Source organism: Caretta caretta, chromosome 3 (genome assembly GCF_965140235.1).
Source record: "Caretta caretta isolate rCarCar2 chromosome 3, rCarCar1.hap1, whole genome shotgun sequence".
NCBI classification, from domain to species: domain Eukaryota; kingdom Metazoa; phylum Chordata; order Testudines; family Cheloniidae; genus Caretta; species Caretta caretta.
This window is the reverse complement of record NC_134208.1, coordinates 24,384,736-24,506,631: the sequence shown is the minus strand read 5'-3', so window position 1 is coordinate 24,506,631 and position 121,896 is coordinate 24,384,736. Positions and strand designations below refer to the sequence as shown.

At 43.5% G+C, this 121,896-nt stretch overlaps 1 protein-coding gene across 1 annotated transcript; it reads left to right on the top strand.

Annotated features, from left to right (window-relative positions):
- Positions 1 to 359: 359 nt before the first annotated feature.
- KCNS3 (potassium voltage-gated channel modifier subfamily S member 3) lies at positions 360 to 78,531 on the top strand. The gene is made up of 5 exons (XM_048845569.2): positions 360 to 503; positions 1,212 to 1,360; positions 29,403 to 29,585; positions 30,294 to 31,822; positions 77,167 to 78,531. Exons 4-5 carry the CDS (start codon positions 30,355 to 30,357, stop codon positions 77,202 to 77,204), a joined length of 1,506 nt encoding a protein of 501 aa, XP_048701526.2. The 5' UTR covers positions 360 to 503; positions 1,212 to 1,360; positions 29,403 to 29,585; positions 30,294 to 30,354; the 3' UTR covers positions 77,205 to 78,531.
- The last annotated feature ends 43,365 nt before the right edge of the window (positions 78,532 to 121,896 follow it).

The following is a 121,896-nucleotide window of genomic DNA, read 5'->3' as shown; positions in this document are numbered from 1 at the left end:
AATAATACACACACACCGGTGGGAGAGGTAACAGAGCAAACACTCCGCCCCAACTCTGCTCTGATGCCGGGGCTGGCTGGGGTTCCAGCGCCCAGGATCGCTCATGTTCCCGGTCCCATCCCAGCCGCGGCTTCACTTGCTGGCACTTGAGGTCTCTGGCAGCCTCCTGTCTCGCACCGCGCCCAGGAGCTCGCCCTTGGTGTCCCCGGACGGCCGGGGCGGGGGGGCAGGCTGAGTCTGGGGGGGAGGGGGGGGCGCTGTGTCCGCAGTGGGGGTGCGCACAGCCCAGCCGGAGCTGGGACTCGGCGGCCAAGGGGCTGGGGAAATCCAATGGGGAAGGCGCCTCTGCGTGGCTAACCCCGCCCACCTCTCCCTGCGCATCTTCCCCAGCGCCGCGCCGTGCCTTGGCGAGCCGGGTCGGGCCGCGGGGCTCGCTGCGGGAGCTGGAGAGACGTGTGGATGGGCAGCTCCGCGCCGGAACCAGCCGCGGCCCCCGCGCCCAGGTATGTCTGTCAGTCAAGCCGGCGGCTTTGCCTTTCCAGCCGGGCCGCCCCTCCCCACTCACACCGCCCGCCCCTTACGGCGGCAAGCCCAGCAGGGAGCCCAAAACTTCCAGCGGCTGCCCCCGACCCTGAACCCCGGCCAGCGCCGTGGAGCAAGAAGTCAACTTCGGTCGTGCCTCTCGGCCACCCCCCTTCCCAGCCCGGCGCTGCTCCTCGCTCCAGTCCCCTGGCGGAGTTGGGGCGCCAAGTTTCCGTGTAGTTTGAGGGGCTGCTTCGGCTGTCGTCTGCTGCTGGGTGCCTGGGGACGATTCGTCCCGGGGAAGGCTCTTCTGCCTTTCGTGTGCAGCGTGTGGGGAGACTGCCTGCCCTGCGTGCGGGGAACACCGCTGGCTCTGCCCTGGGGCCAGCGCTGATCGGTTAATTCGAATCAAGTCCCTTTGGACGCGAGAAAGTCGCTCGTTTATATTTGGGGTCCGTAGCGCCCTGGGCTGGGGCTGAGGACTCGGGGCTCTCTTTGGCCCCTGGAAGAAGAAGCGTCTGCAATTATGGTGATTACTCCCGTCTGATCTTGGACGAGAGGCTGGGGTTTAGCTAGTTAGTTGCGCTGCTGCTGGGAAGGGTCACTTTCGTTCGTAGCTTCTCCAGGGCAGATCAATAGGTGCATAGCTGAGTCCCTTTCGCATTGCGGAGCTCACTCTTTCCTTTCAGAACATAGTGAGACAAAAAGGAAAGTAGCTTTAAAACAGCCTTCAATCCTAACAAGAGACTGGCCAAGAGGATCTGAAACAGCTCCCATGGATGGCAGGCTCAAATCGGACTTGCTAAGCTGGAGGTAGACTCCCTGCTTGTGGATCAAGGTAGGGTTTTTTGTTGTTGTTGTTGTTTTTTAAAGTGCCTCCCTCTTATAATGAAGAATTTTAATCTGTGTTTCAATGAGACAATGAAAATCCTCATGGCTCACTTTCAGAACTCTTTTCCAGGGATCACAGTCTGACACAGCCCCATTCCAACAGTTTATTCTTACCTAATGCAAAGTACAACTGCTGATTGGTCTTTGTGAGCTATAGTCTTAAACAGAGTACCAGTGATGTATCTAGAGGGAGGGTGTACCTGAAGACTTGAACAGCAGGAGTATATTGATTCCATTACAGAATTTACAGATCTACCAACAAATCCTTTTAGCACAATTTCTTTCCCAGAATTAAAGTTATCTAAGCTTCTATCACTAAAAGAGGTGGAAAGATGGAATGAGTTAGTTAGAGTAACTTCTAAATAAGTAAAAAGAAAAGGAGTGCGGATGAAGTGAGCTGTAGCTCACGAAAGCTTATGCTCAAATAAATTGGTTAGTCTCTAGGGTGCCACAAGTACTCCTTTTCTTTTTGCGAATACAGACTAACACGGCTGTTACTCTGAAACCTGTTCTAAATAAGTGCAATAAAAAGAATGTATCTATAGGTAAGCAACAATTCACTATGTATAGCCATGAGCCAATTCTTTTTTTTTAAAGTGACTAGTGATTCTGGGTGCTTCAGTTTTTGCGTGTCCAACATGAGATGCATTAAAGGAGACTGATTTTTCAGAGGGTGGGCATTCTGGGCAATGGTTTCTTATTTTAGCCATTTTTCTTGATCGTGAGCACAGTATTCTAAGAAAATGTATCATTGTTATAATCAACTGGAATTGAATAATTTGTTTTAGCAATAATTGGCCAGGTTTCCTGAAAGTTTGGCAAGAAACAACTGGCTTTACAACTTTGCTTAGTATGTGAAAGAATCAGTTAGGGGTGTTGCCAGTTTGTCACCAAGCAATTATTTGTGACAAGAGCAGAGAGATCTAGGGAATTGTGTCTGCCAAAGCCCATGCTTGAACTGAATTGTATGTGGGGGAATATTGGCTAATGGTGGAAAATCTGAATTTTGAATATTTTCAAGATTCTGAATTTAAACTACTAGTAAAAACAGGATGTTATGTCCTGATAATACTTCTTTAAAATATGGTGTTAAATTAAATTTTTCATAGCTGAACAAACATAAAGGAGAGCAACACCACTTGACTTAATTGAAAGTGAAGAACAATTTAAGAAAACTTATTTAATTAAGTAAAATCTACTAAGTATATTGGTAATTTAGGATGTAAAGCAACTTTCTAAGAGGAGCCAGTGAGTGCATCCTTCCTCTGTTCTTTCTGCCAGAGAAAGTAAGTGTGCGCGCGCGCGTATGTGTATATAATTCATAGCACTAAGCCAAGAACAAAAATATCAGCAGTCCTTCAACAAGATGTCCTTAAATACAAGCAGAAGAAGGGGAATGAGAAGGGATCAGATTCTGATTTCAGTTACGCTGATGTAAATCCAGAGTCACTCCATTGAAGTCAATATTCTAGATTTGTGAGATCAGAATTTGTCCTAAAATGTCCTTTGCACCAAAAAAAGGTAATAATTTTATTAAGATAATGTTGAAATAAAAAGAAAAGTACAGAGTTTAGGCATAGAAGTTTCTGGTTATCTGGGAATAAGGTACAGATTATCAAGGGGTGCGAAATTCGATTTAGGAGCTGGTGGAGTAAGGATTACATAATCTGCAGTCTCCCCGATTGGGGGTGAAAGTTTAACGGGTCAAAGTACAGACCTTGAGCTATGGGTAAGTTATCCATATAATGGGTATGTTCAGGTGTGGAGTATAATGAGCGGATACGATGATGGGGATGGATCTACCCTACCAAGAAAAAAGAAAAGGAGTACTTGTAGCACCTTAGAGACTAACCAATTTATTTGAGCATGAGCTTTCGTGAGCTACAGCTCACTTCATCAGATGTATACCGTGGAAACTGCAGCAGACTTTATATACACACAGAGATCATGACACAATACCTCCTCCCACCCCACTGTCCTGCTGGTAATAGCTTATCTAAAGTGATCATCAGGTGGGCCATTTCCAGCACAAATCCAGGTTTTCTCACCCTCCACCCCCCCACACAAATTCACTCTCCTGCTGGTGCTAGCCCATCCAAAGTGACAACTCTTTACATAATCAAGTCGGGCTATTTCCTGCATAAATCCAGGTTTTCTCACATCCCCCCCACCCCCATACACACACAAACTCACTCTCCTGCTGGTAATAGCTCATCTAAACTGACCACTCTCCAAGTTTAAATCCAAGTTAAACCAGAACATCTGGGGGGGGGTAGGAAAAAACAAGAGGAAACAGGCTACCTTGCATAATGACTTAGCCACTCCCAGTCTCTATTTAAGCCTAAATTAATAGTATCCAATTTGCAAATGAATTCCAATTCAGCAGTTTCTCGCTGGAGTCTGGATTTGAAGTTTTTTTGTTTTAAGATAGCGACCTTCATGTCTGTGATTGCGTGACCAGAGAGATTGAAGTGTTCTCCGACTGGTTTATGAATGTTATAATTCTTGACATCTGATTTGTGTCCATTTATTCTTTTACGTAGAGACTGTCCAGTTTGACCAATGTACATGGCAGAGGGGCATTGCTGGTATACATCTGATGAAGTGAGCTGTAGCTCACGAAAGAAACATTCCCTCTGTGACCACTCCAGGCACATCAAAATTTCCCAAGGGAAGAATAAAACAATCAAAAGCCAGAGTGAATAATAAATCAGGCAGTCAAGATTACCCTAAGAATTTAATTACAGTTTCCAAAGAATAATAGTAACAATCAAGTCAGCAAGTTAACATCAACACTGGTGGCTTGATTCAGCCCGGACAGAATGAATGTCACAGGGGCCCAAATCCTCAAGGGTATGTAGACTCTTAACTTCCACTGGTTTCCTAAATACATTTGAGGATCTGGGCCATTGTTCCTGGGTGCAAAAAGTCTGCCTGGAGTTGAGATGCAGCTGCACAAGACATCTCAAACTCCTGTTCCACCAGGGAACTTGCAAGTGGTTGGGGAGGTGGCATTGCCAGGCTTACGGATAGACTGATTCAGCATATTCCCTTGATAGCCTCTGCCACTGATGCTCCCTATGTATGGGAATGTTCTGGCAGAGCCCTTGGGTCAAATCAATGTTGGAAACACAACCTGTCCTGTCTCCTGGAATGAGTGTTGCCCCCTAACCTGTAGCTGCCTGCACTCCATTCCGGTTTTATTTATACTCCTCAGTGCCAACAGAAGTGAATCAAGCTCTACATACCCAGCCATTCTAATGTAAATTAAATACCAGTTAGCAAGGAGATAAGAGCATTTGTGTATTTTTGTTTGTTTTTGCCCTTAAGAATCTGGATGCTGTGTTGGGGCTCTGACTGCTCTAGCTTTAGCGGAGGAACAGCCGGTCTCCATCCATCCTGACTATATATAAACAGGCCACTCCTCCTGTTTACCTTCCTCCTTTGAATCCCTCTCAGATTCTTTTCAGTTGTTTTGCAACATCCCCCTCTCTGTCAAGCCTTGCCATTTGAAGAATGCAATTACCTGCCACTGGGGCATTTACATTTCAAAAGACCTACCCAACTGTAATAAGAAAAGGAGTACTAGTGGCACCTTAGAGACTAACCAATTTATTTGAGCATGAGCTTTCGTGAGCTACAGCTCACTTCATCGGATGCATTCAGTGGAAAATACAGTGAGGAGATTTATATACACACAGAACATGAAACAATGGGTGTTATCATACACACTGTAAGGAGAGTGATCACTTAAGATGAGCTATTACCAGCTGGGGTGGGGGGACCTTTTGTAGTGATAATCAAGGTGGGCCATTTCCAACTGTAAAAGTATTAAATGCAAGACTCAAATCCCCAAAGCAACATTATTCCCTTGCTTTCAAACTTCAGAGTTGTGGCACGTCTGCCAGGGGAAATACAATAAAATAAAATGGAGGCTCATGAATAAATAAGTTATTCCACTAGCCTACTGTTCGTGGGTATTTTCTAGCTTATTTTTCTCTTTTTTGCTGCTTTTTCTTTCTCTCCTCCCATCTTCCATTTTCATGAACTTCTAATTCTGCTCAAAAAGAAACGGAGTACTTGTGGCATCTTAGAGACGAACACATTTATTTGAGCATAAGCATGCATCCAGTGGAGTGAGCTGTAGCTCGCTTCAGCTTATGCTCAAATAAATGTTTGTCTCTAAGGTGCCACTAGTACTCCGTTTCTTTTTGCAGATACAGACTAACACGGCTGCTACTCTGAAACCTGTCATTCTGTTCAGTTGCTTCTCCTTTTTTTTTTACCCACTTTTTTTCCCTGTTTTCTTCAAAAACAAAACAAAACCATGCTTCTCTCACTTCCTATTTATAAAATATGTATATCCCCTAGTCTGGTTCTTCTTAAACAACCAAATCCTCAGCTGGTAAAAATGGTCTTAAGGTATATCTACACTACAGCTGCTAGAGCTGTACCGCTGTAGTGTAGACACTTCCTATTTCAACAGAAGGGATTTTCCTGTTTTCTCTGGGAGACTATAGCTATGTTGATGGAATAATTCTTTCGTTGACCTACCTGCACTAAGGGTTAGATTGACCTAATTACATCGTACAGGGTGCAAAACTTTTCACAGCCCTGAGTGATGTAGCTAGACTGATCAAATTTTTAAGTGTAGGCTAGAACCATGGATCTGTTCACTTCAGTGGAGCTTCACCAATTCATGCTAGTTGAGCATCTATTCCCATAGTTTATTTTCCTTTTCTCTCCTCCTGGCTTCTGTGTCCTCTTCCATTATTCTTTGCCATATTCATCATTCTCTCTGCTTTTATCTTTCTGCCCCCTTTGATTTTTTCCTTGTTTCTCCCCCCCGCCTTTAATTTATTCTGTTCTACTTTATTCTATGTAAGTTCTTATACTACCCTAGTCAATGTTATATCTGAGCACTTTCAGAAGTTCACATGACTAATATCTGTCACCTGTGGTTCACTTTCTCTCTCAACCTCTCCCAACCAAGGAAATTCTGTGTGTAGTATAGTGTTTTGGCAGGGATTTTTTTTAAAAATAGATTTGTACACACTGATCTGCGTTTATGTTAGAGAAGGCAGGTCAAGAAATTGTGGAAGGCCAGTCAAGGAAGTGTGCCTTGCACTCAGAGCTGATGGTGGTGAAGTTTGTGATAGTCCTTGGTTCCTGGGGAGTTTCTTCCAGTCTAGACTGCCCCCCAAGAAAGCTCTGTCTCCCACACAGACAAGCTTTAACCTTATGGTAAAGACTTCCATTGTGCCTCAGGCGTGGAGCTATTGACTGTGGTTCTCATTCTGGGGCCTTAGGAGATCTTTTAGATATCTTGGGCTCAGGCCATTGAGTGCCTTGAAGTTAAGGACCAAGACCTTGAACTGGTCTCTATTCTCTGGGAGGCCAGGGTAGAGAGTCAAGGACCAGTTCAACGCTCTTGTGGTAGCCTGTGTTGCTCAGGAGATGTGCTGCAGCATTTAGTAGTAGCTCCTTTTTCCTAAGGGCTGATGGCTTCAGCCCATTTGGTTCTCCCTGTTCAGCCCTTCTCTCTGGCTACCCCATGTTATGCTGTCTGCTCCGCCACTGAGCCCTCCTGCCTCTCCCTTACTCCAGTAAGGTGGTGTAGGTTCCGTTTGGCTTTCTCCCATGTTGTCTCTATCCCATTCACCCACATGTATTCTCTTCGGGCCTCCCAGTGTTCCATGGCCTTGCTATGACCTCCCGTTCTCCGTCTTCTTGCCCCCACCATTTATTTCTCCTTCTTCCTATTCTCTGAAGTGTTAATGTGAAAGGAGGTGTGGCTCCTGCTGACTTCTGTTCTATCTGCCTTACCCTCTGCCTCGTGGGGGAGGAGCTGGGAGACAGCCTGCAGAAGAATGCCCTTCAGGGACCGAAAATCCAGTATGGTTGGCCTCTTAGGACCACATGCAGTGGCACATCTGACTCCCCCACTGTAATAGTGGATAACAGGACTTTGCTAATGTGGGAGTGAGAGTACGCCCACCATGTGCAATCACACATCCCAGCTATGGAAGTAAGAGTGGTTTTGATTGCAATTGGCATGGAGCAAAACAGCTCCTGGAAGATTTGCATCTGAAAGTGAGAACTCAGGCAACGAGAGCTGCTTGACCTCTGGATCTGGCAGCTTCAATATAAATTGCCATGGAACAGTTGGACAACGTTCCTCTCCGGCATCAGTAACAAGAATTGTTGTTTTTCTCCTGCATCCCATACATATTAATTCCTCTAGAGGAAAACAATCCTTTCCAATCTGCAGGACGGATCTCTAAGCTGCAGGGTGGATTTCTCTTGCATAATTTGTTACCCCACTGGCTCTCATCCCCTTTCCCCTCGCTGATGGGTTGGGAAAGTGGCAGCCCATTGCAATGTCACCTTTGTATTTCAGTCCCCCCAAGCTGTGGTTAAAGTAGATTGAAGCAGGAAGGGGTGCTCTCGCTACACCAGCCATTAGGCAGGAGCATCATGGGAGCACTGCTTATCTTAGCCAGGGCTGGAGGGCAGCTCCCTTCTGATTTTTACCAGAGGAGGTACTGTAAGCTTTGACTTTAGCACTTGTGTAACAGGGAAGGGGGACACTGAGGCACTATTATGTGTAGCTCTTGTAAACTCCCCTTCTCCCTGTAACTCAGTGCAACTCTTTGCTAAAACACAGGCCAGAGTCCTGTCTTTACAGGACTTTTCAGAACGCGCTACACAGAGTTAAACGTCGGGACTGTTGTATATAAAATCCTGAAAAGTGGGCGTTGGTAGTTCCCAGTCAGGTTCAAAGAGGGTTCCGTACAGTTTCTTAGGCCGTTTCTGTACAGTATGGCGCTGCAGCGGCGCAGCGGTATTGATGCAGGACCTGTGGTAAAGCTGCTCTGTGCTCATTGTAGAGAGCTCTCCCATTCGTATAATAAAACCACCTCCGTGAGTGGCAAAAGCTATGTCGGTGGGAGAGGCTTTCTTGCAGACATAGTGCTGTGCGCACAGGCCCTTATGTTGGTGTAACTTACATCGCTCAGGGGTGTGAATATTCCACCCTCATGAGCAACGTAAGTTTTGCTGACATAAATGACAGGGTAGACATAGCCTTAGGGACGGTCTACACTTAAAACGCTGCTGTAATGCTGCTGCAGTGCTTCAGTGAAGACTATGCTGAGGGGAGAGCTTCTCCCGTCAGCGTGGTTAATCCATCTCCATGAGCGGCGGGAATGCTGTCTACACTGGAGGGTGCGCTGATATAAGTACGTCATTCAGGGGGTTTGAAAAATCCCACCCCTGTGCGATGTAGTTATCCTGACGTAAGTTTATAGTGTAGACCTGGCCTTAGTAAACACATTTAATGCACACAGCAAACATAAATAGTAGAAAATATATTCTAAATAGTATTTGGAATACTATGAATAACTTTTCAATGTAGGCTGTTAAGCAATACATCTACTGGTATCCCTTATATAGATTTACATGTATTCAAATGTACGGTTCCAACATAACATGCTATACTTCAGCACGCACAGCTAAACACACTCCCTCTGATCTCCCCTCAGAGCTGATTTCTTACTCTTTATGGTGTGGTGATATGCAGTGTGTGCCACCGAGACTCTTCAGAGCTTGAGAAGAATTGCAGCAACTGAGTCCCTTCAAACGCTGCTGCAGAACAAGCTGTCGGCAAATACACAGTCTGGGGATCTTTACAGTTAGCACCATTCCAGCTCTTGGGTTAATAGCTTAATGGTCCACAGTTGCTGGTGAAGCAGAAGTCTACAGCCTGTATCCAAAGTGGTTCAGGTATTGGGATCAGCATATAAAATATTAATTCTCTGCTTCATGCTTCTATACTATCCTCTCTCCTCCCAGTGATGAGAGCTGGTGCTACCATTCAGATTTCAGTGCAGAAATCTAATGATGTCTGAGGAGAGCATGTTGCATAAAGCAATGGGACATTTGTCATTGGGAGCAGGATTGGGCCCATAATTTGTCATGTGCTTTGGGATGAAATGCATTCTATTAATGTACTATATGCTTACTACCAACGAGAACACAGGTATTTAAAAAAGAAAACATGGGTACTGTCCTCAACAGTATTTTCCTTTTAATATGGGGATTTTATTGTATCTTTAAAAAAACATAATTGTTTTTCAGTTGTTAAAATAACTATAAACTACCAAATTGGCTAATTATTCTGAAGCTGCTCTTTAATTTGGTTAAATGTTCTTTATTACAACTTTAAAGAAAATCAGATTAGGGTTTGACTTTGAAAAGGGCAAATCTAATTATTGCAACATCTCTTTCAGTAAGGTTTCAGTAGCTTAGTTCTAACAGAGTGGCATGTATTGAATAAGGGTTTCAGCATTGTATTGTAGCAGCAAGATTGTTTTTTGTGTGTGGATAGCCTACTCATAACGAAGCTGCTTTATAGAATCCTCTCAAGCTAAAATGCTCTGTACTTCACATATTAATACATGATAAAGCTCACCTAGTATTTGCAATGGAAAACATGGTGTTTACCCTGATGGGTTATGCAAAGATGGGCACTCGCCCATTCAAGTCAGTGAGAGTTGAGGATGCACAAAGAATGTATGGTTGGGTCCCATATGATATTTTACTACAGCCCCATTTGCAAGGCATAATTAAAGGCATGTCAATATTTCCATTATAAGCCGTTATTTTCAGGGGGTTGTAACTTGCTCTTAATGTCTGCAGGGCAGGCCAGGAGCAAATATTTTTTCCTACAGATTAATAAAAATGTTGTTTGATACAGAGGTGCCAAACCAAGAAGTGATTAACTCTTTCAGATACTTGGGGTATTCAATAGCTCAAAGCAGAAACGCTGCAGCTCTGACTTTTGTTCTTGAAGTTAACAAATACATCTAAAGTGCCCAAACCTGCAAACACTTAGTACTAGGCAGAGTGCTCACCTGTCATTTCATTGAGCCAACCTCCTCTAAGGGCTGTTGTTAAGTAGTTGAGGTTAGAATGAAGGTCCTGCCTCCTTACTGTCCCTCTCACCATGGGGGGTGGGCTGTTCAAAGGCCAAGATCCTACATGACACTAAGGCACGTATTTAACTTTAAGCATGGAGTGCTTCCATTGACTGTAAAGGGACTGCATATGAGCTTAGAATTAAGCATGTGCTTAAGAGCCTCATCCAGTTCCTATTAAAGTCAATGGACAGACATCAAGGACCTGTTCTAAGTCCCAGTGAAGTCATTGGGGTCTCTTCCATTGATTTCAGTAGAAGTTGGATTGAACACTTGTTGACTTCTTCAATAGGAGCTGAATCTAGTCTAGTGGTTCTCAAACAGCGTGTTGTGACCATCAGCAAACGGGGATGCGGCAATCCCTAGTGTGTTGAAGATGCTATTTTGCTCTGCACAGCGAGACCTTGCGTGTACAGTGTGTGCAAGGTCATGATGCATGGGGGACACCATTTTGTAGAGCAAAATGGCATCCTCTGTGGGACATGACCTTCCATTTAATGTGCGTATGAGGTGGTCACATTGTGCAAAGGATGACATTTTGCTCTTCAAAATGGCGTACTTCACGCTGTCTGGTGTCCTTGGAGGAAATAATTCATTAAAATGGGGTCATGCCAGCAAAAAGTTTTGAGAACTGCTGATCTTTTCCTAAGAGCTTTACAGAATCAGAGCCCAAGGGATCAGTTACTGGCTCCCACAAGCGCAAGGACTGCAATTGTGGCAGGCTCTCATACAGTTTATGCAAGCCAGCTCTCTGTATCCTGCCCCCCGCGTATGGATTAAGGACAATCTAGCCCTTAGCGTGGTGAATATTGTAATGAACCATTAGATCTTGGATGTTTTAATTCACTCCACATTGAAAGTTGGCAGAGTGCTCTAAGCCTGTCAGCATTTTCTCCTCCCAAGGTTTTATTTAAATATATTTGGCCATGTTCTCATTTGAATGTAGCAAAAACAAACAAAAACCAACCAGAGAACTACTTTCAGTTGGTTTCATCCTCTCCCCCTTCCCTCCCCACCCAACGTGTCTTAGTGGGAAAAAGAAAAATACACTTTAATTTTTGCAGCTAAATAGTAATTTGTTGAACTGGGATTTATTGGTATGTTTTGTTTTAAACAGCTGTTTATAAATGGAAACCATCTAGGTAGAAAACAAATAAACAAAAAACCCGAAACAAATTCGTCTTAAAATTTTCTGTACAATTGTAGAGGGTATGCTTAATTAAAAGCTTATTCTGGTTCTAGAGTGTTCCCAATTTTGAAGTATAGGGAATCTCTCTAAAGTCAAACTGAACTGATTAAGGCCCTGACCCTGCACACTCATGCATGTTTAACTTTACACATTGGGGATGGTCCATTTTAGTTGGGACCAAAGTGTGCTCACTGTATTCCACAAAATTGCAATAACTGGAAGAATTTAGAGAAGATTTTTCTCCATTTTCTTGTTCTGTTTGTTCCATTCTGCATTTGACAGCACTGTCTCTCCTTTATAGTCAGGGTCTCTCATCTTGCATCAGAATCTGCTAGCATGGACACCTCTCACTTGTGAAGCCCCCTTGAAGCCAGTGGGGTCCATGTGCAAGGCTATATGGACTAGACTGAAGGATTGTGGCAAAACCTAATGCATGTGCTTAGCTTTAAGCACATGGTAGTCTTAATGATGTCAGACTATTCATGTTTCAAGTTAGGCACAGACATAGGTGGAAATCCTGGCCCTACTGAAGTCAATGACAAAACTCCCACTGGCTTCAGTGGGACCAGGTTTTCACACTAAGGTTATGTCTACATTGGTCTGCAGTTTGGACTATGGGGGTGTGAATAGCAGTGCACACCAAAGTGCTCTGCTGTAACTCTTCCCCCTCTCTTCCTCCCCCAGCTGCATTGTCTCCCTGCCCCCCCTTCCCCCCCCCCGGTGTGGATGTTGTGGGCGCAAATTAAAAGTTCCTACTTCACATTAATTGGACCTGTTTGAAGAAAACATGATAATGGCAGCTGGGAACCTAACTTCCCCCTAAGCCACGCAGCTGTCAAGCAGTCTATCAAGTGCCATGCACTTCAGGTGGCCCTCCTCCCACTGCCATGCTGCTTCTGCCCTCTGCCTTGGAGCCCCTGGCCAGCTGCTCCTGGGAGCCTCCTGCTTGCTGTGTGTGTGGGGGGGTGGGGTTATGCATCTTTAGGAAAATGTGGTTGTAAAACCAAAAAAAAAAAAAAAAAAGAGAGAGACTCTGGTTGTAGTACCAGCTCCTCTGAACTCATTTTTGAATCTGTATAAGTTTCACTCTGTGTCCCCTTTTAGGCCCCAGTCTTTCTCCCATTAAAGTCAAAGGCAAACTTCACATTGACTTCAAAGAGAGCAGTGTTGAGCCCCAAATTTTTAGTTTGGTATTTCTGTACATGTATATTTTATACCTATCGACATGACCAGAATACTACCTGTTTGTATATAACCTTTCCCTAGAATAGATAGAAAAGCACCATTACAATGTGTTGTGCCAATGTGCAGCATTTTCCTGCATATTAAAATGCATTAATAGCTACTTAATTCTACACGCAAAGATGATACATGATGATGCTAACGGAGCTGGTGAGATGTATTGCATCAATGTTCAGTAGTAGTATTTAATAAACTACTTATTTTCAGGCAATTCCTTCTCTTCATTAGTTCTGATTAGAGCTGGGATAATGCCTCAAAAATGTCTGTGAATATTCACCCAAATAGAACATTTGGTTGCTGTGTCTGTGTTCAGGTCCTTTCTGTGTTTGCAATCCACAGATATTCTTGCAAATGCTTTTTCTGACTGAATGATTGTGGAAACAGTGAAGTTTAAATGAACAGCAGGAATATTCAAGGAAACCCATTTCTGCTTAGTGGAGTGACCAGACAGCTAATGCCTTCCTGAAAAGCTGGGGTGGATGTTGGAGGACGGTGGCCTCACAAATAGTAATGGTGAATTGGTGCTCCACAAAGCTCTCAGATCCAAAAAGACTGAGGGTTCTAAGTAGAGGTGGAGATGGGTTTCACTTCACTTCTGAACCTTGGAAGTGAAACATGGATTTTTATGGATCTAAACAGACTTGAAAATTTTTGTTTTTCAGGTGAAAACAAAAGTGTGGTTCAGGCCTGTCCCACTTTAGTTAGTCAAAAACTCCTTAAAGCAGAGTGTTTTACATTTTTACCAGGGCCCTGTCTACTCTGGCAAGTTTGTGCACAGTAAAGCTTTGAGCACTGTAACTCCTGAGGTGCACACACTGCCAAGCCACTTAGTGTGCAGAAACTGCACAGATGCAGCGCTCTGAAAAAAAACACCCCCATGAGAGGCGTACAGTTTCCTGTGCCGGGGCTACAGCGCTGCGGTCCAGTGTAGACACCGTGGTGATTACAGCGCGGCGATTGGCCTCCGGGAGGTGTTCCACAATACCTGTTCTCGCCTCTCTGGCCATCAGTTTGAACTCTACTGCCCTGCCCTCAGGTGACCAACTGTCAGCCCCACCCCGTACAGTCCTTTTGCAAATTTGAAAGTCCCCTTTCTGTTTGCTCGGTGACGCATGCAGTGGTCTCAGTGCATCTGTCCAGGTGGCCGTGCTTGCTCCATGCACCAGGCGATCCCCCGCTTGGAGCAGTGCCGAGCTGCTGGACCTCCTCAGCATTTGGGGAGAGGAGGCAGTGGAGTCACCGCTGCGCTCCAGCCATCGGAATTATGATACCTGCGGACAGATTTCTAGATGCATGATAGAAAGGGGCCATGACCGGGACACATTGCAGTGCAGGGTCAAAGTGAAGGAGCTGCAAAACGCCTACCACTCCAGTGCTACGCCCACAAGCTGCTGGCTCTACAAAGAGCTGGATGCGATACTCTGGCGATCCCACCTCCACTGTGAAGGACTTTGTGGATACTTTGTTGGCTTGCATGCCAGTCGAGAGTGGACTGAGCCAGGAGGAGGCAATCATGGACGAAGAGGGGTAGGGGGACCCAGAGGCAGAGGATGACTTGGAGGCCAGAGATACATGCAGTCAGGAGCTCTTTTCTATCCCGGAGGAGCCTAGCCAGTCACAGCAGTCAGATCTTGGCGAACCGCAAACAGGAGAGGAGGCCCCTGGTGAGTGGATCTGATTTTGGGAATTGTTGAAGCGAGTTGTTGGGGGCTGGAGGGTTGCAGAAAGCAGGCTTGTCTCCCACCTCATACCTAGCCTGAGCGGCCGAACAGGCTGTTGATCCACTTCCTCATTTCACAGGAATCTTCCCTCAGTGATCTCCAGGAAACTGTCATGGAGATACTGGGCAATCTGCTGCCGCAGGTTCCTCGGCAGAGCTGCTTTGTTTCTTGCCCCATTAACGGTAACTTTCCTGCGCCACTTTGCCCTGACGAGTGAGGGGACCATTGCTGCACACAGGCTAGCCACATAGGTGCTAGGGCAGAAGCCGCAGGCTTGGAGAAGACCCTTCCTTGATTCCCTGCTCACCCTCAGCAGTGAGATTTCTTCCATAGTGATCACCTCCTGTGGAAGGTATGGGGACAGGAATGATTATCAGGCCCACCCTACAGGGCTGGCTCTCCCCAAGAGCCACGTGCCCAGTGTACAGCAGGGTCTGGGAACAGTGATTTACCCTAGCCCTATGGCTACTCACTATTTTGGGGGTCTTGTGGCTCATGTGTGCTTGCCTGGGGTCAGCCAGTTAGTGACAGGTGTGTGAGTACTGGCTGTGTTTTAAAGCACTGAATCAGAGTTGTGTGTGTTGCAAAGAATACTGCTTCTGTAAAATGTTGCATTTAAACTTCACAGAGATGACCTTGGGAGCACAGCCTCCCTCTTTATCAGCGGCAGAATTAGAAAGCGTCCAAGAAGAACTAAGGAGGACTTTCTGCGTGAGGTTATGATGCACTCTGCCACCGAGAAAAAAGAATAGCGAGACAGGACAGCAAGAAGAGGGACCGAAAGGAGAACGTGGCACACCAGAAAGAAGCCACAGAGTGGCTCTTAACAGTTATGGAGCGTCAAGTGGACATGCTCCCGGGGATACTAGTTGTTCGAACCGAGCAGCCCCGCACCTACCCTCTCCTACAGCCACTGTCACAAAACTCTTCCCCATGTGCTCCCCCTACGCCGCCAATACCCTCTTATCAACCTCCTGGCTCCACCCTCTACCTGCAGCATTCAACTCCTCCCTCCTCACAGTCCAGCAGTGTTGTCTCCCACCACCCTCTGCACTCAACCCCATCCCTCTGCGGTTTGGCCCTGCTGAAGTACAGCACCCACTGTATTGTACTCCAAAGGAGAAGGTTGGGTATGATCCCTGGACATACACAAATCTGTAGCCGTCACGGGACCCCACCTCCTCTTAAGACCTTCTCTTCCCCCATCCCGCTCCCGGCTGATGATTTTTTTTCATTTGACTTTCTCCTCTGGTGGTTGCCTTTCAATAAAAGATTTGTTTGTTTGAAAGCAGTCTTTATTCTATTAAGTGAAAGCAAAAAGAGCACTGAAAAGCAACATACAGTTATGTCAAGGTCCCTTCTTGCATCATGTGCACCTAGCATTACAAGCTCTGCAAGCCTGAGCATAGCAACAAATATTAGTGGCTTTCAGCTTCAAATTGCTGCCTCATGGCCCTCTAATAGCCCTGGTCTCTAACTGTTCAAACTCAGTCTCCAGGCACTGAGCCTCTAGTCCAGCCCTCAGTGAAGCTTTCACCCTTCCCTTCACAAATATTATGACGCGTACTGCACGCGGCTATAAGCATAGGAATATTGTCATCGGCCATGTCCAGCTTCCCATACAGGCATTGCCAGCGGGCTTTTAAACGGCCAAATGCATGCTCCACAGTCATTCTGCACTTGCTTAGCCTGTTGTTGAACTGCTCCTTGCTTTCAAGTTGCCCCATGTCTGGCTTCATGAGCCATGGCATTAAGGGGTAGGCGGTCTCCCAGGATCACACTGGGCATTTCAGCTTCCCCTATGGTGATCTTCTGGTCAGGGAAGAAAGTCCCTGCCTGCAGCTTCTTGAACAGGCCAGTGTTCCGAAAGATGCGTGTGTCATGCACCTTTCCGGACCAGCCTGCATTAATGTCTGTGAAACACCCACAGGGATCCACAAGTGCCTAGAGAATCATTGAGAAATACCCAGTGTGATTGATGCACTCTGTGGCTAGGTGGTCTGGTGCCAGAATTGGAATATGTGTGCCATCTATTGCCCCTCCACAGTTAGGGAAGCCCATTTGTGCAAAACCATCCGCAGTGTCACGCACATTGCCCAGATTCCATCAACACGACTCCAGTGGTCGACTTTCCCACTCCGCACCGGTTAGCGACTGATCGGTAGCAATATGGAGTAGCCAGCTTCCACAGTGCAATCACCATGCGCCTGTCCAGCGACACAGTAGCTCTCATTCTCGTGTCCTTGCGCTGCAGGGCTGGGGCGAGCTCATCACACAGTCCCATGAATGTGGCTTTCCTCATGCGAAAGTTCTGCAGCTACTGCTCGTCATCCCAGACATGCATCACCATGTGATCCCACCACTCAGTGCTTGTTTCCCGAGCCCCAAAGTGGTGTTCCACTGTGGCCAGCACCTCCATGAATGCCACAAGCAATCTTGTGTCGTAACTAGTATGTGTGGCGAGATCAGTGTTTTACTTCTCTTGCCTTTGTAGTTTAAGGAATAACTCCACTGCCACTCGTGACATGTTGGTCAGTGCGAGCAGCATATTGGTCAACAGCTCGGGATCCATTCCTGCAGCCAGAAAGAGGGAGGACAGGGTGTGCAATACACAAACCGTTGAAAGATGGCACCAAATGTGGACAGAAGCACAGGGATTGCTGGGATGCGAAACAATGCATCACGGGACATTGGGATAGGACCCAGGGTGCCCTGCGACCCCTTCCACCTTCCCACAAGTCTTAGCGGCAAAAAAAAAGAAAGAGGTGCTCTGTGGGATAGCTGCCCAGAGTGCACCGCTCTGAATAGCGCCACAAATGTGAACATGCTATTGCTCAGGCAGCTGTCAGTATGAACATGCAACAGCGATTTTCCTTCGGCGCTCCCTGAGCGGCGCTCTAACTGACGGCACTGTAACTTTGCAAGTGCAGACGTGTCCTAGGTTTCACAGAAACAATTTACAGTAACAACTGTAAACTGTAGTATTTTTGCTGTTCAAGAGAGTCTGTAAACATCTTGGAGATTTAGGACTTGGCTAAGAAACCAAAACCACACTATTACTTTCAGCAGTAAACATCTTTCAAAACATCAAAAAATCCCATATAACTTCAGGTGCTCAATCTGCAAAGTGCAATTAGATATATAGCAAAGGAAGTGAGTTGTTAAGCAGAATTTGAAGAAGTCTGATTTCTGCCATACATCCTCAGTGATTCCATCCCATTTTCACGGTGCTCTTTAAATATGTTCTCTTTCTACACGTGTGCGCATGCACACGCATGCATGAGTCTGAGGGATTTTCATGAATGAAGCACAAACAGTCGGGGCAATATGGCATGGCAAGAAAAGTAATCTCTCAAACAATCAGGTCCCAAACCATCTCAGGCATTTCAGGCTGAAAACAACCAATCCTTTGAACTCCACCTGTAAACTTACAGGCAGCCAGTTCAGATTCCAGAACACTGTTTAATCATGTGCTTTCTGTGGCTGCATCTGTGCTTGGAATGTGGTACCCGCTTTCCAGTGTTAGCAACAGTGTAAGTGCTAGTGTAGACAGGGTTTAGCCATCTTCAGCGTGTCAGAACAGGTTTCTAACCTGTCAGAGCTAGTTTTCGTGACGTGGTGTTGCTGAAAACACAAGTTTGGGGGTTGTATGTTCGGAGGCTTCACTTCACAGAACAGGAAAAGTCCCTCCCTATGAGGTACCTAGATGACTTTTTAATTCTAGTCGTGTTTTCACAAGGAAGGTATTGTGGAACTGATGAAATTTAGAGAAGAAGAAAAGAAATGGTTAGAGGGCGGGGAGAAATTTAGGATTTAAAATGAGAAATCAGTTATGTGTAACTTGTAGTTAGTTGCCTCAGAGGGTGGGTGGGGGAACAGTTTACAGCCGCGAAAGATGTACATTTCAAGGAGAGAAAGGAACAATTAGCAGGATTAGAGTTATAACTAGGAGTAATGGGATGAAAATACAAAAGGGAAAATTTTGCACTGAATATCAGGAAAATCTTCCTGGTATGATATGAATTTATTCTCCACCTTCTCTTGGACCAAATGCAAGATTTCTGTGGGTGTGGGGTGTGTGTGTGGTTTTTTTTTTTTAATTATTAATTAGAGATCATAGACTCTAAGGATGGAAAAGATTTAACAGCTCATCTGCTGTGCAATTCATTATGTGCAGAGGATAGAAGTAGGCCTATGCACCATTTAAATCCTTTTTTGAGAGTTCAAGTAGGTCTTAAATAAGGTTGCCAGGTGTCCAGTTTTCGACTGGAACGCCTGGATGAAAAGGGATCCTGGTGGCTCCACTCAGCACTGCTGACCTGGCTGTTAAAAGTCCGGGTTGGTGGTGCAGCTCCCTAAGGCAGGCTCCCTGGCTCCACGCTGCTTCCGGAAGTGGCCGGCATGTCCGTGCGGCCCCTAGGCGGAGGGGCGATCAGGTAAGCTCCATTTGATGCCCCTGGGAACCATGGCCAAGGAGAGCTGTGGGGGTGACGCTTGCGGGCATGGGCTTTGGGAGCCTGCCCTGAGCCTTGCTGCACTGCTGACTGGGAGCTGTCTGAGGTAAGCGCTGTCCGGCTGGAGCCCACATCCTGATCCCCCTCCTGCACCCCTGCCTCAGGTTGGAACCCCCTCTCACACCCTAACTCCCTCCCATAATCCTCACCGTAACTCCTCCCAGAGCCCACACCCCTACCCCAGCCCTGCACCCCCCCCATACCCTAACTCCCTCCCAGAGCCTGCACCCCCTCCTGTACCCCAACACTGCTCCAGCTCTGAGCCTGCTCCCACACTCCAAACCCCTCAGCCCCAGCCCGGAGCCCTCTCCTGTCCCCCAAACTCCTTAGCCCCACCCAGGGGGCCTGCACCCCAACTTCTTGCCTCAGCCTGGAACCTCCTTCTGTATTCTGAACCCCTCATTTCTGGCCCCAACCCTGAGCCTGCACCCCCAGCCAGAGTCCTCACCCTCTCCCGCATCCAACCCCCTGCCCCAGCCCAGTGAAAGTGAGTGAGTGGTGGGTGGGGCCTCTGGGAAGGGGCGTGGCAGGGGCAAGGCCTCCGAGAAGGGGCGTGGCAAAGGTGTTTGGTTTTGTGCGATGAGAAAGTTGGCAACCCTAGTGTTAAATGTTACATAGGCCAATGCATAAGGGTAAATTTCACCCTTTAGATCGTATCCCTTTCCTTTACATTAGGCCTGGGTGCTGGTAAGGGGCAGAGTAATTTGTGGAGTCTCACCTTATTAGAAAATTCTGCCATCTGTCACTCCAAATACTAATGTCTAAAAATCCATTGCACTCTGGAGTGTGTGAATAATATTCAAAGCTTGCACTGTTGCTAAATACTTGGCTTTGTTTAGGATGAGACATCAAAAAACGTTATATAAACCTTCATAGGATTGATCACAACACAGTTTGTCAGTTTTGGGGGTGTAAAAGCAGTGTTGTTTATAATAAGACCCTGGATCTATGTGGGTGGAACCCTCTGCTTGTGTGGGGGATTCATTTACGTCATTGTTTTGACCAGTTGATTTATCTGGGCTCCTTGCAGGTTCAGGGGTCCATCTGCATGGATTCAATTGCAGGGTGGGCTGAAAGGCCCAGTCCTGAAACCCCTTGCACTAGTATTCCATTCACTTTATGTCCAGTTTCTTTGTGGAAATAGTGTGGACAGAGCACTGGATTTAGAGTCAGGAGACTTGAGTTCCATTTCCCACATCTACAACTGACCTGCCGTGTGACCTTGGACAAGTCACTTAACCTCTCTGTGCCTTTGGTCTGTTTGTCTCATTTATTTAAATGATTAACTCTTCGTGGCTTACTTGCCCCTGACTGTGTGAATGTACACTGCCTCGCACAATGGGGCCCGCCTCTCATTTGAGGCCTCTAGACCAGGGGTTCTCAACTTTTTTTTTCTGAGCCCTTCCCCCCCAACATACAATAAAAACTCCAAAGCCCAGCTGTGCCACAACTGTTTTTCTGCATTTAAAAGCCAGGGCTGGCATTAGGGGGTAGCAAGCAGGGCAATTACTCAGAGCCCTACACCAGAGGGGGCACCCTAAAACTAAATTGCTCAGGCTTTGCCTTCAGCCCTGTGTAGTGGGGTTCAGGGCCCCGGGCTGCAGTCCCTTGCAGGGGGGTTTTGATTTTCTGCCCTGGGCCTCAGAGAGTCTAATGCTGGCCGTGCTTCACGACCCCCCTGAAACTTCCTAGCAGCCCCCCAGGTCCCTGGTTGAGACCCATGGCTCTAGATATTACTATAATATAAATATTGATAATAATATTGGATGTTAATTGGACTGCTCATGTGAATAAGAATTTCCTGAACAGATGCTGCAGGACTGAGCCCAATATGAAATTCAGCACATCTCAAAAAAGATATACTGGCATTAGAAAAAGTTCAGAAAAGGACAACTAAAATGATTAGGGGTTTGGAACGGGTCCCATATGAGGAGAGATTAAAGAGTCTAGGACTTTTCAGCTTGGAAAAGAGGAGACTAAGGGGGGATATGATAGAGGTATATAAAATCATGAGTGGTGTGGAGAAAGTGAATAAGGAAAAGTTATTTGCTTGTTCCCATAATATAAGAACTAGGGGCCACCAAATGACATTAATGGGCAGCAGGTTTAAAACAAATAAAAGGAAGTTCTTTTTCACACAGTGCACAGTCGACGTGTGGAACTCCTTGCCTGAGGAGGTTGTGAAGGCTAGGACTATAACAGGGTTTAAAAGAGAACTGGATAAATTCATGGAGCTAAAGTCCCTTAATGGCTGTTAGCCAGGATGAGTAAGGAATGGTGTCCCTAGCCTCTGTTTATCAGAGGGTGGAGATGGATGGCAGGAGAGAGATCACTAGATCATTACCTGTTAGGTTCACTCCCTCTGGGGCACCTGACATTGGCCACTGTGGGTAGACAGGATCCTGGGCTGGATGGACCTTTGGTCTGACCCAGTATAGCCATTTTTATGTTACATCCATCTCATTCCAACGTACTGTGGAAATTTTCCTCCTTACAGAGTTCTTTCAGCTAAAATGTACAATATTCACATCAAATAGCATATCTTGTTTTTAAATTGTGCTCTTGATAGTAGCTGAGCATCATTAAAACTACCCGACAAATAAGATTATTGTCTCTCTGCAGAGAGACATTTTTTCTTTATCATTGAACTGTGCTGATGTTGACCTGGACATAACAATGCACTCGGGTTCTCCTCATCTTCCTAAATCGCTCCGTGAAGTTCAGTAATTGGGGCAAAGTAGCTCAAGGAAACTCTTGATATGATCCACTGCCTCAGGCAACTGAAAGGTGTCATCCTTGCAGCACTGTAATTGTTGTTAAATTGGCAAGGATCACGGATGGGCTTTGAAGCAAACATTATTTTAACCTGTCTATTCCACTTAGTACAGGTTGATAGTGATCTATCTGAACACTGAACCTTTGAGTCACTGTATGTATTCTGAACAAAATACAAATGATGAAGCCATCAGAAATTGCGTCAGGTGTGTGTCTCGTTAATTAGCATACTGCATGTTATCTCCAGGGTGTCTCGTCGTGTTAGGAAGACTGTTAACGGTACTTTTTTTTCTTTCTTTTTTTTTTTTTTTTGATCCTTACGTAAATGACATTCAGATAACTAGGTAGTATTGTATCACACTCCTGGGTGTTTAAAGTTCATGAGAAAGCAATTAAAATAATGGACTACAATCACAATGTACCCCCTATAATACTGCCTCTAGAGCTGATAGCATTCTGGAAAGTCAGCATGCCCTTCACCCACATCTAGCCACATACCCTGTAACTGCCAACCAACTCAAAACAAAAACTAGTAGATAGATGCAAATATGCAATCTGCATGAGTAGATACTTATTTAAATAATTTGCATAAATTCTGCAGTCCTTATATGTGTAAAACCTCCCGCTGACTTCAGTATGTGTTTTGCCTGAATAAGGAACACAGAATATAATTAAAAATGAAATACAGAGATTTGATCCCAAAGTTTATTTACTAAAAGGTCTCCTTGGAGGTTGGATTTAATCCATTTCAGGAGAAATGTAGTGGAGTAGTTTTGTTTGCTCATCACAGCAATGCAATGTACTGGATAAAGAATACAATTGCCAATGGAATGCATAAAATATTTTTATGGCTGAGCAGATCATTTAGTTGATGGATTGACCTTCTTTTTCTGCTTACAAGATGTCCATAAACAAAGAGCAATTTCTTCACATGTTCTTACGACTCACATTTGACTTTTTTTAAAACAAATTGCCCCCTATCCATTTCTTGTGGACATTTTATTATGAATAATCAATATTTGATATACAAAAACTGAGCTATGTTGGTAATTGTGATTGGTCACATCAGTTACATGTATTATTTTTGTTCCCTGATAGGATGAACATACGAGGATTTAAGTGAGATGTAATTGATGCATTGGCCTTCTGCTAGCCTGAAGCATAAGGGGAAATTTCACCTTCGTCATATTTGTCTTACAGTATGTCTACGCTGCAATCTGAGGTGTGATTTCAGCTCAGGTAGACATACCTTTGCTAGCATGGCTAAAGCCAGGTCTATGCTACAAAGTTAGGTCAACGTAAGTTGCCTTGTGTCAACCTACCTGTGCATGTGTCCGCACTCAACTTTGTCTCCGGCCGATGTAAGCGCACAGTTACAGCGACACGGTAAAACCACCTTGCCAAATGGCGTGGAGCTTTGTGTGACCTGTGTTGACCCCAACAGACCACCAGCAGCTGTTCTACAATGCCCTATGACAGTGACCACTCTGCTTACAGTTGTAAACTCCACTGCCCAGAGGTCACAGAGACCATAAGTCTCCTTTCAAGAAGACGCATTTCAGAAACACCTGGGAAGTTTTAATGGGGATGGGGGAGCAAACCTAGTAGCTCTCGCTTGTGTGTGCTACCCAAACGACCATGCCAGCTCCAGTCACTAGACACAATGTTTTCTGGAGTTGAGAGGAGGTAAGACTAGAAATGTAGATGCAGCACTGTGGGCTTCAGCAACATGAGGTGGTATCTAGAGCCCCAGGCATACCTGTAAAGCCTGTGCTGAGGCCTGCACTGCCATATCTATGCTGCTATTTTTAGCTATGCTTCGGGTTTCCAGGTATCCGGTTTTTAACTGGAACGCCCAGTCCAAAAGGGACCCTGGCGGCTCTAGTCAGCACCGCCCACTGGGCTGTTAAAAGTCTGGTTGGTGCAGCAGGGTCCTGGGGCTAAGGCAGGCTCCCTGCCTAACCTAGCTCCATGTGGCTCCCAGAAGCAGCCGCCAGGTCCTTGCGGCCCCTAGGCACATGGGCAGCCAGGGAGGCTCCACGTGCTGCCCCCGTCCCGAGTGGCAGCTCGGCAGCTCCCATTGGCCGGAAACCGCGACCAATGGGACTGCAAGGGTGGCGCCTGCGGGCGTGAGGGCAGTGCGTGGAGCCTCCCTGGATGCCCATGCGCCTAGGGGCTGCATGGACCCAGTGACCGCTTCCTGGGAGCTGCAGTAAGCACCACCGGGACCCTGCACATCAACCCCCTGCCCCAGCCCAGAGTCCCCTCCCGCACCCAAACTCCCTCCCGGAACTCTTGCCCCACACCCCCCAATACCCCAACCCCCTGCCCCAACTCTGGGCCCCCTCCTGAACCTCAAGCTCCTCCTCCCTGGCCCCACCCCAGAATCTGGGGTGGGCAGACTCCGGCCCAGGGAGCCAAATCCGGCCCTTCAGACATTTTAATCCAGCCCTAGAGCTCCCGCCGGGGAGCAGGCTTGGGAGGTTGCCCCAGTCTGTGCATGCCAAGGCTCCTTGTGGCTCCCGGAAACAGCGACATGTCCCCCTCTGGCTTCTACATGTAGGGGCAGCCAGGAGGTTCCACACACTGTCCCCACCCTGAGTGCCACCTCTGCAGCTCCCGTAGGCTGGGAACCGCAGCCAATGGGAGCTGCAGGGGTGGTGCCTGTGGACAGGGCAGCACGCAGAATTGCTTGGCCGTGCTTCCGCATAGGAGCTGGATGAGGGACATGCCGCTGCTTCCGGGAGCTGTTTGTGGTAAGCGCTGCCTGGAGCTTGCACCCCCGACCCCCTCCCATGCCCCAACCCTCTTCCCCAGCCCTGATCCTGCTCCTGCCCTCTAAACCTCTTGATCCCAGTCCTGAGTACCCTCCTGCACCCCAACCCCTCATCCCCAGCTGGAGCCCTCACCCACTCCCGCACCCCACCCCCCAATTTTTTGAGCATTCATGGTCCGTCATACAATTTCCATACCCAGATGTGGCCCTTGGGCCAAAATGTTTGCCCACCTGTGCATTAGAAAGTTGGCAACCTTAGCCATGCTAGTGCAGTTAAAGCTAGCGCAGGTATATCTACCCATGCTGCAATTACACTTCAGATTGTATTATAACCATATCCTTGGTAAAACAGTCAAACATTGCTTATTCTCTTTTATTTCCCCAGATCCAAACACCCCCAAATATGGGGGAAGTTTTAATCATGCTGTGAACTTTGTGGTGAAGGTCAAGTTTTTAAAAGTAATCTAGGTGTCTAAAGGTGCAGATAGGTGCCTTACGGTAATCTTACCAGGTGCCTACCTTCATTTTTAGGTGCCTAATATCTTTAGAAATCTGGCCCATTTAAGTGCTTTTGGGTGTCAAGCTTGAGACACTGTGTAGGGTGGGTGTTCACCATATTTTGAAAATCAGGACCCTTTAAGACTTTTCATACTGGAAACCCAAAAACTGCAACTCTCCTAATCACTTTTGAAAATCTTGTCCTTGGGCTTATTTATACATATTTTAGTTAACTTACAAGGTTAGGATCCGATCCTGCTACCATTGAAGTCGGAGGGATATTGCTCTTGACTTCCATGGTAGCAGGATTTGTCCCTTTGTTAGTTGTTCTTGTTCAATTCAGTAGAAAAGTCCTTGAAATTTGAAGATCTCTTCTCAACTCTGGAGAGATGTCTGAGGAGCCTACACATATGCACAAGGATGTATATAGCTGCAGACTAATTGGCCACAAGATAAAATACTAAAAATCAATAGGAGCTTGCTGTGTTTAAAAAATGCAGTAATAAAACAGTGACATCAATCCAACCATGAATCAATTTAATCTTTAGCATGGTAGTGCTTCCTTTTCTTTACCTGTGATTGACAGATCAATTAATGCTTTGGAAAAAAACCCCTCCCACCATAGTAGTTTTGTCAAACACAAATATGCCATTAAAATAGCATGACACCCATTAAGCTCTAGATTGTATCTGTAAGGCATATCCTTACCTTGAATGTGTTGCAGATCTGCATTATCCTAGTGGGAGCACCAGAGGCATTCCTTTTAAGTCATAGGGTCTACTCCCATAAGTGGACATGGTGAAGCCACCTATATTCCCACTCTTTGGGCTTGTCTACACTTACCGGATCAACGAGCGGTGATCAATGCATTGGTAATCAATGCATTCTAGTGAAGACCCGCTAAATCGACTGCAGATTGCTCTCCCATTGACTCCTGTACTCTACAGGATCGAGAAGAGTAGGAGGAGTCGACAGGAGGGCGTCTCCCGTTGAAATCACATAGTGTGGACCCCGCGGTAAGTAGAGCTAAGCTACATCGATTTGAGTTACACTATTCACGTAACTCAAATTGCGTACCTTATATCGAATTTCCCCTGTAGTGTAGACAAGGCCTTCTTTGCTCCCCTTTGGACATAGAGGATCTCATGGGAAGCACCTCTGAACAGTTATGAGGTCCCCAGACTGCAAAAGCTGTAACACTGGCCTTAACCAGGCCATGCAGTGGGTAGGGAGAGGATCCTGTACTCTTCCCCACCCCCCCGATCCTGGCTAGCACTTATGCAGCCATGCAATCACTAAACTGGAAATAATTAGGTTCCAGTATTTTCTCCTGATGTTTACAGCAGCACCCCATATTATTCCTTTCTTGTTCACACAATGAATGGGGTTCCTCGGTGCTATGATAATACAAATAATAAATAGCAATAATTTAATACATGCTATGAAAGAATTCTGACCAAGCCTCTTGAAATGTCCTCCTGCAATCTGGGCCTGATTCAAAGTCCACTGTTGTCTAAGGAAGAACTTCAGTGGGCTCTGAATCAGGGCCTTTATAAGCAGGAGTCAGTTGCCCTGTATACTGTGCGTTAATGTTGATTATTATCCTCTTAAAACAAAGTGGCGGATGCTTGCTTACTGGAATTATTCAAATGAGTAATCAAATGGAGGCACCATTATAAATATGCATAATGATCTGCATAATCAATAAGGAGTTATATACTGCAAGTTCAACAATGGTGCAGTGTTTTAAAGAATTGTTGAGCACTAAAATCTTCCATTAGTTACAATGACTTCAATAAGTCAGCAGTGGGCAAAATTTTTGTCTTATTTCTTTAGTATACTTAGTTATCCCAAATTTAATTAAATTTTTCTCTTGATTTGATCAGCATAAAAATAAATGGATTTGACAAGGCATTAAGGCATATTCGGGCCCACTGAAGTCAATGGCAAAACTCTTGTTGATGTCCATACAGCTAAAATTTGGCTCACTATTTCTGTGGCATTGGTGTTGAAGCTGAAATGTTAAGCTCAGGGCACTAAAGTATCACTTGAACAAAGATAAAGATTTCCCACTGGAAATTAATAAACAAAGCCTATTTGAATTGACATCGATGTAAATCCAGAGTCACTTCGTGACTTCAGATAAGGTATTCTGGGTGTGAAACCAGAATTTGCGTCAGGACCATGAATGAAGTGGAAAACCATGTAAGGATTGAATTCTGACACTCTTATTCCAGGAGTTGGGCAAGGTGCTTCTCAATGTACATGTAATGCCGACAGACCCCAGTTGTCAGCGGGCAGGATCGAACCTGGGACCTCTGGAGCTTAGTGCATGAGCTAAAAGCCAACTGGCTGTTAGCTAAAGCTGTAGAGCAAACTCATTAATCTCTCTCTTCAAGTGGTCTCCGTGCCACTAGATGGGACAGAACACCACACCCAGGAGGTGTGTGGGTTACATACACATCACAGAATTAGGCCTAAGAGGCCGCAAAGGGATGTGACTTTGGAAAATACTCAGAGTGAGCGTAACTCCTGTTATCAATTTATTATCTTGAAAGCTCCTATTTGCAGATGCATACAAGATTGTAGTTTATGCTATAAATGGAATGGATAAATCATGTAATCTCTCTTCACCATGGTTTCTCATATATAAAATGGAGATAATAATACTTCCTTTTTGGTCTTATCTAATTAGCCTTTGGCTTGAACAGTTTACAATCTGTCTCTTACTATGCCCAATGCTTTAGCACAATGGGTCCCTGATCTTGGCTGCACAGTAATTAATCCAGTTGCTAAAAATAAACATATCAATTTAATTTTGAAAGAAGTCATTTAAAGGGCTTTACAATATTATCATAAATGAAGAGCTATTTTCCCACTGAAGAATGTCAGTTTCCACAGTTCTAATACAAGAACGGATTGAGGTGTCTGCTGTACAAAATGAGTTTAAAAAAAACCCCTTTCTGGCTACACATCTGCTTTTGTAGAATTGAAACTACTTGTTCTGGTAAATAACTTCTGGGCCTGATCCCACAACTCCTATAGATGTGAGAAGTCTTGCTGGCCTCCCTTTGGGTCTGATCCCACCAGTCAGATGAATTAGGGCTAGTTAGGCTACATCTGCGCTGCAGTGCTTGTGATGGAGATACTCCAAGCCGACGGAAGAGAGCTCTCCCATTGGCTTAACTCCTGCCTCCGCGAGAGGCGGTAGCTATATCGGTGGGAGAAGCTCTCCTGCCAATACAGCGCTGTCTACACCAGCGTTTAGGTCGGTATAATTTACGTCACTGAGGGGGTGTGGATTATTCACACCCCTGAGTGACATAAGTTATACCGAGTAACCTGTCATGTAGGGAAGGATTTATATGCACACAAGGGTTTTAGCTTCTGATCCTCGGTCCCCTCTGTTCCCTGACTGCCCCTGGATTCCCTGCCCCTAACTGCCCCCCCCCCCGCTGCCCCATCCAACCCCTCCTCTCCTTCCTGACTGCTCCCCTGGGACCCCTTCCCCATCCAACCACCCCTTCTCCCTGACCACCCCTGGACCCCCCACCCCTAACTGCCCCCTGCCACCCCATCCAACCCCTCTCCTTCCTGACTGCCCCCCCACCCAGGACCCCTGTTCCATGCAACCACCCCTTCTCCCTGTCCCCTGACTGCCCCCTGCCACTCCATCCAACCCCTCCTCTCATTCCTGACTGCCCTGGGACCCCTGCCCCTTACTGCCTCCCGCCTCCCCATCCAACCCCTCCTCTCATTCCTGATGGCCTGCCTGGACCCCTGCCTCCATTCAACCCCCTTGTTCCCCGCCCTCTGACCGCCCTGGCCCCTGACCACCCCCTGAATTTCCCTGCTCTCTATCCAATCCCCCCTGCTCCCTGCCCCCTTACCGTGCTGCCTGACGCTCCAGTGGCTGGCGGCGTGGCTGCACCACGACAGGCAGCCGCACCGTGCAGCACAGAGCATCAGGTCAGGCCGGGCTCTGCAGCTACGTGGCCCCAGGAGCTCACAGCCCCGTTGCTCAGAGCATTGTGCCGGCGGTGCAGTGAGCTGAGGCTGCGGGGGAGAGGCCGGGGGCTAGCCTCCCGGGCCAGGCAGGAGGGTCCCGCGGGCCACATTTGCTCTAAAGCAAAGGTTTATAACTAAGGAAAGGAAAGCCCAGGGTAAGGTCTCCTAAAAATGTTAACAGACATTTTCTATGGTATAATCTGCCTTTTTTATCCAATTTAGCCTGAATAATATATTTATGGTGAAGGTGTGTAGATATTAAAATGCCCTTTACTTGTCTACCTACAGGTACTCCTTACTTGCTGAGACAAAATATTTCTGGAAGTGCCATCTCTGGAAGCTGCTCTTTCCGAAATGACATTTCAATGTGAGTTTATCAGCATAACCATAATCTATAGGCATGCTGTTGCAGAGAAGGAAGTACTTCTGGAACTGATACAGGTCTTAAGGAGGAACTTTGCATCACTACAGGTGAGTAGCAAGGCAGGTAACAAAATACCTATGGTGGAATCTTCATGAATGCAGATATCCAAATGTGGGTGAGAGATGTCTGGAAAGTCAGGAAAGGAAAATGAAGAAAAGCTGTTTAAAACAGACTCTTGAAATGTTTTCAACCAAAGAGTGACAGGAATATAGAATGCCCTTTAAGGGAAGGGTGTAGATTAAGATGTGTTGGCATCATGTAAGAAATAATAGCATGCCCCCTGAGTGAAAATTATATAATAAAGAATGGGATACTACGGGCCAAATTTTCAGCTGGTTTAAATTGATGTAGCTCCCTTGATTTCAAAACTGATTAACTCGTCCTCAGGATCTGGCCCTAGATGCTTAATAGTCTGAGTACATTTTCCTTTTAGTCCCAAAATTTGTAATTTCATTTACTTTTCAATATGAATATTAATTTAATTTTGATAGTACTAGAGGAAAGGAGTAGTAATAAATTAAGGGGGAAAAAAAGAATAAAATAGTTTCTGGTTCAGCATTCATCTTTAAGTTTGCTAACTGATTTAATCACCCAGACTAATTTAAGTCTACTTTAGTGGAACTGTTAACAATGTATTTGTCATTTCATTTCTTGTTTTTCAGTGTAGCATTTCCACAGTAAATGGAGATTGGAAAATAGTTGTAGCAAGAGCAAAACTGAATTAAATTTTCTAATAATATCTTATGTTCTTTTAGGTGCAATGTAATCTTACGGGTTAGTGCCTCGGAAGCCAGCAACAGAACTACTGTGTTCAAAATGGTTTATGGTGAATTTTTCCATAGACCTGGGAAAGATGAGGAACTTATCCACTTGAATGTGGGTGGCTTTAAGCAATCAGTTGATCAAAGTACTTTGCTCCGATTTCCCCAGACCAGACTTGGAAAACTGCTCAAATGCCATTCTGAAGAGGCTATCCTGGAACTGTGTGATGATTACAGTGTTGCAGACAAGGAATATTACTTTGATAGGAACCCTTCTTTCTTTAGATATGTTTTGAATTTTTACTATACAGGTAAACTGCATGTCATGGAGGAACTTTGTGTCTTCTCCTTCTGCCAGGAAATAGAGTACTGGGGGATCAACGAGCTGTTCATTGATTCTTGCTGTAGCAATAGGTATCAAGAAAGAAAAGAAGAAGGTCAAGATAAGGACTGGGATCAGAAAAGCAATGACAGAAGTATAGACTCTTCCAGTGAAGAATCATCCATATTTGAAAAAGAGCTGGAGAAATTTGATAAACTGTGGCTTGGTGAAATACGAAAGAAAGTATGGATCAGAATGGAAAACCCTGGGTACTGCTTATCAGCCAAGTTAATTGCAATTTCCTCCCTGAGCGTAGTGCTAGCATCTATTGTAGCCATGTGCATCCACAGCATGCCAGAGTTCCAAAGGTGGGATGACAATGACAGAGAGATTGAAGACCCTGTTTTGGAAGCCGTGGAGATAGCGTGCATCGTCTGGTTCACCGTCGAGTTAGTGATAAGGCTCGCCGCAGCTCCAAGTCTAAAGAAGTTCTGGAAAAACCCTCTCAACATCATAGATTTTGTCTCTATTATTCCATTTTATGCTACCTTGGCTGTGGACACAAAGGACGAAGAAAGCGAAGACATTGAGAATATGGGGAAAGTGGTTCAGATCCTACGGCTAATGAGGATATTTCGCATCCTGAAACTGGCAAGGCACTCTGTAGGACTGCGGTCTTTAGGTGCCACTTTGAGACATAGTTACCAGGAAGTTGGACTTTTGCTTTTGTTTCTGTCTGTCGGGATTTCTATATTCTCAGTTTTGGTCTATTCAGTAGAAAAAGATGATGATGAGTCAGAACTGCACAGCATCCCGGTCTGCTGGTGGTGGGCAACTATCAGCATGACCACTGTCGGCTATGGAGACACTTTCCCGGTCACCCTACTGGGAAAGTTCATTGGTAGCATTTGTATTCTCTGTGGAATATTAGTGGTGGCCCTTCCAATCACTATAATTTTCAACAAGTTTTCTAAATACTATCAAAAGCAAAAGGATATTGATGTAGACCAGTCCAACAGTGATCACAAAGAGAAATGTAATGAGCTACCTTATTTTAACATTAGGGATATTTATGCAAAAAGGATGAACTCCTTCATTTCTAGCCTTTCTTCAGTAGGGATTATAGCCAGCGATCAAGATTCAACAGACGCCTCCAGCATCCAAGATATTGAGGACGTTTATAACACATCTGTAGAGAATGGTACTGGAAAATGAGTTAAATCATTTTCTCTTTCCTTTATTTCTGTTTTCAGATATTTGGTTAATGCAGATTTATAAACTCCAGTGAATTTAAGAGCACTTAATTCTCAGGGTACTTAACTGTCAGCCATATTTGGACATTCTTTGCTCTCATGTTGTCACACAAGCTTTATTGTTTAGATGAGGCTTAAAAATATACCTCATATGGCAATTTAGTTTTCATATGACTAGTTCTATGCATTTTGGGAGTGTGGGGTGGAAAAAGCTGAAAAATGGTATAAATTAAATGCAAGTCTAATGTTTGTTCCTGCAGCAGTCTGATTTATACAGAATGTGTTTTTGTAATATATTGCTATTTAGGTAACTGCAGATTGCTAATATGTGGGAAATACAGCACAATTAAGTGAAGTTTCTACATGCAAGTATACTTGCAAAAAAAAAAGCCATTAAAATATATGTAAAACTACATTCACTAAGATGACATGGAGATTAGGAACCTAATATGCTTCCCGAGTCAGGATGGGAAATTCATTGGGGGGAGGGATAGCTCAGTGGTTTGAGCATTGGCCTGCTAAACCCAGGGTTGTGAGTTCAGTCCTTAAGGGGGCCATTTGGGATCTGGGGCAAAAATTGGGGATTGGTCCTGCTTTGAGCAGGGGGTTGGACTAGATGACCTCCTGAGGTCCCTTCCAACCCTAGTATTCTATGATTATGTTGTTACTCTATGAAAGCATAATATTTATGAATTTTTCCTTCCAAAGTCGGAACACTTTTTTTAGATTTAAAAAGAAATTGTACACACGGAGCGTGTTTCTCTATATGGTTTTGTTCCTTGTGTAGTCAATTACACCTGTATAAAGTGAGTGGAAAAAGGGGTTAAAACACTGTGGTTGAGATCCTGTGCGCACCTCTGAAAGGCCCAGCACAGAATTTATAGCCCGGGGTGGAGGGCTAGGGGGCCTGTGATGGGGTCTTCAGACCCCACATTAAGGCTGAGACAGCACAAAGGCTGAAGCAGTACTGGGCCTGGAATGGCTCCTTAGCCATTGTTGAGCATGGTCGTTTCCCCCAGGAGCAGCATAAAGGAAGCTCCAGCAGCTCCAGGCAAGAGTGTGAGAGGAGAAAAGAGAAGTATTTTGTAGAGGAGCACTGCTCTGCAGCAGCAGGAGTAGAAACTGCTACTGAGGGTGTCTGGCTGTGATTTCCCTCTGTCCTGATACCATCCAAAAGGCTGGTGGAACCAGGGGCAAGGGCACCAGAGGGTTACAGGCATTGGCCCTAGACTGCGGGTTTGAGGCAAGGACTTTAATGCAATTGTAGTCACATCCCAAACTGAGACATAGGGTGCACTGGGAAGTGGCCTAGGGGATTGTGAGCAGTGGGTGGGCTGAACCCAGGACATCCCACACCACTACAATTTCAGGACCCTGGGCAGGGACCCCTGACTCCCATCCCCAAGCCAGTCCAGCAAGGCCTCAGGCAGAGTGCCAGGGACACACTGAACTGAAAAAGAGACTGAGGTGTCAGTCCCTGCTACAGTGTCTTTAAGCCACCTTTGTGCTGTTCTGGTCCTGGGCTGCTCTGGGGGCAGGTGAGGCCCTTGGCATAACTTTGGGTATATCTATACTGCAATCACAGGGTGTGACTGGCTTTTGGTTAGATGTACCTGAGCTAACTATCTTGGGTCTCAGAGCAATGAAGCTGAGACACCATGGGTGGTACAAACCTGCCTGGAGCACTGGTAGTCGGGCAGCTAGCCTGTGCTGAAGCATACGCGACTGCGGCTTTATTGCTTCGACACATGAGCTGGCTAGATTAAAGCTAGCTCAGGTATGCCTGCTTGAGTTGCAGTCACATGTAATGACTGCAGTGTAGCTGTACCCTTAGGTGGCTCTGGTGGTCTGAGTTATGGCAGCTTCCCTGAACTGGCCTACGGTCTACAGCATGGACCAGAATCTCTGCCACACTGCATGCTGCAGCCACCAACATGCCCCTGGCATGTCCCTAACACCAGGATTTGTGAGGGGGGTTCTCGAAAGTCAGCCTTAAGGCAGTCTTCCATGGTGATGGCACTGGGATAATCCTTCTCCAGCCAAATACAGGATGTTTAGGGCTACTATATACCACGTCAGACCGTTAGCCTCTGAGTGAAATTCTGGCCCTGTTGAATCCACTGGAAGTTTTGCAGTTGGCTTCAGTGGAGCCAGGATTTCACCGTATGATTATGATTTGGGGGTATTATACACCCATTTTATACTCCTTTTGTCCTTAAATGACTCTGCAAGGAGCAGGCCCATGGAGAATCAGACCCCTTGGCTTTTTCTGTTTTTTTTTTTCCCCCTCCCCCTTACAGGCATATTTTGTTTATTATTAATTGTGGACCAAATCCTGAAGCCTTTAGTCTATACTCAGCCAGAATGCTTATCAATAGGAGTTTTGCCAATGAAAAACAAAGGCTAGATCTTATTCAGCACCTGCAGAGTGCCCTAGAATGCTGTGTAACTGGTGGTGTTCATACATGCGTCAGGATTTCTGGAGCTGCATAGCTGGGCAAGGCAAGCCAGCAGAGGAGCAGAGATGGGCTGATAGATTTGATGACACACAGATCCACTGACTGTGCTTCCACCCCACATCATAGGCTGCAAGACAGCAGAGTGGATCATCTGCCACACTCTGTGTGGAGAGGACGATTCCTTCTTAGGTCCTTCAGAGCCCCCTCACGCTAAACCTAAACTAGCTGTGCAGGATTTGTGGAGAATATTTTAAGCTGTGTAGGGACTTCAGAATTTGGCCCATTCTTTATATAGTACCATAAATGTGCATGATGCTTCACTTACAATTAAGGCAAGAAGACCAGTTCTTCTCTCGGTTATACCATCAAGAGCAGAATTTAGCCTTAAATATGCCTCATTCTTGCTCGACAATTAGTGTTACAAAAATGCCATGACTGTTTTCATCGGCAGGGATATTTAACACAAACCACACAGGAAAAAACCCAACAGCAAAGAAATTACTGAGTGCCCGAAGAAGCCCTCTCTGTAGCCTTCACATATAAGTAGGTTTCAGAGTAGCAGCCGTGTTAGTCTGTATTCGCAAAAAGAAAAGGAGTACTTGTGGCACCTTAGAGACTAACCAATTTATTTGAGCATAAGCTTTCGTGGGCTACAGCTCACTTCATTGGATGCATAAAAGTGGAAAATGCAGTGAGGATGTTTTTATATATACAAAAAGAAAAGGAGTACTTGTAGCACCTTAGAGACTAACCAATTTATTTGAGCATGAGCTTTCGTGAGCTACAGCTCACTTCATCAGATGTATACCGTGGAAACTGCAGCAGACTTTATATACACACAGAGATCATGAAACAATACCTCCTCCCACCCCACTGTCCTGCTGGTAATAGCTTATCTAAAGTGATCATCAGGTGGGCCATTTCCAGCACAAATCCAGGTTTTCTCACCCTCCACCCCCCCCCACAAATTCACTCTCCTGCTGGTGCTAGCCCATCCAAAGTGACAACTCTTTACATAATCAAGTCGGGCTATTTCCTGCATAAATCCAGGTTTTCTCACATCCCCCCCACCCCCATACACACACAAACTCACTCTCCTGCTGGTAATAGCTCATCTAAACTGACCACTCTCCAAGTTTAAATCCAAGTTAAACCAGAACATCTGGGGGGGGGGGGGGAAGGAAAAAACAAGAGGAAACAGGCTACCTTGCATAATGACTTAGCCAGGTAGCCTGTTTCCTCTTGTTTTTTCCTACCCCCCCCCCCCCCCCCAGATGTTCTGGTTTAACTTGGATTTAAACTTGGAGAGTGGTGATGAGCTATTACCAGCAGGAGCTATTAGATGAGCTATTACCAGCAGGAGAGTGAGTTTGTGTGTGTATGGGGGTGGGGGGGATGTGAGAAAACCTGGATTTATGCAGGAAATAGCCCGACTTGATTATGTAAAGAGTTGTCACTTTGGATGGGCTAGCACCAGCAGGAGAGTGAATTTGTGGGGGGGGGTGGAGGGTGAGAAAACCTGGATTTGTGCTGGAAATGGCCCACCTGATGATCACTTTAGATAAGCTATTACCAGCAGGACAGTGGGGTGGGAGGAGGTATTGTTTCATGATCTCTGTGTGTATATAAAGTCTGCTGCAGTTTCCACGGTATACATCTGATGAAGTGAGCTGTAGCTCACGAAAGCTCATGCTCAAATAAATTGGTTAGTCTCTAAGGTGCTACAAGTACTCCTTTTCTTTTTGCGAATACAGACTAACACGGCTGTTACTCTGAAACCTGTCTTTATATATACAGACCATGAAAAAATGGGTGTTTATCACTACAAAAGGTTTTCTCCCCCCACCCCACTCTCCTGCTGGTAATAGCTTATCTAAAGTGATCACTCTCCTTACAATGTGTGTGATAATCAAGGTGGGCCATTTTCAGCACAAATCCAGGGTTTAACAAGAACGTCTGAGGAACAGGGGGGAGGGAGGGGGGAGGAAAAAACAAGGGGAAATGGGTTACCTTGCATGATGACTTAGCCACTCCCAATCTCTATTCAAGCCTAAGTTAATTGTATCCAATTTGCAAATGAATTCCAATTCAGCAGTCTCTCGCTGGACTCTGGTTTTGAAGTTTTTCTGTTGTAATATCGCAACTTTCATGTCTGTAATCGCGTGACCAGAGAGATTGAAGTGTTCTCCGACTATATCATTCATAGCAATGTGATATATGCCATTATGTGCAAGCAGTGCCCTTCTGCCATGTACATTGGTCAAACTGGACAGTCTCTACGTAAAAGAATAAATGGACACAAATCAGATGTCAAGAATTATAACATTCATAAACCAGTCGGAGAACACTTCAATCTCTCTGGTCACGTGATTACAGACATGAAAGTTGCGATATTACAACAGAAAAACTTCTAATCCAGAGTCCAGCGAGAGACTGCTGAATTGGAATTCATTTGCAAATTGGATACAATTAACTTAGGCTTGAATGGAGACTGGGAGTGGCTAAGTCATCATGAAAGGTAACCTATTTCCCCTTGTTTTTTCCCCCCCTCCTTCCTCAGACGTTCTTGTTAAACCCTGGATTTGTGCTGTAAATGTCCCACCTTGATTATCATATACATTGTAAGGAGAGTGATCACTTTAGATAAGCTATTACCAGCAGGAGAGTGGGGTGTGGGGAGAAAACCTTTTGAAGTGATAAACATCCATTTTTTCATGGTCTGTGTGTAAAAAAAAAAAATAATAATCCTCACTGCATTTTCCACTTTTATGCATCCAATGAAGTGAGCTGTAGCTCACGAAAGCTCATGCTCAAATAAATTGGTTAGTCTCTAAGGTGCCACAAGTACTCCTTTTCTTTTCACATATAAGTAGATTGCATTTCAGCAGACGGAACTAGATCTAAAGCAATGCAAAATGCCATACTGCTCACTAAAGTGCTATTACAACCTTTCCTCAGTGAACTCTTTAAAAAAAACAAAACAAAAACCTCAGATAGTTGGAAAGAAATAGGAAAACATTATTCTATGCTCTACATATAAAGCATTATCCAAGTAACACTGCTTATGTAGCTTTTCCATGCTAAACCTCAGCTTCGAGTGATGCCGTGTAATTTTGCAGTAAAAGACATTTTAGCGAAAGTTCTTGGTCTGTCCCATGAAACCTCCTTAAGGCTGTCACAGCGCACTTTAGTTAACTGTTTAACTTCCTTTGAACTGTTTTTTTTAAACACATGGATGGATTTTACACCCAGAAGCTCATTTCCATAGCTAAGCTCCAGAAAACAGAAATACGTATTCATTCACATTCCATCTACTTTGCATCATTTAGACACCTGGGGTGAAATTCTGGCTCCACTGAAGTCAAAAGTCCCATTGACTTAAATGGAGCCAGGATTTCACCCTTGGTGTTTTCTAAAGGAAATATGTCTGATTTTTATCTGGATTTTGTATTCTGTGTCAAGGAGAGAGAATCAGCAAGGCTCCTACTTGAACTACTCCCTGCCTGCTGCCCTGATTCATTATTCATGAGCAGGGAGGGTGGGTAGATTGCCAGTTGTAGCTACAGTTTCACCTCTCCCCATTCCAAAGAGGTGGGGATTTGGTGATGCTCTTGTACTGGATTCTGCTTGTGCTTCTTTCATCTTTCTCTTGTCACAGTGGTACCTCGCTGACAGGCTTCAGTAAACTACAAGGTGCCAAATTCTGTCCCAAGGTACTGCGTGTTGGTGTAAGTCCAGAGCAATTCCACTAGAGTCTGTGGAGATACTCTGGATTACTCAGGTGTAACTGAGAGCAGAATTTAGCCCTAAATCCATACAGAAAACAGCTTTCGAGGTTCCCTGGTGTCCTATAAGGCAGAGCAGTGAGACTAGCCTTATTACCTGCACTGGTGCCCTGAAACCATGCCTGGAATTCACTGAGTCCCAGAGCAGGACCAGGTGGTGTGTGATTCTCCCACTGTTACTGAATCTGATGCTCACTTGTGGACCCCTCCCTCTAATCAGCATTCCTTCTATTAGTGGTGTTTACTGTACTAAGGGTGTTGTGTTGTATTGTCTTCCTCGCACTTGGTCTTGACTTAGACATACATTATCACTAATAGAAAGTACATCATGTTTACTCCTTGTTTGCTTTTCTATTTCCCGGCTTCACACATTTTTCCCTTTGAAGATGTTGCTTAAGGTATATTCATCCAACTGTTATCTACTGTGGTATCTGAAATATAAGAGAGCTTTGTTAGGATGTGCATTCCAGCTTAGGTTGTCTTCCATTATACAAAACAGTTTCTCAGCATGTTGTTAGTTTCTGTGTCTTGCTTGCAGGAGCTTTTTCTTTTGATACTCGGTATTGAACATTGTTGCGCAATAACATGCAGCTTTGTGGAATTATGCCCGAGTGTAATAGACAGATACACCAATGCAGTGTTCTGTGCTTCCCAGTTTGAATGACTACCAGTGGGAGATCTGCATCAGAAGTTCCTCCCCTAGCCAAATACCTGTGGTGTTTTGTCTCATGCCATGCTGCTGTATTGTTGCTGCCATTTTTTATGTTGGGAGAAAGGGGAGGCAAAGAAGAAAGTGGGAGCCATCAAGAGAAGGGTGAGGAAAGCAGAAAAAGATGGGAAACTTAGGGAAAAAAAATAGAAAAGGAAGATGGGGAACGGGGCAATGGAATGAGAAGAAAGCAAAAGAGGAAACGTGATGGGGAGGGAGTTTTCTCTTTCCTCTCTCTTGCTTTCTCCCTCACTGCTTTTCTTTTATTACCTCCTCTCACCACCCTTAATATCTATATTTTTGTTTCTTTTGACAGTCACAAAATAAGTAGTGTAGTCCCTATCACAGAAAGAGCTTCTGCCTGAAACTGGAGTTGCTGCTAACTAGTTGACTGAAAGGTGCACGTATGACTTAATGGAGATGCTATCAATGTGTAATCTTGCCATAGCATTGAGCTGCATTTAAAGCTTTTAAAGTAATATCCCTATTTGCTTATTGTAAGAAAGGCCAAAATGCAGCACTAAGCAAGAGAGACAGTCTGAAAGTAAACATTCTGGGCTTAATAAATGGCACATCCAAGTCCTCTTAAACTTGTAAATACAGTACTACTCACTGGTTAGCTGGAAATTAGAAGCATAAATTATATCTTCTCAGAAAGCAAGCTCTACATTGATTTCCATATTAACTGACTCCTGTGTGGGAATGCAAAAAGTATTAGAGAGATTTGTCTGGTAAGAGCAGTTAAGCTGCCTGCACCGTTCTTGGAATGCTTGACATGATGCTGTTCACTAATGCATATATTCAGCCCCTAACAGCTTGAGCAAGTGACAGAAAACTGTTAAGAGCTGGAGAGATTCTCCAATGTCCTTGATTAACTGACAGCATTTTTGAGCCCATTAGTGTCTCTTCACACAAAAAGCAGATGTCTTGAAAACAAAACCAAAATAACCACATCTTGGATATGCAATTGGTATGTGATTCCAATAACTGTATCCCATGAATATAGTTATCTAGCATTTTAGCTTTGGCCATGGCTGCTAATGCATACATTTCCTAAATGTTTAGACTCAGTTAATCAATCTACAGCAGGTGTCGTTAAAAATCAACATTTTTTTGCTCCACAATAATTGTAGAGCTGTAGAGTAGCAGCCGTGTTAGTCTGTATTCGCAAAAAGAAAAGGAGTACTTGTGGCACCTTAGAGACTAACCAATTTATTTGAGCATAAGCTTTCGTGAGCTACAGCTCACTTCATCGGATGCATACTGCATCCGATGAAGTGAGCTGTAGCTCACGAAAGCTTATGCTCAAATAAATTGGTTAGTCTCTAAGGTGCCACAAGTACTCCTTTTCTTTTTGTAGAGCTGTAGCGTATCTTCTAAGTACAGAAAGATGTCCTGGCTAGCAGCGGTACGTAGGACAGTGAATGTTGAGTTTTTAATTTTCATTTAGTTAGGGCTATGGTGTGATTTGAACTACAGGCCCACTTGAGGCCAAGAGGGAGTAAGATTTGACCCATATGCCTCTAAATGGGCTACTGGGACTTGGGTACGTGCCTGCTTACTGCCTCCTTGGGGCACCATCCTCCCACTTGCTATCTAGCACAACTGAGCCAGTACAGAATGTGGTAGTAATTTACTCTGATAAAGGCTAATAGTAAATCATTACTGAGCTGGAGCAAGGGTAGAGCAGAGAGGGATGCTCCTGGATTGGTGTGACTAACACCACCCATGCATTACTATGGCCTGTGTCCTTGAGATACCATCTAGTCATTATTGATTACATTTTATAAAAATCTCAGTTGGGGCTATCCAGTGGTCTGGGCATAAATTCAGATACACACTATGAAAGGACTTTCCATACATACATGAATTTCTACCAAACCCATCAGCCCTCTTGCTCCCCAGAACTCCAGGGGAAAAAAGGCTTTGCAGCCTATATAGAAGGTTAACAAACCTGGATGTTGATGGTCCAAGAGGAGAGTGCACTCCAAAGTAAAGGAACCTTCATGGAGAAAACCTTGTCTATACTAAAGGGGATACTGTTGATCTCAACTGCTGCAGCATGGTACAGGGAGGGAGGTGATCTTTCAGATAACCAAAGCCCTACCTATTTACTGGTTTAGGGATTAAAACCACACCTTGAGTTCCACCTGGTAGCCTATTGGAACCATTCCACTCTGACTCCTTCCCCCAGGTGATTTCATGGTTTAGTCCCATGCCATGTAGAGTGCATCATTATAGTCTAATCTTTAACGGCATCCACTTTAATATCTAGGAACACTGGCCTTTTATTGGGGTTGTAAATTAACGCATGGTCTCTGCATTAGAAGTGTGGTGTAGTACCTGAAGAAAGCAGGCTGTATAAGGGATAACTGTATGGCTGGGGAAGAATTGCTTTTGTTAGTCCAGTGTGCTATAACTATCAGTAGTTATGCAAAGCAAAATTTAGGCTGAATACCACAAAAAACCCATTCTAACAGTGACACTCATTGGAGTTTGGAATAACCTCTCAACGAAAGTCCAGTCTCCTGAAGCATTTAAACCTACACACTGTAAGGCCTGGTCTACACTGCGGGGTTGGGAATCAACCTAAGTTACACAACTTCAGCTATGTGAATAATGTAGCTGAAGTCGACGTACTTAGATCTACTCACTGCGGTGTCTCCACTGCGGTGAGTCGACAGCTGACGCTCCCCCGTCGACTTCTGTACTCCAGGGCGAGAGGAGTAGGCGGAGTCGACGGGAGAGTGCTCGGTGGTCGATTTATCACGTCTAGACTAGACACGATAAATCAACCCCCGCTGGATCGATCGCTGCCCATTGATCCAGCGGGTAATGTAGACAATTACTGGAGGGAACAATCCTGTACTGGCAAGGAGTTAGACAAGGTACCCCGAAAGTTATTTTCCATCTTAAATTTTTATGATTTCTTGGCTTCATTATAGCCCATGTGAAGTATTCATAGTGTGTGGTGTGTGCTGCATGATTAATGCAGGAATAATATGGGGCCAGATCCTGGCATGAGTTCACAGCCTGTGGGCCTGGATTTCCCTGAGGGCAGGGTAGGAAGGTTCATCCTCCACAGCAGTGCAACCACTTTTTTGGCTGCTACTGTAGCCTAAAGGCCACAGAAGCGATCAACTCCAGTAGGGATGAGTGATGAGCGGCTCCGCATGGTTGCAACTCCATGGGCCAACCCTCCCCTCTCTCTTGCATTCTACAGCACAGTGAACCACGGTAGAACTATTCTCAGTGGTGCATAGGGGACAAAAATACTGAACCTTGTGTGAGGACCACAAATCCTGCCCTTGGGAAGTAGAGCTGCACCAGTTCTGTTGTGGCCAGGCCTTTCCACCGTCCGGGCAGGATGGGGATGACATTAGACAAAAGCCTTTTTGAGCTAGAATTGGCATCAAGAAATACTACAAGAACAAGCAAAACCGAGGAAGTTGTTCATATTTCAGATGCATAAGTGCAGCCTGTTGCAACATGTAATTGTGTGTCTGAATCAAAATGCTTTCACTGAACCACAGTTAGTGATTAGTAAATAATGTTAGCCCAAACCCATTCACTAGTATAAAGTATTTTCCTCTCCCCTCCCTCCTGACACTAGGTCTTGCTTTCTAAGTGAGCCTGTCAGAAAGTAGTGATGATGTATTCTTGTTTCATATCGTCTGAAGTTTTCCGGTCCCTAGAACACTAAAAGCCAGGTGTAGGTGGCTTTCCTATCTTTGTTTAGGAATAAACAAAACCAAACAATACATGATCTTTCTAGTTGCCTATCCCAGTTTCTAGGAGCATAGGAACTGCCCCTGTGAAACAGCTCAATGGTCCAACTAGTGCAATATCATGTTTCTGACCGTGTCTAATGCCCATTTGTTCCAGAGGATGGTGGCCCTCCTGTACTATAGGGAAAATTTCTTCATAACATCTTTTGACAATGAGCTAGTGCGCTGAAGCATGGAAACACTTACTTTTAGGCTTTTATCCCAGCTAGTGCAACTACAGGAGCTCTGTTTCCTCAGATAAGTATCTGCCTTTTTTGTTTTGTTTTGGTATTTTTGTTTTCCAGAAGATGAGGTGCTAATTCTGCAGGTCTGGACTATAGAACTTCAGCAAAACCAGGTAGTAGGTAGGTAGGTCACACCTTTCAAAGCCAATGATAAACCTTAAATAATTATTAACAAAAATACTGGAGCTCAGTATAAAAGAGAGGAAGCTGTTGGCAGCACGTTTTCCATGAAGGTCCTCAGCTTTGGAATTTGCTCCTCTCCTTGGCCCACCATACTCTTGATTTGTTAACCTTCTAGAAGAATGGCACCTCATCCTTCCCCTCCCCCAGCTCCTTCACAGGGACTGGAGAAGGAGGTGGGGTGATGGTCTTGTTTGGGAACTGGGACTGAGGGTAAATAAGGATAAGGGGTCTGATATGCGCAGGGTATGCTGAAGGTAAGGCTGATATAAATAAATAGGATGACATTACAAAGAAAAATTAAAAACCAACATTTTTCATTTTGTTAAAATTGTTCATTAATTTTGTCAATTTTTAGTTAAAAAAAATAATACCTGAACGACTGAAGCTTTTTTTTTTTAAACAGTTTCCCCACCTCCGCATTTTCAATTTTTTTCATGCTGGAAAAGGTTGATTTGGTCAACAAAACATTTTTTGTTAACGCACTTTTTCTTTTTGCCCAGCTCTAGTTAAGATTGGTGAAATATTAATGGCATGTGGTAGGATTTTATTACAATGAAGTTTGTAATATTGCATATTTCATTTGCCATTAGGGAACCCATAGCATTTGCCTGGGTGATTTTTATATGTTGGTTTACAAATAAAAATATAAAAACATTATTTCACAGGAAAAGGTCCTTGGACAATTGAATCAGAAAGAAAAACAGGAACATAAAAAGTGTGGAGTGGTGTCATATATGGAGTGTCCTCACTTTAATAGTTTCACAGTCCTGTGGGATATTTTGCAGAATTCTCCAGGAGCTGTGAAATTCAGGCTGCTATCCCAGGGAATCTTTTCAAACGTTAGCAGCTTCATTGTCAGTTGAAACAGAATCATTTGAACCCAGGCTTCTATTGCAGACAACTCTCTAATATGTTTGGGGTTTTTTTCAGTTTAATACAAATGTAAAACTGGAGAGACTACGTGATCCTTGGGGAGCATTTTTCTGTTAATCTGTCTGTTAGTTTGTTTGCCACGTGCTTGCTTGTCTGAATATTATTTTGTGGTCTGGTGTGGGGGTTGTGTGCTGAGCCTAGCAGCCTGCTAGCCAACTGGCCTTACTAACGAGCTCTAGCCTGCTCCCTTCAATCATTAATCCCTTTAGGATCCCTTGACAATGGGTCGGGGCTAGCTCCTGGAGAATGGAGGTTTAAAAAGCCAGCCCATAGGTGTTCTGTGAAGCTAGCAAATGGGAGTTTTGTGATGGAGTTTAGCGAGGGAGCATGAGAGCCAGATATGCTTAACAAACATATTCTAAACTTAGGCTTATAATCGTCTCCAAAAAACAAGCAAGCAAGCAAGCAAGCAAACACCCCTTCACCCAAGAGTAAAAATAATGCACCCAGAAGTACAGCAGAGTCGGGGGGGGGGGGGGGGGCTATTAAGTTTATTGCACTGAATGCAGCATGTATGATTACCTGCCTCGTGGGCAGGTGCCATATAAGTGCATTCAGTATAAGCAACTCGTGGCCTTCAGAGACCCAGTCCAGGCCCTTGAGACCACAGTGGTTGAACTGGAGGACCTAAGGGAGACAGGTACATAGACAAGACTTTCTGGAACACACTAGAGTGATCCTTCCCCCAGCCTGACAGCCTGTGTGCTGTTAAGGAGGATGAAAGTCTCAGGGAAGGAGAACATTAAGTTGGAGCAGAGGCAAACTATCCCATAGTTGGGACCCTCTTTCCAGATGATGTCATGATATCCTATGACACTGAGAATACCCCGGCAGGGGAAGGGTCCCCAGTTATCAGGAAGAGACAGCTAACAGTAATGGGGGATTCAATTATTAGAAATATAGATAGTTGAGTTTCTGATGACCAGGAGAACCACATGGTGAATTGCCTTCTGACTGACTTTTGAGACAGATAGGTAGATATATATGCAGTCTGGGGAGGAGCCGGTGGTCATGGTGCATGTAGGTAACAGTGACATAGGGAAAGGTAGGAATGACCTCCTGGAGGCCAATTTTATACTGCTAGGTAAGATATTAAAGTCCAGGACCTCCATGGTTGCATTATCTCAAATGCTTTCAGTTCCACATGCAGGGCCAGTTTGACAGACAGACCTTCAGGGTTTCAATGCATGGATGAGACAACTGTGTTGGGAGGAGGGATTTAGGTTTATTAGGAAATGGGGAACCTTTTGGGAAAGGAGGAGGCTATACGGGATTGGTCCTGCTTCAAGCAGGGGGTTGGACTAGATGACCTCCTGAGGTCCCTTCCAACCCTGACCTTCTATGATTCTATGATGGGTTCCATCAAAATCAAAATGGAACTAGATTGCTGGCATATAAATTTTAAAAAGTCATAGAAGAATTTTTAAACTAAAGGAGGGGGAAAGCTGACCGGTGTGCAGGAGCACATGGTTCAGACAGAGGCATCCCTTAGTGGAGGATTTATTAAAGGGAATACTCTATATCCTAGTAAAGAGGAGAGGATAGAAATTGGTAAAGTACAGACAGGAACTGAAGAGAAACAGTCAAATGAAAAAGAGTTTCATTCAATTATATCACATGAAGGCAGGCCACTAATATTAACAAATTTTAGAAGTGCTTCTGTACACATCCTAGAAGTCTAAATACTATGATGAGTGAACTTGAGTGCCTGGTATTAAATGAGGATATTGATATAATAGGCAGCACAGAAGCTTGGTGGAATGATGATAGTCAATAGGATATGGTAATACCAGAGTACAAAATATACAGGAATGACAGAGTAGGTCATGCTGTCGGGTGAGTGGTACTATATGTGAAAGAAAGCATAGAGACAGATATAGTAAAAATCTTAAATGAATCAATGTGTATCATAGAATCTCTATGGATAGAAAGTCCATCCTTGAATGATGAGTATAGCAGGGATATACTACTGACCACCTAAACAGGATGGCAGTGGTGATTGTGAAATGCTCAGGGAGATTAGAGAGGCTACAGAATTAGAAAACTTAGTCTAAATTCCCCATTATTATTAACTCCATATTGACTGTGAATATATCACTTATGGAGATAGTATGCAGAAATAAAATTCCTAGACACCATTGATAGACTACAGCTAATGCTGAAATCCACAAGGGGAGATGCAGTTCTTGATTTACTCCGAAGTGGAGCAAAGGATCTAGTCCAAGAAGTGAATATAACTGAACCACTCGGTAGTAGTGACCATAATGTAATTACATTTTACATCCGTTTAGGGGAACGAAATACCAAAGAAACCTAACATGGTACCATTTAACTTCAAAAATGGAAATTACACAACAGTGAGGAAACCAGTTAAATGGAAATTAAAAGAATCAGTCAGAAGAATTCCTGCTAGCTGCATGGAAACTGTTTAAAAACACCATAAGAAGGATTCAGACTAAATGTATTCCCCAAATAAAAAGGAAATAACAGTAAAAGGACCAAAAAATTGCCACCATGGCTAAAAAGCTGAGCAAGAGAGGAAGTTGAGGCAAAAAGGTGTCCTTTAAAAATTGGAAGTCAAATCCTAATGAGGAAAATAGCAAAGAGTGTAAATTCTGGCAAGTTAAATGTAAAAGTATAATTAATCAGGCCAAAAAATAATTTGAAGAATAAGTAGCAAAAGAGAGACAAATTAACAGCATTTTTTTTAAAGTACCCCAGAAACAAGAAGCCTGCCAAACAACCGGTGGAGCCACTGGACGACCATGGTACTAAAGGAGCACTCAAGTTAGACAGGGCTGTTGTGGTGAAGCTAATTAATTCTTTGCATTGGTCTTCACTGTAGAGGATCTGAGGGAGATTCTGACACCTGAGCCATTCTTTTTTGGTGGCAAAGCTGAGGAACTGTCCCCGACTGAGGTGCCAGCAGTAATAAGTCACCAGTACTAGATGGTATTCATCCAAGAGTTCTAAATGAACTAAACTATGAAATTGCATTAAAACTGTGGTATGTAACCTACTGCTTAAATCAGTCTCTTTACCAGATGACTGGAAGGTAGCTAACGTAGAGCCGATTTTTAAAAAAGGCACCAGAAGTGATCTTGGCAATTATTGGCCAGTAAGCCGAACTATAGTACCAGGCAAATTGGTTGAACTGATAGTTAAGAACAGAATTATTAGACACATAGATAAACACGATATACTGGGAAGAGTCAATACTGCGTCTGTAAAGAGAAATCATGCCTCACCAATCCACTAGAATTTTTAAGGGAGTCAACAAGCATGTGGACAAGGCTGATCCAGTGGCTATAGTGTACTTGGACTTTCAGAAAGCCTTTGACAAGCTCCCACACAAAGGCTCTTAAGGAAAATAAGCAGCTCTGGGATAAGAGGGAAGGTCCTCTCATGGATCAGTAACTGGTTAAAAGACAGGAAACAAAGTGTAGGAATAAATGGTCGGTTTTCACAACGGAAACAGCCAAATAGCAGGGTGCCCCCAGGCTATGTACTGGGGCCTGTGCTATTGAACATATTCGTAAATGATGTGGAAAAGAGGGTAAACAGTAAGGTGTCCAAGTTTGCAGATATAAAATTACTCAAGATAGTTAAGTCTGAAGCTGACTGAAAAGTTACAAAGGGATCTCATGAAACTGAAGGACTGTGTGACAAAATGGCAGATGAAATTCAGTGTTGATAAATGCAAAGTAATGCACATTGGAAAGAATAATTCCAACTATACATACAAAATGATGGGTTGTGAATTACCTATTACCATTTGAGCAGGATCTTGGAGTCATGGTGTACTGTCTTCAGAAAACATCTGCTCAGTGTGCAGCGGTAATCAAAATAGCTAATAGAATGTTAGGAACCATTAGAAATGGGACAGAGAATAAGAAAGGAAAATATCATGCCACTATATAAATCCATGGTACATCCACAACTTAGATGCTGTGTTCAATTCTGGTTCCGCAGCTCAAAAAAGATACATAGCAATTGGAAAAGGCAATACAAATGATTAGGGGTATAGAACAGCTTCCATACAAGAAGAAATTAAATAGAGTGGGTCTGTTCAGCTTAGAAAAGAGACAACTAAGGGGGGATACGATAAAGGTCTGTACAGTTAAGAATGGTGTGGAGAAAGTGAATAGGGAAGTGTTATTTACCCCTTCGTATAGCATGAGAACGAGGGGTCACCCAATTAAATTAAGTCAGCAAGTTTAAAACAAAGATAAGGAAGTACTTCTTCACACCACACACAATCAACCTGTGGAACTCGTCGTCAGGCCAAAACTATAACCGGGTTCAAAAAACAACTAGATAAATTCATGGAGGATAGGTCCATAAAAGGCAATTATCCAAGATAGTCAGGGATGAAACCCCATGCTCTGGGTGTCCCTAAACTACTGACTGCCACAAGATGGGACTGGACGATGGGGGATGGATAACTCAATATTTGCCCTGTTCTGTTCATTCCCTTTGAAGCACCTGGCACTAGCCTCTGTCAGAAGACAGGACACTGGGCTAGATGGACCATTGGTTTGATGCAGCATATCTATTGTAAAGCTTAATACATTGTCCTAAGGATTGCACTTTTGGAGGATTGAATCTAGACTTGTTCCCATATGCAGTGTGGGCGGTATCTTCATAGTTTCTTTGATGGGAGACAATAGTTGATTGAGTTCATCCACCTGAGAAATAGATCACGCTCCATTAAACCAAAAAGTGCTGAAACATGTAGCCATTGTTAGATCATCATATGTTGGTCAGGATTGCATGGATAAGCACTATGTCTAAAATGCTTTCCAGACCACAGAAGTTACAAGCACGGTATACTTTGTCATGTAATAATATGAACACTGAATCAACTGTGGTTAGTGGTAAAATTGCAGTGGTTAATGCCTGCTCTTGATATGTAGTGTAGGAGGCAATCCCTTAAGAGACACAGTAGTGTCCAAGGGCTAACTAGAGACATTACATGTAGCTACAGACCTCAGGTACAAAAAAGATCTGGTGACCCCAAAATCTAGACAAAATGAAATATTTCACTGACAACAATGAATTAATGAAGTGTACCTTTTTTGAGCATACATGCAATATCTCTGGAAATAGTCAAGTGAGATTGGGCAGACTTTTCATGATTGAGATGAAACGTTTTGGGAGAGTGAAGAATTGCTATTCTAGCTCCTCCTATAATAACTGTAATTATTGATTGTACATATAGATCAGGACTGTATTGAGGAGCACATCCTAGTGCTCCAAGAGACTCTTCCAACTGGTCAGCAGCAAGATCGTCTAAGGAGGTAAATACTCTTATTTTGAAATTGTGCTCTTACTACAAACTTTTTTAGACAGAAGCAACTTCAGTATGCCATGATCCATCTGGAGCCAACCCAGCATGCTAGAATCTAATGAAGACCTCATTCAACCTTCTGAACAAGCCAAAAACACCCCAGAAATTTTCTATAAACATGTCAGACCCAGCCTGCACCACCTGAAGCCATTCCTTACTAGATAAGAATGAGGATCCCTCTCCCTAACCTTGCAGAATAACCCAGGTTCACCTTCCATTACTGCAGACCACACTCACCAACTATAAAGAAGGTGTATCTATCCCCACTATGCAAGAACTACCTGCATCAACCTGGGATATTTCCCCTGCTACTGGAATAAATTCTGAACTATTCCCAATAGCAGTAATGATTTTCATTTACTCCTTTTTCCCCCCCTTGCCTATTGCATTAGCTTGATACTCTCATCGAATTTAGCTTCAACTCATGTTCTCTTTTCAAAATCAATTACAATTTTTCTTTTGTAAGCAGCAGCATTCTCTGGTTTGTTTTTGGCTCTTTGGACATGGTTCTGGATTAATTTTGGTGTGTTTAAAAATGTGTAGAATTCATTATAAATGAGTCCAGTTTGATAGCTGCTTGTTGGGGATGAGGGTAACATGGGGGTAGTTTACAGGTGGTTCTGGCTGAGTGCAGGCTAGCGAATAGTTGATACCAAAAAATTCAGGCTTGAATTTAGAACTGTTCTGGTTATAGTTTCAAGTTTCTTTCTGGATTAAGGTTGTCTCCTTAAGGAAATGCTACTGCCTCTGATATTACTACATATACTGATTGGATGGCTGTCGAAACATTATTGTATAACCTTAAACATTCTGGCACCAGCGATAACCTCTGCTAATGTACTGTGCTGGCATTCATACAGGGATTGCTGCACTACAGGAGTGTGTAATGCATGCAAAGTGGTTCTATTATAAAATGCAGTATGAGTGCTAGGTTGCGAATGCAGGGCTGTTTGCTGGGAGAGCTTTGAGCAGAATGCTGAAAGTTTCCATTTTTGCTAGCTTGTTTTTTTACCATTTTGTTGCCTGCTGAAAGCTTTGAACATTGGTTAATGCTTAAAGAAATTATGTTAATAATAATGATGATGATGAATGTGGCTTGATTGGTTTTGGAAAAACAAGACATGTATAAAGGCTTATCAGGATTTAGAAAATTGGTACCCCCCCCCCCCCCCCAAAAAAAAGTGGTTTAAAAAGCCAGGTTCAAATTCTGGCCTCTGATTTGGCAGCATTGCAGATGGACTGTAAAGCTGTCCTAAATAGGCAGCTAGGATTTCCGGGACAAATCCTGGTGGGTGTAGAGCCAACATAGCTGGTCTTTTATCACCTCTTCTGCCCCAGGCCCATGTCAGGGATAGAGGGAGTGGGACTAGAATGTGCTATGCAGTGGTGAGAGTCCCTTTAAGGTCATTATGAGAGCAACTGTGAGGCAGGGAAAGAGCTATTCTGGGATCCCAAGTAGGGAGTGATGGCTGGTTTCAGAGCAGCAGCCGTGTTAGTCTGTATCCGTAAAAAGAACAGGAGGACTTGTGGCACCTTAGAGACCAACACATTTATTTGAGCGTGCGCTTTCGTGAGCTACATCCGATGAAGCGAGCGGTAGCCCACGAAAGCGCACGCTCAAATAAATGTGTTGGTCTCTAAGGTGCCACAAGTCCTCCTGTTCTTTTTGCAGGCTGGGAGTATGCACCCTGCACATACCGCAGAGCTACTGTGCGCCTTGGCAGTGCACCCTGAGCCACAGTTTGAGGGGTTTGGGGAAGGGGAAGGGGTATCCCGGGGAGACACGGGAGTGCGGCCAGTGGATCTGCCTCTGGGCAGAGCTGGGGTGTAGGAGTTGCAGGAGCTACTACAGCTCTTCTTGCCCGAGCATCATTTAAAACCCTTGATTTTTTTTTTTTTCCCCAAAGGTTTAACTTGGGGGCTATATTGTCCTCGGGGCTGCCATTGGTGGGGGGACAGCCTCGGCAGCTGGAGTGGGATTGGGCTGTAGCTGTGGACACAGGCCTGGCAATGCCTCTGTTGCCAGATCTGTGGTGTTGTCCTTTGGCTGGTTCACTCACCTCGAGTGCTATTGTGCTGAGCTATTTAACGGTAGCCCACTGCACCCTCCTGGTTGCTAGCGGGAACTGCACTTGAGAGCATCTGCTGCAGGGAGTCTGATCCATACTGTACAGCTTGTCATGCTTTAGGGCTCTGGACCACTCTTTATCATATCTCTACCCGCAGATCCTCCTTAGGGCTCCAGAGCTTCAAAGCATGGGGCTGTGAACTGGAGCAGGGAGGTGGGTGAATGTATGGGCCTGGTGAAGGGAGCCTGCCGAATGTGGGTGCCCATATGGGTGACTGAGCGAAGGAGAGCCTAAAACAGCAATGGGAATAATTGAAGTGGGATAGAGAGGAAGGGATGTAGATGGGGGAAGGCTGCAGGAACGCTGTGAGCGCAATGATTGGAGAGGGGGCACATTGCAAGGGGACAGGCTTCAGGATGCCTCTATTTTGAAATCTTGTCCCAGACCCTAAAAACCTGGCTGCAGCCTTGAGAATCCTATTAGGAAAAAATCCTTACAAGAAAAGGGATTGGACGGAGGTGCAGCCTGCCAAAGGTGGAAACCCCTTCACTTGGATTATAGAAAACTGGTCTGGACAAAGTACTGAAGAATGTAGTAAATGAGATAATCTTACAATGGCAGGGGGAAAGACCTTCCAGGTCTTTTGGATCTTTATAATTCTGTACTTGGTATCTCCAAGAGTGTTCGGGGTTTTTTTTTTTTGAACTTCAGAGTTTGCTTTCTCTTTTCTTAGACCATGTATTCCCAGCAATGTGCCTAGCTAGTTACCAAATTACTGAGTGGGAGGCAGAAAGACATGTATTTCAAAAATCCATACATCCTTTTATGTGATCTTTTATTGTCACATTAATATCCGTAAAATGTCAGTGACTTCCCTACATGTCTGCAAGCCCTGCTTCATTACCAAAGATATTTTACATGTGTGCAAGCCCAAATTTGTAGGCTTCAGGTTTGTTTGTTTTTTAATGAAGGGGGAGAGGAGGAAATGACAGAAGTGTGGTTTTTCTCATTTTCATTTTTGAAATTCAGAAGAATTAATTGCAACAGGAGGGCAATAATCTATGCTGGCTAAATATTTCCCATAATCATGAGAGTGATTTCTATTAGATTACCTTGCCAAAAGAATACTAAAATAATAATAATATAATAACCAAAGAAATAAAAATTGCTGACTCATTATCTCTCTTTGCTGACATGGAGACTGGGATGCCTGGAACTTTTCTCCTGGCAAGTGAGATTATGAATATGTTTTTCATTAAGCAGTCAAAAAAAGGAGTTCAGGATCTGAGTAAGCTCAATGCAGAGAATAAAAAGCACTGTTCATCAATACTGTCACAGTTCTAGTCCATAATTAAAGGACATCTTTGGTAGCATTCCATAGATGTGAAGGAAGTTCAAGTGCCAGGGAAGTGCACACCCAAGCTTTGTACTGTGACATGGAGTGACATCACATGATAGAGTTCAGTCCTTCTTCCATTTATGTTAAGGGAAAAAATCCTGTTGACTTTAATGAAAGCAGAACTGGATACATAGGGAAAAATTTGGGCTGGCTCATGTGTAGTTGTGCTTGGGGGTGGGGAACATTAGTCATGGACCCAGGAGAATTGGGTTCTATTGGTGACCCTACTACTGACCCTGGGCCAGTCATTCCTCCTCTCTCTGTTTCTGAGTTTCCTCATATCCTTTGTCTGTCTTGTGTATTCAGTTTTTAAGCTCTTCAGGGCAAGGGCTCTGTCTATGTGTTTTTTACAGTACGTAGCATGGTGTGGTCCTGATGGGTTAGAATGAGAGAGAGGAGCTGAAGAACCTGGGTTACAGGCCTAAGTGTCAGGGAGGTTGGGAATGCCATAAGCTGTTGAGAACGGGGAGGGTTTGGGAGGAACGATTATGAATTTAATTTTGACCAAGGTCTTTAAGATGACAATGAGCCATCGATGATGAAATATCTGAGTTAAAAATGGAAAGATGAGACTTATTAGTAAAAGCAAGAAAAATCACTGTCCCATGCTTTCCTGTCATAGTTGTTATATCCTTTGGAAATGGTTTATATTTCTGAGAGCATTAGCAGTGAATATGTGAGTCTGTCCATGGTCTCTATAACCAACTAGCCGAAATCCCTCATTGTATATGAAACTCAGGTAGTGTATGAGACTGGTCCAAAAGAGAACACTATGAAGATAAAAATGGTGTAATTTGCTCAGACAAGGGTCTAGAAACACATTACGAAGAAAATCACATCACGTCTTAACAAGCTTATGAGTGAGGCCCTCATTATGTAAGATACTTAAACTCATGAACTGCTTGTGGCAAAAAAACTATTTTTCTCATGAGAGCCTTTTTGAAAGGAATCTGATAGTTAAAGCTGATGGGGTAGCTTTTCTCTGACTATTAAAATGATTGGTTAACTGCTGTGACCTATGTACTTGACTAATGAAAATTCTGAAAAATGTAATTCTGAAATGTATTCTGAGAAATACAGACAATGTATTTAAAATACATTATATGTAATGTTGCAGGAAATAAAACAAACTGATCAGATGGAACTATAACCTTACTGAGGAAGTACATTGCTGCTTCTTTGAAATGGTAGATACAAATGGATATTTTCTTTCTTAAAAATGAGTGGTGAATATGTTGTAGATGGAGTCATCAGTCACTAATTAACTAGTAATTTGGGGAACATAAATATAGTACCAAAGTGAACAAGTAGACTCAGGAGATAGATTATTTAATATTTGTTTTATGGTAGCACCTAGAAGGGTAGAGCCTCAATTGGTCTTAATTGTCATAGCTCCATAGAATTCAATAGAGCTATTCCAATTTATACCTCTGAGGCTCTGCCCCAGATGCCTCAAAGGATCAGGGCCTCATTGTTCTAAGCACTGAACACACCTGACAAAAAGACATCTTCTGCTCCCACAGAGTTTACGTAAGTATATGATGAGAAACAACAAATGGATAATGGGATACACCTTTTACATTTAGATCAGTGTTTTGTATCTAGTGAAAGACAATAAGGGTGTTTGATGGCCTACCGCAAATGAAGTAGCTGTTCTCATCCTGCACCTATTGGACAAATATCCACATCACAGAAATGACCTCTAGAGCAGACAGAAACAAACAAAAAAACCCCAAGGAATGAACATGAATGAAGAGCAAAGTATCTTCTGATCCCGTTGTATGGCATGGTTGACCGGTAGTGGTGATCGGGTGGGAAGAAATGTCAACTGCTCTTGGTGCAGTTGTAACACACACACCTCCTGGATGTGGTGTTCTGTCCCATCTAGGGGCACCGAGACCACCTAGAGAAAGAGATAAAATGAGTCTGCTCTTCAGCTTTAGCTAACAGCCAGTTGCCTTTTAACTTATGTAGTAGAGGCTCATGCACGAAGCTCCAGAGGTCCCTGGTTCAATCCCGCCCACTGACGACTGGGGTCTGTTGGCGTTACACAGTCACCCTAGGGGATCCCAGCTTTTCCCTAACTGGTCCATTTCAATTCAACTGCAATTAGATCGGTCCATAGACTCTTAACTTAAATTGAGTCTATCAGCTCTTAAATTCCAGAGCTTACCGATCTCCTTTTGTCTCCTTGTTGATTTCCCAGATGCAGCCTGGCATGGGGTTGTTGTCCCCCTGCTATCCCAGGCCTCTCTGTTCCCCATCCTTTATAGTTTAGCTTATTTCCTTTAGCTGTGGGTGCGTGTGTCTCCATGTTTGGCAGTTCTGGCAGCTATGCAGGGAGTGTGATCAGCCTGGTTGCCTGTAAATAGGAAAGACTCTCCTCTCCCTTCTGTCTGTGCTCAGTATGGGGTTTGTAAACCCCATTGCAGGAAGATTCCATTGCTATTTTCCATACTTGGCCTATCTGCCTACTTCTTCGGCCTCAAACTCTTTAGTGTCTGAGCACCTCCCAAATAAAATTTTATCCTCAAAGCACCCGTGTGAAGTGAGGAAGTATCGTCATCCCCATTTCCCTTCTGCTGTAGTAAATCCAGGTAGAATGTGTGGAAACATTTGATTTTCTTTTCCCCCCTACACCTTGTGACTCCCACTATTCACTATTAATCAGAGAGTTTCACTGGCTGCTTCTTAAATTGGAATAAAAATAGATGGGAGACATTTTAAAAGGAAACTAAGGGCTTGTCTACATGAACATTTAGCTTACAGCAAGCTGCATTGTGAAGCTACTCAGGACTAGTCTGCCAAGGACTAACTATCCACTTGGACCCTTCTGACACACAATAACAGTTTGTTAACATGGTTTGATCTAGTCCTCTTTGAAACAGGTCTAGATGCACGTCAGCAAGGTCCCATGAGGACAGTTAGTCCTTGGCAGGCTAGCATGGGGTAGATTCACACCCCAGCTTGCTGCAAACTAAATGTTTGTGTAGACACACCCTAAGGAGGTTGGGTGCCAGCATCTCACAGGTAGAGCTAGTCAAAAAATGTTCGACTTAACAGTTTTCCATCAAAAAATGCTTCTTTGAAGACTTCAATCAGCATTTTTATTACTGACATGTATTTGAAAGCCAATATCGCAACCTTGCAGCTCCACTTAGTTCAATGGAGCTAATCCTTTTTTTCCACTGGAGAGGAGAATTAGGCCTTTATTCTCTTACTCTTTCAGGTGTAATTTGATTCATGTTCATGATGATTTCAGGATTATGTTCACATTTAAGCCTTACATTCTGGGTCCGGTTCTTTCCTTGTTATGGCATCAGTGCTTTGCACAATTTCTAAGAACAGGGCTTTTTCAAACCTCGCTCCAAGGTTGTGGAATATAATCTTCTTTCTAGTGATTCCTGGAGTGTTTTTAAAGTCCGACATCTCAAATCTCTCACTTCTCTAGTTTTCTATTATTGAACATTGTGTGTATTTTTACTCGATGTTCAGAACGTCCAGCACCCAGATCCATGTGATTGATTGCTTTATAAATTCATAATATAATTAATAAATAACAAATAAATATTACTCTTGCTATTCATGCAATCTTGAACTATTTCAGAGTACTTATCCTTGTAACCTGATTTCTAACTCCCGCAGCTCTGTCAGTTTGTGTGAACCATGAATTCTCATTGTATTTAGCACCATCCTCACCTGTGCCCAATGGTGGATTAGCCACTGGGCAAACGGGGCCAGTGCCCGGTGGCCTGGAAAAATGGGCGCCCCCACGCACTGACCCGCTCTGCCTGTCTGCTCTCCTGCCGGGGAGTAGGGCAAGCCCCCGCACCCCAACCCTTCTCCCTGGCAGGAACACCAGGCAGGCAGAGCGGGGCAAGCCTCCACGCCCTGACCCTGCTCTCTGGCAGGAGCACTGGGTGGGTGGATTGGAGCAAGCCCCTTGCACCCCGACAGCACTCCCCAGCAGGAATGCCAGGCAGGTGGAGTGGGGCAAGCCTCCACGCTCTGACCTCGCTCCCTGGCAGGAGTGCCAGGGGAATGGGGGCCACTTGCTCAGGCCCAGGCCCCACAAAAATGTCATCTGCCTCTGCCTGAGCCACAGTTTTATTTATCATCAAACTTATAACGCTTCAAGATAAGGAGGTTCCAGTTCTACTAACCTCTTAACTCTAACTTGGTTTGAGGTTGGGGTTGAAAATCAGGAATCAGACTGCGGTGGAAAGATAGCGGTATGCTCTCTTGCTCGCCCCACAAAATAAGCTCTGCCCATGTGAGCTGTAAAAATGAGACCACACCCACTGTTGATTGCGTGGCTATTCCTCCTTCAAACTCTCCTTTGCAGTGAGGCCTACAAAAAACTTGACAAAGGCTAGGCTGCTGGTGTGCTGAGGTCACTGCTTATCATGCTGATCAATAGTGTCTCATTGCTTCCTTGTACTCCCCTGTCAGTCTGTCTGTATCCAATTGTTGTCTCATCTTACACTTAGACTGTAACTCTTCAGGGAAGGGACTGCCATTTTGTTCTGGGTTTGTGCAGCACCTCACACATTGCGGCCCTGGTCCATGACTGGGGCTTCTAGTCATGATACAAATACTATCGTATTTTCATTATTATTAAGTGCCACTGGGCTCCTTGAGCTTAGCTACCCCTGAGTAGGGCTTGAATATGTGCATACTAAGCTCTGCTATGCTCCTGAGGCTGGACTCTTTTTCTGCTTGGGGGAAGGGGGAGGAATTGATGGTATCTCCCAAGTCCTACCTATTTGTGGTACCAAAATGAGTAAACTGTGCAAATCTGTGATCCTCCCTCTCCTTTCATACACATGAAATGAAATAGTTAATAATGTTGGCATTTAAATTATCATCACAGGGGATCTGAATTAACACCTTCATGCAATGAATGGGGCAGGTCACATCTCTCAAAGCTATTCTCCATTCTCTGTAGACTCAGGCCAGGTCTACACTGTAAACATACATAGGTATAACTGTGTTGCTCGGGTGTGGATTTTTCACACCCTGAATGACACAGTTATACCGACCTAACCCCCAGCGTAGACAGCGCTATGTCAGTGGGAGGGCTTCTCCTTTCGACATAGCTACTGCCTCTTGCAGAGTGGGATTAACTATGCCAGTGGGAGAAGCTCTCCTGTCAGCATAGTAACGTCTTCATTGAAGTGCTACAGTGGTGCAACTGCATCAGTCACAATTTTGAACTTTTCTTCACAATCATAGTAACTAGAGACTTACTAAAAACAAAAAAGCTGAGATTGCAGGGAACAAGTTAATAGCTTCCCAGAGGTATCAGAATGGCTCAGGGTACTATGAGCTGTTCCTGACCCCTGTTGAATATTTTCTGTTTGGCAAAGACAAATTTAACCTCTTAAAGATTTGATAACATTTAACTTCCAACTCACCTGGATGTTTCCTGTACTGTATGGCTATCTGTCTGGTACAATGTAAGCTTTTTATGTTTGTTGTTCTTTTATAACTCAGTGAATTGACATGCCTCTGGCTGGTACTCATATTCATTAATAGATATTTATATAATATGGGTTTTCTGCTGATGCTGCTAGAATTTTGCTCTCTGCTGATATTCAGATCTGGGGGGTTAATTTGGACTCTGTACTCCTGTTTGGGGGTTATAGTATCACTAGGATAAGCATTGTCCTTTTACCATTAATGGAATCTAGCCAGACTTTGTCCATTGCTGACACTCGTGTGCTTTCAGAATCTCTAGGTCACATTATTGTCATGCTTTGCTTCTATGGATCACTGAAGAAAATATTGCCTAGGTGCTGACTTGCGGGAAACGCTGCCGTCAGATCTTAATGTGCTCCAGCATGACTCAGCTTGTCACTTCACTTTGCAGGGAATTACACTGGCTGATTTGATAATTGTTTTGCTTCAAAATGCATATTTTGGAGACTGTATATTTATCCGAGATTTTATCTCCTTATAGGCTTAGCTATTTCTGAAGGTCATCTGAAGTTGCTGTTTTCACTGTTCTGAAATACAACTTAATCACTCAGGAAAAGTGGGACGGGGTGAAACTGAATGGTTTCACTTTGCAGAAGATTTTGCAAACATTTTCATCCATTTTGAGCTCCATAGGTTAGTCCAGGTTCATATGAAACTTTGTACCCCAGCAGACCTTTCAGATAACCTTTTCTGAAGTTTGTGATCACAGTGAAACAATCATGCTTTGTAACATTTAACTCAGCATCTCCAAAAAGTTCATGCCATAAAGGGCCATTGAATGAATGAATTTAAAGGGAAACTTTCCATATAAAACTCATAGGTATGAGTCTGCAAATATATTATCTACATTTTGAAAAGAGACATGATTTCGGGTGGCACAGTTTTCCACCTCGAGACTCTTTAAAGGGCGAACTTGACTTTCAGAGAGTGGGTGCTTGAAATCGAACCCCTTCAAGGTGACTCAAATACTTTATTAGATGTTGCAGGTTTTTAGAGTAATTTATATCAATCCTTCTTCATTTCTGTAGGCCTTTTCCATAAGGATGGTTTGAGAGAAAAGTTAAAAAGAAGACTAAGAGGGCAGTCTTGATGTGTCCTTCTTCCAGATGAAATGCTGGTGAATTTAATATGAGAGTTAATTTTTATGCAAAGAAAAGTATATATTACCTCAGTGCTGATGAGAAAGGTTGACCAAATTTCCTGAATACTGATCATAGATAGAGAATCAGATGGCTCTAAAAATGCTTTCTCCACATCTAATGACAAATGGCAGGTATGACTAGTAACTGGGATCAAGTGAATGGTTTTCTTTTCCAGAGTAGTTGACAGTGACACTCCTATATGCAAATCCTACCTGATCTTCATGAATAATTGTTCGCATAAGATCCTTTAAACATGTTGCTTGAATCTTGGCTTTAATTTTACAGTCAGTATTTATAAATATAGGTTGATACTGCAGTCCTTATTGTGTGCTCCCATTGAAGCCAATGGGTACGTCTACACTGGATTGTAAACCTGGGTCTGTGGGACCCGGACTTGTGGATTCAGTGTTTCCAAGCCTGTGCTTGAGTGTCCACACTGTACTGTAAACCTGGGCTTATTGGTGCTGGACCTGGGTCTTACAAACATTCTAACATGTCCATACTGCACTACACAGCCCTTCTAATTCAGGGCTGTGGCTTCAGCTATGTCCACATTGCAATATGATGGGGTTTGGACTCGAGTCACAGCAGGACTTGAGCTCCAACCCACCCTTCCAGTAGGGTCTTAGGACCTAGGTCCTGCGTGCTTGTTCACCCAAATCAGATTGATGTATGTGTGGATGGAGGAGGGGCTAGACCTCAAATCTGAGTCGGAGCCCAGGTCTAATGTGCAGCATAGACATACCCAATGAGACCACATAAGTCAGTGAAGTCCATCCTTGAATGTGTTTGCAGAATTGAACTTGTAGATTGATCTCTCCAAAGCTGTGTCCCTCTTTGTCTTTTTATCAATAACAAAGGCTGTTTTCATGCTTTGGGACATGATCCCCTGTCTATCAGATTAAGATGTAGTTTAGATTCAGGACAATGATATGACTACTGAATATTTTACTTTTTTTCAGTTGATTTATATACTATGTATTGTTAATGTGGGGATTTAATTTCTTACAATGTTTTAAAATGAAGCAAATCAATAATACGGAGTAGCATCTTAGCTGAGATCACTTACAACCAGGTACATTTTTTTATTTCTCATTTTCTTTTTAGGATTGGATCTGTAGAACATTCAATTCTGTCATTTAATCTTTAATACTTCTCATCTTGTTGTTTAATTATTAGATGAACATGAATTATTACTTGTCACTCTGGATGCATTTGTGAATGCAGAGATAAGTGTAGGTCATTGATGATCTGAACTTAACTGTAGGTATTTCACTTTTAATTTTCTAAATTTTTCTACAAAGCGTTATCATTATTATTCTTACTAGTGATTTGTATTATGGTGGGTGCGTGGGAGCTCCAGTCACAGACTAGGATGCTGCTGTATTGGTTGTACAAATATAGAACAACAATTAGAAATAGTAGTTTTACTATGAAAATCAGATAATGATTCTTGAAGTTATTCATTATGGGTGTACATCTCTTTCTCATATTGGTAAGCATTTCTTCACACAATTAGTCCTGCTGGGCTCGTTGACTACTCAAATAAGTGCTTACCAACATGAGTAAAGATTGTATAATTTAACTGTATGGGACCACCAAAAAGGCTCACCAAAAACTGTACATGTCTAACTTTGAAGTCAATAGGACCTGCTGGGTGTTCAGCATCAGGTCATATTTATCCAATACTTACTCACTTCTACTCAATATAGTCATGCTATGTGCAGATAAGGAAAACAGATCTAGGACTTTTATCAATTTGTGTACTTATATGGTTCTAAATCACCAGTGTTTCTGAGCACCTTCTTTCCAATAAGCCATGCTCGGCCATATGCAGTCAAATAAGTTATGAGATAATGGGTATCATATGAATCTGTTCATGGAATGTGAAAGGGCTTTAATAACCCATCCAAAAGAATAATAATACCGAGACAAGTTAAAACCAAGAAGAGTGAAATAGCCAAATATATGAAGAAGAGCTCTGTATAAGCTCAAAAGTTTGGACCTCTCACCAACAGAAGTTGGTCCAATAAAAGATATTACCTCACCCACCTTGTCTCTCAAATATATGTAATGAAGCTAAGGAGGATTCCTTAAGAATTGGGAAACTGTAGGAAGGCACAGCATTTCATTCTTCCTTGAAATTCAGCATGTCCATGTTAATTCACAAAAAGGATTATTTTCAATTCTTCCAATCCTGTAACAATCCAGAAAGGATAGATTCTTCCACAAGGTTGTTTTAATTCCAAATGGCTCCTCTGGGGAAGCAAACTAAAGGAGGTAATTTTGGATTCTATAATATATTTCTAATACTCTCTCTCCTAAGAACACTTTGTCTTTTTTGAAATTCAGGTCTAGATAGGTATCTTGGCACGTTCAGTTTCACATGGTTCATTTCACAAGGTACAGAATGATAACCATCACTTTGAATACATAATCTGGATGTGAAAGATGTATGGGACCTATTATTTATTGTATTCGTCTTCTTACTGAAGCACCTGTGAGCCCTAGCCATTGTGCTAGAATCATAGAGTATTAGGGTTAGAAGAGACCTTAGGAAGTCATCTAGTCCAATCCCCTGCTCAAAGCAGGACCAACAACATCTAAATAATCCCAGCCAGGGCTTTGTCAAGCCGGGCCCAAGAGGTTTTTAAGGATGGAGATTCTACTACCTCCCTAAGTAACCCGTACCAGTGCTTTACCACCCTCCTAGTGCAGGCGAGGGCAAACTTTTTGGCCCAAGGGCCACATCAGGGTTGCAAAACTATATGGAGGGCCAAGTAGGAAAGGCTGTGTCTCCCCAAACAGCCTGGCCCCTGCCCTCTCTCACTTCCCGCCCCCTGACTGCCCCCCTCAGAACCCCTGACCCATCCAACCCCCCCTGCTCCTTGTCCCCTGACTGCCCCCTCCCAGGACCCCCACCTCTAACTGCCCCCCAGGACCCCATCCCCTATCCAACCACCCCTTCTCCCTGTCCCTGACTGCCCCCTCCCAGGACCCCCACCTCTAACTGCCCCCCAGGACCCCATCCCCTATCCAACCACCCCTTCTCCCTGTCCCTGACTGCCCCCTCCCAGGACCCCCACCTCTAACTGCCCCCCAGGACCCCATCCCCTATCCAACCACCCCTTCTCCCTGTCCCTGACTGCCCCCTCCCAGGACCCCCACCTCTAACTGCCCCCCAGGACTCCCACACCTATCCAGCCCCCCCGTTCCCTGACCACTCCCCTCAAACCTCCACCCCATCCAACTACCCCCTACTCCCTATCCCTTGACTGCCCCCCAGGACCCCCTTCTCCCCGCCCCCTTACCATGCTGGAGCCTGCCGCGCTGCCTGACAGGAGCGGTGAGCCAGAACACTGCTGGCGCAGCGCACTGCGGGGGAGGGGGGAACAGTGGGAGAGGGGCCGGAGACTAGCCTCCCTGGCTGAGAGCTCAGGGGCCGGGCAAGACGGTCCCATGGGCTGGATGTAGCTCGCGGGCCGTAGTTTGCCCCCCTCTGTCCTAGTGAAATAGTGTTTCCTAATATTTAACCTAGACCTCCCCCACTGCAACTTGAGACCATTGCTTCTCGTTCTGTCATCTGCCACCACTAAGAACAGCCAAGCTCCATCCTCTTTGGAACCCCCCCTTCAGGTAGTTGAAGGCTGCTATCAAATCCCCCCTCACTCTTCTCTTCTGCAGGTTCTAGGTTCTGTACAAACAGAACAAAATAAAAGATGCTCCCTTCCCCAAGGAGCTTACAATCTAAGGCACGAGACAACTGATGGAGGACTACAAGGAAACAATGAGACAAAACTGGCCAGTCTGATAAGTAGTGGTCTCAGCACATCAACAGTCTATCTATGGTCCAGTTTTTTAGAGGCATCACAGCACAAGAGAGTTTTGAGGAGGGTTTTGAAGGTGGAAAATGACTTGAATTAGCTTTGCAGATGTTTATGGGGAGCATCTCTCAAGTGTGAGAGGCACTGTGGGAACAACCAGGAAGGTGCTTGTTTCAACAAGTGGGTGTTGGAGGCATCATGGGCCAGCTAGAAGTGCATTGAAAGCTTGATATCAAATGAGAGATGATAGGCAGAATGAAGCTAGCTAGATCATGAAGGGCCTTGAACAGAGGCTCTGACTTTCTGATTTCCCAGGGGGTGCTTGACCCCTGCTCTGCCCCCACTCCACCCCTTCCCCATCAGTTCCTGAACGGCTGATCAGTGGCGGGTGGGAGGTGCTGGGGCGGTGGGGGGAGGGGAGAAGCTGATTGGCAGGGTCTGGTAGTGGGTGCTAAGCACCCACTATTTTTTTCTGTGGGTGCTCAAGCCCCAGAGCATCCATGGAGTTGGTGCCTATGGCCTTGAAAGTGAATAGGAGCAGCTTATGTTTGGTGTACTAGAGAAAGGGAAGCCAGTGGAGGGATGTAAAGAAAGAGGTGAGATGGTCAGACTGACAGGCTATGAAAAGGACCTTTAGAAATAGGAATCTGAATAGGGATATGAACAGGGCAAAATTGCATTTGTTAAGGCCAGAGAGAAGGCTGTTGCAGCAATCGAGACGTAAGATGATGAGAGCTTGGACAAGAGTTTTAGCTGTGTGGATGGATAAAAAGGACCATACCTTAGAGATGTTATGCGGAAAGAATTGGCAAGACTTAAGTATAGCTTGGATGTGAAGATCTAGAGAGCATTCTGAGTCAAACATCACATCCAGCTTATGGGCCTGAGTGACAGGTAGGATTGTGGTGCTACCCAAGGATTTTAATTATTCACATTTTATATGTAATAATCCTACAATCTAGTCTAGAATTGTTTTGTTCTCCTCCTAGTATTACATGGTCTGATTTCCACATGCTTGGAATTAAAGACATTAATCTCTGACCATCCTCCATTCCTGCTATGATGAGGCCTACCAGATTCTCTCTTTCACATATCCTCATGATAGATAGTGGACGATCAGGTATTTCAAACTATACTTCATACAACTATTTGGCCTCGGTGGAGTCTTAAGACCACTGCTCTTGGCAAAAGGGACATGCAGGGGTTGTGCTGCAGTGGAAGGCCCCTGGAGGAATTCCACACTATGATTTGGATAGGATGCAGCATACACTCCCTTCTGCCTGTGGGCAGCTCTTTTAGTCAGACTAGAGAGGGGCAGGATCAGACCCCTTCCTCCTCCCACACCATCCAGCCCTTTTGGGTGAAGTTAATGCTGTTGCTTCCTACAGAGAGACCCATTGTGCTAAACAGTACAAAGCTGAGGTAAAGCAATAGTTCAAGGAACACTAGTTATGATCCCATCCTTTAGCAAGATTATTTGCTTATATAGTTTGGAAAACACTAGAAGAACATTAAAGACCAAAGACCCTGAAGTTGGCTTAACTAAACTGAGATTGTTAGGGCCTGCTTCTACTCTCAGATCATGTGTACTGAAGTCAATGTAGTTACATTGTTGTGAAAACAGCGTAAGAGAGAAGAGTCATTAGTATTTTTTTCTCTGTTTAAACTATTTCTTCAAGGAATGACGGCAATTCAAGACAGCTGTAAACTGTAGAGAACTTTAATAATTAGCTACAAGACATCAGAAAAGTACTTTGATGGTTGTTCTTCATGACTTTCTTTGCTGCTTAATGATGATGAACGGCATTTACTAGTAGTGCTGTGAGAGCCTAAAGGCCTCAAATCCACTCAGCTGGGAGAAAATGCAGAGTCTGGCATCCAGCTTGAGTAGCTAGACTGATGTGCAGGAGATGGGTGAAGAATCCACCTACCAGAGGCTGCAGAATAGCTGCGGATTTGTTCTAGGGAGGCTATTGCTTCCAAAGGCTGATATACATTATTCAGTCCCTTACATGGGGGAGGGCTGAAGGCTCTCATAGCAGTGGATTCTGCATTCTGATCCTTCCCAGCCTGCCCATGCACTATTTACAGCTGCCTCAAGAGGCCACATTGGCCCGTTCTCTGAGAATTGGATCTTTGCAGTGGGAGGTGGTGTATTCTGGAGCGGAGTGGTGAATTCTGGGTTAACTTTCATGGCCAGGGTATAAACTTGCAAGAATTCCTTGTGCTGGAGCTTGTCTGGAACTGCTGTTGTTTTCCACCGACACTAGAAAAGTTTTTCGCTTCTTCTTTTGCTGCACATAGTCATCAGGGAACCTTGCAGATCTGTAGGGACAATAGGAAGGGAAGATGCTAGAGTCTCAGTAGCCAGGCTTAGTAACTGGTAATGGGGATCCACTAGTAGTTCTATTCTATGCCTTTTGGTGGGGTAGAATCACCAGCAAGGCTGTTTTGAAATTTTGCTGGGTTCTAGATTGTTATGGTTGCTACTTCTTGTCTGAAGATGGAGGAGGGTTCTGATCTCAGCCTGCACAAGATGTTGGTTGTTCTAGGAGGTGAGGGGTGTTCTGTGAACATAAGAATGCCCCTACTGGGTCAGACCAAAGGTCCATCTAGCCCAGTATCTTGTCTTCCAACAGTGGTCAGTGCCAGGTGCCCCAGAGGGAATGAACAGAACAGGTAATCATCAAGTGAGCCATCCCCTGTTGCTCATTCCAAGCTTCTGGCAAACAGAGGCTAGGGACACCATTCCTGCCCATCCTGGCTAATAGCCATTGATGGACCTATCCTCCATGAATTTATCTAGTTCTTTTTTGAACCCTGTTCCTTAAATCCAGTCTGAAAATCAGATCCATTGTGTGCTGCTTACTTGAGTCTCCTTTTTAGTGGGGACCCTGACATTATTTCAAGGTCCCAATTGTCTTGGGATATAACATATCCCTGGGAAGGAGAGACCCATAGGGTATGTCTACATTGCAGTGTAAGCCTGGGCTCAGACTCAGGCTTGAGGCCAAACCCTGGTTCCATCTTCACACAAATCTCTCAGACTTGGCTCAGACCCAGGGTCCTAGGACTCTGTGTGGATGGAGGGCTTGAGCTTGAGTCAAGACAGGACCCAGGGTTCAAGATCTGTTGCTTTACAGTGTAGATGCAGCCCCCCGACTCAGATCCTGGGAGTCCACCAAAAGTATCCCACAATCTCATGTGCTGACGACCTTTGTCCTCTCTATCATGAGCACCATCAATTGACTCCAGGAAAATGGAAGCAACTCCCTTTGTTCTAGTGCAGGAGTTCGGCGAGTTAGCATTTAACCCTTCCATTATTTTATTAACTCTGAGCTGCAAACACCTTTGGAGAATCTTCTCTGTTTACAATGGAGGATGACCAGAAGAATCCTTGCAAAGTGAGCTGCTTCATGGTCATGGGAGTACACCCAGATTTTGATGAGTCTTTGGTGTGAGGCCAGCAAAACAGTGGACTTTAGTAAAAGTACCAGGAGTGACCATGCAGAGCAGCAAATAGCGAAGAAGTTAGCAGTATCTGATATCTACTGGATCGGTAATCAATGGAGGGAGTGGATTAAGCAGCTCAAGACCAAGTACTGAAAAACCAGGGACCAAAACTGCACCTTGGGCAACTCACTGACATCATGCCTGTTTTGTGAGGAATTTGGCTGGGTGCTGGGTACAGAGCCAATTGTGGTGCATGCTGACCTGGTCAGCCATGATGGTGCCCTGCTGGCCCCCAAATCCATCTTGGGGATTCATAGGAGCCAGCAGCAGGTGCTGAGTGAGGTCAGCACGGTGACTCTGTTGTTGAAAACAGTCCCAAAGGAAGCTTTACCGTAAGAGCAGCACATCCTGGGGCCATATTTGGAGGAGCTTTTTAATGCCCCACCTGAGGAATGGCCTGCAGTGGAACTGGCAGTGGATGTGAAATGGATGGAAGCTGCCCTAGAGCCTGGTAAGTTTCTGGCTCCATTTTAATGTTTATTAATATAGGAATGGAAGGGATTTCTGTTCTGTGAACCTATGCAAAAATTATTGAAGCAGTATGCCAGTGAAAGTGAATTTTTACTGGAAAAGTGCAGAGTTTTGCAAGGGCATTCCTGTTTCTTAAAAGTAATAACCTTACATTACCATGCCTTTAAGCACATTGCTCTGTAATCACTCAACAATGGTGGAAGGAATCTGCTGGAAACAGTGAACTGTTGATGGGGGTGGAGGGGTGGGGTGAGGAGGAAATGTGTTCCATTTACAAATAGCCCATTTCAGTTAACTGCAGTCCATAGGTGACGAAAGCATTTGTTCCAAGTATGATTGGGGTTTTAAACATTGTCCAGATATGTGCTGGGAGATGGGGGGGAAGAGGGTAAGCAGGGTGGCAGTGGAGATCTGTGTTTACATGAAGCCATAACAGGCTGAGCATGTGGAAGCTAATGCAGCATTCTATTGATTTTTCTCATGAATTCTGACACAATCCTGGGTGCTGATAGCTGCAAACTGTTCCTGTAGCAGGAACTCCAAATGGGTAATAACATTTTGGGGAAGGGTATATTTTGCAAGGCCACCTGGGTAGCTGCCCAGCCCACTCCACTTGTAGATGTGCTGTTCAGTCACTGTACATTTGAGTACGTTGGTTGCATACGCTGCAGGTTTCCTACTGGCAGCTTGGAATAACATCTCCTTTTGCACGGCACCACAAAAACTGTTACGTCCTCTAAAATGTGGAAGGCCTAAAACAATAGCAAAATCCTTTTGTAGCATGGTCAGACTGCCCCACAAACCCAAGTTCTGCAATTTTGGGGAGGAGGGTTTTGGTTTTTTTTTTTTTTTAAACTTGCCATTGTCTTTGCACTTCTTTTGCTGCCAGTAACCCAGGTGTGTCCAGGAAGCTTCTGTGGTCTGAAACATCCCTCTCACAATACATTGAAGTTCAGTCTGGGAAAGTAATATTTTATGTCCCTGAAATTCCACAAGGATTTTTTCTGTGCTCCTCTTTGAGACGGTAACCCTCTGTGTCCTGTCCTATTCCAGGCTTCTTGATCTCTACCATCTGCAGCACCTCCACAGCCACCACACTGCATCAGAAGACTGGGTCAATGGACTTTCACGGATGATTCCAAGATGAAACGTTTCTCTGATGAACTTATGGCTGAACTTCTGGACAGGGCCTAAAAGCAGGTCCAGTACCAAAGATGGAGGAACTTGTGGCTAGAGGAAAGTCATGGCTCAGGATGGCTGCACAGATTGAGGACATGGCTTCAGCACAGGAGCAGGCCCTTGTTTTGCAGTTCCTGGAACAGGAATGGCAGCTAAGGGAGGATGACAGAACTCATCAGAAAGAACAGTCTCAGCAGGTGCTATCAATAATGTCTGCAAGAATACTGGCTCCTGCTGCATCACCCACACCACGGCCTGAGTCCCCGCTGTGGTACCCTGTGCTGAAGTCCAGAAACAGCTTGGGCCACTCCATGGCTGAGTGGCCCATGCAGTCAGCCCCTATGAGCAACTGGGCAGGGCAGCTTTGCCCCATGAAGTCCTCCATGTCAACCCCCTGCCCAGTGGTTGCTTCCGCCCCTCTTCCTCAGTGCCAAGTGTGCAGCAAATGTGGAAGAAAAGGAAAGGGGAACAATGGGCCAGGGGACATACAACAGTAGGGAATTTCTGTCTTGAACATAGTTTCACGGTTTGTGCTCGTTCGTGCACATTTTTGTCAGGTTTTGCTGTGACAGGTGTTTTGGTGTGGTAATGGCAGCTGGCCTGCCAGGAAATGGGTTAACATTATACTTTTCTAAGGCATGTTTATAAATAAAACTTTTTATTTGATCAAGAAAGTTTATTGATATTGCTGCATCACATCATACAATAAAAGTAAACACATGATAAGGGACAGTTAGGAATTAGTATGCAAACACTATTCCTTAGTACACTGATTCCATCAATCCGTACATCAATCGCTTCCTTACATCAACCCATACTGTGAATCAAGCCCCCCCCAGCATCCCATTTGAGTGGTGAGGTCATTTATAAGTATATTGCATGGCAATCAACTCCCCAACAATCCACAATCAATCAACCCCTCCCCCTCCCCTGACAAGCACATTCATAAAGGTAATATTTCCCCTCATCCATTGGCCCATGCAAGTCCATAGTCATAGACTCATAGAACTGGAAGGGACCTGGAGAGGTCACCTCAGCCAGACCCCTGCACTCATGGCAGGGGTAAGTATTATCTAGACCAGTGGTTCTCAACCAGGGGCCAAGGGCCCCATGGTGGACCACAAGCAGGTTTCAGGTGGTCCACCAAGCATGGCTGGCATTAGATTCACTAGGGCCCAGGACAGAAAGCTGAAGTCCTGCCAGGCAAGGCTGCAGCCTGGGGCCCCAAGCCCTGCCACCTGGGGCTGAAGCCGAAGCTTGAGCAAATTAGCTTTGTGTTGGCCCCTGTGGGGCCCTAGGCACTTGCCCTCCTTGCTACCCCCTAACACCAGCCCTGGCTTTTATATGCAGAAAATAGTTGTTGTGGCACAGGTGGGCCATGGAATTTTTATAGCATGTGGGGGCCTCGGAAAGAAAGGTTGAGAACCCTGATCTAGACCATCCCTGACAGGTGTTTGTCTAACCTGCTCTTAACAATTTCCAATGATGGAGATTCCACAGCCTCCCTAGGCAATTTATTCCAGTGCTTAACCACCCCTGACAGTTAGGAAGTTTTTCCTAATGTCCAGCCTAAACCTCCCTTGTGGCAATTTAAGCCCATTGCTTCTTGTCCTATCCTCAGAGGTTAAGAACAACAATTTTTCTTCCTCCTCCTTATAACATGCTTTTATGTTCTTGAAAACTGTAATGTCCCCACTCAGTCTTCTCTTTTCTAGACTAAACAAACCCATTTTTTCCAATCTTCCCTCATAGGTCATGTTTTCTAGACATTCAATCATTTTTGTTGCTCTTCTCTGGACTTTCTCCAATTTGTCCACATCCTTCCTAAAATGCGGTACCCAGAACTGGATGCAATACTCTCCGAAGAGTAGAGCAGAAGAATTACTTCTCGTGTCTTGCTTACAATACTCCTAATGCATCCCAGAATGATGTTTGCGTTTTTTGCAACAGTGTTACACTGGTGACTCATATTTAGCTTGTGGGCCACTATGACCCCCAGATCCCTTTCCACAGGACTCCTTCCTAGGATGTAAAAGGAGATACGCGGGATCCCTGGAATGGCAGTGGGGACAGAAAGATGAATGTCATTTGGTGGGCATAATGTTCCAGCCGTCCATGGATGTAGGCTCCGATGGGCTAAAAACTCTGGCATGGTGACCTTTTCTAGTATAAACCATGTTGATATTCATAAATCAAACTCTGTGGCCCACGAGGGCCTACATAAAAATGGAGTTGTACCTTCTGTGGTTTCGTGCTCCTTGAGGAGGGCAAACTATGGGCACAAGTCCAATTAAGGCCCCTGTGCAGTTTGGCAATCCCATTCTCCCAAGGGAAGCAATTACTTCAGCAATATTCTAAACCCACCATCTTGGGGCAAGCCACAGACTTCATTGCCTCAGAAACCTCTGCCACCACTTTCCCCACAGTCAACATTCCAACACCAAACAGGTTGGCAACAGAACTGTAGCAGACTGGGATAGCCAGCTTCCAGATGGCTACAGCAACTTGCTTCAGGACTGGCATAGTTGCCTTCATGTGGTGTCTTTACATTGGAGAGTCAGGGCAAGCTGCTCACAAACCTCCAGAAATGTAGCTTTCTCCTTGCAAAAGTTCTGGTCTCACTGCTGGTCATCCCAGGTCTTCAAGATAACGTGGTCCCACCAGTGTGTGCCTGTGGCCCTAATCCAAAAGGACCAGTCTACATAGTGGTATCAGCGGCCGTACTGAGTGTTATGAGCAGCATCAGCCAGTTTGAGTCTTCTATGTCTGTGTCCTCCTCCTACTCCATCATAAGCTCTGTCAGGGGCCTTTGGTGAGCTAGAAAATGTTGCCAAAACGTCCAGCATCATCCCTTGGAAGCTCTGCCCATTTCCTAAACCAGGAATGAAAGCACAATCCAGAAACAGGGTAACAAGCCTTGTGATTGCGGGAGAGGGGGGAATAGATGTGATATATCTCACTTTTAGCAAGGTTTTTGTGACTGTCTTGCTTGACCATCTCATAAACAAACTAGAGAAATATAGCCGAGACAAACCTACTGTAAGCTGGGTACCCAACTGACTGGAAAAGTGCACTCAGAGCAGGGTCCTGCAAGGATCTGGTTCTATTCAACATCTTCATAAATGATTTGGATAATGGCATAGAGAATACATTTATAAAGTTTGCGGATGATACCAAGCTGGGAGGGGTTGCAAGCGCTTTGGAGAACAGGCTTAGAATTCAAAATGATCTTGACAAACTGGAGAAAGGGTCTGAAATAAATAGGATGAAATTTAATAAGGACAAACACAAGATATTGTACTTAGGAAGGAATAATCAGTTGCATAAATACAAAATGGGAAATGTCTGCCTAGGAAGGAGTATTGCAGAAAAGAATCTGGTGGTTGTAGTGGATTACAAACTAAATGTGATTCAACGATATAATAGTGGTGCAAAAAAAGCAAACATCATTCTGGGATGTATCATCAGGATTGTTGTAAGCAAGACATGAGAAGTAATTCTTCCATTCTACTCAGCACTGATAAAGCCTCAGCTGGAGTACTGTGTCCACTTCTGGGCTCCACGCTTTAGGAAAACTGTAGAAAAATTGAAGAAAGTCAAAAGGAAAGCCACAAAAAATTATTAAACCTCTAGAATACATGACCTACAAAGAAAGATTGAAAAAAAATGGGTTTGTTTAGCCTGGAGCAGAGAAGACTGAGAGGGGACAGGATTAGTCTTCAAGTACATAAAAGGTTGTTATAAAGAGGAAAACGATGAACTGTTCTACCTAACCACTGAGAATAGGACAAGAAGTAATGGGCTGAATAAAGGGAGATTTAGGTTAGACATTAGGGGAAAACTTCCTTACAGTAGGGGTAGTTAAGCATTGGAACAAATCACCTAGGGAGGTTGTGGAATCTCCATTGTTGGAGGTTTTTAAGAACAAATTAGACAAATGCCTGTCAGGGATGTTCTAGAAGATTATTCTTAATCCTGCCTCAGTGCAGGAGACTGGACTAGATGATTTATGAAAGTCCCTTCCAGTCATATGGCGCCTCCTCCATATTGTTGTCTCTGGCTGCTGGCAGCATGGAGACCAAAATGACCTCATGGCAGGATGTGTTGGCAGGTTGTTCAAACTTCCTGTAATGTGCAGGGTGGACAGTTGAGTTTTTCCACATTGCATCATGATCAAAGGGCTAGAGCGGCCATGTTTCAGGAGGGCATTAGGGAATCTGGGATATAGCTAGTTTGACTTGTGGCTGCTTACTGCAGTGTGAACGCCAGAGCCCCGTGTTCTGAGCTCAGGCTAGAAAATTCTTAACCTGGGGTTGCCCAGCCATGTAGGTGCTCAAGCATTTGGTTCTCTAACATAGGGTCCACTGATCGAGTCCCACTGACCCCGGCTTACATTGCAGGGTAGACATACCCACAGGCCATTCTGCCTTGCTGTTCAGGACAAGTTATCTGTGGCGGTGGATGTTATGACACTTGGAAGCCCCATAGCTGCAGAAGCTCACTGATGATATCAGTGAATCTCCTTGTATATCTGGTAATTGTCATTCTTTGCCGCATCCTGTTAACTGGTAGATAATAATATAAGAATAAGGAGGTATTTGAGAGCGTTTGCAGGCTGGATCTGGCAGCCATTTAAACAATTTTGCCTTCAGCTGCACATTCGTAAACATACCATAAATTCCCATGAATAGCTAAGCTGCGTTCTGGAGTTACCGGAATCTGCAGAGCACTGCAAACTCTACTGAGATGTATGACAATGAAGGGTTTAAACTAGTGTTCTTCATTGCAAGGCCCACTAGCCAGTGGCAGCTCCCATCAACCCTAAGTGTGGTTCCTGAAGTTCCTTCTAAGCTGCGTGGCCCTTTATAGCCTGCTGTGCGGCCACGCAGCAGGAACCTGGAGAGGAGAGAGGTAGGGGGTGGGCGGGAACTGGGGAGGGGAGCAAGTTGGGGCTTGCAGGGCTGCTGTGGGCCTCCGGCAGGGAGAGGGCTGGGGGGAGTCCTCTGGCCCCAGCCCCAGGGCAGCCTGCCTGCACCCCAAACTCCTCATCCCTGGCCCCCCGCAGAGCCTTGCCCCCCACATTCCAACCCTCTGCCCCAGCCCTGAGCCCCATCCTGCACCCTAAACCCCTTATCCCCAGCTCTACCCTAGAATCCTCACCCCAGCACCCCACCCTCTGCCCTACCCTGAGCCACCTTCCACACTCCGAACCCCTTGGCCCCCCCTCATGTGGCTCTCACATTGAAGGTTTTTTGCCAAAGTGGCTCCCACTTCAAAAATAGTGAAGAGCACTAGTTTAAACCAATTTTAAAGTCATTGGGCCAGATTCAACAGTCACCATTGTTGTAACTTAATTGATTTCAATGAACTTTTGTCCACTGACAATAGTGGTGAATATGTTATGCAACTAGCTTGTTATGCAATGCCCAGAGGACCCAAGCCAAGTTCTTTGGAGTCAGGGGCTCTGATAGGAGTTGAATGGGACTCAGAATGAAGAGCTGGTTTCATGCATCAGCATAGTATCTGAAACCCACATTCTGTATTAATAACACAATCTGAGCTGTGACACAAGTTGATGGCAATGAAGGAACCTGTGAACCTTTCCGCTTTCTCTCTTCGTATCATGCTCCATACTCATCAGAATTGTCAGCAGCCAGAGCTGTGCCTCAGGCCCAGAAGATGCAGCTGAAAGCACTCAGTATGGCAATGCTTGCATTTAAAGCCCTTTCAACAAGGGCAATCCCTTTCTGTACCGGCTGGGAGTCCGGGCGCATTGACTGAGAGACAGACCCAGGAATAGTTCATTAATGTAGATATCAAATGCTGGGCTTCAAACACTGACCAGTGTGAAACCCTGTTCAAAAGTGCTCCACAATCTGACAGAGAGCCAGCCTGTATCAGGAGGGATAAAAGAGAGAAAGAAGCTGCACAGATATAGAAGATCAAATAATTGCCTTTTAACGACAGTGATTACACATAAACTACACAATAATGAATTTATTGTCGGGCTCAGGATATGACTAAGAGCAACGAACCATGGAATGGCTTACCAGCTGCAGTAATACATTCATAATCACATGGAGTCTTTAAATTGAGATTGGAGGAAAGAGATGCTCTGGTTCACCCACGAATAATTGGGTGTGATAATGTGCACTTATATAGTAGGGAAGAATAACGTGCCCCATTGCAGGAATCAAAGGGTAAAATTCTATGGCCTGTGTAATGCAGGACATCAAACTAGGTGATCATATTGGTCTTAAAAATCTAACAATCTGTGTTCTTTCTCTAAAAGGTTTTAGGCAACTAGCTGCTTGGAGAAGCTCATGAAGAGGAATGAATCATTTAAAAAAAATATGAGTTTGCTTTTTATCTGCAGCATCTGGGCTCTTACTAGCTCCATCAAATATGAGTTTTACCGCAAAATACTTGTATGGTATTTAATTTCCTCCTGTTCTCTCTGGGCACGGAAGATGGATGTTATTGTGAATCAGATCATTTACAACCTGCTTCAGAATAGTTCTGCGAAGTCAGTGTGTATCCTTAATGCCAACAAACACACACACAAACCAAAAGCCCCTCTTTAACCATTTGAGGGTTAGCTATAGATCATATTACACTAATACATCTCAAATTGCTATGATAACAATGTCCTATACTATGCAAAAAGTTCCCACAACCATTTCCATGTTCTTATAGAATCTTAGAATATCAGGGTTGGAAGGGACCTCCAGAGGTCATCTAGTCCAACCCCCTGCTCAAAGCAGGCCCAATCCCCAATTTTTGCCCCAAATGGCCCCCTCAAGGATTGAACTCACAACCCTGGGTTTAGCAGGCCAATGCTCAAACCACTGAGCTATCCCTCCCCCCAATTTTCCTATGTTTACTTGGTAGTAGCAGCACTTTCATGGTCAGTTACAATGATTTTTAGTCATCTAGTTACTAGACATCTAGTTTCATCTTTGTATGAAAATAATATGCCACCATTCTATCTTCCCCTCTTTGCTCTGAAGAGGTATTTATCTCAAAAGTTTGAACTATCTATTAATCATAGTTATAGTATGTTGAGCACTATAGTATTTAGATTCCTGAACAAAGCAAGAAGGCACAAACCTTAACCAAAAAAGAGCTGTGTTCTCAGCTTTCGGGTGTTCAGTCTCCCTCTGTGTACAGCAGGTAAAAATTGCATTCTGTGAGTTGTGGCTCTAGCTGATCTGAATGCATAGTTGCATAGATTCCCTCCAAAGTGGCAGTGTATCTATGCATTAGCTTCTCCTGTCAGTTTTGAAAGGAATGCTATTTAAGCCGCATTTTTAAATGTGACATATTAAGTGGCACCAGCCAAATAAAATGCACCTACAACTGATGTGTCAACAAACCCTACATTTGGTCACGTAAACCATTTAACTTCTCAGGTAAACAGCTACTTACCCAAATGAAAATGTGATCTGTTCAGACAGTTATGGGATTTTACACATTGACTGAGTCCATGGGCATTTTTTCCTGGTTGAAACTCACATTAGTACATTTGAAAATTTGGTCTTATGAAAGATCTCATCTCTCAGGTACCTTCAGATAATCCCTGTGCACAGCCTGTTTGCTAAGTGTGAAGGCTTAACATGTGTCCCATGGTAATTATCTTGTAGTGTCAGGGTAACTATTTTTCCAGGACCTGATCAAAGCAGAACAACAAGATAACAATTACTAAGGAATGGGGGAATGAGTCAGAGAAAATAAGAACTGTCCTTGATCTTTGCTCAGAACTAACCCCCACCCAAAGGTATGAGACTTGAAAAAGTTTGGTCATGCCATCTCTCCCCCTAGACATACATCCCACCTCAGCATTTCCTCATTCTGAGGGGAACCAGCTGCAGATGTACTGAGATATCACAAAAGGCTATTTTTGTGTTAGTTCCGGTCTGAGAACAATCAGTAAATGCTGCAAATTTGGTGTGATTACCAGCCCAGGTTCTAAAGCTTTCGTTTGAGTAAGTGTGAAGAAGTATCCAAACTGCTTAATCTTTGGAAATGTACTAGTTTCTTATAATTTTACTTGATTGTTTCAGAAGTAATGCAGGCTGCATGCTAATCATTATTGTATCTATACAAATATAAAGCTAAATTTACAAAATGAGGCCTGTTAGCTATACTTGCAAAATATGTGCGTGCAACTATTTTATGTGCAAATATCTGTGGTTGCAGGTACAAATGGGCTAGTTAGATGTATGCATGTGCAAAAATGCTTGCACGTGGCCTTTGTACAGGAACATGCATTTGGATGTAGACTTTACGGGCTCAGCTTTGCCGTCAACATTTGGCCCATTGAGGCTTATCTATGGCTTTCACCAGTAAGCTAAGGAATGTTTAAATATGTCTGCCCTGTGACTTAGTTTAAAAGTTGTTCTGAAAGTTCTGTGATGGCTCATTTGACACAATTTATTTCAGGTTCTAAACAAAATGAACTGGAAGCAGAAAAGCTGCAGCTGTTTCTTTAACATAAAAAAAAATGAAAAACAATTGTGCATTCTTGTTCAGCTTCCAAATACAATTATGTACTCTTGTCCTTCTGCTTAAGACACTTTGGGTGCTAATTTGACTAAATTAGCATGAGCTGCAGTGACTGCACTATCTTCTTTACACAAAACACAGAGGAAACTAAAATTTGTTGTCTTTTGTTAGTTTTAACTCCCCTTCTCCAATACATAGAGGAGCTGTGAGAAACACTGGGGTTTAATTTGTGGAAACCTAGCCTCAATATTAAAAATATGTTTGTCTCCCTCATATAGAATGCGAATCTTTAATTTCTTCGAAGATCCATCTGTGACTGGACCTGTATTCTGCTGGTTACTGATGGTCCTAAACACAGTCAAAACGAATCTTCCTTAGACACTGAAGAGACACAGCTGCACCCAGCTATTCAGAATGGTTAAAAGAACTGTCTAACACAGCTCTAAAGGAGAAAAATCACAATCAGTAAGTGGCATTAAAGGGGGTTGAACTGACAGATTTGATTCCATTATGCATTCACTAATAGAGCTTAATATCAAAACCCATTCCACCTAATAATAATCTGCCATTCAGTACTGATATCATTACTTATTTGTCAGGAAAATACTTACATAAAACCACACACACCCTTTATGTCTTCTTTGTCTGCCCTTTTCTCTGTCCCTCTCTTATGTACTTTTTATGATCCACCAATTATGTGATCAAGCTTTTGGGTTCTGTGTTACTCTGCAGGGTGCTTCATTTAATAATCGTCAACATTTACTGCTGCCATTGTATAATAATAATATATTGTGACATGTAATTAATATTGCTTGCTGTTCCTTTACTCATATGTTGTAAAATCTCAATAAATCTCAATAAAAAATAAAGTTCTCACTAGGCAAGCTGTGTAAATATATTAGCTGACTATTTTGCAAAAAGGCAGGCTACCTCAACACTAATAAATCTTTGACACTACACACTTTGGAGTGTTTTTTCTGTTTTACAGGGAAGTCTCAATCTTTCAACCCACTGACGTAGGCTATAATCAACTGTGGCTGATCTAAAAAATGCAACAGATAAGATAGCAATATACCAGCAGGGCCAAATGCTGAGAACCTTATGCAGTCAAACGCCTGAATATGATCTCAGTAAAAAATGAGTAAAGTCGTAAATGTTTGACTTATGATAAGGACGTCGTTCACAACCACTTCATTGGGTGTCTGCCATTCTTTTCACGTTCTTTTATTTTCAGAACCAAATTTGAATTAGAAAAAGAAAGCTACTATTACCCATTTAAGTTAACCTTTGAAGCAATGTTCTACCATAGTGTGTTGTGGCTTAAGCCATCTTGATAAAATTTTCCAATTTAGATGCTTAAAGTTATGCTTCTGAATCTATATATAGGCATGTAAATAAGTTGCTGGATTTTCAGAGGTGCTGATTACCTGTAATACCCATTTACTTTAATGAAGCTCAGCACTTCTGATAATTAGGTCATTCATTTAGGTACGGAAATATGTATTTGAGTGCATAATATTAAACTTTGAAAACTTTGTTCTGAGCTTTGTCTGCCCTTTCAGACTGAAGTACCATTACCCCTGCAGGGCCTTGTGTTGAATGTAACCCTGTTTTACTGCTCCCCTTATCTTTCCCCCTGTTTTTCTCCCATCATTTCTCGGTGATTAAATATTTCCCTTTCCTATATTCATTGTACTGTGTGTGTGTTCGTTCAGTCTGGGGGGTTTGGAACAGGTGCCCCTGGGAAGGAAGGGACTTTCCCTGCTGTGTTCCTGCGCGTGCCTTTTCTTAGCCAGAGCTGCTTGCAGAGGAGACTCCATCTTGGCCACTAAAGTTATACTGTCTTATTTTTTATCCCTGTCCTATTATTTCCTAGCATACGGTTAACATTTTTTACTGCTGCTGTGCACTGAGTGGAAGTTTTCAGAGAACTATCCACAATGACTCAAAGATCTCTCTCTTAGGTGACAATAATATGGAACCCATCATTGTATAAACTACGGTGCGAATTTAAACTACTGTAGTTATGCTGGTATAACTCCCTATGTGGACATTTTTATTCTGGAATAAAAGTTTCCACACAAGAAGTTATACCAATACAACTAGTGGTTTAATTATACTCCTTCAATAAATACCCTTATAACTAGTGAAACTTCCATATAGACAAGTCCTTAGAAACAAGCAAAACCAAAACCAAACCAGAACAAAAAAAATATACCCCACCTTTTCCACTTATACATTGATGTAATGTGATCTGGACTGAGAAACAGTGAACATGAAATTCAATGAAGGCTTTAAAAAAGCCCCAAACAAAAACCCAGAGCCACTTTTTAGATTATAGTAGGCACATTCCCTCTTCACTCTTCTATAGTACTGCAATTTGGACCAGATCCCTACCTGGTGTAAATCGGCACAGGCCATTTGATTTTAGTGGAGCTAAACTAGTTTACAGCATTTGAGGGTCCAGGTCTTCATCGTTTCTGACTCAGGTTACAATAGTGTTGAATGATGAGATGACACAAATCTAATTTTCTATCCACAAATGAATTTTTTGGGTTACTCATCCATGATGGTTCTCCATCACTTTTTAATAAATTGCTGATAACCAAGACGTTTGGTTAATTCAAAACTACCTGCCTACAGTATAAATCAGAAGTGTGCAAGCCAAAAAAGGGAAATACTCGAGAAATGTCAGTTTCTGAAGGATCTATCCAAGTTACCAGCCACATCAGAAATAAACACTGCTTCCTCAGAATGGCTGTTCATTATACATTGGCCTTCAAAGGCAGTTGAACGATTTTTATTCTCTATACTCTAGTTGCACTCTCCACTGGACAAATGCTAGGAATATGCTGGATGCTTACTCATATGCCACTTGGGAAGCCCCAGCTACAGTGGGAACAGCAAACAAGTAGTTACTCTTGCAGATGAAAATGCTCGGCAAAGTTAAAAAAACCCAAAGGTTTTTCATGTTGCAAAGAACCTATTTTTGCTTTGTGTCATCCAAGAAGTGGGGTGGTCTGTTTCATAGACATAGTATTTTTGCCATGTGGGATAAAGTGTTTTTTAGGTTTCAGAGTAACAGCCGTGTTAGTCTGTCTTTGCAAAAAGAAAAGGAGTACTTGTGGCACCTTAGAGACTAACCAATTTATTTGAGCATGAGCTTTCGTGAGCTACAGCTCACTTCATTATTATTAATTATAAGTATTACAGTAGCACCTAGATTCCCCAGCTGAAATTGGATTCCCATTGTGGTAGACATTGCAAATACACGTATAGTAAGAGGCAGTTCCTGCCCCAAAAAGGCTTACAATAATAAACTATTTTATCACATTCTTTAATTGATATTATGTTATTAATGATGTCAGTGAGCCTACAGCATTAGATAGTGCCTATTTATTATTTTAAATTGAAATAAAAATAAATAAAATAAAAATCTAACCAAACTATTTTTAAACTGACACTTAAACTCAACTCTATTCATGCAAAGGCTGAGGTTTATAAAGTTGCCTAAGGGACTTGGAAGACAATGAATGAGAATTTGGTATTTGAATGCCCTATACGATGTTGAAAATCTCAGCCTAAGTCTCTAGATATGCTGTGGTTATCTGGCCAGCTAGTATTACAGTAAAGCTATGAAGCACATTTGACATACTCTTGTGTGTGTCCTCAAAGCCTAGCTGTCACTGGGCAAACTGGCCCTAAGGGGGAGTTAACTGTGTTTGTGCCAGATTTGGCTTGCCTCTCCAAGGCAATGAGTGAAGTCATTTGACAAAGGGTCAGGTCATGAGGAGCCAGGACTGCTGGGAGGTAAAGAACAGAACTGAGAGAGAAAAATGGGGGAGGTGAAGATGTTTAGGAGCCAAGCCTAGAAGAATGCCAGCCCTTTCTGCTGTAGAAAGAGTGGGAGGGCATCTCAGAAGAATAGTATTACAGGAAGAGGCCCTGGGAAAGAGTAGCAAGACAGGCTGAGGCTATGGGTGCAGCTGGCCCACTTCTTAGAGATTGTTTTATTCACTGTAAATGAAGCTGAATACAGGTTACGTTGAACAAACAAAACTTTATTAAACCCTGTGTGCTGCTCTGTCCATATGGCTGAGGTGCTTCCAGCTTCCTGTTCTCATGGTGTCCCGTAATTCAATGACTGTCCCTCCAGGGATAGTGGGCCCTCTGACTCCAGTTTCACTGATCTGGATACATCTCCCCTATTTACAAACATTTTAATGTAAACCTTAAAAATAAGTAATTGATGTCCAGATGCTACCCCATGTCCCTTCAGCCAGAGGTTGCTAGGCCATAGTTGAGTTGAAGTCTTGTCTTTACCAGAGACTCTGCTAGTTAAATACTTTGGTCTCCTCTACAGGCAACCACACTTGGAGTGACCTATCACTGTCTGTCACCTGTCTTTGAGTCTAGTAAACTTGTTCTCTGCGGAGTCTCAAATCCCTCCCTGTGGGGTCGGCCTCCGGATGGTTTTCTTTTTTCTGTTCTGATCTCTATATTTCTGTAGGCTCTCTCAGGGTGTTGTGTCTGCTGGCTTGTTAGTGCCTCCTGTTCATTTGGATCACGTGGGTCTCTTGCGTAGTCATGCTGTGTGACCTGAGTGCCACTGCATCCCTCCTGACTCCTTTAGTCCACTCCTTCTGGTGTCTGTCTGATGGCTGGATCCTCACAGGAGTGCCTGTCTCCAGGGCTGGTAAGTCCTTGATTGACCTGTCATATTATAGTGACTGTCTTCTCTGTTTTCTTGCATCGGTATCTCTTGCCTTTGACTGCAACAGGTGTTCCCTCACAGGTAGCAGGGTTATGGTCCTTCTACTGACCAGTGCCTGTTCTGGACTTCTTTGGTACTGGTGTGATGTGGTATTCTTGTGTGCCAAAAATGTTAACAAGGCATACCACTGTTCATCCCTGACAGGGCTTTGCTGGTTCAAGTCTCCTTTCTGTCTGAGGGATAGAAGGGCTTTGAACAGGGAGCTGCTACTTCTCACTAGAGTGCCCTCACCTCTGATCTATGGATTATTCTGATGTGGGGCTCCCTCAGTCTCTCTTGTTGAAGGTGTTCCACTTTAAATATTTATACAAAGTCACGGGAGTAGAAGGACTGGATCCTGGATCTCCCACTTCCTAGGTGAGTGCTCTAATCACCAGGCTAGAAAGTTATTCTCTTGCTTGTATTCCTCCCCTCACTGCCTCAAACTGACTATTTACACTTCAGTGAGGCTTATTGACACTTCAACAGTAGACAGAGGGAACCATGCACCAGAATATCCCTTAGCCCAGTGGTTAGGGAACACACCTGAGATGTAGTAGCAGTAGGACTTAGACTGGGAATCTTTTACACCCCAGGTGAGCACTCTAAATACTATTGGGCTTCAAGTTCTAAGTAAGGTGCTCCTCACTACTTAGGCACCAATACCATTTGGTAGTAACTCCAAGGGAGTGTGCGCAGCAGAGAACCCCACACAGAAGGAGTTGCCATCCTCCAGCCCAGACTTAAGAAGTGCTGAACATCCTGAGGGAGTGGGTTTAGGACACATCCCTCTCCTTGGTATCTCCCATAGGCTAGTTTAGCTTGCTGGCTGTTGTGAATCCCATTCTTAGGCACCTATTTTCCTCCATTTGTTGTATAGGAAGCCTTAACGTCCAGCTCAGGCTTCATGAATCCTGGTGTTTTATAGGCACCTGAAAGTTAGGTATGCAACTCCTAAGTTCCTTTGGGACTCTAGGTCTTAGAGAACGTTTCCTGCCTCTGGGCTTAGTGTAGCAGTGGCTGCAGCAGGAAAGCATGGATTCTCTTAACTTGCAGTAGTATGGTTCAGGGGTGCTTTCTGCTCTTTTCCCAAAGAAAATATGTTAGAGAGGCTCTGGCAATGGCCTGGAAACCCAAGATGAGTGAGTAGCCAATTAGCATTCACCACTTTGCTAAAGAGGCCAATAACACATAGAATGGGTCTGAGGGTTGGCTAGGAGCAAGCAGGCAGCTAAGGAGAGGTGTGCAGTGTTGCCAGCTTTGAAACTTTGTGATCCTTGCAATATTTGGTGTGTCTCTTAACTTTCATTTTTTTTTTTAAAGTAAGTTTCTAACCCTCAGACTTCAGAGAAGTTTGAAAATATGAAGCCCAAAGGCTCCAAATCCCAAGGTAAATAAGAAGAAGAGTTTGTGATTTGTAAATCAATCTCCTGATTTTTAGAGCCTAACAAATGATTTCTGTACACTTGGGATTGGCAATATTATGAGAGGGAGGCTGAAGAAGGCTGGGGGCAGAGTTGGCAGATGAGCCTGCTATGTAGATTCCAAGGCCAGAAGGGATCATGGTGATCGTTTAGTCTGACCTGTTGTCTAACACAGGCCACAGAACTTTTCTGAACTATTTCCTAGAGCAGATCTTTTAGGAAAAAATCCTATCTTGATTTAAAAATACTTGGTCATAATGGATTCTGCATAAAAAAAAGCAGTTCTCAGTGACAATTTTAAGTATTATTGTTTCATGAACTATAAGGATTAGAGAAACCAGCTATATCAGCTTAGACAATTGGGATTCTATATTTTGGGGTGTGTGTGTGTGTGTGTGTGTATATTACAAAAAATAGAAAGTGTGTGTGCGCACATGAGAGAGATAAAAACATTTTATATCTAGCCTTTTGCAGGACATTGGAACCTAAAATCAAAACTTTAATATATAGAAAACCTGTTTTACATATCTGCATCCAAATATTTGCACCGCTACAGACTAGGGACCGAATGGCTAGGCAGCAGTTCTGCGGAAAAGGACCTAGGGGTGACAGTGGACGAGAAGCTGGATATGAGTCAGCAGTGTGCCCTTGTTGCCAAGAAGGCCAATGGCATTTTGGGATGTATAAGTAGGGGCATAGCGAGCAGATCGAGGGACGTGATCGTTCCCCTCTATTCGACATTGGTGAGGCCTCATCTGGAGTACTGTGTCCAGTTTTGGGCCCCACACTACAAGAAGGATGTGGATAAATTGGAGAGAGTCCAGCGAAGGGCAACAAAAATGATTAGGGGTCTAGAACACATGACTTATGAGGAGAGGCTGAGGGAGCTGGGATTGTTTAGCCTGCAGAAGAGAAGAATGAGGGGGGATTTGATAGCTGCTTTCAACTACCTGAAAGGGGGTTCCAAAGAGGATGGCTCTAGACTGTTCTCAATGGTAGCAGATGACAGAACGAGGAGTAATGGTCTCAAGTTGCAGTGGGGGAGGTTTAGATTGGATATTAGGAAAAACTTTTTCACTAAGAGGGTGGTGAAACACTGGAATGCGTTACCTAGGGAGGTGGTAGAATCTCCTTCCTTAGAGGTTTTTAAGGTCAGGCTTGACAAAGCCCTGGCTGGGATGATTTAACTGGGAATTGGTCCTGCTTCGAGCAGGGGGTTGGACTAGATGACCTCCTGAGGTCCCTTCCAACCCTGATATTCTATGATTCTATTTCTCTGAATGTGAAGCCTGTAGGTGGTCATTAAAACAATCTGGAGTTAGAAGAGGAGAGAGATGAAAAACTATTTCAATGAATATTGTTAAATGCTAAAGTAAAATAGCATGGTATGTGGTGGTATAGAGATTTTATAGGTCCTGCCTGGAGATGACTTGCATAACTCAGTGTTTTAATACTTGTGCACAGTGTAGCTCTTCTTCCAATAAAAGCATTATACCCTCATCATTTATTCTATATAACTACAATATTAGTGTTTATATTTCTTAAATCTGTTTACAGTTAGTATTATTTAAAAGCAATTGACTTCACTTATGGAAGTCATGTGAACAACTTAATCATTTATCTCTGTGTATTTTTACTACATGAGTCATCATTGCATCTAGCTATCATCTAGGCAATGTATTTTTGAAAATTACAGGGGTGTTTAGATAAGTAGTTTGGTTTGGACACATCAAACAAATGAATAAAAGATAATGTAAACAGGCACAAACAATGAGGTATAATCAAAAGTTACATTTTCAAAAGTAACTGAATCTGGGTTCTCTGGTTGAGACACTGCAAAGAAATTGTTAGTGACATCCTGGCTCCACTGAAGTCATAGAGGGTTTATTAACTTCAGTGGCATCATGATCTCACCCATTAATTTAAATGTTAGTTGATCAGCACTTTCACCTGGTGTTTCAAGTTGCACATTCAAAATGGAGGCACCCAAAATCACTAGTCACTTTTGAAAATCTCTAATCCAGCATCTTAATTATACAACAGCATGCTTACACTTTCTGCAGTAATATAAGGAGAGTTGAATGTAGCTTGTGATTATAGAAACCACTGGAGCACTTTAAAGGGACCATAGCTTAAGGATGACTTCACAGCCCATCAGTTAAAATCCATCAGCTAAATGGATTTAAATCACGTCAACAGATTCAGCTGACTTCTATCACCAATGGGAAGCTCATTTTCTCTCTTGGCTTTTTACAGAGTTTTAATTTTAAAAGAGCTTTAGAATTATCTGGCATATAAACAGTAAGCAAACAACACTTTTTCCTGATTGATTATGCAGCATAACCTCAGGTAAGTGTAGCATGACCAGTTAATTGAAAATTGTTTTTCATTTTGAATTTGCTCTGGGCTAGCCCATGATAAATTATTTCACCTGGCTCACTTCACGTTATACGCTCTTCATGCCCAACCCATTTTTTACAAAAAGACAGACAATTGTTGTCTTTATTAATATTTTTATGTATGGATGCTTGACTCCCCTACTTTATAGTTATTCTTTACTTTTGATTTGTACTCATACAGACAGATGGAAGGCAAAGTATTACATCTACACTTCCTAACTGCCCTCGGGAGTATTCTTTATTGAAAGATGTTCAGATAACTAAAGGAAACACTTGACTGAACTACACTGGAATAGGTGCCATATCTTGGAGAGGTATGTTTTGTCTTAGGAGGAACTTTTATGAACGTGTTAATACTTGAGACTATGAACCAAAGGGAAGATATGTTTACTGTATATACTAGAGCTATACAATATGATCACACCAAAGCTGCTTGATTTCAGGTTTTATTACAAACTTGAAATTCAGACCAGCATTATTGACAGGGGCATAAATGCTTCAAGGTGATTGAGCCCATTTTCAAGCAAACCAAGGCTGATTTATGGTTTTGCAATCAATTAGACCACACATTTTACATGACAGTGTGATATTGGGGGGGGGGGGGGGGAGAAGAGAGAGAGCGGATAGCTCTTTTCTGTGGACACCCAGCCAGCCAGCCAGCTATAGAATCTTTCTTGGTGGTAGTTCTCTACTTGCTTTATCTGTAAAGAGTTAAGTCCACAGGTAAAAGGAAGGGAGTGGGCACCTGACCAAAAGAGCCCATGGGAGGGCTAAAACGTTTTAAAATTTGGGAAAAAAAACTTTCCCTTTGTTTTTTGTTGTTCTCTGGAGAGAGGAGACAGAGCAGGAACAGGGCTGAACTATGATGCAGTAAGCTTTAAGCCAGGTATGGAAACCCATCAGATCATACCTAGAGATTGATTATCTGAAACCCCAGATATGTAAGTCAGTCAGGGAAGGTCTAGGAAGACACAATTAGGGTTATTTCTTATTGGCTTGTGGACTGCTCTGTGCTAACCCCAGATGCTTTTGTTTTACTTATAACCGTTAAGCTGGACCTCAAGAAGGTTATTCTTGACGTTTAGTTTTTGTAAGTGGGATTTTTAAATCTAGTAAAAGCCTAAGAGCCAGAAGTATTTTCTTTTTTGTTTAATAAATTTTATCTTTCAGAACAGGATTGGATTTGTGTCCTAAGAGGTTTGTGAACATGCTTAATTAGCTGGTAGCAACAGCTGATTTTTGTTTTCCTGTCTCAGCTCTTCTCCGGAGGGGGGGCTTGAGGGTACCCTACAGGAAGGAATTCTCAAGTGTACCTTCCTGAGTTCCAAGGGGTTTTGCATTTGGGTTGTGGCAGCATCTACCCAGCTAAGGTCAGAGAAAAACTAACTTTAGGAATTAATATTAGCCTGGAGTGGCCAGTTTTAATTTTTAGAGTCCTTGCAGACCCCCACCTTCTGCACTCAAAGTGCCAGAGTGGGGTATTTGCCTTGACAGACATGAACCCAGATGGGGTTGAACTTCAGTTTGAGCCTATAGGAGGGTAAGGAGTCAAATTCTGCCCTTGAATTCATATGTGTCTATGAAGAAGTAATATTCATTGTACTGATAATCTATTTATTGACATTGGTACCTATAGGTGGCATTTGAATTGTTTATGTAACTGCATGATTGTATTGCTTCATCCTTGTTAGACACAGACTACACTTGCTCGGTCTTGTCTTTAGTTAGACAAAATGCTTGGGGCAGGTTTGTGATTATCTTGTTTGTGTAGCACCTAGCACCCATGATCAGGGTCTCTGGCCACTACTGCAATGTAATAGCAACAATAATTTTGCAGGTATGAGATTCTGCTTTCACTTAACATTCAGCCTATGACTGACCACTGTAATTGAACATCTGAACCAAGCTGATAATTGGAGTGCTTGATTTAAATTGGATTGAATTTGTGGCTAAATTGAAAAAACACAACTAGATTCATATGCTGTTTCCTTAAACTGTCTTAAGGATTTATTACAATTAAAAGACAGAAAAAAATCATACCATGGTTAGTGATTTGCATTTGATGCAAAGAGATCAGATCTCAATGGCATGAGAGTCACAGTAGGCATAAAATTTCCACTTATCCAATGTAACTGAAGGATCATTTGAAGTGGCTTATTGTAAGTGTTAGAACATTACAGGGTTAACAGAGTAACTCAAATTCCCTTTCCCAGATGTGAAATATTTCCATGTTGAGCAAAATGTTTAGCTTCATTTCCCCCCCCCCACAAGACACAACACCAAGTGTCTCTCACATGTGATTGTCAAACAGTTTTGAGAGATAAAAGTTTATACCATAATACTTTAAATAATGGGCAAATAGCAACTCCAGTCAGTCCACTTCTACCTGAAAAATTAAAAGCCTACACTAGGTGTCAGATTATCCATGCAATTCTATGTGTAATAAATGAATCAGTAAGAAACTTGTATAAACAGATTGAGCTCTTCAGAGAAATGCTAGGGATATTTCTCTTCCATGTTTGGGTACAGAATGATGACTTCATTACAGCAAGCTGATAGCCATCTTTTCTGTAAGGGATACATTCTTCTTTGCAATAGGAAAATTAAAAAAAGGAAACAGAATGATGGCAAACTAAAAGTCTCTTCTATATTTATGCAGGGGTGCTGGAACAATTTGCATGGTGGGGGTGCTGAGAGACATTGAACCAAACAGTAAACCCCATATATGATGGAAACCACTTCCAGCACCCCTAGTTCCAGCACCTATATATTCATGTCCTAGCTATACAGCATAAACCAAAACACCTCTAGATCCAAACTTTAGTCTAAGAGGAATTCAGCCTAATAAACAGTTTGAGACAGTATCAGGAATAACCACCCATTGATAGCCTGCTTACTTGCTAGCTTAACCCCAGGGAGTCTAATGACCACAGCTGGGCCCATTTGAGCTACCCAATTGGCCAAACTGCCTAACTGACAGAGGGGATCAGCAGACCAGCTCTTAAGATCGGTTTCAGGGTAGCAGCTGTGTTAGTCTGTATTCGCAAAAAGAAAAAAGGAGTACTTGTGGCACCTTAGAGACTAACCAATTTGAGTATAAGCTTTTGTGAGCTACAGCTCACTTCATGGGATGCATCCAATGAAGTGAACTGTAGCTCACGAAAGCTTATACTCAAATAAATTGGTTAGTCTCTAAGGTGCCACAAGTACTCCTTTTCTTTTTGCTCTTAAGATCATTAGTAGCAGGAGGGTGCTGGCTGCTCAGCCCATGGCTAGGATAGTCTCTTTGCCTGCTTGTTCCTAGCCTTGCTTTTGAATTGGATCCTGCCTTGCCTCTCTCCAGTTACCCTGTCTGACTCCTGGCTTTGGCTCTGGCTCCTGGCCTCTAACCCTAGGCTCTGACTTATAAGAACGGCCATACTGGGTCAGACCAAAGGTCCATCTCTCCCAGTATCCTGTCTGCCAACAGTGGCCAGTGCCAGCTGCCCCAGAGGGAATGAACAGAACAGGTAACAAACAAGTGATCCATCCCCTGTTGCCCATTCCCAGCTTCTGGCAAACAGAGGCTAGGGACACCATCCCTGCCCATCCTGGCTAATAGCCATTGATGGACCTATCCTCCATGAAACTTATCTAGTTTTTTTGAACTCTGTTATGTTCTTGGCCTTCACAACATCCTCTGGCAAGGAGTTTCACAGGTTGACTGTTGTGTGAAAAAATACTTCCTTTTCTGTGTTTTAAAATCTGCTGCCTATAAATTTAATTTTGTGACCCCTAGCTCTTGTGTTATGAGGAGTAAATAACACTTCTTTATTTACTCCTGGTTTCTGACTCCAGCTGAGACCCTTGGCTCTGGCACCTGGCTACAAACTCTTGCTCTGACCACTAGGCACAACTGCCCACATCCCAGTCCCTAACACACAGAAGCTATGATGGAAGGTAGTGTGGTGTAGGAATAGAGCACTGGACTGAGACCTAGGATCTGTTTCTGGCTCTGCCACGGGGCTGCTGGGTCCTTGGGAAAGTCACTCTCTTTCTGGCTCAGTTTCCCCACCTCTAAAATGGTGTTAATGATACTGACCTCCTTGGTAAAGCACTGAGATCTACTGATGAAAAGTGCTATTAGATGAACATTCCTGAGGAATCTGGGATCTAGACTCCTAGAAATGGAGTAAGAAGCATATCTTGGAATGCTAGAGTGAACATCAGTATATATGATGAATAGCAGCAATTTGAGAATGTTAGAATAGAAGTGAATCTTTAATTCTACCACTAAGTTTCTATAAAGAGTTAGATCTCAGCAGTAAGTCTGAAGTTGCCACAATTTCTATTAATCTCAAATTCTCATACCAAGGCAGAGAAGAGTTGCAGAAACTGAGACAGAAAACAGGTGGGCTAGGTTTTAACAGCATCAATACTGTTTTCTTGTATAGGTCACATGCTATTAGTTAAATAAATGAGGTATTTCAAAACTTGCCTTGGCCATCAGTAAAATATTCCACCTAGCAAATACAGCAGGAACTATTGAAATGAATATTCTATTAGGATTTTTGATCCTTTTCTAGTATCTTACCTGATGTGCCCCACAAGCTTGCTCCAAACTTTTGCCATAATATGGGGAAAAGAGTCAGAACCAAATACAATTATTTTATTTGTATTGCAGAAGCACCTAGAAGCCTAGTCAGGAACCAGAACCCTATTTTGCTAGGCACTGTACAGACACTGAACAAAAGATGGTCCTTGCCCAAAGGAGCTTACAGTTTAAGCATCATAAAAGAGATAACAGCTGGATTCAGACAGAGTGGGGAGCACAAGGAAACAGTACTGGTTGGTTTCAGAGTAACAGCCGTGTTAGTCTGTATTCGCAAAAAGAAAAGGAGGACTTGTGGCACCTTAGAGACTAACCAATTTGAGCATGAGCTTTTGTGAGCTACAGCTCACTTCATCGGTTGGCATGTCTTACACCAGCCATTTAACCATTGTCAAGAGTTTGGCAGGCATCCTGGAGGAGGCAAGTTTTAAGGAAGGACTTGAAAGAATACAATGTTTATGTGGGAGCGCCTCAAGCATGAGGGGTAGTACGGGAGAGAGCATGAAGGTTCTTGTTTGAAAATTTAACAAGTGGGTGATGAAGGCTGGCATCACTGAGGGAACAGATCTCAGTTAATGAGAGATGATAGGTAGCATAGGGTTAGACTGAAGGGCAAATGCAAACATCTGCAGGACAGCAAAGAATTCAAAGGCTAACTTTCCAAACCTCAATATAAAAAACACAGTAAAAACTAAAAAAGAGCCACCATGGCTTAACAGCCATGTAAAAGAAGCAGTGGGAGATAAAAGGCTTTAAAAAGTGGAAGTCAAATACTAGTGAGGTAAATAGAAAGGAGCACAAACAGTCAATTAAGTGTAAAAATGTAATAAGAAAAGCCAAAAAGGAGTTTGAAGAACAGCTAGCCAAAACCTCAAAAGGTAACATGTTTTTTTAGTACATCAGAAGCAGGAAGCCTGCTAAACAACCAGTGGGGCCCCTGGGTGATTGAGATACAAAAGGAGCACTTAAAGACGATAGTCATTGCAGAGAAACTAAATGGATTCTTTGCTTCAGACTTCATGACTGAGGATGTTAGGGAGATTCCTAAACCTGAGCCGTCCTTTGTAGGTGACAAATCTGAGGAATTGTCACAGATTGAAGTGACACTAGGTGGTTTTGGAATTAATTGATAAACAGTAACAGGTCACCGGGACCAGATGGCATTCACCCAAGAGTTCTGAAAGAACTCAAATGTGAAATTGCAGAACTATGGTTTGTAACCTGTCCTTTAAAATCAGCTTCTGTACCCAATTACTGGAAGATAGCTAATATAATGCCAATATTTAAAAAAGCCTCTAGGTCATCCCTTACAGAGTGGTAAGTCTAACATCAGTACCGGGCAAATTAGTTGAAACAAAAGTAAAGAATAAAATTGTCAGACAAGCAGAACATAAATTGTTGGGCAAAAGTCAACATGGTTTTTGTAAAGGGAGATCATGGCATACTAATCTATTAGGGTTCTCTCAAGGGGTCAAACAAACATGTGGACAAGGGGGATCCAGTGGACATAGTCTACTTAGATTTCCAGAAAGCCTTTGACAAGGTCCCTCACCACAGGCCTTATGTAAATTAAGTTGTCACAGGATAAGAGGGAAGATCCTTTCATGGATTGAGAACTGGTTAAAAGACAGGGAACAAAGGGTAGGAATAAATGGTAAATTTTCAAAATGGAGAGGGGTAACTAGTGGTGTTCCCCAAGGGTCAGTCCTAGGACCAATCCTATTCAACTTGTTCATAATTGATCTGGAGAAAGGGGTAAACAGTGAGGTGGCAAAGTTTGCAGATGATACTAAACTGCTCAAGATAGTTAAGACCAAAGCAGACTGAAGAACTTCAAAAAGATCTCACAAAACTAAGTGATGGGGCAACAAAATGGCAAATGAAATTTAATGTGGATAAAGGTAAAGTAATGCACATTGGAAAAAATAACCCCAACTATACATACAATATGATGGGGGCTAATTTAGCTACAACTAATCAGGAAACAGGTTTCAGAGTAGCAGCCGTGTTAGTCTGTATCTGCAAAAAGAACAGGAGTACTTGTGGCACCTTAGAGACTACCAAATTTTTTAGAGCATAAGCTTGTGGACTATAGCCCACTTCTTACTACATGTTCCATTCTATGCATCTGATGAAGTGTGTGTATATATATATATATACACACAGAGAAGGTGGAAGTTGCCATACAAACTGTAAGAGGCTAATTAATTAAGATGAGCTATTATCAGCAGGAGAAAAAACTTTCGTAGCGATCATCAAGATGGCCCATTTAAACAGTTGGCAAGAAGGTGTGAGGATAATTAACATGGCGAAATAGATTCAATATGTGTAATGAACCAGCCACGCCCAGTCTCTATTCAAACTGAAGTTAATGGTATCTAGTTTGCATATTAATTCAAGGAAAGATATCTTGGAGTCATCATGGATAGTTCTCTGAAGGCATCCACGCAGTGTGCAGTGGCTGTCAAAAAAGCCAACAGGATGTTCGGAATTATTAAAAAAGGGATAGAGTATAAGAGAATATCTTATTGCCCTTAAATCCATAGTATGCCCACAGCTTGAATACCATGTACAGATGTGGACTCATCTCAAAAAAGATATACTGGCATTAGAAAAGGTTCAGAGAAGGGCAACTAAAATGATTAGGGGTTTGGAATGGGTCCCATATGAGGGGAGATTAAAGAGTCTAGGACTTTTCAGCTTGGAAAAGAGGAGACTAAGGGGGGATATGATAGAGGTATATAAAATCATGAGTGGTGTGGAGAAAGTGAATAAGGAAAAGTTATTTACTTGTTCCCATAATATAAGAACTAGGGGGCCACCAAATGAAACTAATGAGTTTAAAACAAAAGGAAGTTCTTCTTCACTCAGCACAGTCAACCTGTGACACTTCTTGCCAGAGGATGTTGTGAAGGCTAGAACTGTAACAGGGTTTAAAAGAGAACTGGATAAATTCATGGAGGTTAAGTCCATTAATGGCTGTTAGCCAGGATGAGTAAGGAATGGTGTCCCTAGCCTCTGTTTGTCAGAGGGTGAAGATGGAGGACAGGAGAGAGATCACTTGATCATTACCTGTTAGGTTTACTCCCTCTGGGGCACCTGGCATTGGCCACTGTGGGTAGACAGGATACTGAGCTGGACGGACCTTTGGTCTGACCCAGTAAGGCCATTCTTATGTTCTTAATATTAATCAGGCAGCCCAACTAAAATACCTAATGGGCTGGATATCAGATGCCATATGTGCTATTTAGATATATAGCCCTTCTTACTAAACCACTAAAATGGTAGTGAAACTATGCACTTATATAGTGCTTTTCATCTGAAGATCTTGGAGCACTTTACAAACACTTATAAATTAATTCACAACACTTCTGTGTAGCACGGAAGTATTATTATGCCTCTTTTCCAGATGGAGTAATGAATGAATATTATTCACAATTAGAGCCAGATCCATTTCTGTTCTTTATCTATAGACTCTCCTCTCTAGCTTTGAAAGATACTACAATGATCAAAACACAAACCCAGACTAATGTATGGACTAAACACCTCAACTATTTGGAAAGACAAAAAGACAGCTTGAGGTCAAAACCTCCCTGCCCAAAAATATTTTTAACATGCTAGGCTTGATGCCTGCCTTCTGTCATGAGACATTAACTGGATGGCAGCAGAATAAACTCTTAGATCAACTCTCTCAGATTTCATGCTGCTGGAGAGGATGAGAGCAAGTATCATAAATCAACATGCACACAAGGGTCCTGGAACTGCCCACAGAGCTAAATATTTTGGTCACAAAAAAAAATTCAGCTCACAGTTCAATAAAATCCCAGATGCCTATGTTCTGAGAACCAGTGCCTCAAATCTAAACCACAATGTGACAGGGTTAGGACTCACTACCGCTGGCACCTCCCACTGGTTGCTCTGGGAATCAGCTCTGTCAAGTCATGGACCACCTTTTTCACATGGTGCCTTGCCCTTCAGCTGCTTCAGGGACCCTTGTAGCTCCCCACTCAGCAGCATTCTCTTCAGAACACTGCCCTCCAGCAGTGCCTACTGTTCCAGTCTCACCCCCTTCTAGGGGTTTGGTAGTACCAGCAGTCCACAATCTGCACCTGTTGTAGTGGCCAGCTGCAGCCTTATCACAGGGACCAGCCACAACCTGGATCAGGCCACGCTCCTCTTCAGCCAGGTGTAGCACAAGGGGAAGGAGACCCAGGCCCACCTGCTATTCTGGGTCCCAATCCAGGAACCCTCTAGCAGCAGCCTCTCTGCCTCCTTCTCTCACCTCACCCTGCTATTGTCCCTGGGCTACTTCCCCTTCAGCCCTATGCCCCTGCCTGTCCTAGGCCAGCAACCTGGGGTTTTCCTTGGTTGGAGCTCCCCAGCTCCTTCTGGCCTTCCCCAGCACTGCTCTGTCCAAGGTGCTACCTTTCAGCCCAGGAGCCAGTCCTCCTCCCTTGACCAGCAGGGAGAGACTACCCACTCCCTTCCTGGGCAGCCTTTATATATGGCTGAGTCTGACTCTGATTGGCTGTCTCTAACTCAGCCTCTGATTGGCTCCCTAGCAGACCTTCTCTGATTGGCCGCCCACCTGCACCACCTCCCTGGCCTGCTGAAGCCCCATCTAGGAGTGGGGCAGCCACCCCACTACACACAACAACAGAGATATCTATTCAGCAATATTACCAAGGAAATGCACTGCTGCATATTTGCATTTGCAGAGGAAATATTGCAAGAATGGCAGTTTAACAGAATTTGTAATTATTCAACTGGTATTCATCATGCAGGACTGAATAATTATTTATACAAATAATCAGGAAAGAGAGCCAAATAGATGATGTACATACAGTCCTAGTCTCTGATGCCCATATTTGATTTTTGTCCTCTTTCTGACCATTATTTACTATAAATATTTTTTATGCACAAACAAACAAATTAATGGCTAAAATACAGCCTCCTGTCCCAGAACTTAAACAAGGGTAGGGTTCTAAAAGTGCTCAGAGTTTTGGAGATGGAGGAGCTTAGCTTTCTCTAAGCAATTCAACCACCTCTTATCATTATGGCTGGACATGAGCCTGTTCAAAAAGAAGTCTTGGAAGAACAATGGCACACATTGTTTGTACTTTTTACTGAGATACACCCACCAACTGCCTTTTTGTCTTTTTTTGCGACCTACTCAGGTTCCATATTTGTGTGTGGGGGACAAAATAATAGGTCAGAGTCTTTCTCCTCCTCCTTCCCCTGCCAAGGGGGCACTGACCTCCTGTAGCAGCACCCTCCACCATGGCACTGCAACCATAATCCCATCCTGGTACGGAGTGGAGGCCCTGATTGGAGACTGAGCTCACGCCTCACTCACCCCACAGCAGTGGCTCTTGTCCTGCAGGGCTGGGCCTGGCTTCCAACTCCAGGTACTGCAGTTGCGACCTGGTGCATGGGGTCACAGCACCATTCAGGTTTCAACCAAACACTGTCATGACAGTGAGGTGACCTGGCCAAATCTGAATGAGTGACATTGAAACCCTGTGCACCAGAAATCTGGGTCCAGCCCCAGAAGACAGGGGCTACTGCTTCAGGGTGGGCTCCCTCTCCAATCCCTGCCCTGAGACCTTCACTGGCCTTGACCCCCTAAGCCCCTTGGAAGAGCCTGGGCTTCCCTCTCCAATCCCTGGCATGGGACCAACCTAGAATCTTCCTTCAAACTACTGATGGGTGGGGACCCAGTGTTTGGAAAACACTGAATTAGGCCTTTGCATCTGATTGGTGCATTGTTGGTGTCTTTAATTTTGTTTCAGTCCCTGCCTTCAGGTTTGGGGTGGAAAAAAAACCCAAAAAACAACCCAAATGTCCCTAGTTGGGGATAAAGAGTTTATAGCACAACACATAGCGCTGCAGTTTAATTTTGTATTTTTGGAGACTGGCGGTACTGCATGGTCAACCTACAATTCCAGTCAAACACAGTTAAAATCAAAACAGTTGCGGCCTTTGGCTTGTCAACTTTGTTCTCTTAGTTGTTGTTTCTTCTGCTGCTTATATTCCAACCTCCATTTGAAGCATGTCCAAAATATGGCAGAAATTCATGACAAAATAAGTTAAAATCAGGAAAATTCTCTTACAGCTTTTCTCAAAGATAAAAGTCTGAAATTAACTAAGAGAAACAGATTTCTTGCCAAAAATAGAACTGTCCAGTCCAATTTTAACCCGTTTAATGCAAGATGTAATGCCCAGTTAGGACTCAGGATGTCTCTTACTGTGCAGTATTTATTTGAGGTGTATTGAAGAACCCCAAAGCACCAACACTAATTCCTTAACTAGGCAAAACTTTCAATAAAAAGAGATTGTTGTTGTAGCCATATTGGTCCCAGAATATTAGAGAGACAGGGTGGTAATTAATATCTTTTATTGGACCAACTTCTGTTGGTGAGAGGGACAAGCTTTCAAGCTTACACAGAGCTCTTCTTCTGGTCAGGGAAACATATTAGAGTGTCACAGCTAAATACAATACAAATATAGGTGGAACAGATAGTTTAGCATAAGTAGTTACCACATACAGTATTTCAAGCACCCATTCCAGGTGAAGCTTAAATCCATAACTTTGCTAGGTACTAAAAATCATGGACTGAACAGACACACTGGATTTATGGCTTATTACAACCCACTAACAATCCCCCTCCAAGCTGCCTTCCCCCATCCTTCCTTTCCCTGATGACTGGAGGAGTGTTAATGGGCCACTTTCCCTGGAATGGTCCCTTGAAATATGTGTTAACTACTTATGTCAAACAATCTTTCACCTTATATTTAGCTAAAAGAAAAGGAGGACTTGTGGCACCTTAGAGACTAGCATAAGCTTATGCTCAAATAAATTTGTTAGTCTCTAAGGTGCCACAAATCCTCCTTTTCTTTTTGCGGATACAGACTAACACGGCTGCTACTCTGAAACCTGTCATTATATTTAGCTGTGACACTGAGTATGTTTCCCAGACCTGAAGAACCTGTGAAAGCTTGAGAGCTTGTCTCTCTCCCCAACAGAAGTTGGTCCGATAGAAAATATTACCTCACCAACCTTGTCTCTCTAATAAAAGAGAGACATTTTCACAAGGAATAAAAGAAAACAAACCATAGCCCAGCTCCTGCTTAGACCAGCACTTGACAGACTGGTCAAAACTGTAGTACATAGCTTAATGTAGTGGTTTTCAACTTGTGACCCACAGACCCCTGGGGATCCGCAGACTAAGTTTAAGATTTTCAAAGGTGACCACAACTCCATTTGAAATTTTTTTGAGGTCTGCAAATGAAAAAAAGGTTGAAAACCACTGACTTAATGTATGTTTCTCTTTGAAGTCTGGTCCTGAAGTTTTTTTGCTGCAGGATGGCTACCTTTCAATCTGCTATTGTGTGTCCAGGGAGGTTGAAGTGTTCTCCTACAGGTTTTTGTATATTGCCATTCCTAATATCTGATTTGTGTCCATTTATCCTTTTATGTACGGACTGTCCAGTTTGGCCGATGTACATAGCAGAGAGGCATTGCTGGCACATGATGGCATAGATTACATTGGTGGATGTGCAGGTGAATGAACCGGTGATGGCATGGCTGATCTGGTTAGGTCCTGTGATGGTGTTGCTGGTGTAGATATGTGGGCAGAGTTGACATCGAGGTTTGTTGCATGGATTGGTTCCTGAGTTAGAATTACTATGGTGCGGTGTGTAGTTGCTGGTGAGAATATGCTTCAGGTTGGCAGGTTGTCTGTGGGCGAGGACTGGCCTGCTTCCCAAGGCCTGTGAAAGTGAGGGATCATTGTCCAGGATGGGTTGTACATTACTGATGATGTGTTGGAGAGTTTTAGCTGAGGACTGTATGTGATGGCCAGTGGAGTTCTGTTGGTTTCTTTCTTGGGCTTGTCTTGCAGCAGGAGGCTTCTGGGTACACGTCTGGCTCTGTTGATCTGTTTCCTTATTTCCTCATGTGGGTATCGTAGTTTTGAGAATGCTTGGTGAAGATCTTGTAGGTGTTGGTCACTGCCTGAGGGGTTGGAGCAAATGCGGTTGTACCTCAGCGCTTGGCTGTAGACAATGGATCGTGTGGTGTGTCTGGGATCGAAGCTGGAGGCATGAAGGTAGGCATAGTGGTCAGTGGGTTTTCAGTATAGGGTGGTGTTAACGTGACCATCACTTATTTGCACTGTGGTGTCTAGGAAGTGGACCTCCTGTGTAGATTGGTCCAGGCTGAGGTTGATGGTGGGGTGGAAGCTATTGAAATCGTGGTGGAATTTTTCCAGGGTTTCTTTCCCATGGGTCCAGATGATGAAGATGTCATCAATGTAGCGTAGGTAGAGAAGGGGCATGAGTGGACGAGAGCTGAGGAAGTGTTGTTCCAGGTCAGCCATAAAAATGTTGGCATATTGTGGGGCCAAGTGGGTGCCCATAGCGGTTCCACTGGTCTGGAGGTATATATTGTCACCAAATTTGAACTAATTGTGTGTGAGGATAAAGTCACAGAGCTCAGCAACCAGTTGTGCTGTGGCATCATCAGGTATACTTTTCCTGACAGCTTGTATTCCATCTGTGTGTGGGATGTTTGTGTAGAGAGCCTATACATCCATGGTGGCTAGGATGGTGTTTTCTGGAAGATCACCAATGCATTGTAGTTTTCTCAGGAAATCAGTGGTGTCACACAGATAGTTGGGAATGCTGGTGGTGTAGGGTCTGAGTAGACAGTCCACATATCCGGCCAGTCCGTATGTAAAAGGATAAATGGACACAAATCAGATATTAGGAATGGCTATATACAAAAAACCTGTAGGAGAACATTTCACCCTCCCTGGACACAGAATAGCAGATTTAAAGGTAGCCATCCTGCAGCAAAAAAACTTCAGGACCAGACTTCAAAGAGAAACTGCTGAGCTTCAGTTCATTTGCAAATTTGACACCATCAGCTCAGGATTGAACAAAGACTGTGAATGGCTCGTGTCATAAATATAAAGGGAAGGGTAAACCCCTTTGAAATCCCTCCTGGCCAGGGGAAAAATCCTCTCACCTGTAAAGGGTTAAGAAGCTAAAGGTAACCTCACTGGAATCTGACCAAAATGACCAATGAGGAGACAAGATACTTTCAAAAGCTGGGAGGAGGGAGAGAAACAAAGGGTCTGTGTGTCTGTCTATATTCTGTCTTGGCCGGGGATAGACCAGGAATGGAGTCTTAGAACTTTTAGTAAGTAATCTAGCTAGATACGTGTTAGATTATGATTTCTTTAAATGGCTGAGAACAGAACTGTGCTGAATAGAATAACTATTTCTGTCTGTGTATCTTTTTTGTAACTTAAGGTTTTGCCTAGAGGGGTTCTCTATGTTTTGAATCTAATTACCCTGTAAGGTATCTACCATCCTGATTTTACAGGGGGGATTTCTTAATTTCTATTTACTTCTATTTTTATTAAAAGTCTTCTTGTAAGAAAACTGAATGCTTGTTCATTGTTCTCAGATCCAAGGGTTTGGGTCTGTGGTCACCTATGCAAATTGGTGAGGCTTTTTATCCAACATTTCCCAGGAAAGGGGGGGTGCAAGTGTTGGGAGGATTGTTCATTGTTCTTAAGATCCAAGGGTCTGAGTCTGTAGTCACCTAGGCAAATTGGTGAGGCTTTTTACCAAACCTTGTCCAGGAAGTGGGGTGCAAGGTTTTGGGAAGTATTTTGGGGGGAAAGACGCGTCCAAACAGCTCTTCCCCAGTAACCAGTATTAGTTTGGTGGTGGTAGCGGCCAATCCAAGGACAAAGGGTGAAATATTTTGTACCTTGGGGAAGTTTTGACCTAAGCTGGTAAAGATAAGCTTAGGAGGTTTTTCATGCAGGTCCCCACATCTGTACCCTAGAGTTCAGAGTGGGGGAGGAACCTTGACAGCTCGCCAACTACAAAAGCAGTTTCTCCTCCCTTCACCTCAACTGCTAGAAGAGGGCCTCATCCTCCCTGATTGAACTAACCTCGTTATCCCTAGCCTGATTCTTGCTTGCATATTTATACCTGCCTCTGGAAATTTCAACTACATGCATCTGAAGAAGAGGGTATTCACCCACGAAAGCTTATGCTCAATACATCTGTTAGTCTATAGGGTGCCACAGGACTCTTTGCCGCTTTTATAGATCCAGACTAACACAGCTACCCTCTGACACTTAATGTATGTTGTCTCTTCAAAGCATTGCTCTTAACAGACCACCTTGCATAAGGCTGACATTAAATGAGGATTAGTCAAAAGACTCAGCCATTAACTTTGTTTGTAATTACAGCTCCTTTAATTAAACACAGTAAAGATCAATCTTCCACATGGATTACCTCTAGTAACCAACTCAGAGGAGTCACGTGAGGAGGGTAGAATAGTCTCTCTCCAGCTCCTATCAGTTGGGAGGGGAGAGAGAAAGGTGCCAGTGATTGTTGTCTTGAAATGCTGCTCCCTTGCTCCCCTGGGAGTGAAGATGTCACCTCTATCTATCCTCGTCTAATTTAGGAATTTATAGCATGCTGATTACCGTGACTTCTGAGCTGTCTCTGAAGCACTCCCAGTCTCTACCTCTTGTTGTTTCTTTCCATTTTTCAGTTCCTTTAAGCCCATTGGAATAATTAGATATACTTTCAAATGAACTCAAGGCCCAGCTTTTGTTCAAAGGGTTACCAACCGGTCAATTTTGCATGACACTATATTTCAACCTATTCAAATCCATAATAATAATTATTATTCATTGCCACAACCAGGATTTACACAGCCTGGGATGAGATGCAGTGGGAATTAAATGAAAATTCATGTTAACTTCATCCTTATCAATTGGATAATACCCTAAGACTAGGCTAATGTGAGGATTTAATGAGGCAAGAGATAGTGTGTGTACGCATGAGTGTGAGCGAGATAGGGGATCATAGCACTGCTTTGTCTGTTGGCACCAGTACACGGTCAGTGCTCTAAGTCAGTGTAGTGTCACTTCATTGTAGTTTATAATGAATATTAATGCACACTGAATCAGCTAAATGAGCACTACTTTACTGGAATGTTCCAGTGCTGTCAGCTGTTTGGACTAGTAAATTTAAGCATAGATTCCTCTCTATAAAAAAAAATCGCGTTGAAAATAAAACTATAACGCTGCCATTTAATTTAGTTAGGACGTTGTATCAAAGAAAAATCAGTAGCATGACTCCAAAGCAACTGACCCTGCAGCACGTTTCTCTTCAGAAAGCTTGAGCAAGAGTCATCTTTTTTCCTATTTTAGTCTTTAAAAAAATATTCTACTAATTGCTTCCATATTCTCTAACTCAAAAACAAATAATCGATCAATTATTAAACATTATTTTTAGGCACCCTTTCAGTTTCAGGTTGAATGTACACACAGGGTTTTTAAACTAGTGTTGACATCACTCACACTCTCCTATTTTGTATAGGATGTCTGTGCCTCATTGTGAAATCGTATGGACCAGAACCTCAGCTGGTGTAACTTGATGTAGCTCCATTAAATCCAGAAGTTACAGTGAATTACATCAGCGGAAGAGTGGGTCCCTTTTTTATTTCAATTGTAAAATAGTTCTATGACAGCATAGTATAGACTGTAATCATCAGCTACACGACACACTGAGACAGCCTGGACATGATATTCAACAGAAATAGAATATAGAACCTTGTATTCCAAGAAATAGATTGCCTGAACATGTGAGCTAAAGGAGAAGCCCTAAGAGCTGTTTTAGCATGCGGGTACATCCACCATGGTGTCCCTGTCAGGTTCCCTTTGTTTGACCCTTTGACCACACTCCTGTTCCTGTTATTTTATTAGTTGTCCCCCGAAATCACTTGGCTTCCAGGTCCTGCCCACTTCCTGGATCCCAATAGGACCAGGGAGTGACATAACCTCACATGCTTGAATAGGTCTTGACATTCCACCCAGTAGCACTTAGATAGTACAGTGATGAGCACAACAGAAGTCCTTCACACAAGTGTGTTTCTTCCTTGTATTTTTTAATTTCATGTTTGCCCCTATGGATGTACAGGTCTCAGTCAATAGCATCTCATAGAGATTTGAGTTACTAGGCATTGTCCATCACCAAATTTTCTTTCTTTCTTTCTTGTTGTTGGATATAAGCATTTCAATGCAACTCTTATACCATCCACATCCCAAGTTATTTTTTTCTAGCTAATTCTTCTGTGGAAAATGCAGTTCCTATCAATGGAGCAGTGCTCATTTTTTAACTATGGTGTTGCTTATCTACAACACCTGAGACCAGGAGCTGAATTTTAAACTCACATAAGGACGGAAAAGGATGACGAGCTCTTATCTCCACTTGAGCTGTGTTTCTCATTATAAAACATATTTAAATGCAGAGATACAGCTTGGATCCTCCCACTAGGGAAATTACAGCACTGCTGTAAGTTTATTCTCCGGCAGAGTACTTTATAGGTGGGGAAAACCATTCAAGATCCTGGGGGAAATAAAAGTCACTTTTGACATTCAGACACATATCTTCCTTTTGTGAACTCCACCATTTATATAGTGCATAGGCTTGCATGGCATTTGAGAAGCAGATTAAAATACAACAGGCCAAATTCTCCTCTGCTAACTCCCAGGAATGCTATAATCTAATTGAGAGGTGAATCCACTGCCTATGTATGGGAGGAGCTCCCTGGAAACATCCCCAAAGTCACCAAGGGCCACCTTGAAATGAGATAGTTACATTGGTTTAAATTAAATAGTTTTAAAAATGATTTAGTTAAACCAGTACAAACCCTGTGTGGATGCTCTTATTTTGGATCAAGAGTAGTTTATTTTGGTTTAGTTTAAACCTGACTAATTTAAATTAACCCAAAATAAGAAGGTTCAGACAGGAATTTGCACAGGAATTAGGTTTAACTAAACTGGTTTATATTCACACCTTAAATTAACAGATGCAGCTTTTTTGATTACACAAGCCTGCATCGTCCTCCTTCAAATACTTCCTTAAAAGTCCCCTCTGCCACAATGCCTGAAAAATCTTGATAACAGATGGTGGGCTGTGACCGCTGCTTATTGTGTTGTTCAATAATCCTCTCATTCTTATCTTTTGCCTCTCTTTATTGCTCTTCAGGACAGGAACCATCTTTTTGTTGTGTGTTTGTACAGTATGCTGCTCCCTGACTACGGCCACAAGGTGCTATTGCAACATAAATAATAATAATAAAATAGTCTTCTCAAAGTCTGTGGCCTTGGACACTTACAAATTATTTTGGAGCCAGCAACAACAAAAAATAGTTGCGATCAGCCAGGTGTTTTGTATATGGTCAACCATTTGCAATATGCCATGGAAAATGCTTTAAGAACTATTTCTGTGGGCCTCGCCTTATAGTGCGCCTTCATTTGAACATGATTGCAAGATTGGCCCGATGACAGAGAATATTTGAATCCCATTGAACAGGCATTGTTTAGAAACCTATGAATACAGTGGCTAACTTGCTATTAATTAACCCCATTGTTTACCAATGTTGCTGGCACAGAGTGCCCGAGGCAGGCAACAGCAGGGTTCGTTGCCCGGTGTGCATCGCCCAATAATCACAACGGGGTGGAAAAGCGGAAAAGTTTATTTGAAACTTCAAGTGGTACAGGGAGACATTAATCTCAAATCCTGCACACAGAGCAGGAAGTTACACAGACTTTTATACATCCTTTTTTTTCAGCATACTTATCCAATAGCAAGCAGCCCTAAGTATCCATATAGCCAGGCAATCTGGTATACCAGCTAGTTCCCTTTTTCTTTGTATCATCTGTTAAACTATATATGGAGTTGTTTTGTTCAGCATTGTTTTGCCATATCTGCCCTGTCTGGTCTTGTTCAGTTTCAGACAGTCTGCGCTTGCAACATATTGTTGCAAGAATCCTCAGCATGACTGCTGCGAGTGCCTCCAGGTGGGGGGCCAAGGTCACTTGGGCCTAGTGCGAGGGGGCTTCATCGACACTCGTGGTCTTCCATCCCCTCGAGTTACCTAGTGGCCATGCCCAGTGCCCCCAACACCAACATTGTAATTGAAATTTGAACAGCTATACTAGCTATGGCATTTATTGGGGTAACACTGATGCCCCTGGGTGGGTCGGCAGTAGTGGAGGGGATTGAATTTGGGACCTCTGGATCTTAATGCATGAGTCTTTACTGCCTGAATGGAATGACTGCATTCTCTTAATCAAGGCTGTAGCAGGCTCATCAGTCTGTAGCTGTCCTAACCACTACTACGAGGGGGACAGTGTCATACCAAGTAGGTATAGATTACATGTACTACAGTACATGCCATATTCTAGTTTGTTTATTCTGGGTTGCTGCATGGGAAATACAGAAAATCCACAGTATAATTTTTCCTTAAATGTTGATCTTTCTCACCCCCCTTTGACATTTCTTTTGGCTTTCCTTTGTTTCAAGGTAGTGCTACCAAATCCTCAATCGCCCATATTGGGTCCTAAAGCTAAGTAAACATGCACATATCAAAGCAAAATTGTTGTGGTTTAAAGCTGAGCTATCTGCCTCCTTTCAACTAGGTTATTTTGGCAGTATGGAGTTTAGGCCCATCACTAGCTATCTTTCACCAAGGCTGACACCAAGACTGTTAAAAGCAGCAGGAAATCAGCCTGGTGGAAGCAGTCAGTGCTCCTTGGACCTCATCAGAGTTGCACACACTTCTGCCAAGAATGAATTTGATTCTAAGTCTTCACAGCTGCTTAAGTTAGCAAAATAGTACCGAAAGTATACAAAGAGTGTGCTACATGTAGTAATCCTGCAAAGTTCCTAACCCACAAAGACCTAGCACTTGACAGTGGCTAGGCAGCTGTTTTGCTGAGATTCTTGCATATTACATCCATCGTGGTTGTTTGACTGTTACCTTGTACTTCCCATATTTGTTTGTTCGATCCACCTGTTCTCTCTCATCTTATCCTAAATAGTGAACTGTTTGGAGCATGGACTGTTGTTTTATTATGTGTGCGCCTAGCACAATGGAGCCTCTGGGTACTACTACAATATACATAATAATAACGAACACTTTATATATAAATGGCTTTCACCAGAAAGATCCAAGTTCACTTCATAAAACTGTATGCATACAACACTACTGACATACAGCTACCTCTGGGGTGGAGCATGACAGTGAAGCGGACACCTGGCAAGCAGCATGCTGTACAGCAGTGTGATGTTGGGGAGGAAAACTTGGTCAAGGGCATTGGGACAAATGCCAGCAACAGGAAGCATGGTGGGATTGTTAATGTCCTTGCAGTGCAGATAACAGCAAACTTTTAAAGTTTTCTTCCAAAAGACCAGGGGCGTGCACAAGGGGGGGGCAAGCAGGAGCACAGGCCCCGCAATCAGCAGGGGCACAGAACTCCTCTGGGGCTGGGGCGGGGAGAACGAACTCCTTCAGCCCCAGGGCTGCGGTGGGAGGGTGGGAGAGCCAGCTTCACCGGCACTGGGACCTTGGTGGGGAGAGGCAGCTCGTCCAGCTGTGAGGGGGAGGGGAAGGAGAGGCAGCTCCTCTCCCTGTGGGAGCACAGAAAGTGTCCCTCCAAAAGTGGCCAAATTTTTATTCCTGTTCACGCCGTTGCAAAAAACCCACACAGTAAACTGTTCTGAACTCAATTTGTGATGCAGATGGGAGAGCAGACTCATTTTTATTCACCTGCATCTTTCTTGCAATTTTCATTGTGCAACTCCATGATATGACTTTGTCCGTACAAATCCTTTTTCATTTATTTTTCTGGGCTGAAGGCCCTGGAAGAATCTTTTGGGGCCTCCCTTATCACACTTGATGCAGAAGACCATGGATCATTTAAACATCTGGGCTAATGAACGTCAAACGCTGCTTTAACACCATCAGTAACATTTCAAATGTGTTCAAGTAGATGAGATTGTCCCATTACATTTGTTCAGCACATTCCATGGCTGCTAGCAGTATAAATATACTCAGGAAGGATGCACTGAGACCAGTTGTTTTGGAGAGGACAATCTGAAGTAAATTTGAATCAAGAGATATGATTTTAAAATTGTTTCTAAAAAGAAAAAAAAAATCCAGGAGCTGTTTCTGATCTTGTAAAAGTTTCTTGATGGAGAATGTTAGTAGTAAAGAACAGGAGTGCATGCTATAATTAGGACTGGCTACTACTCCTGACCTTACACTCTGGGATTGGAGCTCTTAAGCCCAGTTGTCAGCAGGAAGTTATAACCAAGCTACCCTCTCCCACCTCCACATGGGCTTTTGCAACTTCACTTTTCCTATGCCTGGTGAATCTCCTTTTAATTTAACCCCTCACCCCCAGTAACCAGAGTACCAGTTATTTTCTTACATAAGCAGTTAATAAGGGTGTCAGAGAGCTAGCTAGATATAAACGAAATGAACAAAACAGTTCTGTCTTAAGTACTTATTTGTCCCCCTTACTGTATTATTTGAGAACCTTATTATCCTTCATGTATTTATTCTGACAACAGCCCTGTGAGGTGGAAAAGTACTACTATCTCCATTTCACAGACAGAATTGAGGCACAGAGAGACTATGGCCTAGATCCTCAAAGGTGCTTCAGCTCTTAACTTCTGTTGACTTCAGTCATTCCACTCAGTTGAGTTAAGGCAGCAATGGGTACTGGTTAAAATAAGTGGACATGGTGGGTTAGTGTCCCCTCAATACCCTCCCTGTGTTGATCACACACCCCCTACATTGATGCTGGGTGCATTGTTCAGAAATGCCCTTTCCTAGTCTCATCCCCTGACTAGCCCTGCTGAGATTCCTTGGGAGAGTTAAAATAGTGACAGGTTGTATTAACTTTCTGCCTCTGCCCTTCTGCAGTGGGGATCTATCTTTCAATGTGGTCCCTTGGGAAGTCATAGGTTGCAGGAGTCGTGTCAGCATGGCTCTTTTGGGACCTGTTAGGGAATATGGGGATGCACAGGACACTGAGCTGGTGCAGAAACATGAGGTCTCTGTAAAGGTGGACCTGGCCTCATGCTGGTCTCCTAGGATCCGCATTGACTTGGTGTCCATCTCTACAGCCTGTTCCATGGGAGTGAAGGGACCCTCTTTCTGATGGGAATTGGTCCTGCTTCGAGCAGGGGGTTGGACTAGATGACCTTCTGGGGTCCCTTCCAACCCTTATATTCTATGATTCTATGATTCTATGGAACAGCTGAAGACAAATCTCTATGCAGAGGGCCTCCTGAAAATTTCCTGGTAAAGTTGATTCAACTCCACCAGTGTTAGCAACACTGGCAGCCCTAGTGTGTGCAGGCCAGTGTCTGTGCCCCTACTGCCAACATTTTAAGCACCATGTCATTGAACCTTGCTCCAGACAGATCTCATTGATGTAGTGCTCAAAATGAAGGTACCTATCGGCCTTCTACGCTAGGGCTCCCAGCACTGCTAGCACCAATGGAGTATTCATGGGGCCAGTGTCATTCATTAATACCATACCATGGTTATTTCCTATGCCAAGACCAGGGCAATATTTCAGAGTCATAGATACTGAAGTGTGATAAACAGATGATACATTTATGAAAGTTTATCAGCAACTGCTAAAATAGAGTAAAAAAAATAAACCTCCTTACATGTCTTACAGCAAATGTATTTAATCTGTCAAATAGCAAGATCCATAATAACAAAGTGCCTCAGCTCCAGCAGGGGTTGTCAGACAGATTACATACAATAAAACACTAATGCTGGTTGGAAGGTTATCAAAAAGCATGTCCAGTGAAAAACAAAACAAAATCATGGGAGGGGAGGGGCAGGGCCGATTAACCTTTTGTGGGCCCGGCGCCAAACTTCTTTGTGGGCCCCCATGGGAGCAATGGAGCATGGCGCGGGGAAGTCAGTCCCCAGAGCGAGGGGCCAGCCAGGGGCAGTGGGTCATGGCATGGCAGGGGCAGCCCAGCTACGCCCAGCGCAAAGTGAGGGCACTGTTTACATACTGGCAGTTGCCAGACACACAGTAGCCCGCCCGTCCCTGTGCTGCTAGCATGCCCCTTCCCCTCGAGGACGGGCCCATGCCACACCACACAGCCCCCCCCCCACCCCACATCCTCTCGACTCCCTATGGCCAGAGCCCCATTAGCCCCACTATGCCCAGCACCCCCCATCCCCACCACACAAATGCACAGCGCCCTGCACACCACCACCCCTGCCCACAGCCCCACCACAACTGCTCAGCACCCCCACAGAACCCCCACTCCCTAGTGCCCCAACATACACATCTTCCCTGCCCCCTCACAGCCCAGCACCACCCCTGCAAGAAACCCACTCCCCCACACCCTGCCTCCTGGCTGCACTCACTGGCCTTGCTGGGAGGCAACTGTGTCTGCCAGGCTGAACTGGCAGTGCAGCCAGAGCTGGTTCGGGTCGGGGAATCGCTCCGGTCCCTCGGGAGTGGTGTCATCAGCCAGGCCAGGGCCTGCCCAGCCGGGCTCACTCAAGACGCATGTCCCCTGGAGGGGCCCAGCCAAGCTCCCCGCACTGTCCCCTTCCCCCATGCCCCCCACCCTGGCTAAGACTGGCCAGGCTTCTGCACCAGTCCCAGGTGGCTCAGCTCTGGGGAGACAGGCGGGGCCTCTCAGGTGGTGGGAAGCAGAGGCTGCCTGGAGCAGGAGGTTCACTGGGGTCCAGCCAGGGGGCAGAGAGGAGCAGGGGGGCAGGCCAAGAGGAGCAAGTGGTGGGCGGGGGGGGAGGGGGGGCAGATGGGTCTTCGGGAACAGGGCAAGCGGAGCAGGCCAGGGCCTCTTCTGATCATGGGCCCGGCTCCATGGAGCCACTGTAGACCCAGGACTGGGGAGGGGAAAATCAGTTTTTCAACCAGACCTGCAACATAAATATCATAGATGTATTGTAAACTCCAAATCAACAGCTATATTGATGTTTAGCCTTTTGCATGTAACACGACCTGGATAGTGAAGCTAGAGAAAGTGCTACTTTCGACTCTGGATTGCAGTGTTGTTTAGATTCAAGTCCGTTTCAGTTGACTTTCTCATCTACTAGCCAATGCTCTTGTGTCTGGGCTTCCACCACTACAAAGGAAGGTTTAAATCCAAAAAATTAAAACGGTTTTTACTGATTTTTTTTTAAATTATTTTATATTAATATTAGATTTACAACCCTTTTTCAAAACAAACCCTAGATGTTTGACCTAAAGCTTCTTGATAGTGTCTCTTGATAGTGTCAGTTTAAAAATCTGAAAGTCATGATAAATCAGGGAAGAGGGAGCTAGAAAATTAAATAGGGGAGATGACTACTGTGACTCCACAGTACAGTAATACCTTCTTGTTCCTAGCACAAGAATAATTTAAGATGTTTGCTCTTTGATTTAAACAGCTAACCTCTTATAATTAATAGATGAGGGGAAAAGGTTTGAAAAATAACCAGCTTGAATTTCAGTTTCAAACTTCAAAAAAATAAAAGGGTTTTTGTTTGTTTATTTGTTTTTGGAGGATTAATGACCTGATCCAAATCCTGTTAAAGCTAGTGGACACTTTCTTTGGCTTCAGTGGCCTTTGGATCTTACTGTAAACCACCTTAGATAAGAAGTCCCTTCCACACCCCAGGTTTCAGAGTAACAGCCGTGTTAGTCTGTATTCGCAAAAAGAAAAGGAGTACTTGTGACACCTGAGAGACTAACCAATTTATTTGAACATAAGCTTTCGTGAGCTACAGCTCACTTCATCGGACGAAGTGAGCTGTAGCTCACGAAAGCTTATGCTCAAACAAATTGGTTAGTCTCTCAGGTGCCACAAGTACTCCTTTTCTTTCCAAACCCCAACCACCCTTACTAACAGTCTGCAAAAACTTGTAACAGAGTCTCAGTAATTGTGGAAATCTGTTGTAGAAAGATTGCCATCTGCAAACCTGGCCATGTTCTGAGTTATTAAAGGCATTTTAGGGCACTGACGTGGGGAAGTCCTAGAGTGTGTGAGTCAGAAGACCACTGCTGTATGAACACAGCAACACAGGTACAGTAGGAGTCCCAGAAGGGGTTGACAGAAGGTAGGGAAGAAAAATTTGGGGAGAAGGAGGTATGAGAGGGATAGAAACCAGGATTCACAAAATCTAGCTGGAGAGATCAGCCAACATGCTAATGTTACTGGGGAAGGGAATGGAATTAGGGTGTGGAATGAGTGAAGGAGAAGTTAGGGTTGAAAGCTCTGTATGTGTGTTTGAAGGAGGGAGTCACACCAAAACCTAAACATCCTTACTCTTTATCCAAACCAAGCCAACCTTCTGAAGTTATTGCCCATCACTACTTAAGATCATAATGATCCTCTTGGTGGTTATGCATCTGTTTGTAGATGGGTTGGATGTAGCCAGTGAGGAATGATGCCAGTGAAAAACCAAAAGAGACTAAAGATGCTTTAAAACTGTAAATGAAGCAAACGTACTTAAAGAAATGTGGATTTTATTATGAGAGATTACACTAATAGGGACTTAATGGCTTTAAAATATTCAATAAAATGAGCACAGGGAGGACAAAAAGTAGAAAATGAACCCAATTATGATATCATTGATTATAGTGTATTGCTGAGATACAATGCTGTAGATACAGGGGAAGATGAGGGCATGAGGGGAGAGGAACTTACAATCTCTAATGAAACTTCTGCTTGGTCAGAAGACTTTAAAAATACTGCTAAAATTGTTGTACATTTTTGACTTTTCATTGGAGCTGCTTATTCATATTACCTTGGTGACTAATTTCAGAGTAGCAGCCGTGTTAGTCTGTATCCGCAAAAAGAAAAGTAGAACTTGTGGAACCTTAGAGACTAACAAATTATTTGAGCATAAGCTTTCGTGAGCTACAGCTCACTTCATCGGATAAATTTGTTAGTCTCTAAGGTGCCACAAGTACTCCTTTTCTTTTTCCTTGGTGACTAATACGTTCATTTCTATAGTCATTTGCTCCACAATGGGCATCATTTGGGATCAGTGAAAAAACGAAGACTAACATTTTGTTGTTTGATAGTTCCGTGGCAGCTTTCCCAAGAACAAAGAAAAAAGCTTGATGCTCTCATTTCAGTGTCAAACAATATGAATTTCCAGTACTGGGATATAGGATGTCTCAGAATGACCAAGGGTGGAGTAAATGATAACAATGTGCTTAAAGACAAACATATGCTTCAGTGCTTTGCTAAATCAGGGCCTAATGTATTTGTAAAGTAAAACATGATGCACCTTAGAAGAAGATAATTGATCATTTGAATACCAAATCTGAGTACATTTTGAAGAGCATTACAATGCCTTGCTTTACCAACATGTCTGACTTTGGTTATACTTGCTGATAGCTTGTGGTCTCCATATCGTGTGTGCTGGAGTTTGCAATGGGCTTTTCACAATGTTCGTGTGCTACTGCTGAACATATGCTTACATTCATGGTGCTCTGTGTTGCTATACAACTAATTTAAATGCACGGGATGATTTAATTGGGGATTGGTCCTGCTTTGAGCAGGGGGTTGGACTAGATGACCTCCTGAGGTCCCTTCCAACCCTGATATTCTATGATTCTATGACATTTGGGCAAAAGTATAGATTTTAAGCATGTTTTGATTTTCATTGATTCACACTTTCACAGTTGTGGGAAATTGTGGGGGGAAACAGATGGTAAGGGGATCAGGCAATGATTTAATAACAGTACAGTTTGTGTTTTAACGGTTATGAAGCTTAGACTTTTTGAATCATGGATTGTCAACATCACATCAAAATATACAAAGTAAATATCATTCAGTCAAACTCCAATAAGTTTTCAATCGGCATTTTTCTTACTTTGGCTCTCTGTAAATTTCTATTATAATAAATGGAAATATTTTTCATCAGTTTGTGTGTGTGCAGGGAAATCTACGTTTACCAACATTTACCGAAACAAATCTACTCTAAGACTAAATAAGAGCCATTTGAAAAACTCAAGAGTTGTGCTTCAAAGGTCCAGAGTTCCTGTACACGGTGTATTCACCTGTACACGGTGAATAAGATTCCACATGTTCAGATACTTATCCTGTAACGGCAATAACAGCAATGTGAATGACATCAGCTATAAAACCTCTGTTGCTGTGTATATGGAACTTGAACTTTTGCTTTTTTTCATATTCTTTGAAAAAATATAAAACTTCAGTAATTATATTTAACTTTTAAGGGATAATTAAATCACATTATGAGGGAAACCGCACACAGAGATTTAACACTATTATATTCTAATTGTGAGCATAGTAAACCTTAGATTGCGTGTACAGAATTAAAATTTTCTATTTAATTTGAAACCATCATTGAATTTCACATATAGATGTGAGTGATGTTTATCTTATGATTTTGATTAGAGGAAAAATCCTTAAGCCCTTGAAATGTACTGTCTATTCAAAACAGATTGCCTATGAAGAATGTTGAGTAGATGAATTCATACATACTCTTTCCGATGTATTAGAGATTTCCATGTCAGGAATATTATCCCTAAAAGACCGGGTGTCTGAGACACTGTTTTCCCATAAAACTAAAGAACCTCTGCAGCAAATTGTTTAAAGCTCTGTGGAACTTCTTTGCTTAGACATAATTAGACAATTTACATATTTATTGGCTGTAAATTCTGTTCAAGAAACTCTCCCCCTTGTGGCTAATATTACATTGGATACTATAACTGAAGAACCATTTAATGATTTTTAGTTATATCTGTTATGATGATTAGAAAACTTCTAAAAAGTAAACATAATTTTTAAATTACTTTCTTGGAAGCTTAAATTAATTTTATTGAAATTAACCATTCAAAATGACCAAAGTAATTAAGGAACACGAGTAAATTCAATAATAAGGCAAAGGATTTTCTACTTAGTGTTAGCAAGAAGATTCTTTTAAATTGTCACTCCCAATATTGCTCCTGTTGAGGACCATTGCAAAACTGCCATTAACTTCCATGGTCAATAAGACCAGATAGGACATCCTGGCCCCACTGACATGAATGGCAAAATTCCCATTGACTTTAAATGGGGCCAGGACATCACCCCAAGCCCAGAAACTGTGTGGTAAGTGCCTGCAAGGTGATGAATGCCCATAACCTCCACTGAATTCAGCTCTCAGGGCAGCTGAAGAAGCACATCTTGCAAGAGGCATAAACAACACCATGTAGAATGAGAATCTTAGCATTAAATACATACCTGCGCAGAAGTCCTCAAAACAAGGCTCACACTTAAATGCATAGGCTTCACCGTCAGCATCAGGGTAAATTTGACCCTTAACTAGTATGCAGTTGATTCTGCAGGGACTGTTGCAATATGCACATAGATTTGTTTCTCAGCAGCTGCTCAGAAGGTTGTGCTTCTTTCTGCACCAGCTGAACAAGGGTTGCTTTAACAATGAGGAGTTTTTGTGGCACCTTAGAGACTAACAAATTTATTTGGGCATAAGCTTTCATAGCCCATGAAAGCTTATGCCCAAATAAATTTGTTAGTCTCTAAGGCACCACAAGGACTCCTTGTTGTTTTTGCTGATACAGACTAACATCGCTACCACTCTGAGAGGGTTGCTTTGTCTTCCTTCAGTACAAAAAGCCAGAGGAAAGCTGAGTGGCCAAAATGTATGTCCGGGGTGCAAGCTGTGACACGGTTAGAAGCTTAGTACTTCATTATAGTCCCATGCAGGGCCAGATTAAGGCTGGGGCTGCAGCCCAGGGCCCCGGCTCAGCGGGGGCCCCGCAAAATAAATCACAGGCAGTGATCTCCAACTCTGGGCTGCTAAAAGTCCCCGCGGCGCAGTGGGGCACTCAGGCAGGCTGCCTGCATGCCGTGGCCCCACACCGCTCCCAGAAGCGGCCAGCCGCTAGTACGTCTCTGCAGCCCCTGGCAGGGGGTGAAGGAGGCAGCTCCATGCACTGCCCCTGCCCCCAGCACCATCCCTGCAGCTCCCATTGGCCAAATCCCAGTCAATGGGAGCTACGGGGGTGGCACTTGCAGGTGCAGGCAGCACACAAAGACATGCTGTCCCCCTCCCTCCAGACACGTTAGCAGCCCGCTGCTTCTGGGAGCAGCATGGGGCCACGGCATGCAGGCATCACAACGATTTTCAGACATAATCCTAACATAAAATAAGGTTTTATGGGCATTTAGATCTTTCCCTTCTCTGCTGCCTAAATAGTATTTTCCAGGAATCTTTCCACTGTGGTATTGCAGCTGCATAGGGGATAGCAGTGGTGATAGCTCAGTACAGATATGGTAGAGGTATTTCTACCCATAACTAGATCCTACTCTGGTCTAACACCAATGGCCATGCAGCACAGATACAGCCTTTGCGGTAAAAAGGCAGAAAAGCCCTGATTGTGCAACAGTTACCCCTGTTGGTGAGCAACTACATGCATAAGTGCGTGCTAGCATGAGTAAGGATTCCAGAACAGTCCAAAATGTATTTAATAGGGGACAGATTCTGCCTACAGACATGTAATGTGCCACTCTCACAAAGATTAATGGGAATTGCTTCTGTTCCACTCTATGTTAAATCAGTTCCCAGGACTGTAGTGTGCTCAAAATCAGCGTTATCCTCTCTGTAAAGGAGGTATTTATTAGACTCCATTTGTGCTTTAGCTGGATTGCTATCTCTATTTTCTGCCCAGGCATCTGCCTCATATGTACCTATGAGTTGTGAAACTCAACGTGGTTGTAACAGATTTTCCAGGGATCCAGTGCAATATTATTGTCTCTCTGGGATCTAGTTAGACTAATCCCCAAGGGCAAGCTGGAGGGAGGGAACTTACATATCATAGGTGCTGGGGGTGCTCCTGCACCCGCTGGCTTGAAGTAGATTCCATTATATACAGAGTTTACAGTTTGGTTCAATGGCTCAACACCAACACTATAAAAATTGTTCCAGCACTCCTGTCACGTATTCCATGACTTTGCAACCAGGCCGTGCACTCTGGGGCACAATTTACAAGATGCCTTTTGCTTTTTAAAGCCAGATCAGAAGCCCTTAGTAGAGGGGCTATTGAGTTTTATACATATCTGCATAGTTGTCTCAAAGAAGAGATTCATCCAGTTCTGGTTTTACTTTGTGTCTGTGTTAAACCACATTTCAAAAGTTTGGGCCCTTCCCACTGAATAACCTCCACTGTATATGATGCCAGCATTGCTTATTCCTTCAGGCTTTCACCACTCTTTTTATTCTCTCTGTTGTCCATTTTCTTGTTGCACTTTCCCCTTCAATGTATTTTGGCTGAATGATAAATATGAATATGAAATATCCATAACTGTGGAAGTCTATTCCCAGCACAGTGGTGTATTGTAACATTAAATTATCATGGCCAACAAAGAAAAAGACAAACTAAAGTTTTGCTAGTAACTGCTATGCATCACAAAGCAAAACCATCATTCTGCTTTGATCCTTATTAAATGCTTGAGAACATTTTTATCTTAATGTCTTTTGGTATGAATTTTAATGATCCTTTACTCTTTTTCACTTCACAGCCTAAATATTCACCCAGAAGCCTTTTTTTTTCTTTAATTTTCTTTTTCAATTCACAGCCTTAATGTGGATTTAAGGAGACTAACTTTACTCTCCCATTTTTGGCATTCTAGGCCATGGTTATAAGAAGTTTCAAAGGCATCTATTTATTTTGAAGGAGGAGAGCATAGAGAAAACTTGAAATGTCCTACATCATATTTCGGTATCAGGAAAACTGCAGACTTGCTGAACATTGTGCAGATTTACTGGATGTTAAATTAAATTCAGAAGTTGAGATGGCAAAGGAAGACTTTCTAAATATTCATTATGGCCCTCTAAATTGCACTCCTTCCATCAAAGTTATACAGTTCATTAAATATTCATAAAATAGAGGACTGAAAAAAATTCTAATTGCAAATAAATGCAATTGATGTAGATTGCATTATTTATTATCCCATTTGTTAAACTAAGACAACAGGAGTTGATGAAAGACATGAAGTGGACTGAAATTAAGGTAATTTGAACACAGAACTGTGTTTTTTCTGTTGCTTTTATAGATACACACTCTTCAGCTTCTCTGAAGAGTGTCAAGAAGGCTGATCATGCCTGTTACACCCATGCTGACTAATGAAGCATACATTTCCATGTGATAGCATGGACTCAGAAATAGGAAACCGTTCATAATGAATCTGATCTTTTTTTGGTAAAGGTAGTAATGGAGGAGATGTAAGCATAATTAGAAAAGTGTTTATAGTGCCGCACAGAGAGATTGTTACTTTGAGCACAGAGAGTTTAAACGTCTGATTTACGATATTGGCCCCATACAATTAAATGCTCTAAAAATCTATGCAATTGCATGCCTAACTTGCATATGGAAACACTGCAAGTGTACATGCAAATAGGGTAATTGCACATGGAAATGCAGTTATATAAGCAACCGCTATACACCATCTAGCTGTGGACAATTGCCTTCTCTGTACACACTATAGCAGCAATTTCATTTGCAAAAAAAAGCATGCAATTTTGCATGGGTCTCAGTGACATATCCCAGGCCATTTACTGAATCAGCAGCACAGCTGGTATTAGGATATGGTTTGGACACAGATTGTCTGACGCCACAATTTGATTGTCTGATTGGGGCTTTTGGACTATGTCACACCTGTGCACTAATCCAAAAAACTAATGCTAGGATCTCAACACTGAAAAAGAAAATCCCTTGACCCATTATGTTAAATCAAATACTGGGGAGATTGTGAGAAAACAATAAGACAATGATATTTTTATTACTTCCCCATTTTTACCTGATATATATACCAAGTATCTCTCTCCCTCTAAGCTTATATATTCTTAGAGGGAGTGAGAATGAAAAGTCTAGCATTATTGTTAAGTGCTAATAGTGGGTAAAACCCTGGATCCACTGAAGAAAATGGGAAAACTCCCATTGACTTCACTAGAGCCAGGACTTTACTTTGCATGCTCTCAGAAGACATAGGGTGAAATCCTGACCCTACTGAAGTCAATGTAAGTTTTTTTATTTACTTTAATGGTGCCAGGATTTCACCTGTAGGCCATGTCCCATGGAGCTTATAGCTCTTGCCCCATCTCTCCCTGACAGCTACCATTTCCACCTCTCTCATAATGGAAGGGTTTAGGTCCTGATCCAAAGCCCACTGAAGTTATGGAAAGACTCACATTCTGGGATGCAATCAGTAAGGGGTTGTGTCACCATCTGTCACCTACAACCTTGGGTGCCTCACAATGCATTGCGCTTGTAGCTCCCAACCTGGGTAGCTCACAAACAGCCCAAGCAGCATGCGGGTCACACCCTGAATGTCTCTGTACAGCTGCAGCCCTGGTCCAGCAACCCTGAGCCCAGCAGCCTGCCAGCAACTCACCAGCAACACTCTGTCTTCCAGCAGCCTTGGTTACTACCTGCAGGGTGATCCAAACACATACCCAGTCCTGAATTTCCCTCAAAATATGTGTTCTGCACTGTCCAGCCTTCTCCTAGACAGTTCAGATATTAGAGGTCTGTTTCCCCTGTCAGGGGTAAAAATACAAGAGTTTGCTACTTTAATTGGAGTTACCAAACCCGTCAGTTTAAACACAGCACTGGATTAATTTTGATTAAAAATAATATATGTTTATTTAACTATAAAGAGATTTTAAGTAAGTACAAATATAAGGCATTAAAGTCAGAAATAGTTACAAGAAAAATAAAGATAAAACACTTTCCAGTAACTAAAACTTAACAAGCTAGATTTGTTTCAAGAAAACATTCTTACCATATGTTCCCAGCAACAGGGCTGACCAAATTCTCCAGCCAGGATCCACAGCCAAAGACAAAGGACTAGTTCCTTTCACTTCTTGGGTGAGAGAGAGAGATTAGTTATTAGATAGATAGATAGCCTGGGAAGTTTTTTCCTCTCACTTTTATAACCTAAAAAACCCGAGGAGTCCTTGTGGCACCTTAGAGACTAAGAAATTTATTTGGGCATAAGCTTTCCTAGTCACCCTTTGAAATGCATTTTCCTGAGGGTTACCCCTAGATAAAGTTCCTTTCCGCTGTGAGGGCAGAAGAATGGAATCTCTTGGTAAAATGCTTGCTAAATGTCGATCAATCTGTTCCTATCCTCCTTTGCTGACAAAGAATGGCCACTTGACAAGTGATTGTCAATCAGCTTTGATGACACCTGGCTAGAAGCCTTAGCTTGTGCTTTGTCTTTGAGAAACTGGTTTACCTATTCCCCAGACTTGTCTGGTAAACACATTGAGTCATAATTTCAGCTTATGTTCATAATTCTTAATACATATTTTGTACATACATTTCACCATGATATTACTGACCAGCAAGTTATTAGTTTTCAAATGATACCTCACAAGGCATAGTTTGTCACAAAGATTATTACAATAGTGTTAGGGTGTGAATAAAGGGTGCATTCGGTCACACCCTCATTCACTTCCAAGGGCTTTGGATGAATCCATGTTGCATGATCCCTGATTGGACAATTAGTTATCCATTCTCAAATAGCCATAAGTCTTGTGTTAGTGTGAATTAGTGGGCTATTTTTGATCTTGGATGGCACGCAATGCATGAATAAATACCTCAGTAATGCAATCCCCCTTGTGGCCTCCTGCTATAATAAAACCAGAGAGAGACAAGATGGGCAAGATAATATCTTTTATTGAATCAACTCCTGTTGGTGAGCGAAAAAAGCTTTTGAGCTTACACAGAGCTTTTCTTCAGGTTCATAGAATCATAGAATATTACAGTTGGGAGAGACCTCAAGACGTTATCTAGTCCAACCCCCTGCTCAAAGCAGGACCAATCCCCAACTAAATCATCCCAGCCAGGGCTTTTTCAAGCCTGACCTTAAAAACCTCAAAGGAAGGAGATTCCACCACTTCCCAAGGTAACGCATTCCAGTGCTTCACCACCCTCCTAGTGAAAGGTTTCAGAGTAGCAGCCGTGTTAGTCTGTATTCGCAAAAAGAAAAGGAGTACTAGTGGCACCTTAGAGACTAACCAATTTATTTGAGCATAAGCTTTTGTGAGCTACAGCTCACTTCATCAGATGCATTCAGTGGAAAATACAGTGAAGAGATTTATATACACACAGAACATGAAACAGTGGGTGTTATCATACACACTGTAAGGAGAGTGATCACTTAAGATGAGCTGTTACTAGCAGGAGAGCGGGGGGGGGGGGGGGGGGGGGAGAAGAAAGCCTTTTGTAGTGGTAATCAAGGTGGGCCATTTCCAGCAGTAAACAGGAACGTCTGAGGAGCAGTGGGGGGTGTGGGGCAGGAAATAAACATGGGGAAATAGTTTTACTTTGTGTAATGACACATCCACTCCCAGTCTCTATTCAAGCCTAAGTTAATTGTATCCAGTTTGCAAATTAATTCCAATTCAGCAGTCTCTCGTTGGAGTCTGTTTTTGAAGTCTTTTTGTTGTAATATTGCGACCTTTAGGTCTGTAATCGAGTGACCAGAGAGATTGAAGTGTTCTCCGACTGGTTTATGAATGTTATAATTCTTGACATCTGATTTGTGTCCATTTATTCTTTTACGTAGAGACTGTCCAGTTTGACCAATATACATTGCAGAGGGGCATTGCTGGCACATGATGGCATATATCACATTGGTGGATGTGCAGGTGAACGAGCCTCTGATAGTGTGGCTGATGTGATTAGGCTCTATGATGGTGTCCCCTGAATAGATATGTGGACACAGTTGGCAACGGGTGAAAAAGTTTTTCCTAATATCCAACCTAAACCTCCCCCACTGCAACTTGAGACCATTACTCCTTGTTCTGTCATCTGCTACCGCTGAGAACAGTCTAGGTCCATCTTCTTTGGAACCCCCTTTCAGGTAGTTGAAAACAGTTATCAAATCCCCCCTCATTCTTCTCTTCTGCAGACTAAACAATCCTAGTTCCCTCAGCCTCTCCTCATAAGTCATGTATTCCAGTCCCCTAATAATTTTTGTTGCTCTTCACTGGGCTTTCCAGTTTTTCCACATCCTTCTTGTAGTGTGGGGCCCAAAACTGGCCACAGTACTCCAGATAAGGCCTCACCAATGTCAAATAGAGGGGAACAATCTCGTCCCTCGATCTGCTGGCAATGCCCCCTACCTGTACATCCCAAACTACCATTAGCCTTCTTGGCAACAAGGGCACACTGTTGACTCATATCCAGCTTCTCATCCACTGTAACCCCTAGGTCCTTTTCTGCAGAACTGCTGCCTAGCCATTCAGTCCATAGTCTGTAGCAATGCATGGGATTCTTCCGTCCTAAGTGCAGGACTCTGCATTTGTCCTTGCTGAACCTCAGCAGATTTCTTTTGGCCCAATCCTCTAATTTGTCTAGGTCCCTATGTATCCTATCCCTACCCTCCAGTGTATCTACCACTCATCCCAGTTTAGTGTCATCTGCAAACTTGCTGAGGCTGCAGTCCATGCCATCCTCCCGTTCATTAATGAACAAAACCAGCTCCAGGACCGACCCTTGGGGCACTCCGCTTGATACCGGCTGCCAACTAGACATGGAGACATTGATCACTACCCATTGAGCCCGACGATCTAGCCAGGTTGAAGAATCTCTTTCTAATATTCTGGGACCAACATGGCTACAACAATAGAACCATGTCTTCCAGTCTCCTGCTCCAACCCTCCCCCCCCCCCCACCCCACAACATAACTTTACACTAAAACTAATGGTGCTATATTTCTTTGTCTTCTGTTATCCTCGAATTCCCATGGCTGAAAAGTTTAAGCATTCTTAATTAAGAAAGATAATATACTTACTGAGACTAATGAGGAATAAGAGTTGCCAAGGGCTGATGCAGAGATAGCATTTGAATTGAAATCCTAAAAGAATATTAATTTGCCACATGATATTAAGATGGAACAGTCATACTGCTCAAATCATTATTAACTAGCTGGATTGTTAAAGAGAGTGCTGAGATCACACAAGGCCTGATTCTGCCACATTTGCTCCCAGTGAGTACCTTAGGGACAGTTTGTAGTCTACCCAGTATAGGGGAACAATAATATATCAGGGGCCAATTAATCCCCCATGTGGACTATTCATAATGCAGGTAACAGCACAGCTAGGAGAGCAGTTTCATAGGACTGCTACAACCTCTCCTTGTATGTAGGCAGGGACTCGGCTGAAGGGGAGAGAAAGGGGAGGATATGAGATTCCCTCTTGCACACTACACACTAATGGAAGCACATTGCATTGGGCACAGGGCTGATACAGAGTACTAAACCTGGAAGCAAAGGGACATGGAGAAGCAGATTATGACTTTTGCAAGGCAATGTGGGCTAGTGGACAGAGACCAGGACTGGGTCTCAAGAGATTTGGGTTCTGCCACTGGCCTGCTGGATGACCTTGGGCAAGACATTTCAACTCTCTGTGCCTCCATTTTCCCATCTGTAAAAAGGATGCTAATGATACTAACCTCCTTTGTAAAGCGCTATGAGGTCTACCAATGAAAGTGCTATATAAGAGCTAGGTATTATTATTATAGTCATGAGCAGGTTTCCTGTAAGTTCCTGGGGCTGTGCAGCTATGGGCTGCCACATTCATGGAGCCTGGTGACAAAGTCACAATTGGTTCCTTAATCGGCAACAGATTTAAAATGGGATGTCTTGCAGAATAAGGCACTGCTTCGCACAAGGAGAACAAGACTGGGTTGCAATTTTTTCAAACAACAATTCCCGCTGGATATTATTAATGCCTTTGATTACTAAAACTGAAATAATTACAAAAAAAAATCTCATTGCCATATTTCACTATTTATGCTATTTGTTTCTTTTTGACCCTTTTCTGGTCTTCTTCTGTAGGAGAACTTCCTTGTGCCTGTGCTTCTAACATAGGCAATTATTTTAATCCAAAAGAAACTGCATTCATTTAAGAATAACATAAT

Bases quoted from the DNA above. Each gene is read 5' to 3' on its own strand.
- KCNS3 (XM_048845569.2), top strand. From the start codon at position 30,355: ATGGTTTATGGTGAATTTTTCCATAGACCTGGGAAAGATGAGGAACTT. The intron at 31,823-77,166 runs GTACTGGAAAAT...TCCCTCATATAG, and splicing joins TAACACATCTGTAGAGAATG to AATGCGAATCTTTAATTTCT.